This window comes from Lotus japonicus, chromosome 1, assembly GCF_012489685.1.
Source record: "Lotus japonicus ecotype B-129 chromosome 1, LjGifu_v1.2".
Classification (NCBI taxonomy): Eukaryota; Viridiplantae; Streptophyta; class Magnoliopsida; order Fabales; family Fabaceae; genus Lotus; species Lotus japonicus.
In genome coordinates, this window is record NC_080041.1 from 42,536,718 (window position 1) to 42,680,896 (window position 144,179).

The following is a 144,179-nucleotide window of genomic DNA, read 5'->3' on the forward strand; positions in this document are numbered from 1 at the left end:
TGTTGTGAGTACAGCTTCTTTTGATCTGCAGTCATCTCTGACCTTGGGATCTTCTTGCCATCTGCATCAACTGGACGCTCATAGCCATCCACAATAATATCCCAGAGATCTGCATCGAAACCCAGAAAGAAACTTTCCAGTCTATCTTTCCAATATTCGAACCTTTGACCGTCGAACATAGGAGGCTTTGCATTGTAACCATCTCTTTGAGTTTCACTGGTGGTGGCAGCCATTGTTTTTCACACCGGCCCGGATCACTGAACACTGTTAGGTGTGGTAATCAGAACTTGCGCTCTGATACCAATTGAAGGTATGAAAAACGGTAGAAAGGGGGGGTTTGAATAACGTTTTCAGTATAAAACTTCCACCTTAAAGATTTTGACAAATCTTTCGAGAACTTAAGTGCTAAAGATAAGAGATAGAAAAGCACACAAGGATTTTATCCTGGTTCACTTGATAAATCACTCAAGCTACTCCAGTCCACCCGTTAAGGTGATTTCTTCCTTCTTAGAATGAAGGCAATCCACTAATCAGGTAAGAGTTACAACTGCACTTGAAACCTACAAGTGACTAACAATTACACTGACTTAGCTCACACTAAGATTCACTCTCTTAGTCTTCTCTAGGATCCGATCAGCCTTGATCTCCTAAAGGAACTAAACAAATTGTTTATCAAAGAATTGTTTACAAGAGATTTGCTTCTAAAAAGCTAATAGTAAACTCAATGAATTTCAAATGAAAGAAAGCTTAGAAGAATTTAAGTTTGTCTTGCGCGTATGTGAATGCTTCTAGCCGTTTCTTTCAGTCTTCAGCCTCTTTATATACTCCAAGGATTAGGGTTGAGCGTTGCATGGGAAATGCTACCGTTGGAGGGCAGTTCTGGAAAATCCAGCTTCTGCTGTGTCTGAGACTGTTAGGTAGGTCGTCAGGAAGGTACAGTTGCTTTTGTACTTGGATAGCGACTTGACCTTTAAACCTAGGAGACTTCTGATAAGGGGAATGCTTCATATTAGAACTTGTGAAGCCGGTTGATCAGAGTCAGAGGGAAAGCCCAGATCCTCTGACCATTGTTTCTTCTGATTCTGAACTCAGAGGGAAGAACATGGCCTTCAGAGTATCTAGCTTCTGGACAACAGAATTTCACTAATCAGCTTCTAGATCTTCAGAGTCTTCTACACCATCAAAATATCTGAGCCTTCAGTGTTTCTTGGTTATCAGACTTTCTGGATCTTCAGAACTTCTAGTGACTGAGTCCACATCAGAGTTTGTATAACTTCAGAACTTCTGAAGCTTTTCCACTGTTCATACTGAACATGGTGAATGCGAAAGCGTTGCTTGGGTTGCTCTTTATACACAGTGCTTCTGATTTGTGTGAGATTGAGTTGAGGTCAGAGCCTGCAAATAGCACACTCAGAAAAACACGTTAGAGTACCACAATTGTTCATATCAAAAGGTTAACTTGTAATCATCAAAACATAGAGTTGTACTACTAGATCAAAACTTGATCTTACATAATACACCCAGTAGATAAAGTTTAAGGGATAGCTACTTAGGCTTAGAAGTTTGTGATAGCATTATAAATTGTATATCTTCCAATGTATATGAATAACAAATAATGACAATTAACATGTATCAAATAAAATTAACAAGTAACAATCACACTCGGCAGCTAAGTCAGTATGCATGGTGCATGAATGAGATGACGAGGAACAAGATGCAATCCGGAAGGATGGGCACCATCGAGTCAATCCTAGCACCGGCCAAAGTGGGACCATTTCCGCTCGGGTGTCTCTTATACCAAACAAAATGTAGTCAGATCAGCAGTATACCCGCAGGCCTGCCATTTCCGTCTGCTACTAAGAATCACCGCAGTGTTCTTATGTGGAAATCCTGGTCTTATGACCATTTTGGAATCCACCGAGGTCCGGCATCCCACCGTGTATGAACCCCAGAAATGTGTGCATGAAATGCAAAGTGGTTAGCCAAACAACGTCTCCGACCTCACTCGTCACGTCGTCACCTTCTCTAGCGAACTTATTGTCTCTAAAAAGAATACCCTAAGGTAAATGTCGATTCTGCGACAAAAGACAATTAATTATAAAAAGTGTATTATCTCATGATGACTTCTCGAATCATCCGACTCATCTACATCCGATGGTCAAAAACTGCTCAGCGAGCAAAGAGTATCGACATACTCAGAAACTATCCGTTTCCCGGCTTATCTTTTAGATAGCCAACAACAAAACTGCTCCTCGAGCAAAAGAGCATCAACGTACTCAGAAACTTATTAATTTCCCGGCTTATCTTTTAGATAGCCAAACAATAAAACTGCACCTCGAGCCAAAAGAGTATTAACATACTCAGAAACTTGTCCGTTTCCCCAAAACTTCGATTCGGCGACACTTCTCATTTTCCAAAACTAATATCCAAACCCTAAGCTTTCATCTGAGATTGTTATCATTATTTAAAGGGTTCAGAGGTTATTTAGTGTATTATGAATTTTTCCTTGTAAAATAGTTTCCATTTAGGTTTGTCTCTAATCTTATGAGTTTAAAATATCTCATAATCCCAAGTAACTCCCAGAGAAGGTCTCGATCCACTAAAACATGAATAAGGGCCCGAACCTCCGTTCGTCCCGTCAAACTTTCCCAAAATCTCATGATGAGTGTGGCATAACTGCCCGTTATCCTCACTCTGACGTACAACAGATATATGTGTAATTTCATAATCAAAATAACAGAATCCAACAGTCATGGCACATATATCAACACATCCTAGATTAACCATTTAGCACATAGCATGTAAATCAATATCAACACATCCTACATTAACCATTTAGCACATAGCATGTGAATCAATATCAAAAACAACTCCAACGATAAATGATTATCATTTGTCAGCCGTAGCCTCAGAAAACATTTTTCCCAGTCAAACACAATCAAGTGCATAAACAATAAATCAAGTCGAATTCGTCGACACCTAAAGCATTAGCTAGTATTCAAAGAGTAGCCCTCACCTGTATCTCCTCCAGTGTGATCCTGAAGCGTTCCTTCACAATCTCCTCCTTCCGCTCCTTGGAAATCCTCAAACGAACCTTAGAGCGAAAACCACAGAATTCAATCACAATCAGTCAGAAACTCAGCAGACAACAATTACTAAAGTTACACGAAGCATCATAAACTCCGAAGTACGCGCGATAAGACGAGTTTTCGAAAAAGAATTTTTCCTCCCCCCCTTGGAGGTGCTCTCGGCCACACACACTAATTGTGTGCGCCGATTTTTCTTTGATCAAACTTGGTTCCTAGGTTATCATTAGTCGTAACTAAGGCGAATTAAAGCTCGGAAAAATTATTGGATCGAAAACTATCGCAGGGGTATTTTGGTCAGTGTTTTTAGCTAGGAATTTCAAAGTTGGAATTTCGAAAAACAAATTTGATGGGGACGTCTCCAACGACGTTTATGACAACTAATCCTACTAGCCCTAAGCTCAGTCGAGAGTTTTAAGCCTAAAGGACGAAGCTTTGGCCAAAAATGGGTTTTTCGAGCAGAATTGAAACTCGGCGGCAATTCGGCGAGATTCGGCAAAATGTAATCCGCTAAACATGCTCTTGGGCATGCAGGGAATAAGTTTAGAGAGAGAAATCGAGTTATTTGGACAGTTTTACAAAAAGCTCAAAACTTTGAGCACAGAAAGACATAGAGAAAAACGACAGAATTGACGATCAGAAGTAAGAGATAACATCTATACCTCGATGTCTTCGAGTAGCAACGAACGGTGCAGCGATTAGGCAAGAAACGGCGAAAATCTTTTTCCTCCTCCTTTTCCTCCAAGCTCGCGGGTTCAATGGCTATGGGTTTGGAAAATTGTGATTTTTTTTCAAGCTATTTATAGTTTATGGAAAATGCGGAAAAATGAAAATTTCGCGGTTCCGATTTTTCCTGTGTCTTCCCCTGTGAATTCTAAGATAGATTCTGGCGACAGAATTCCAAAATTCAGAATAGGTTTCTTGGAATTAAGACAAACGATCCAAAGTCGGTGTAAATCGATTTTACCCGAAAAACTACTTTTTGCAATTGATGTCGGATGAGAAAACTTCTTTCTAAAGAAAGATTAGAAACCTCGAGAGAAATAGGTGTACGCGTTCGGAATCTTCGTTTGAAGCTCCGAATAGAAAAAGTCTTCATCGACCGTTTATTTTAAGTTTCTTGAGTTATCAGGGATTTAGTTTCGCCAAACCTCTGAGAATTGGAATCGGACGTTCGTACATTTCAGGGTTTCGTATCGAAATGCTTGTCATGGAAAGATTAAGAGAAGTTCTAACATTTCTTTGAAGATTTTCGGAATTAGTTTCCATCGTGTCTTTAAGTGCAAATTAGTCGTTTACTAACGCTCTCGTCCTAGGTATAAGCGAATACCACTTGCGCTATAGCTTATATCGACTTTAATACTATCCTTAGCCTTTTCCTGAACTTTCTTCTTCATACATTTATTCCATTCGATAAACACTTGTTCAGGTTTTCCTTCACGTTACATCGAAACTAATCGTGAATAGGAATTTTATTCGGTTTATTCTAAGCTTAAAAACTGGGGTCTCACATTACTACCCTCCAAAAACAAAGTTTCGACCTCGAAACTTAAGGTTCAGCAAAAAGTTCCGGATACTGTTCCTTGATCTTTTCCTTCAGCTCCCATGTCGCATCGCCAGTGTCCATGTTCCAAATGACTTTCACCAACACAATCTCTTTTCCCCTCAACTGTTTTATCCTTGTATCACCAATGCTAATTGGCGGCGTCCTGAATGACAGGTCATCCTTCAACTCCATGTCATCAAGTTCGATAACATGCGTCGGATCTGCAATATACTTCCTCAGTTATGACACATGAAATACATCGTGAATGTTGGATAAAAATGGTGGTAGTGCAATCTGATAAGCAACGGGTCCTACTCGACGGATAATTTGATAAGGTCCAATGAACTTTGGCGTAAGCTTCCTTGACTTTATTGCTCGTCCAACTCCCGTAGTCTGTGTAACTCGCAGAAATACATGGTCTCCTTCTTCAAATTCTAGAGTTCTGCGCCTTTGATCAGCATAACTTTTCTGTCTACTATGAGAAGTCTTCATTTTCTCTCTGATCTGTTTGATCTGCTCGGTTGTCTGTTGCAGAAGTTCTGGTCCAACTAACAAATTCTCTCCATCTTGATACCAACACATAGGTGTTCTACACTTGCGACCATACAAAGCTTCATACAGTGCCATACCTATGCTCGTATGAAAACTGTTGTTGTAAGTGAACTCAATCAATGGCAGTAGATCATCCCAACTGCCCTTGTTGTCTAATACGCAAGCTCATAGTAAGTCTTCCAATGATTGGATAGTTTTCTCAGTCTGTTTACAGTCTGTGGGTGATAAGCAGAACTTAATCTCAGCCTTGTTCCCAATGCCTCCTGAAGAGCTCCCCAAAAATGTGAAGTAAACTTTGGGTCTCGATCGGAAACAATAATAGTCGGTACCCCATGCAGGCGTACAATCTCAGCTATGTAAATCTCCGACAGTTTCTCCACATTGTAGGTAGTTCTCACAGGTATAAAGTGAGCCGACTTGGTCAATCGATCCACTATTACCCAAATTGAATCATATCCCTTCAGAGTTCTTGGCAAAGCCACGACAAAATCCATCGATATGCTATCCCATTTCCATTCTGGTACATCCAAACTTTGTAGTATACCTGAAGATTTCTGATGTTCCACCTTTGCTTTCTGACATGTTAAACACGCAGCCACATACTCAGCCACTTGTCTTTTCATTCCTGGCACCAAAAATTCACCTTCAAGTCCTGATACATCTTTTTCATTCCAAGATGAATGCTCAACTTGCTCTTGTGACCTTCGTACATAATCAACCTCCTCAAGTCAGGGTTGTTAGGTACGCAAACTCTATCCTTACATCGTAGGATATTGTCACTTCCTACCTTGAATTCCGGGTCCTTACCCTGAATTACCAAGTTCCTTTTCTCGAGTAGAAATTCATCTTGTAACTGTTGATCTCGGATTTCTTCCATCAATCCATTGGCGATTCTGATCATACCGAACTTCAGTTCTCCCTCGGACGATCTCACATCTAAGCACAAATCTCGAAATTGTTCCAGCAGTTGCAGCTCTTTAACCATCATCCATGAGATATGCATCTTCCTTCTCAACGCATCAGCAACAACATTAGCCTTTCCAGGATGATACTGCAGAGTAAATTCATAATCCATGATAAATTCCATCCATCGTCGTTGTCTCATGTTCAGCTCCTTCTGCTCAAACAAGTACTTCAGACTCTTATGATCACTGAATATGGTAAAGGTGCTTCCATATAAGTAATGTCTCCAGATTTTCAGTGAAAATACTATAGCAGCTAGCTCTAAGTCATGAGTCGGGTAATTCTTCTCGTGAACCTTCAGTTGTCGTGAAGCATAAGCCACTACTTTCCGATGTTGCATCAGCACACATCCCAAACCTTGATGCGAAGCATCACAGTAAACCTCATACGGTTCCTCTGGTTGTGGCAGAACGAGTACAGGTGACGTCATCAAACGTTCCTTCATCGTCTGGAAGCTAGTTTCGCACGCTTCGGTCCATGCAAAAGGTTGATCCTTCCTCGTAAGTTGAGTCAAAGGTCCAACAATCTTGGCGAAGTTCTCGATGAAACGACGATCGTATCCCGCCAAACCGACAAAACATCTGATTTCAGTCACAATCCTTGGCTGTTCCCATTTCAACACGGTCTCTACCTTTGCTGGGTCCACAGCTATACCCTCTTTAGAGATCACGTGGCCTAAGAATTTGACTTCTTCAAGCCAAAATTCGCACTTGGAAGGGTTGGCGTACAACTTCTTCTCCCTCAGCACTTGTAAAACCTGACGCAGGTGCTCCTCATGATCCTTAGCATCCTTTGAGTAAATTAGAATGTCGTCAATAAACACCACGACGAATCGATCTAAGAATGTATGAAAAGTCCTGTTCATGTAGTCCATGAATATAGCAGGTGTGTTTGTCACCCCAAATGGCATCACTAAATATTCATAGTGTCCGTAGCGAGTTCGGAATGCCGTCTTCTGGATATCCTCAGTCTTTACTCTGATCTGATGGTAACCCGACTTCAGGTCTATTTTTTAGAATACCGCAGCTCCTCGAAGTTGATCCATCAAATCATCAATTCTAGGTAACGGATACCTATTCTTGACGGTTGCTTTGTTAAGTTGTCGGTAGTCGACACACAATCTAGATCTTCCATCCTTCTTCTTTACCAATAGAACTGGCGCTCCCCAAGGCGAAACGCTTGGCCGGATAAATCCTTTCGACAGAAGATCCTCTATTTGAGACTTCAATTCCACTAACTCTGTAGGTGCCATACGATATGGTGCAATCGAAATCGGCCCTGTTCCCGGTACGATGTCAATAGCAAACTCGACGTTGCGTACAGGCGGCAATCCAGGTACATCGTCAGGAAAAACATCAGTGAAGTCTCTCACGACTGAAATGTTGTTCACTTCCGGGTTTCCTTTACTCTCTAAACTTAGCAGTACAGAGTACTCCTGAGATCCTTTTTTCAAAGAGACACTAATGTGGTTGGCAGATAGATACTCGAAAAGATCCGAGTCAGGAAACACCACTTTCTTTCGGTTGCAGTCCAAAAGACAATGATAATGAGATAACCAATCCATTCCTAGGATAACATCTAAGTTCTTGAGAGTTATGCATACTAGGTTAGCATGAAAGACTCTATCTCTATATGTCACCGGACAGTACATGCATGCAGCATTAGCTAGTAGGGTTTTAGCAGGTGTGGTAACAATAAGATCAAAGCTCAAAGCAGTAACAGGAAGTTTCAATCTGGTCACACATTCCCTAGAGATAAAAGAATGAGTTGCACCGGAATCGAAAAGTACAGTTAGGAGATTACCGTCAATCTCGCAATTTCCTCTGATCAGACCGTCAACTCCTTCAGCCTCTTCACCATCCATGGTGTAAACTCTTGCTTTAGCAGCAGGGCGCTTTCCTCGGGCAGTGTTAACAGTCGGTTCAGTCTTGGGTGCCTTGCATTGACTGGTAGTGTGTCCCAATCTGTTGCAATTAAAGCACTAGGGTCTCGTATCTGGACAAGTATTAGCATAGTGCCCCAACTTTCTACATTTGAAGCAAGTCACCTCCCTGTTCGAAGTCTGATTTCCAGAACCACTAGCAGTACCGGTCATGGGTCTATAAGATCCTGAGGTAAATCCCCTCCCAGTAGGACGTTGATACGGCTTCCTGTTCTGAAATTTCCCTCTACCTTGATAGTTTTGAGAACCTGACCTCACTGGTCCTCCAGTCCCAACACGGTTCAACCTCTTATTCTTCATCAGTTCCACCTCTGTGGCTTTCTCAACTAGTGACTGAAAGCGCATGATTCCTAAGGGACTCACAGAGTCCTCGATATCAGGCCTCAGTCCATTGACAAAACGCTTACACATGTAGCGCTCATCAACATGATCGTTGAAGAATTGAAAGTGTTTCGCCAGAGACTCCAACTTAGAAGCAAATTCAGGTACAGACATACCCCCTTGACGGAGTGTCAGAAACTGTACCTCCCGCTCGTCCCGAGCACTAGTTGGAGAATACTTTTCCAGGAATGCAGTTCGAAAAGAGTTCCAGTTGATCTCCTCATTATTGGCTTCCATAACTCCCCTGGTGCCCCTCCACCAGTACTCAGCATCACCATGTAGCAGATAAGTTGCCATGCCTACCTTGGCACCTTCAATAGTCTGCAGCACACCAAAAATCTTCTCAATCTCTTGGATCCAAAGATCCGCTTTGTCCGGGTCAGTACCACCCGAGAACTTTGGTGGATCCTGTCTCCTGAAATCATTCAGTCCCTTGTTCTGATCCAGAGTCACTTCTCTCTGACGCTGATGTTGGTCACGTGCTTCCTCAGCCGCACGTCTCACAACATTATCATAAGCCTGTGCAGTCACAGCTTGGGCCATAGTGGCCATCATCTCAGCTAGTTTGTTAGAGTTCACCATATTCTGTTAAGTCAAACAAAAAGTTAGTACTCATCACAAGTTAATATCTGGCATAACTATACAATATGATTAAGCAATAACTTCAATCAATTCTAAGCGAAAAATTGCTTGCAGGCAATCAATTTTCACTCTTTGCAGAGTCACACAACCTAGCACAGAAGACCTATTCCCCAAAGACTCCCGAAAGACTCGACTAGCTCTGATACCACAATGTAACACCCCGATTTCGGTGGCGTCACTTTAGTAACCAAAAAGAAAATAAAGCGGAAAAAAACGTGAATATTTTTTTTCGATTTGTTTAAATAATAAATTTAAAGACTTGTCAAAATAAAGACTCTACAACGAAAGATAAACATAACTAATGTACAATATAATTACAGCCCCCGCTGTAAGTAGTGAACCACGTCACGAGTAACCTCCAGTGACGGGAAGTAACCGAAAATAGTGCTCATGGGCAATATCTACAAACCAAGTGAAAGGTCAAGTGTTCGCAATACAGTCCTCCAAAATGAAAGTAGGTCAGTCCAAAACGGCCTGAATAAGACCTCCTAGTCCAACCAACTCTCTGTGATTTCCATAAAGGAAACCACACAAAAAGCTAACGGTCGGGAACCTACCCTGCCCCAAAATACGAACATGACGACCAGAGCTATAACTCTACTCCTACCCTAATCCTGTCCAGAGGAGTACACCCCAGCACTCACGACTACATACTGGCGTGGTCATCGTCCGAATCAGAATCCAGGACGACTAGGTCAATGTCTGCAACCATCCCTCCTCTCGCTACTGCAACATGCTACTGTTCTGGTCTCACGGGTCCAGGACTCGAACCAAGGTCAGCAGCAACGGCAACAGTAGGTGAGCTAGAGTCCGATGAAGTCCCTCCCACAGGCTCCTCCTCCGAGGGGTCCTCGTCGTCAGGAGACGACGGTGGTGGTGGTACTCCAACACCGGGTCCACTGTGCACGCCGGGTGGCAGGTTGAAGCTGACAGTGTAATGCCTCAGAACTCCCTCCGTCAAGTGTCCCAGACTGTAGACACGATCTTCCATTATTCTCCCCGAGTAGATCGCTTTGTGGCCAGCGGGGTCGACCACCCATGTGCCGGGGATCTCCTGATCTAGCATCTCCAACCTAGTCCCTTCGTCCCCCCGAAGGGTGGACCATCGTGAACCAATCCACCATGGACATCTGACAAAGGCGTAGTCCACCCAAACACACACAGAAGGCGCGAAGGTCAACTCCAAAGAATTACATAAGTAATACACTCAGTAGATAAAGTTTAAGGGATAGCTACTGAGGCATAGAAGTTTGTGATAGCATTATAAATTGTATATCTTCCAATGTATATGAATAACAAATAATGACAATTAACATGTATCAAATAAAATTAACAAGTAACAATCACACTCGGCAACTAAGTCAGTATGCATGGTGCATGAATGAGATGACGAGGAACAAGATGCAATCCGGAAGGATGGGCACCATCGAGTCAATCCTAGCACCGGCCAAAGTGGGACTATTTCCGCTCGGGTGTCTCTTATACCAAAGAAAATATAGTCAGATCAGCAGTATACCCGCAGGCCTGCCATTTCCGTCTGCTACTAAGAATCACCGCAATGTTCTTATGTGGAAATCCGGGTCTTATGACCATTTTGGAATCCACCGAGGTCCGGCATCCCACCGTGTATGAACCCTAGAAATGTGTGCATGAAATGCAAAGTGATTAGCCAAACAACGTCTCCGACCTCACTCGTCACGTCATGACGTGTTCTAGCTAACTTATTGTCTCTAAAAAGAATACCCTAAGGTAAATGTCGATTCTGCGACAAAAGACAATTAATTGTAAAAAGTGTATTATCTCATGATGACTTCTCGAATCATCCGACTCATCTACATCCGATGGTCAAAAACTGCTCAGCGAGCAAAGAGTATCGACATACTCGGAAACTATCCGTTTCCCGGCTTATCTTTTAGATAGCCAACAACAAAACTGCTCCTCGAGCAAAAGAGCATCAACGTACTCAGAAACTTATTAATTTCTCGGCTTATTAAGTTCAACTTGGAACAAATTTTATGGAAGTTTGAATAAAATTGAAGTTTTTGGCTATGTTTGATAACTGGCAGATTAGAACTGTCAACTTGTGTGAATTTTTAGAGGGTCTTAACGACTTCATTTGGGAAAACTTCCTTCATGAGAGTTGTAGCCCTTCAAGTCTAGAAAATGCTCCAAGTGGTTTCGCGTCGATCCGATATCTGTAGCTCCAGATATCCCCGTTTTAGTGAACGCAGTTCCGGCTGTACAGTGCCAGCAGAATTATTGCATTGTTTTTCTTCTAAGTCCGTATTTAATTATGAATTTACCTTTGAGGGCTTAGGTTTTAGTAAGTTTCAGGTCTGATTAGGTAATTAGACTGGTGGGTTAAGGTTGGACTTGGGTCGGGCTTGTGGAAAAACAAAACCCTAGCCCAAGTGATGGAGGGTGGGGAGAGAGAGCTGTTTGGGAGAGAGGGAGACTTGGACAGCAAGGAAAGCTATTTCAACCTTCATTATTCTCCTCTTTTTCCAGACCAAAACCCAAGGTAAGGGCTGGTCTTAGGATCTTTTGGGTAGGATAAGGTCATAACATGAGCTTTCTTGAAAAATTGTGATTCTTGCTATGCGATTTCATGAGGTTAGGGCTGAGTGTTTTTGTTTCTGCGTTTTATGCAGTGAAATTCATGCTTCCAAAGCCTTGTTTGACATGTTTCTACTGTCCAATGTTTCTATGACACGATCACATGCTTACTTGCTAATTTTGGTTCATGGAATGTGTGTTCCTAACATGATCAATGTGAAAACTTGAGTTCTGGAATTTCTGGGAGAATATGATGGTGTTTGGGGACTATATTATGCTTGTGAATATGAAAAGGAAGAAAGAAAAAAATTTGCAAAACCCTAAGGTCTAAAACTTGGCTTGGCCGAACCCAATTTAGGGGTATTGGACCACTTTTTCTTCCGTTTTCATGTTCATATCGTATGAGTTCTCGTTGGGACAATTTATGGTAAATTATGATGCATGAAATTGTGGATTTAAATCCTTGTTGAGGTCTTGATGCCATGAAAATTTGTATGCATGCTTGCAAAATTTGCTAAGTGAAGTACTTGCCATAACTTGATGTTTGTGTGATGATGAAAGCTGAAATCTTGTATGACTAATGTGTTGTTTGGGCTGTACTTGGACACATGTGATCAAAGGGAAGGAAAAGAAATGTTTTTGAAAACCCTAAGGGCTTCCTTTAGGTTCGGCCGAACCCTACTTTTGGGGGTTCGGTAAATTCTTTTCTACCGTTTGATGCACAAGTCTTAAGATACATCACTTGATGATCTTTCTACGATTCAAGGTGCATGAGTTGTGATTATTGGTAACAAGGGTCGCTCACCTAGCTGTAATTCCCTTGTTATCGTGAATGGTGCTATTTAATGTGTGCGGTTAAGCTAAAGACTTAGGGTGACCGACTTAGAGCCTTAAGAACAAAGAGAAAAAGAACTAATATTGTTGTGACTCGCTTGCAAGTGAAATTAATTAATTTACGGACATAGGTCGGGTAGACTATGGTCCATGAGAACGATGGGCTTGCACGCGAGGGAGATTTTGGGTCGACTCAGTCACCCGTGATTTTTGTGGATCATTGCGGCTCCACGTGTTTGGTTGACTACGGTCACCGTGATTTTTGTGGATCATTGCGGCTCCACGGGTTTGGTTGACTGCGGTCACCGTGATTACCGTGCCTCTGCGGAAGCACGAAGATGGCCATGGAAGTGTTTGGCGGGTTGTGCGAAGTGAGGAATCGTTAGGTGACTAACTAACATCTAAAACTTTAAAGAGAAAGAGAATTATTTCGATAGCGGATGATGTTCATTTATATCCACTGTACTGTATGTTCTTGTTGTTTTCCTTTTAGACCTGACCCTTGCTTGTTTGCTATGTGTTTACTTGGGGGCGGGTAGATGGTGCTGACTTCACAGTCGTCAGTCCACATTCTGGAGCTGAAACTCCTCAATGAGGAGGAAGACCGAGCCTGGATGGCCGACACGTTCGGGATTCGGAGGATTTATGTCGGCGGCGCGGAGTTGACGAGTTATGACGTGTATGGAGGGGTGATGGAGGTCCAGCGCGTACATGGAGGAACCATTCGTATGCCCTACGCACCTCCACGATTTCAGATTCCCCAGGATGATGGTTCGAGGGTCTCTTCTGTGGAGCTCGACCCATCTGAAGAAGTAGCGTCCAAGCCTCAAGCGCCGGCCAAGGAGCAGCGGAATGGGTGGCTTGAGGGTTCTGATGGAGACCCTGCCAATCCAGAAGGGAGGGACGCCAAGAAGAGAGTTGAGGGTATCCTTGGGGCGGAGTGAGCTTCGTGCCGAGATATTTTATTTACTTTTTATCAACTCAGTTTTGTAACGGTTGGGGATATTTGAGTACCCTTAATTTTGAATAATTGGCCTCGCATGGGCGAGTGTCTCATTTTGCTATTTTATTTCATTTCCGGTTCAAACAGTTTATCTTCTGCTAATAGAACCCACGTTTCATTTCATTCTTCGCCCATGATTTATTTATTACGATCAATTGGAGTACAAAGGAGGTTTAACATTCGAGGTTTTCGTAATAATGGATGGTTTGTCATTAATTAAGAATAATTAATTGAACGACGAAAATTCTTTGTGAAAATGGATATCCGGTTTTCCGTGACGCACGAGAAATCGGGGCGTTACATTGTGGTATCAGAGCTCCGGTTGAGAAACCAGCGCACTAACGGTTTTGGGATTACGAGTTTCCGAACTCGTTGATTTTTTTGTTTTGATAAAGATGCTTTCAAAGTTCCGCGGTGAGGTTGGGTAGACTTGTATGCTAAGATGGTTGTTTGATTGAGATTGTCTGAAGTTAGTACCATTGCCGTGGTACTTGGGGTAAGGTAGCTTAATTTTACTGTTGAAAGTTAATTGATATTGTGGGCACTGACGTTAGCTTGTGGTTCTATTTCAAGCAGGATGCCTCCAAGACAGGACCCCACTAACGCTCAGTTGGCCCAGGCTATGGCCCAGCTGGCGCAGGTCGTCGCCCAGCAAGTCGCCGTTACTACTGCCCAGACTGCAGCCCAGGCTCAGCGAGAGGCAGAAGAGAATAATAGGAGAGCAGAGGAGGAAGCTCGAAGAGCTCAGCGAGCCGAGAGGGAATTGGCTCAAGATCAGATTCGCATGAGAACAGACTTCAACCGGCACGCACCGCCCAAGTTCCAAGGAGAAGCTGAACCCGAAAAGGCTGATCTATGGGTTCAGGAGATGGAGAAGATCTTTGAGGCACTCCATACCCCGGATGCCGAGAAGGTCAACTTGGCCACTTTTATGCTGAAGGGTGATGCTGAGTATTGGTGGCGTAGTGCCAGACAGCTGATGATGGCCAACCATGAGGTCATCACTTGGGAGTCTTTCAGAAAGGCGTTCATGGATAAGTACTTCCCGGAAACAGCAAGGGAAGAAATGGAGAACAGGTTCCTCAGCTTGAGGCAAGGACCTACCTCTGTGGGAGAGTATGTTGCACGTTTGGAAGCCCTATCCAAACACTTTCGATTCTTCCAGAACCAGGTAGATGAGGCTTACCTATGCAACAGGTTCATGCGAGGGTTGAGGAATGAGATTGAGAAGGTTGTGAGGCCTTTGGGAATCAGGGTCTACCAACAGCTAGTGGAGAAGGCCCGTGAAGTCGAGGCTATGGAAAACAGGCAGAGAGGCTGCCCAGAGTACGGAGGATCAGTACGCCCGGGACAGAATCAACCGGGAAGATTCAATGGACAGAGACCAGTGGGGAAGTTCGATAAGGGCAAGGCGCCAATGAGAAAGCCTTACCAGCGCCCAGCTGCCCAAGTGCCAAATGTTGTGAGGGGAGCAGCCCCTGTTTCAAAGGAAGATGTGACCTGCTACAAGTGCAATGAGAAAGGACACCATGCTAATGAATGTGGCAAGGAGATTGTATGCTGGAGATGCCGAAAACCAGGACATGTGGAGAGAAATTGCCCGAGTGCTGCTAAAGCTGAGCCAGTGCTGAATACCGCCAGAGGGAGACGACCATCTGCTCCAGGTCGTGTCTTTGCTATTTCTGGCGAACAGGCCGCTGTTACTGATGACCTTATCCAGGGTACGTGCCTTATTGCTGGGACATCACTAATGGTTTTATTTGATTCGGGTGCCACGCACTCATTCATTGCTGAGGACTGTGTGAAGAGGTTAGGGTTACTGACTGCTGACCTACCCTTCGATCTAGTGGTGACAACCCCTGCCGCCGATCGACTAGTTACACGCACGGCATGCTTGCAATGTCCGTTGGTTTACGAGGATCGGAAGTTCTTTGCGAACCTCGTCTGTTTAGGGCTCAAAGAACTGGATGTGATCTTGGGAATGGATTGGTTAGCGCAATATCACGTGCTCTTAGATTGTGCTAACAAGGCGGTAGTATTCCCAGATCCCGGTGTTACGGATTACTTAAACTCGTACAACTTGGGGAAGGGTTCACCGGCGTATGTGAACTCTATCGTTGCCGAAGCGAAACATGATGGTGATGTGCGCAATATCTTGGTGGTACAGGAGTATGTCGATGTGTTTCCCGAAGATGTACCCGGTTTGCCACCAGTCAGAGAGACGAAGTTCTCTATTGACATTGTGCCCGGTACTGGACCAATATCGATGGCACCTTATCGTATGGCCCCAGCGGAGTTGGTAGAGTTGGCAAAGCAGTTGGATGATCTCTCCTCAAAGGGATTCATTCGACCTAGCGTATCGCCATGGGGTGCACCTGTGCTATTGGTAAAGAAGAAGGATGGGAAGTCCAGATTGTGTGTGGATTACCGGCAGCTGAATAAGGTGACAGTGAAGAACCGTTATCCGATGCCTCGGATAGACGACTTGATGGATCAACTTAGAGGAGCGGTGATCTTCTCGAAGGTAGACCTTAAGTCGGGATACCATCAGATCCGAGTCAAGGAATCGGACATCCAGAAGACCGCATTCAGGACCCGATACGGGCATTATGAATATCTTGTGATGCCGTTTGGGGTTACTAATGCACCCGCAGTGTTTATGGACTACATGAACAGAGTGTTCAGGCCATTCCTGGTCAAGTTCGTGGTCGTGTTCATTGATGATATTTTGATTTACTCGAAGAGTAAGGAAGAACACGAAGAACATTTGCGTCAAGTGCTAGGAGTATTGCGGGAGAAGGAGCTATATGCTAACGGCTCGAAGTGTGAATTCTGGATGGAAGAGGTGAAGTTCCTAGGTCATGTCATATCAAGTCAGGGTGTGGCCGTTGACCCTAGCAAGATCGAGACGATTCTGTCATGGGAGCAACCAAAGACAGCAAGCGACATCAGAAGCTTTGTTGGGCTTGCTGGCTACTATAGACGATTCGTCAAAGATTACGCAAAGTTGACTTCGCCGTTGACTCAGTTGACAAAGAAGAATCAACCGTTTGCGTGGACGGAGAAGTGTGAGGCTAGTTTCCAGGAGTTGAAGAAGCGGCTGACCACCGCACCCATACTAGCTTTACCTAAGGAAGGAGAACCTTATGACGTGTACTGTGATGCGTCACACAATGGGTTGGGTTGTGTAATGATGCAAGATAAGAAAGCAATTGCCTATGCTTTAAGGCAGTTGAAGACTCATGAGAAGAACTACCCCACACATGACTTGGAGTTGGCTGCCATAGTTTATGCTCTCAAGATTTGGAGACACTATCTCTATGGCAGTACGTTCACGATCTATAGCGATCATAAGAGTTTAAAATACTTATTTGATCAGAAGGATCTGAACATGAGGCAGCGGAGGTGGATGGAATTCCTTCAGGACTATGAGTTCACTCTACAGTACCATCCGGGGAAAAGCAATGTCGTAGCCGACGCTCTCAGCCGGAAGGCTATACATGTGTCCTCAATGATGGTCAAGGAGTTAGAACTGTTGGAGGCTTTCCGAGATCTGAGCTTGGACGTTAAGCTCGCACCAGGAAGACTGAGTTTCGGAATGGTGACGGTGTCAAGTGGACTTTTGGAAGAGATCAAGTCTAGACAAGAGACTGATGAAGGGATAGCTGAGTGGCGAGACCGTGTGACTCAGGGAAAGGCACCAGAGTTCTCTATTGGGAACGACAATATTCTGCGATGCAAGGGACGGATATGTGTGCCTAACGATGTAGAGATGAGAAGATTGATCCTAGATGAAGGACACAAGAGTAGACTGAGTATCCATCCCGGAATGAACAAGATGTATCAGGACTTGAAACTTCACTTCTGGTGGCCTGGGATGAAGAAGCAGGTTGCTGAGTATGTTTCTACTTGCCTGACATGTCAGAAGGCGAAGGTAGAGCATCAGAAGCCCGCAGGGAAGCTGCAACCACTAGATGTCCCAGAGTGGAAGTGGGACAGTATTTCTATGGACTTCGTGACGGCTTTACCTTTAACTCGGAGGAAGTTCGATGCAATTTGGGTTGTTGTTGATCGTTTGACAAAGACCGCTCATTTTATCCCGATCAACCTGAAGTACAAGGTGGAGAAATTGGCGGAGATTTATGTGGCTGAGGTTGTGCGTCTACATGGTGTACCGACCAGCATCGTGTCAGACAGAGATCCGAGGTTTACCTCTCACTTTTGGGGAGCCTTGCAGCAGGCCCTCGGAACTAAGTTGAGGTTGAGCTCTGCCTATCATCCCCAAACCGATGGGCAGACAGAGAGGACAATCCAGTCGCTGGAAGATTTGCTACGGGCCTGTGTGTTGGATCACAAGGGCAGTTGGGATGAGATGCTGCCATTGATCGAATTCACTTACAACAATAGTTTCCATGCGAGCATCGGCATGGCACCTTACGAAGCTTTGTACGGTCGGAGGTGTCGTACGCCCTTATGCTGGCATCAAGATGGAGAAAGTTTGGTGATTGGCCCGGAATTGGTGCAACAGACCACCGAGGAAGTCAGGAGAATTCAGGAAAAGATGAGGACCGCGCAGAGTCGCCGAAAGAGTTACGCCGACAACCGACGAAAGGAGTTGGAATTTCAGGCCGGAGACCATGTCTTCTTGCGGGTTACCCTGATGACAGGTGTCGGAAGGGCAATCAAGTCCAAGAAGCTTACTCCGAAGTTTATTGGGCCGTACCAGATCACGGAGCGAGTTGGACCGGTGGCGTACAGGATCGCCCTACCACCGTTTCTATCCAACATCCATGACGTTCTTCATGTGTCGCAGTTGCGAAAGTACATGGCAGATGATTCGCATGTGATTACGCCAGACGACATACAGCTGAGAGATGATCTGACAATGGAGGTGCCGCCCATCAAGATCGTCGACCGAAGTGTAAGACGCCTAAGAAACAAGGAGGTGCCTTTAGTGAAGGTCGTGTGGAACCAAGAGACTGGTGACGCGACCTGGGAGTTAGAGGATAAGATGCGGGAATCACACCCCGATTTATTTGTAAACCCTTAAGTTTCGAGGGCGAAACTATTTTAAGGGGGGTGGTATTGTAAGGCCCTAAGTTCAACTTGGAACAAATTTTATGGAAGTTTGAATAAAATTGAAGTTTTTGGCTATGTTTGATAACTGGCAGATTAGAACTGTCAACTTGTGTGAATTTTTAGAGGGTATTAACGACTTCATTTGGGAATACTTCCTTCATGAGAGTTGTAGCCCTTTAAGTCTAGAAAATTCTCCAAGTGGTTTCGCGTCGATCCGATATCTGTAGCTCCAGATATCCCCGTTTTAGTGAACGCAGTTCCGGCTGTACAGTGCCAGCAGAATTATTGCATTGTTTTTCTTCTAAGTCCGTATTTAATTATGAATTTACCTTTGAGGGCTTAGGTTTTAGTAAGTTTCAGGTCTGATTAGGTAATTAGACTGGTGGGTTAAGGTTGGACTTGGGTCGGGCTTGTGGAAAAACAAAACCCTAGCCCAAGTGATGGAGGGTGGGGAGAGAGAGCTGTTTGGGAGAGAGGGAGACTTGGACAGCAAGGAAAGCTATTTCAACCTTCATTATTCTCCTCTTTTTCCAGACCAAAACCCAAGGTAAGGGCTGGTCTTAGGATCTTTTGGGTAGGATAAGGTCATAACATGAGCTTTCTTGAAAAATTGTGATTCTTGCTATGCGATTTCATGAGGTTAGGGCTGAGTGTTTTTGTTTCTGCGTTTTATGCAGTGAAATTCATGCTTCCAAAGCCTTGTTTGACATGTTTCTACTGTCCAATGTTTCTATGACACGATCACATGCTTACTTGCTAATTTTGGTTCATGGAATGTGTGTTCCTAACATGATCAATGTGAAAACTTGAGTTCTGGAATTTCTGGGAGAATATGATGGTGTTTGGGGACTATATTATGCTTGTGAATATGAAAAGGAAGAAAGAAAAAAATTTGCAAAACCCTAAGGTCTAAAACTTGGCTTGGCCGAACCCAATTTAGGGGTATTGGACCACTTTTTCTTCCGCTTTCATGTTCATATCGTATGAGTTCTCGTTGGGACAATTTATGGTAAATTATGATGCATGAAATTGTGGATTTAAATCCTTGTTGAGGTCTTGATGCCATGAAAATTTGTATGCATGCTTGCAAAATTTGCTAAGTGAAGTACTTGCCATAACTTGATGTTTGTGTGATGATGAAAGCTGAAATCTTGTATGACTAATGTGTTGTTTGGGCTGTACTTGGACACATGTGATCAAAGGGAAGGAAAAGAAATGTTTTTGAAAACCCTAAGGGCTTCCTTTAGGTTCGGCCGAACCCTACTTTTGGGGGTTCGGTAAATTCTTTTCTACCGTTTGATGCACAAGTCTTAAGATACATCACTTGATGATCTTTCTACGATTCAAGGTGCATGAGTTGTGATTATTGGTAACAAGGGTCGCTCACCTAGCTGTAATTCCCTTGTTATCGTGAATGGTGCTATTTAATGTGTGCGGTTAAGCTAAAGACTTAGGGTGACTGACTTAGAGCCTTAAGAACAAAGAGAAAAAGAACTAATATTGTTGTGACTCGCTTGCAAGTGAAATTAATTAATTTACGGACATAGGTCGGGTAGACTATGGTCCATGAGAACGATGGGCTTGCACGCGAGGGAGATTTTGGGTCGACTCAGTCACCCGTGATTTTTGTGGATCATTGCGGCTCCACGTGTTTGGTTGACTACGGTCACCGTGATTTTTGTGGATCATTGCGGCTCCACGTGTTTGGTTGACTGCGGTCACCGTGATTACCGTGCCTCTGCGGAAGCACGAAGATGGCCATGGAAGTGTTTGGCGGGTTGTGCGAAGTGAGGAATCGTTAGGTGACTAACTAACATCTAAAACTTTAAAGAGAAAGAGAATTATTTCGATAGCGGATGATGTTCATTTATATCCACTGTACTGTATGTTCTTGTTGTTTTCCTTTTAGACCTGACCCTTGCTTGTTTGCTATGTGTTTACTTGGGGGCGGGTAGATGGTGCTGACTTCACAGTCGTCAGTCCACATTCTGGAGCTGAAACTCCTCAATGAGAAGGAAGACCGAGCCTGGATGGCCGACACGTCCGGGATTCGGAGGATTTATGTCGGCGGCGCGGAGTTGACGAGTTATGACGTGTATGGAGGGGTGATGGAGGTCCAGCGCGTACATGGAGGAACCATTCGTATGCCCTAGGCACCTCCACGATTTCAGATTCCCCAGGATGATGGTTCGAGGGTCTCTTCTGTGGAGCTCGACCCATCTGAAGAAGTAGCGTCCAAGCCTCAAGCGCCGGCCAAGGAGCAGCGGAATGGGTGGCTTGAGGGTTCTGATGGAGACCCTGCCAATCCAGAAGGGAGGGACGCCAAGAAGAGAGTTGAGGGTATCCTTGGGGCGGAGTGAGCTTCGTGCCGAGATATTTTATTTACTTTTTATCAACTCAGTTTTGTAACGGTTGGGGATATTTGAGTACCCTTAATTTTGAATAATTGGCCTCGCATGGGCGAGTGTCTCATTTTGCTATTTTATTTCATTTCCGGTTCAAACAGTTTATCTTCTGCTAATAGAACCCACGTTTCATTTCATTCTTCGCCCATGATTTATTTATTACGATCAATTGGAGTACAAAGGAGGTTTAACATTCGAGGTTTTCGTAATAATGGATGGTTTGTCATTAATTAAGAATAATTAATTGAACGACGAAAATTCTTTGTGAAAATGGATATCCGGTTTTCCGTGACGCACGAGAAATCGGGGCGTTACATTGTGGTATCAGAGCTCCGGTTGAGAAACCAGCGCACTAAGGGTTTTAGGATTACGAGTTTCCGAACTCGTTGATTTTTTTGTTTTGATAAAGATGCTTTCAAAGTTCCGCGGTGAGGTTGGGTAGACTTGTATGCTAAGATGGTTGTTTGATTGAGATTGTCTGAAGTTAGTACCATTGCCGTGGTACTTGGGGTAAGGTAGCTTAATTTTACTGTTGAAAGTTAATTGATATTGTGGGCACTGACGTTAGCTTGTGGTTCTATTTCAAGCAGGATGCCTCCAAGACAGGACCCCACTAACGCTCAGTTGGCCCAGGCTATGGCCCAGCTGGCGCAGGTCGTCGCCCAGCAAGTCGCCGTTACTACTGCCCAGACTGCAGCCCAGGCTCAGCGAGAGGCAGAAGAGAATAATAGGAGAGCAGAGGAGGAAGCTCGAAGAGCTCAGCGAGCCGAGAGGGAATTGGCTCAAGATCAGATTCGCATGAGAACAGACTTCAACCGGCACGCACCGCCCAAGTTCCAAGGAGAAGCTGAACCCGAAAAGGCTGATCTATGGGTTCAGGAGATGGAGAAGATCTTTGAGGCACTCCATACCCCGGATGCCGAGAAGGTCAACTTGGCCACTTTTATGCTGAAGGGTGATGCTGAGTATTGGTGGCGTAGTGCCAGACAGCTGATGATGGCCAACCATGAGGTCATCACTTGGGAGTCTTTCAGAAAGGCGTTCATGGATAAGTACTTCCCGGAAACAGCAAGGGAAGAAATGGAGAACAGGTTCCTCAGCTTGAGGCAAGGACCTACCTCTGTGGGAGAGTATGTTGCACGTTTGGAAGCCCTATCCAAACACTTTCGATTCTTCCAGAACCAGGTAGATGAGGCTTACCTATGCAACAGGTTCATGCGAGGGTTGAGGAATGAGATTGAGAAGGTTGTGAGGCCTTTGGGAATCAGGGTCTACCAACAGCTAGTGGAGAAGGCCCGTGAAGTCGAGGCTATGGAAAACAGGCAGAGAGGCTGCCCAGAGTACGGAGGATCAGTACGCCCGGGACAGAATCAACCGGGAAGATTCAATGGACAGAGACCAGTGGGGAAGTTCGATAAGGGCAAGGCGCCAATGAGAAAGCCTTACCAGCGCCCAGCTGCCCAAGTGCCAAATGTTGTGAGGGGAGCAGCCCCTGTTTCAAAGGAAGATGTGACCTGCTACAAGTGCAATGAGAAAGGACACCATGCTAATGAATGTGGCAAGGAGATTGTATGCTGGAGATGCCGAAAACCAGGACATGTGGAGAGAAATTGCCCGAGTGCTGCTAAAGCTGAGCCAGTGCTGAATACCGCCAGAGGGAGACGACCATCTGCTCCAGGTCGTGTCTTTGCTATTTCTGGCGAACAGGCCGCTGTTACTGATGACCTTATCCAGGGTACGTGCCTTATTGCTGGGACATCACTAATGGTTTTATTTGATTCGGGTGCCATGCACTCATTCATTGCTGAGGACTGTGTGAAGAGGTTAGGGTTACTGACTGCTGACCTACCCTTCGATCTAGTGGTGACAACCCCTGCCGCCGATCGACTAGTTACACGCACGGCATGCTTGCAATGTCCGTTGGTTTACGAGGATCGGAAGTTCTTTGCGAACCTCGTCTGTTTAGGGCTCAAAGAACTGGATGTGATCTTGGGAATGGATTGGTTAGCGCAATATCACGTGCTCTTAGATTGTGCTAACAAGGCGGTAGTATTCCCAGATCCCGGTATTACGGATTACTTAAACTCGTACAACTTGGGGAAGGGTTCACCGGCGTATGTGAACTCTATCGTTGCCGAAGCGAAACATGATGGTGATGTGCGCAATATCTTGGTGGTACAGGAGTATGTCGATGTGTTTCCCGAAGATGTACCCGGTTTGCCACCAGTCAGAGAGACGAAGTTCTCTATTGACATTGTGCCCGGTACTGGACCAATATCGATGGCACCTTATCGTATGGCCCCAGCGGAGTTGGTAGAGTTGGCAAAGCAGTTGGATGATCTCTCCTCAAAGGGATTCATTCGACCTAGCGTATCGCCATGGGGTGCACCTGTGCTATTGGTAAAGAAGAAGGATGGGAAGTCCAGATTGTGTGTGGATTACCGGCAGCTGAATAAGGTGACAGTGAAGAACCGTTATCCGATGCCTCGGATAGACGACTTGATGGATCAACTTAGAGGAGCGGTGATCTTCTCGAAGGTAGACCTTAAGTCGGGATACCATCAGATCCGAGTCAAGGAATCGGACATCCAGAAGACCGCATTCAGGACCCGATACGGGCATTATGAATATCTTGTGATGCCGTTTGGGGTTACTAATGCACCCGCAGTGTTTATGGACTACATGAACAGAGTGTTCAGGCCATTCCTGGTCAAGTTCGTGGTCGTGTTCATTGATGATATTTTGATTTACTCGAAGAGTAAGGAAGAACACGAAGAACATTTGCGTCAAGTGCTAGGAGTATTGCGGGAGAAGGAGCTATATGCTAACGGCTCGAAGTGTGAATTCTGGATGGAAGAGGTGAAGTTCCTAGGTCATGTCATATCAAGTCAGGGTGTGGCCGTTGACCCTAGCAAGATCGAGACGATTCTGTCATGGGAGCAACCAAAGACAGCAAGCGACATCAGAAGCTTTGTTGGGCTTGCTGGCTACTATAGACGATTCGTCAAAGATTACGCAAAGTTGACTTCGCCGTTGACTCAGTTGACAAAGAAGAATCAACCGTTTGCGTGGACGGAGAAGTGTGAGGCTAGTTTCCAGGAGTTGAAGAAGCGGCTGACCACCGCACCCATACTAGCTTTACCTAAGGAAGGAGAACCTTATGACGTGTACTGTGATGCGTCACACAATGGGTTGGGTTGTGTAATGATGCAAGATAAGAAAGCAATTGCCTATGCTTTAAGGCAGTTGAAGACTCATGAGAAGAACTAGCCCACACATGACTTGGAGTTCGCTGCCATAGTTTATGCTCTCAAGATTTGGAGACACTATCTCTATGGCAGTACGTTCACGATCTATAGCGATCATAAGAGTTTAAAATACTTATTTGATCAGAAGGATCTGAACATGAGGCAGCGGAGGTGGATGGAATTCCTTCAGGACTATGAGTTCACTCTACAGTACCATCCGGGGAAAAGCAATGTCGTAGCCGACGCTCTCAGCCGGAAGGCTATACATGTGTCCTCAATGATGGTCAAGGAGTTAGAACTGTTGGAGGCTTTCCGAGATCTGAGCTTGGACGTTAAGCTCGCACCAGGAAGACTGAGTTTCGGAATGGTGACGGTGTCAAGTGGACTTTTGGAAGAGATCAAGTCTAGACAAGAGACTGATGAAGGGATAGCTGAGTGGCGAGACCGTGTGACTCAGGGAAAGGCACCAGAGTTCTCTATTGGGAACGACAATATTCTGCGATGCAAGGGACAGATATGTGTGCCTAACGATGTAGAGATGAGAAGATTGATCCTAGATGAAGGACACAAGAGTAGACTGAGTATCCATCCCGGAATGAACAAGATGTAATAGGACTTGAAACTTCACTTCTGGTGGCCTGGGATGAAGAAGCAGGTTGCTGAGTATGTTTCTACTTGCCTGACATGTCAGAAGGCGAAGGTAGAGCATCAGAAGCCCGCAGGGAAGCTGCAACCACTAGATGTCCCAGAGTGGAAGTGGGACAGTATTTCTATGGACTTCGTGACGGCTTTACCTTTAACTCGGAGGAAGTTCGATGCAATTTGGGTTGTTGTTGATCGTTTGACAAAGACCGCTCATTTTATCCCGATCAACCTGAAGTACAAGGTGGAGAAATTGGCGGAGATTTATGTGGCTGAGGTTGTGCGTCTACATGGTGTACCGACCAGCATCGTGTCAGACAGAGATCCGAGGTTTACCTCTCACTTTTGGGGAGCCTTGCAGCAGGCCCTCGGAACTAAGTTGAGGTTGAGCTCTGCCTATCATCCCCAAACCGATGGGCAGACAGAGAGGACAATCCAGTCGCTGGAAGATTTGCTACGGGCCTGTGTGTTGGATCACAAGGGCAGTTGGGATGAGATGCTGCCATTGATCGAATTCACTTACAACAATAGTTTCCATGCGAGCATCGGCATGGCACCTTACGAAGCTTTGTACGGTCGGAGGTGTCGTACGCCCTTATGCTGGCATCAAGATGGAGAAAGTTTGGTGATTGGCCTGGAATTGGTGCAACAGACCACCGAGGAAGTCAGGAGAATTCAGGAAAAGATGAGGACCGCGCAGAGTCGCCGAAAGAGTTACGCCGACAACCGACGAAAGGAGTTGGAATTTCAGGCCGGAGACCATGTCTTCTTGCGGGTTACCCCGATGACAGGTGTCGGAAGGGCAATCAAGTCCAAGAAGCTTACTCCGAAGTTTATTGGGCCGTACCAGATCACGGAGCGAGTTGGACCGGTGGCGTACAGGATCGCCCTACCACCGTTTCTATCCAACATCCATGACGTTCTTCATGTGTCGCAGTTGCGAAAGTACATGGCAGATGATTCGCATGTGATTACGCCAGACGACATGGACCCAGACTTCATGCATGTTCAAGATGGTTCGTCGTTCGGGGAGGATCCTGAGCGCAATGACTACTACTGAGCCTTCGACGTGGACCCAGACTTCATGCATGATCGGATGAGGGTCGATGTTAGGAGTGTATTATATGGGGGATTGTTTTCACAGCTCTGATTGTCATTTCTCATTTTGGAGCAGGGTAGGTCCCCGACTATTAGCTTTTGTGTGGTTCTCTTCCAGGAGGATCACAGGGAGTTTGTCGGGCATAGAAAGTCTTTCGAAGGCCGTTTGGGGCTGACTTATCTTCTTGAAAACTGTATTCATAAAACTCATGGCTCTGACCATGGGATGCACTTATTCGCCTGCGGGCACTATCCCCAATTACTTTATGTTTATTATCTTTGGGTTGAGTCTTCATTATGTTAAGTCTTCTATTTGAAAAGAAAACGAAAAAAATATTTACGCATTTTCCGCACTATTGATTTAAAGTCACTAAAGTGGCACCACCGATTTCGGGGTGTTACATTGTGGTATCAGAGCTTGTCGAGTCTTTCGGGAGTCTTTGGGGAATAGGTCTTCTGTGCTAGGTTGTGTGACTCTGCAAAGAATGAAAATTGATTGTCTGCCAAGCGATTTTTTTCGCTTAGAATTGATTGAAGTTAGTGCTTAATCATATTGTATAGCATGTTAGATGTTATCTCATGATGAGTACTAACTGTTTGATTGACTTAACAGAACCTAGATGTTATCCTAGGAATGGATTGGTTGTCCCACTATCATTGTCTTTTGGACTGCAACCGAATAAGAGATTTAGTGGTGTTAGCATTTACGATTGTAGTTAAATCTCAGAAAGTTGAAGATGATATGTCTGTTGAGACGCCGTCGGTCAACATTGGGACTAGAAGAGTGAAACAATCGAGGGGAAAGCAAAGTACTTTAGTGAAAGTTATTTGGAACAAAGACACGAACGGTGCTAGATGGGAATTAGAGGAGAAAATCAAGGGATAATATCCGGAGCTTTTTACTGAATCTTAAGTTTCGAGGACGAAACTTTCTTTTTGGAGGGTAGTAATGTAAGACCCAAGTTTTTAAGCTTAGAATAAATGGAAGAGATTTCCATTTACGATTTGGCTTGATGTATCGTGAAGAAAAACCTGAACAAGAGTTTATCGGAAGGAATAAATTTATGAAGGAGAAAGTTCAGGAACAGTCTAAGGATTGCATCAAAGGCGATAAAAGTTATAGCACGATCGATATACGCTTAAACCTAGGGCAGAAACCCTAGTAAATAGCTAGTTTACACTTAAAGAGACGATGGAAACTAATTCCAAAAATCTTCAGAGAAATGTTAGAACTTCTCTTATTCCTTATATGACAAGCGTTTCGAGGCGAAACCCTAGAATGTACGAACGTCCGATTCCAATCCTCGGAGGTTTGCCGAAACTAAAACCCTGATAGTTCAAGAAACCCTAGAATCAACCGACGATGAAGACTTTTTCTATTCGGAGCTTCAAATGAAGATTTCACACGCATATACCCATTTCTCCTGATGTTTCCCATCTTTCTTCAGAAGGAAGTTTTCTCTTCCGACATTCGATGCAAAAAGTAAGTTATCGGGTAAAATAGTTTTACACCGACTTTGCGTTAGTCACCTAAAATACAAGGAAACCTCTGTTGAGTTTTGGAATTCTGTCGCCAAAACCTATCTTAGAATTCACGGAGAACGAAGCCGGAAAAATCTGAATCGCGAAACTTTCATTTTCCCGCGTTTTTTCATCCTCTATATAGCAAGCCTCGAAAACCAAAAATCATGCTGATATTTCTTTGAAGAATTAGAAGATTCAGCGGGGTGGATATCGTGTCTAAAATACGTTGGAATCAGTAGGAAGAAATCGAGATCGCTCTTATATTTTTATCTTAACTCTATGAGTTAAATCCTCCGATATCTAAACAAAACTGTACCGGTTTACAAAATATCTATTCATTCTTATCCAATCTTTGATAAATATCTATTCAACCTTGTCCAATCTTTGATAAATATCTGTTCATACTTATCCAATCTTGATAAATATCTATTCATACTTATCCAAACTTTGATAAATATCTTCCATTTCATTCCCTATAAATATGTGAAGCTTGAAACAAAAACCTCACAAACACACACACACAACCCGCGGCTTGGAGAGAAGAAGGAGGAGGAGAGCTTTTCGTCGATTCTTGTCTGATCGTCCCACAGTTCGTTGCTACGCGTAGGCCTCAAGGTACTGACGCTTTTCCTTACTTCTGATCGTAAATTCTGCCGCTTTTCTCTATACTTTTCTGTACTCTTAGTTTTGAGGTTTTTGCAAAACTATCTAGATAACTTCATCTTTTTATCTAAATTTATTCCCTGCGTGCCCCTGAGCATGTTTAGCGGATTACATTTTGCTGATTCTCGCCGAATTGCTGCCGAGTTTCAATTCTGCTCATAATACCCATTTTTGGCTAAAGTTCCAACCTTTGGGCTTAAAACCCTCGACTGAGCTTAGCGTTAGTAAGATTAGTCGTTATAATCGTCGTTAGTATCAACCCCATCTAATTTGTTTTTCGAAACTCTGATTTTGAAATTCTGAGCTGAAAATAATTGACCAAAATACCCCTACGACAGTTTTCGATTCGATAAATTTTCTGAGAGTTTCCTTGGCCTAGATATCGCCTAAGAATACCTAGGAATCGATTTAGATCGAAGAAAAAGTTCGGAAACCCTACTTTACATAGTGGCCGAAACCTATTGCTTAGGGTACCGTGTCCAAAAATAATTTTTGGGTCTCTATGACCTGAGCCTTTGCGTAGCTCTTTCGATTGTCAAAATTTTGGCGCTGGTTTTGTGTCATTCCGAGTTCTGTAGCTCGAGTTATGCTCGTTTTAGCGAACGAGGTTCTGTCGTCTATCCATGCTTAAATATTGTACTCTGAAGCTTCTTAAGCTTTGTCCAACGCTAGTTAGTATTGTTTTGACCGAATTGACTTCTTTTGATTGACTTTCGCTTCGTTTGCTCAAAAGATTCGTTTGGAGGAACACTTGGAGCAGGAAAAGAGGATTGTGAAGGAGCCTTGCTTAAACACACTGGACGAGTTCGAGGTTAGGGCAACTTACTTACTAGCTATTTTTTGTGTGTAGGCGTCGATAAATTCGACTTGAATATATTGTGATAGTGAGTGGCAACTCACCGTTATTAGCTAATGACCTAGAGTCGACTTGTTCGACTTATTTGTTAAATCCTGCCCAAATATTGCATGAACTGTTCTGAAAAATGTTTTCTGGAGGCTTCGGCCGACATGGGAGATTAGGATTTATCGCATTGATATGTTGATAATTGACTCGCATGCTTAATTGTTAAATGGTTATCTATAGGCTATGTGATTATTTGTTCACATGATATTTGAATTACATATGGGATTACTTGTTCACATGATATTTGGATTATATTGATTATAATGTGTCTTTCTATTACGCACTTGAATTGCTGACTATATTGAATATACCGTGCAATTGTGCGAATGAGTGAGGAACGTCAAGATAGTGGATAACGGGTAGTTATGCCAGACTCCTGACGAGTTTTTGGATAAAGTTTGATGGGACGGACCGAGGTTCGTACCCTATTATTTTTTTATGGATCGAGACCTTCTCAAAGGAAAATTGAGTTTGAAAATGATATTGGAAAAACCCCATTTGAATTCACGTAAGAACTTGGGTTGTTCTGTCTAAGGCAAGAAGGGCTTTTAATGAGGCATTGTGCCCGGCCAGCTTACCTGGGAACTTCTCGGGCCATTACTTGGGTGATGATGGACCTTTTGTTTTGAGACCTTCTACAGGGAATCATTGAAATTATGGGATCTTTGAAACTAATAGGATTAGAGACGAAACTTAAACAATTTCATAATGAACCTCCATAATGTATTAAACAACCTCAAAACCCTTAATATAATGATAAAAGACTCAGACGAAAGTTTAGGGCTTGAACATAAGTGTTTTGAAAATGAGAAGTGTCGTCGGATCCAGGTTTCTGGGAAACCATTGTGCGTTGGCACTTTGCTCGATGAGCAAGTTTTATTGGTTGGCCAATCCAAGGGATAAGCCGGGGAACTAGTCAGTTCTGAGTATGTTGATACTCTTTTGCTCGTTGAGCTGTTTGTTTGGCCATCGAGATGGTGAGCCATGGTAAGTTGAAAGGTCACTGAGTGCGAGCTGCATTCTTTTGCTCGTTGAGCAGTTTGGTTGGCCATCGAGACGGTGAGCCAAAGTGACTAGGAAAGTTACCAAGTGTGACTAGCACTTTTTTGTTTACCTTAGGGTATTGTAGAGACGATGTACTCTAGCTAGATACGTGTGCCTTGGTGAGGACGATTCGTTGTTTGGCTAACCATATTGCATTCATGCATACATTTCTTGGAAAGTGTGCTGCTTTCCGAAGGACGATCTCAGATCGGACTTCATTGGAGCGAGATGCTTCACAGGAGTGTGCAGCTTCATAGGAGCGAGATGCTTCACAGGAGTGTGCTGCTTCACAGGAGCGTGCAGCTTCATAGGAGCGAGATGCTTCACAGGAGTGTGCTGCTTCACAGGAGCGAGATGCTTCATAAAAGCGAGATGCTTTAGCGGAGCGAGATGCTTCGGGTCATCGAGATGGTGACATTTTATCCGGATCATATTTTGAGCATGACATTGCATTGGCCTACCATGCACTTAACTATACTCGTTGATATATTGCTTATCGAGTTTTCGAGATATAACTTATTGAATAGTTGAGATATTGAATATTGAATTGTTATTAGAAATCTGATAACATGTTATGTATATACCTTAGGATAGACGATACAGAACTTATATGTATACATAAAACCTATATATATATATATATATATATATATATATATACCCCTTTATTCATCACATGTTGCTTGTATTATCTATTATATTCTGTGAGTTGACCCTAGCGCCTTGGCTTTGTGTGTATGGTTGTGTTTGGGCGGTCGGCCTGCTGCCAGACGTCCAACAGCTGATTCAAGATGGTTCGTCGTTCGGGGAGGATCCTGAGCGCAATGACTACTACTGAGCCTTCGACGTGGACCCGGACTTCATGCATGATCGGATGAGGGTCGATGTTAGGAGTGTATTATATGGGGGATTGTTTTCACAGCTCTGATTGTCATTTCTCATTTTGGAGCAGGGTAGGTCCCCGACTATTAGCTTTTGTGTGGTTCTCTTCCAGGAGGATCACAGGGAGTTTGTCGGGCATAGAAAGTCTTTCGAAGGCCGTTTGGGGCTGACTTATCTTCTTGAAAACTGTATTCATAAAACTCATGGCTCTGACCATGGGATGCACTTATTCGCCTGCAGGCACTATCCCCAATTACTTTATGTTTATTATCTTTGGGTTGAGTCTTCATTATGTTAAGTCTTCTATTTGAAAAGAAAACGAAAAAAATATTTACGCATTTTCCGCACTATTGATTTAAAATCACTAAAGTGGCACCACCGAATTCGAGGTGTTACATTGGCACTGACCCAGATCTCTGGATATGGTCATGGAAGGCTATACTGATCCAGTAGATGCTTCAGGAGTGAAGATCCCCCGTACTGAAATGACGGACGCTCAGAAGAAGCGTTTCAAGGATCATCACAAGGCGAAGTCCATGCTGTTCAGTTCAATATCATATATTGAATATGAGAAGATCTCTGGCAAAGAAACAGCAAAATCCATCTATGACTCCTTGGTCATGACGCACGAAGGAAATGAAGAAGTCAAGGAGACTAAGGCTCTTGCCCTCATAAAACAATATGAGCAGTTTAAGATGGAATCTGGTGAAACCATTGAGGAGATGTACTCAAGGTTTCAAACTCTGATTGCTGGAATCAGCGTGCTAAACAAGAGCTACTCTACTGGTGATCATGTCAAAAAGATCATCAGAAGCTTGCCTAAGGAGTGGATGGCTTTTGTCACTGCACTGAAACTTTCCAGGAATTTGAACTCTTGAAGCTAGAAGAGCTTGTGAGTCATCTCAGAAGCCATGAGATTGAACTCAAAGAGCACAAGCCTCAAAGGAAAGATAAATCTATTGCTCTTAAGTCAAAATCTGACAAGGCGAAAGCCTATCAGGCAGAAGAGGAAGATTCCTCTGAAGAATTATCAGATGCTTCTGGTGATGAAGAGCTATCTCTTTTCACAAAGAGATTGAGCAAGCTCTGGAAGAACAGACAAAGCAAGGGCAAAGGACCGAGGAAAAGTAAGGGAAGATTTGAATCTTCATCTGATTAGAAGAAGTCCTCTGGGAAGGAAGTCACCTGCTTCGAGTGCAAGGAACCTGGGCACTACAAGAGTGATTGTCCCAAGCTAAAGAAGGACAAGAGACCAAGAAAAGTCTTCAAGAAGAAAGCTCTTGTGACATCTGATGCGACTGACTCTGATGAAGCTGAGACAGAAGAAGATGAAGCTGTGGAAGCTCTGATGGCTACCACTAGCAGAGATACTGAAGCACAGGATGATATGAGAGCTTCAGAAGATGACTCAGACTCTGAGAATGACGATGAGGTATTCTCTAATTTTTCTCCATCTGAGCTAAGAACTGCATTATCTGAAATAATGGAGAAACATGATGTTCTTTTAAATAAACATAAAGAGCTTAAAAAAATATGCTATTAAAACTAATTCATCAGAAGTTCATGAGAAGTCAGTCTCTGGACTCATTGAAGAGAACTATTCTCTTAAAAATAACAACTCTGTTCTTCGTGCTAAAAATGCCATGCTAGAAGATCAACTTGCATCACCTGATGTTAAGCATGAAACTCTATATGAGAAAGCGTTTCAAAGGTTCCTAGCCAAAGGCATAGACAGAAGTCTTATGGCTTCAATGATCTATGGCATAAGCAGAAATGGGAACGGTGGTCTTGGCTACTCCCAACCTATGAGAGGTGAGCCATCTGAGCCCAAACGCGAACCTTTGCATAAGCATTTTGTTCCCGTCGGTACTGTCATTTCAGAAAAGGTTACACCCAAGGTGGTAAAACCAAAGGGAAAATTTAAACTTGACATGTCTAAATATTATAATCAAGTTCCCCTGTATTATCCTCCTGTTGCACCCAAAGTTCCGAGAACTTCTGGGAAAACTAACAAGAAAGGACCCAAGATATGGGTACCTAAGACAAAAATTATTCCTATTGCAGACATCTTATGCAGCTCAGTTAAGACACCTATCATGGTACCTGGACAGTGGATGCTCGCGACACATGACGGGCATAAGGTATATATTCCAAAAACTGATGCCGCTTAAGTCAGGAGGAGACGTTGGCTTTAGAGGAAACCAGAAGGGAAAGATCATTGGAAAAAGTTCCATAGGAGATGGAAAAATTCCAGTCATCAATGATGTACTTCTGGTGGAAGGATTATTGCATAACTTGCTCTCCATAAGCCAAATAGCTGACAAAGGTTATGATGTGATCTTCAATCAAACCGGCTGTAAAGCTGTCAGTCAAACAGATGGATCTGTTCTGTTTTCTGGGAAGAGAAGAAATGACATTTACAAAATCAAATCTTCTGAACTACTATCTCAGAAGGTCAAGTGCCTCATGTTCGTTAATAATGAGCAATGGGTTTGGCACAGACGTCTAGGGCATGTTAGCCTCAGGAAGATCTCTCAACTAAGCAAGCTAAACCTCGTCAGAGGATTGCCTCGTCTGAAGTTCTCATCAGAGGCTCTGTGTGAAGCTTGTCAGAAGGGAAAATTCACCAAGAAGCCTTTCAAAGCAAAGAATGTGGTATCTACAACAAGACCCCTTGAGCTACTTCACATTGATCTTTTTGGACCAGTGAAAACTGAATCCATTGGAGGAAAGAAGTATGGGTTAGTCATTGTGGATGACTACAGCAGGTGGACATGGGTAAAGTTCTTAAGGCACAAGGATGAAACACACACTATGTTCACCAACTTAATTACCCAAGTTCAGAAGGAGTTCCAAACTTCAGTGATTACTGTCAGAAGTGATCATGGTGGAGAATTTGAGAACAAAGCCTTTGAAGAATTGTTCAACTCTCAAGGGATCTCTCACAACTTCTCCTGTCCTCGCACTCCTCAACAAAATGGATTTGTTGAAAGAAAGAACAGAACTCTTCAGGAGATGGCTCGCACCATGATGCAAGAATCAAGTATGGCCAAGCACTTCTGGGCAGAAGCAATCAACATTGCATGCTATATCCAGAACAGAATCTCCATCGGACCAATTCTGGAGAAGACTCCTTATGAGATGTGCAAAGGGAGACAACCTGATATCTCTTACTTCCATCCCTTTGGGAGTACTTGCTACATGCTCAACACAAAGGAGCAATTGGGTAAATTCGATTCTAAAGCTTTAAAATGCTATTTTCTTGGTTATTCTGAAAGATCTAAAGGTTTTAGAATCTATAATATCGTCCCTCAAACTGTTGAGGAATCTATCCAAATTAGATTTGATGACAAGCTTGGCTCAGAAAAGTCAAAGCTGTTTGACAGATTTGCAGATCTCAGCATTGATCCTTCAGAGGCAAATCAACCAAAGGACAGCCCAGAGGATGTTGTTCCAGAGATAGAAGCATCAGAAGATGCTCCAACAACTTCTGATCAACTTCAGAAGAAGAAGAGAATAGTTGCCTCTCATCCAGAAGAACTGATTATTGGCAACAAAGATGCTCCCGTCAGAACCAGGTCCATGCTCAAACCTTCAGAAGAGACTCTTCTGAGTCTGAAGGGACTTGTATCTCTCATTGAGCCTAAATCAGTTGATGAAGCTCTTGAAGATAAAGGCTGGATTCTGGCAATGCAAGAAAAGCTAGATCAGTTCACCAAGAATGATGTATGGTCCTTAATGCCTAAACCCAAAGGTTTCCATGTCATAGGAACCAAGTGGGTATTCAGAAACAAGCTGAATGAAAAAAGGAGAAGTCACGAGAAACAAGGCAACACTGGTAGCTCAAGGCTACAGTCAACAAGAGGGAATTGATTACACTGAGACTTTTGCTCCTATGGCAAGGCTTGAAGCTATAAGGCTACTGATCTCGTTCTCAGTGAATCACAACATAGTTCTTCATCAGATGGATGTCAAGAGTGCCTTTCTCAATGGCTACATTTCAGAGGAAGTGTATGTTGTTGGTCATTCCGCAAGTGTACGGAATCCACCCGGTTTTAAATATCGAACCACAGGGATTGTGAGTGAATAAATTCAGCTTAAGCCTTGAGTTTGAAGGTTGGTTTTATTGAAACAAAGATATGTCGAAGTAGTAATAAGGAAAAGGAAAAATAAAAAGACAATTCAGAAAATAACATGCTTTGGGTTCTTGTTCAACTAGTCAATTTAAGCACATTATTCTATGCACATGTTCTCATGGATCTCTCCTTGATGATATAGCCTAGTTACTCACTTATTGATTCCTCACATAAGCAATTCTCTCATACTAAAAGCTAAGCCCAATTCCTTGTGTACTTAGTCATTTATATGAGGTTTTAGATCATGCAATTTCAGGCCATCAAACCCCAACCCTTCCTCTATTCCTAGTAGCAAGCATAGAAGGGGTAATCCCAAATCGGTTCCCTAATCTATAACAAACTTCCGTTCTGATTATAGAATAGTATAAAGCAAGCATGCATACAAGCTTGGATTGAAATTCAGAAAATGGGATTCAAGGGAAGAAGAAGAACATGTGGGAAAGAACTTAAGATTATAACTTAAAGATGAAAAGTCTTACATGAAAACCAAAGCATAAGAAGAGCCATGCTTGGCTAAGAACCTGAATTACAAGCTTGGGAGCCTTCTCTCACTCTCCTAGATGATCCTCTACCTCTGAATTTTACAAAGTATCAAAAGATTACAAAAGAAAATGACTAAAATCCTATTTATAGGCAAAAATAAACGAGGCTGGGCTGTTCTGGGCGCTCAGGCGCCAATTCAGAGCGCCTGAGCGCCAATTGCATGCCCAAAACATGCTTTCTGGAGCTAATTGGCGCCTAGGCGCCCATTCCCAGCGCCTAGGCGCTTAAGCTCGCCTGAAAAGGACTTTTTGGCTTCTGAAACTCCTCTTTTCAATCCTCTTTAAGTTCTTCATCAATTCCATGCTTCTTGGCCTTCTTTCTCCTTCAGTTTCTGCTCTCCAAACCTAACCAACAAGTCAAGGAAGATTCTAGAAGCTCCAAGAGCTCATTAGCACAAGAGGTCCTTCATAAAACACAACAAAACCATGCAAGTCCTAAACTTTACTTAAAATGCAAGAAAACTACCTATAAAACTACTAAATTACCAAAACAAAATAAAGACTAAAGAAAAGAATAAAAATGCATGAGAATGCATGAAACACTACATGAGACACAAGAAAAAGACTCAAAACCTACAAGGAAAAACCATAAAAACATCATATAAACCCGGGTCATCATATGTCAAGCAACCTCCTGGCTTCGAAGATGACAAGCATCCAGAGCATGTCTACAAGCTCAAGAAGTCGCTCTATGGACTGAAACAAGCTCCCAGAGCTTGGTATGAAAGGCTCAGCTCCTTTCTTCTGAAAAATGAGTTTGTAAGGGGTAAAGGTGACAACACTCTTTTCTGCAGAACCTATAAGGATGATATTCTTATAGTTCATATTTATGTTGATGACATTATATTTGGTTCTGCTAATCCCTCTCTTTGCAAGGAATTCTCTAAGATGATGCAGGCTGAATTTGAAATGAGCATGATAGGAGAACTCAAGTACTTCTTGGGAATTCAAATTGATCAACGACCAGGAGTCACTTATATCCATCAGAAGAAGTATACCTTGGAACTTCTGAAGAAGTTCAACATGAGTGACTGCAACATCTCTAAGACTCCAATGCATCCAACATGCATTCTCGAGAAAGAGGAAGTTTCCTCTAAGGTTTGTCAGAAGCTCTATCGTGGAATGATATGCTCTCTTCTTTATTTAACAGCTTCTAGACCTGATATATTGTTTAGTGTACATCTCTGTGCTAGATTTCAATCAGATCCTAGAGAGACTCACTTAACAGCTGTTAAGAGGATCCTCAAATATCTGAAAGGAACCACTAACCTTGGCTTGATGTATAGAAAAACATCAGAGTATACACTTTCAGTTTTTTGTGATGCTGACTTTGCTAGAGACAGAGTGGAAAGGAAAAGCACCTCAGGAAGCTGCCATTTCCTTGGAGCAAATCTTGTCACTTGGTCAAGCAAGAGACAGAACACAATTGCCTTATCAACTACAGAGGCAGAATATGTCTCAGCTGCCACTTGATGTACACAAACCATATGGATGAAGAATCATCTAGAGGACTATGGTTTGTTTCTGAAGAAGATTCCTATCTACTGTGACAACACAACTGCTATCTCCCTCAGCAAAAATCCCATTCTACACTCAAGAGCAGAGCACATAGAGGTAAAGTATCATTATATTCGAGATCATGTTCAGAAGGGCACTCTATCATTAGAGTATGTTGATACTGACCATCAATGGGCAGATATCTTCACTAAGCCCTTAGCAGAAGATCGGTTTTTATTTATTCTTGAAAATCTGAACATGGACTTTTGTCCAGAGTAAGGTTCTTTTAGAACTTCTGACCATGGTGCTTCTGAAGTCATCAGATGTTACCTATTTAGAAGGTACTCGATCAGAAGCACTTAACCCACCGGTTAAACTTCAATGGTAGACAACAATACACGTGTCACTTCTTTTGTAACATAGTTCCTTGTTTCGCGTGGTGTATCTGCTATAATGATGATACCTACTCTCCTCCACTGTGCTATTTTCTGACTAATTATTTTACAAACCGTTGATCTTGCTTTTTACTTTATGCTTCTTAAAATCTCAACGGTTACTATTAAACCCACTATACGCATGATCTCACACACGATCTAATCCACACACTTACTCAAACGGTTTTCAAAACACTTGTGTGCATTGCATTTCATTCATTCTTCTCCCTCCAATATTTCCTTTCTCTTTGAACCCTAAACCTCGCATTTCTGAGAATCATGGGCAAATCAAGGAAATCGAAAGCAAATGTTACTGCTTCTTCCAAACTGACTGTCGAAGAGCAAGAGAAGCAAAGATTTGAGGAAGCTCAGCAAATTCTGAACACGGCCAATGCGGTCACCTGCGTCAAGAAGGTTGAAGAACTGGTTGTGTGCAACGAAGCAAGAGTGGACTTTGACAACCTGGCTGAGCATGGGTTTGATATCAGGGATCAAGTCGATTTGCAAGGTTGGTCTGGCTATTTCAATAGACTATGTGGTCCTATCTATTACAAGTTAGTTGTGGAATTCTGGAAGAATGCTATCTGCAACTACTACTATGTCGTTTCTCATGTATTAGATAGGAAGATTGTTATCTCTGAGGAATCCATTGCAAAATTGCTGGGAATGGAGTTCCAACAGGGCAAGAGAATCAAGAATGTGGATGCTAATGTTCCTGACATGAGGAAATTAGTAAATAAGGCCATTTATGACAACTGGTCTTTGGAGAAGACAAAGTATACCATAAAGGAATTAAAGCCAACAATGAAGATCTGGCAGAAGATTTTCATCTACTGCATTCACCCCAGAACAGGAGGAACTGATTACCTCAATGCAACTCAAAAGGTAATCATGTACTCTATCTCTAAGGGTGAGCCTGTATGTCTTCCATTTCTGCTCTTCAACTATCTGAAGGAATGTGTTGAGAAGTCAAGAACCACTGCAATTGAGACCAAGAGGTCTATCTCCTACATTCCTTATGGCAGGCTGCTCTCAGATAGTTTCACCCAAAACAAACTGGTCAAGACTCTGTCTGACCTAGGACTTCATGAGGATCTGGCTATGTCCATTGGAGATGCTCTCAATGGGACTAAGTTGAAGAGAATGCAGATAATTCACAAAGTTCAAGTTGAACCTGTTGAAGAATCATCTAAAGAGGTTCGTCAGAAGAATCACCCTGTTGATAACTATCCTCTCTGGTCTAAGAAGGATAATCCAGCCAGCATTCTGGAATATGTGAGAATGCTCAGAAGTAAAGGAGATCCAATCACTCTCGAGGAATTTATCAAAAGTCTCCCTGATAGTCCTCCTGAGGTACCAACAAGGAAGTCCAAGAGAACAACTAGCAGCAAGCCTTCAGATCCCAAAGGCAAAGGGATTCTGTTAGAGGAAACCAAGAAGATGAAAGCTGCATCAAAATCTGTAGTCATCAGGGAACCAATTCCAGAACCCTCTCCCGAAAGAACTCCAGTGGAGTCACCTCAGAAATCTCAGTCTGATAGCTCTGAGAGCTCTATGGCTTCCTCCATTGGAACTCAAGAAGAAGAAGATGACAACAACAGAGGAGGAGCTGTTACTCTAACTATGAAGAAGTTTCACCTAGAAGGGATGTCAAGAGGAAAGTTGTTATGGAAGAATCTTCTGGTGAGGAAACTGAAGATGATGATGTTCCTCTGGCCAAGAGGCAAAGAATTCAAGCAATTCAAGTTGAGGAAGAAGTTGAGCAGGATGATTGTGAGATTATTGGGAATGTGCTTCAAGTTATAAGGGAATCTCCAGAAGCTGAAGAATCCACCGATTCTGATGAAGCGCCCATAGCCAAGAGGAAGAAACTGCCTCTGAAGGGTCCACTTCAGAAGAAGGGGCCAGAATCAAAGCAAGCATCTGAGAGTGCTTCAGAGGTACAAAGGAAAAGGAGATCAAAGATAGCCTCTGATCCTGCAAGGACTGCCAGACTCACCAGATCTACTATCATCAGAGATTCAAGTAAGGAACTTACTGAAAGCATTAATTTAGATTCTGCTTTAGTAGTTATTCCTGAACAACCTGTACCTATATCTACATCCCTGCCAACCTCAATCCAAACAGTTCCACCTCAAACAGACCCTCATACACAAACCATATCTCAAGCCGAAACACAAGCTCCTCACTTAAACATCCAAACTGCTACCACTTCCATTCCATCCATCCCAATTCAAACCTCTTCCACATCCACCACCACTGAGTCTGTACCTCTCTTCAATTCTTTCATTAAGGGTATCGCTCAGAGTGAGGCCACCTTGAGGGACTTGGTTCAACAATTCACACCCAAGCCCCCATCCATCTCAAGAACCCTTCTGATAACTGAATCTGGTGAGATTCCTACTGAGAAAGACGATGAAGATGAGGATGTTAAGATTCTAGAACCTCCTTTCAATGTTCAACCTATCCAGCAGGTAGCCTTCTACTTTGAAGATGTGTTCTCGGATGCTGCTGCTGAGTCCTCCTATGTGTCCCTGTCTCACTACTCCATAGTAAACTCAAGAGATCTGAGTTTCACCTCGCCTGAGAAGACAGCTACATCCAGGCAAAGACAAGAGACCATTCCTGAGATTGAACGCATGGATGAATCAGATCATTCTGGACAAGGAAAGGTTCACATGGATGAATCAATACCTTCAGGGCAAATGAGAACTGAAAGCTCTAATGCATCAAGTTCTAATGCAACCAACACTCCTCAGCCAATCATGGATCTGGCACCCTCCTTCAGGCCACAAAATCTCATTCAGGAGTTCTCTGATGAAGCAACTCGAAGACTGCAATGGTTGTATCAGGTAACTGACAATCAATTTGATGCATCTCTGGTTGATGGTATATGGTCTGCCTTCGGACGATGGTCAGAAAGTAGAGCTTCTGAGATTGAGAAGCAGCTTAGCAGAGAGAAGCGTCTGAGAGTTCATGATGCCTCAGAGAGAGCTCCACATCCGGAAGTTGCTCTCCTGGCTGCCAGAATTGATAGGATACAAGATGATCAGCAGAGGCTGTTTCAGATGGTTGAGCATCAAGGCCTCATTCAGAGTGAACAAAGTCGGCAGATTCAGGAATCTTCCAGCAGAATGGAGAACATGATGAAGTATCTGATCGAGAATCTCCCATCTTCATCAAAGCCTTGAACACCTCTCATCTATATTTCATGCATATTTATTCATCTTCTTTGTCCGTGAACTTATTTTGACCCTGTTTTATTATTTCATGTGTTTCTGCTACAATTTAATTAATGCACCGTCCACATCTCTTAGTAACTCACATGCATTTATGTTCGATGAGTTTTATGCATGTTTTTTTGTTACTTCTCTTCTTTATAATCTATTGCTTTCCTTCTTCTCCATCACAATTCAACTCATTCCTTTCTTTCCTCAAATCAAAATGTCTTCTGTTGATTTGATTTCTGAACTTAAGGCTTTGGTATTTGACCAGACCTTTCTCTGGAGTGTCAATCTTTCACTCACTCAAATCTCCCAAGCTCTTGGGAAAATTGAGTATCTTCTGGACCGTTGGTTGACATCGTATCAGAACCACTGTCTGCACACTCTTTAGGAAGTTCTGAAAGAACTCCTTCGCCTGGCCTCTCGCCGGAAGGACCTTGAAGTTCAATTCGAGAGCATTTGTCTGCTCATTGAACATGAAAAGATGGAACGAGAAGATCAAGAAGAAGCAGGTGAAGTGCTTCAAGCTGCTGCCTCCTCTTCTGCCATCCATGAGAGTGAGACTCTAAAGGAAGAACTGGCTGCCCAGTTAGCTTCCATTGATCAGGACATTCGTCCTTTACACCTTCAGCTTCTTTCAATGAAGGAATCCCGTGCCTTTTTATTGTAAGATCAAGATTTGGTCATGTGGTACAACTCTATGTTTTGATGATAACAAGTATTTATTTGTGGATGAACAACTATGATACTCTAATGTTTGTCTTGAGTGTTTTGACAAACAGGTTCTGATTCTGACACCAGAAGATATATTCATCAGAAGATCAGAGGATCAGAAGATCTGAAGATCAGAGGATCTGAAGATCAGAGGATCTGAAGATCAGAGGATCTGAGGATCAGAGGATCAGAGGATCAGAAGATCAGAGGATCAGAAGATCTGAGGATCAGAAGATCTGAAGACCAGAAGCTCTGAGGGACCAGAGGCTCTGAAGGTTCAGAAGCTCTGAAGGTCCAGAAGCAGAAGTTACGAAGGTCAGAGGATCCAAGCTTCCCTCTGACTCTGATCACCAAGCTTCACAAGTTCCAACACGAAGCATTCCTCTGATCAGAAGTCATTGGTTAAAGGCAAATGTCTCTATCGAGAAGTACAAGAGCAGTGTACTATTCTGAAAAGCCTACCTACCAAGGTTCAGCCACAGCAGGTTCTGGAAGTTCCAGAAATGCCCTCCAACGGTCATATTCTCTCAACAGAAATATCCTTTGCACCTTGGACTATAAAAGGCTGAAGAAAAGAAGAAAGCTAAAAAGAGAGAAATCAAGAGCTGCAATACAAGAAAAGATTCAAGCCTCTACTTTCTTCATCTATTCTTATTTGGTTTACACTCAGCTTATTTAGAAGCAAACCTTTGTAAACACCAACCTCAAACAGTTGTTTGATTTTCCTTAAGGGACCAGGTAGGTCAGTATCCTTAAGAAGACTAAGAGAGTGAATCTTAGTGGTGATTCCTTTAGGAGATCAAGGTTGATCGGATCCTAGAGAAGACTAAGAGAGTGAATCTTAGTGATAGCTAAGTCAGTGTATTGTTAGTCACTTGTAGGTTTCAAGTGCAGTTGTAACAATTATCTGATTAGTGGATTGCCTTCATTCTAAGAAGGAAGAAATCACCTTAACGGGTGGACTGGATTAGCTTGAGGGATTTATCAAGTGAACCAGGATAAAATACTTGTGTGCTTTTCTCTTCTCTCTATCTTTATCCGCTGCACCATCTATCTTAGAGAAACCGAAAAGATTTACTTTAAATCTTAAGGGGAAAGTTTTTATATTAAAAACGCTATTCAACCCCCCCCCCCTTCTAGTCGTTTTTCACACCTTCAATTGGTATCAGAGCGCAAGTTCTGATTACCACACTTAACAGTGTTCAGTAGATCCGGGCCAGTGTGAAAAAACTCATGGATTCCACAACTAGTACAAGCAAATATCAATACAGTGCAAGACCACCTGTCTTTGATGGTCAGAGATTTGATTTCTGGAAAGACAGAATCGAAAGCTTCTTTCTTGGCTTTGATCCTGATCTCTGGGATTTTGTTGTTTATGGCTACACCCCTCCTGTTGATGAACATGGTGTAAAAATCCCAAGGGAGAAGATGAGTGAAGATCAAAAGAAGGAGTTCAGAGATCATCACCGATCAAGAGCTATTCTGCAAAGTGCCATTTCATATGAAGAATATGAGAAAATTACTGATCGTGATTCCGCCAAGGGCATCTTTGAATCCTTGAAGATGTCTCATGAAGGAAACAAGAAAGTGAAAGAATCAAAGGCACTGTCTTTGATCCAGAAATATGAATCCTTCCAAATGGAACCTGACGAATCCATTGAAGATATGTTTTCCAGATTCCAGTTGATTATTGCTGGAATAAGACCCCTCAACAATAACTACACCACTGCGGATCATGTCATGAGGATCCTTAGAGGTCTTCCTGAAAGCTGGATGCCTTTGATAACTTCCTTGGAGCTAACTAGAGATGTTGAGTATATGAGTTTAGAAGAACTCATCAGCATACTGAAATGCCATGAACTGAAGCGCTCAGAAATGCAGGATCTGAAGAAGAAGTCTATAGCTTTGAAATCCAAATCTGAGAAGTCAAAAGCTCTCCAAGCTGAAGCAGAAGACTCTGAAGATTCTGATGAGGATGAGTTGACTCTGATATCCAGAAAGCTCAACTGCATCTGGAAGCACAGGCAGAGCAAATACAAAGGCTCATCAAACGACAAAAAGTCAAAGAAGCATTTCAAGACAAAGAAAAGTCTGATGGTGACTTTTGATGAATCAGAGTCAGAGGATGTTGACTCTGATGGTGAAGTCCAAGGACTCATGGCCATTGTCAAAGACAAAGGAGCAGAGTCAAAGGAAGCTGTTGACTCTGACTCAGAATCAGAAGGAGATCCAGACTCTGACGATGAAAATGAGGTATTTGCTTCCTTCTCTACCTCTGAACTGAAACATGCTTTGTCTGATATCATGGATAAGTATAACTCCTTGTTGTCTAAGCATAAGAAGCTGAAAAAGAACTTATCTGCTGTTTCTAAAACTCCTTCTGAACATGAGAAAATCATATCTGATTTGAAAAATGATAATCATGCTTTAGTTAACTCTAACTCTGTGCTTAAGAATCAAATTGCTAAGTTAGAAGAAGTTATTGCCTGCGATGCCTCTGATAGTAAGCATGAATCTAAGTATGAAAAATCTTTTCAAAGATTCCTGGCTAAAAGCGTAGATAGAAGCTTGATGGCTTCATTGATCTATGGCGTGAGCAGAAATGGAATGCGTGGCATTGGGTATTCTAAACCAATTAGAAATGAGCCCTCTGTGCCTAAAGCTAAATCTTTGTATGAATGCTTTGTTCCCTCTGGTACCATATTGCCTGACCCTGTACCTGCTGAAGTTGCTAAAAATCCTCGTAAAAAGGGATCTTTCTCCATGTCTAAATATCATGCAAAAATTCCTGTATATTATCCTGCTGAAAGACCCAAAGTTGTCAGAACTTCTGGGCTAACTAACAAGAAAGGACCCAGAAAGTGGGTACCTAGGGATAAGATTATATATGTTGCAGATATCTTCAATAGGTCCATCGAAACTCCAACCATGGAACCTGGACAGTGGATGCAAGCAACACATGACGGGAGAAAGGCATATGTCCCAAGATCCAAAACTTGAACCTGAAGGTGAAGTTGATCTTGGAGGCATCAGTAGAGTAAGATTTGGTCAAGTCAAAGCTAGCTGAAAAAGCTTGCAGGGATGAGCATGACCGTTTCAGAAAGAAACAAAGACTCAGAACTTGACAAACCAGAAGCAACAACATCAGAAGATGCTACTACAATTTCTGACTTGCGTCATCAGAAGAAGAGTAGGTTCATAGCTTCTCATTCTGAAGTAATCTGAAGATGAAATTTTGTCCAGAATGGAGATGTCACCGGAACCACACTTCTGCTTTCATCAGAAGAATCTATACTAATCAGAAGCCAAGTATCACTTGGTATTCCTTCTGAGGGGGAGTATTTCGCCTTATGCTCTTACTTTTTTTCCACCTTCATTCTTTTTGCTTATGACAAAAAGGGGGAGAACTAATAGTATTTTAACAACTCCTTTATGTGATCAATTTCTATGCTCTAACGATACATTCTGATTGATGTCATCTTTTTCAATGCTATGATATATCTTATGACTCAATTAACTCTGATCACATACTTCAATATAGCTCATAATCTAGATACTACTAACGTTTTTATTAAGTATTAGATTCAGGGGGAGCTTAGCTCAGAATCAAGCTCGAGTCTTGGATTCAGAAGGAGCTAGATAAACTATACACATCAGGATAAGTTTTAACTCTGACCTTATACTCTGAGTGTATTCAGTTTATTTGTTTAGAGTTGTTCATCAAAATACATGGTTTTGTCATCATCAAAAAGGGGGAGATTGTAAGATCAAGATTTGGTCATGTGGTACAACTCTATGTTTTGATGATAACAAGTATTTATTTGTGGATGAACAACTATGATACTCTAATGTTTGTCTTGAGTGTTTTGACAAACAGGTTCTGATTCTGACACCAGAAGATATATTCATCAGAAGATCAGAGGATCAGAAGATCTGAAGATCAGAGGATCTGAAGATCAGAGGATCTGAGGATCAGAGGATCAGAGGATCAGAAGATCAGAGGATCAGAAGATCTGAGGATCAGAAGATCTGAAGACCAGAAGCTCTGAGGGACCAGAGGCTCTGAAGGTTCAGAAGCTCTGAAGGTCCAGAAGCAGAAGTTACGAAGGTCAGAGGATCCAAGCTTCCCTCTGACTCTGATCACCAAGCTTCACAAGTTCCAACACGAAGCATTCCTCTGATCAGAAGTCATTGGTTAAAGGCAAATGTCTCTATCGAGAAGTACAAGAGCAGTGTACTATTCTGAAAAGCCTACCTACCAAGGTTCAGCCACAGCAGGTTCTGGAAGTTCCAGAAATGCCCTCCAACGGTCATATTCTCTCAACAGAAATATCCTTTGCACCTTGGACTATAAAAGGCTGAAGAAAAGAAGAAAGCTAAAAAGAGAGAAATCAAGAGCTGCAATACAAGAAAAGATTCAAGCCTCTACTTTCTTCATCTATTCTTATTTGGTTTACACTCAGCTTATTTAGAAGCAAACCTTTGTAAACACCAACCTCAAACAGTTGTTTGATTTTCCTTAAGGGACCAGGTAGGTCAGTATCCTTAAGAAGACTAAGAGAGTGAATCTTAGTGGTGATTCCTTTAGGAGATCAAGGTTGATCGGATCCTAGAGAAGACTAAGAGAGTGAATCTTAGTGATAGCTAAGTCAGTGTATTGTTAGTCACTTGTAGGTTTCAAGTGCAGTTGTAACAATTATCTGATTAGTGGATTGCCTTCATTCTAAGAAGGAAGAAATCACCTTAACGGGTGGACTGGATTAGCTTGAGGGATTTATCAAGTGAATCAGGATAAAATACTTGTGTGCTTTTCTCTTCTCTCTATCTTTATCCGCTGCACCATCTATCTTAGAGAAACCGAAAAGATTTACTTTAAATCTTAAGGGGAAAGTTTTTATATTAAAAACGCTATTCAACCCCCCCCTTCTAGTCGTTTTTCACACCTTCATTTATGTGTCTAGGAATTGTTCTTCTAGTTTTTTTTCTATCCTCTGTACTCATTTTCGTTTATTAATAATAACGTGTGTGTTATTTGTGTTAATTCTATGTTGTTATTGTTTTTGTTTTTCACTCTTTTTGCTTATGACAAAAAGGGGGAGTACATAAAATGGTTTTTGATAAACTTTTAATTTTGTTTATATAATATAAAACCACTTGTGGAGAATAAGTATCAAATACTTATAGCACATAGATATTGCCAAGCGTCCTAAACAAGGAATACATTTTGTTCAATCTTCTGAACAAACATGTCTCTGACGCCTTATCCCAATACAACTGGACAATACTCTATGTTTCCATGCGATCTACGCAAGTTCTGAACCATCAATTTCTGATAAGTATACATTCTTCTATGCGTATCTTCCGATCACATCACAAGACTCCGAATCTAGACTCTTCATCATTTCATCAAGTCATAGATTCAGAGGGAGTCAGGGGGAGACCCCAGCTCAGAATCAAGTGCAATCCTAGATTCAGAAGGAGCAACATAAACCGTTACACAAGGATAAGTTTAAACTCTGATCTCTTCTCTCTTGTATATTCAGTTTATTGACTAAGAAATGTTCATCAAAATACTTGTTTTGTCATCATCAAAAAGGGGGAGATTGTAAGATCAAGATTTGATCAGTGGTTGCATCTCTATATTTTGATGATTACAATTAAGGTTTTTGACGATGAACAATTATGGTACTCTAACATTTGTCTTTTATAGTTGTGACAAACAGGTTCTGATTCTGACCCAAGCCGATTCCATCAGAAGAAGAAGACCGAAGAGTAACCAAAAAGAGAGTTCTAAAGCTTATCATGTTCGTTCAGAACAGTGGCAAATCCTTCAGAAGCTCTGAAGATAGAAGCTCTCAAGAGGTACTGAAGAACCGGAGTCAGAAGTTCTGAAGACCAGATGTTCCAGAAGGAACGGTTCTGAAGTAGAAGACTCAAGTTCTGAAGACCTGCAAGAAGTTGGCTCTGAAGACCCAAGCTATTCTAGCTCTGGCTAACAGAAGTTCTGAGGAACATGTCCAGAAGCAGAAGTTGCAAGGTCGGAGGATCCAAGCTTTCGTCTGACTCTGATCAGAAGCTTCACTAACGTCCATCTGAAGCACTCCAGATCATAAGTCAGCTGGTGAAAGGACAGGTCGCTGTCATAGTACACATCGTACAGTCACAGCCTGTCCGCCACCTACCTCGTTCAGCCTAGCAGTCTGATATTACAAGATTGCCACTCCAACGGGCAAAACCCTAGCAACGGCTACATCATATGCCTTGAAGTATAAAAGGGCTGAAGATAGAAGAAAGAAGCCAAGAAACTTTGCTGATATTCTTGAATTCATTCTAACAGATCTCTTAACAATATTTCTTCACTACTCTTAAACATCTGAGTTTACCACTAGCTTTTCAGAAGCGATTCTTGTAAACCCAAAACCTTTTACATACACTTTGTAAAGTTCCGTAAGAGACCAAGTTTGGTCAGATCTTGAGAGGACTGAATCAAGTTTTGTTCAGTGTTTAGCTAGTCTTGAGAGGATCGGTAGATCAGCTTCTTGAGAGTATACTAGTGAGAAAATCAGTGTATTGTTAGTCACTTAGCAGGTTGCAAGTGCAGTTGTAACATTCATTGATTTTAGTGGATTGCCTTCATCAGAAGAAGGAAGAAATAACCTTCACGGGTGGACTAGATTAGCTTGAGCTTTTATCTCAAGTGAACCAGGATAAAATACTTGCGTGCTCTACTTCATATTCTTCAGCACCTAGTTCCTATCCTTAAGTTTGTCAAAACTACAAAAGGGGAAACTTTTGTTTAAAAACTCTATTCAAACCCCCCCCCCTTTCTAGTGTTTTTCGCACCTTCACCCCCATACATATCCAGCGTCAAAGTTTGCAAATGCTCTGGAATCTCAATTGTAGCCACCACGGCCGCAAAGGGCTGAAAATCCACCACATCCTCAGCATCCACGCGTTGCCCACGCCTTAAATCACGCATTTGATTAAGGTACTCCACCTGAGATTGTAAATGTTCATTCTGGCGTTGGACCACCTGAATGGTGTCCAACACCTGTTTTAGCTCCGCAGATGAAGCGCCCAATACATGGCCCTGCGCTTGTACTGGCGTTTCAACCTGTGGATCTTCCGTCTCCGGAGTGCGGAGTTTTGCCTTAAGGTCCAATCCTGACTTTACGGTCGCAGCTGGTTATACTGGATTGTCTGGTATTGTGGTGGCGTGAGATCGCACCGCCACTGAGGCTCCGCCAGAGGAAGGCTCGTCCTCCAGTTCATGCTGAATCGCATGTGCCTGGCTTTTGCCTACAATGTGACGGCCACCACCACGACGGCGTGGTGCCCGCCCACCACAAGAACGTGTCTCCATCAAAGAATGATCTGCCTCTCCCGTCAGTAGAAGAACAATCACTGAGTAAGAGCCACAGACGACGCCAATGTTCTGGTCTAAGGTCTAATAAGGTATATAGAATGTCCTTTATAAACCCTAGCAGAGCTAAAAGAATATATGTGATGTATGAATAAGGGAATTATCTCATTAATGATCAAAAAGGTGTCTAGTACAAGGTGAGGACACCCCTTTTATAGTGGGAGTGGTCCTTATCTAGAATGTTCATGGATTTGGGCCTTACATACAAGGCCCAAATCTCAATGTAGAATAAGACAAATACATATCCTTTAAATATAAACAAGACAAAGTAAACTAGGCCCACGTCTGTAAGCCGGGACCCACGCCTTTATCCATAAGGTTTTAGTCCTATTGGGCGGGTCAACGGGCTTGTGATGACCCGCCTACTCCACATCCAAACACTTCTATTTGATATAAGCTATTCTCAAATGCGCGCATCCAAACGCAAACAACTTACTAAATTTAAGCGCTTATGACATAAGCTCTTATATAATAAGCGTTTATCCCATAAGCGCTTAATTAAGCTGTTATTCCAAACGCGGCCTAGGATCATGAACATTACAATACAACTTTTAGATAACTTGAGGAAGTCATGATTATTATAGAGCAAAAAAAAATACAACCAATTAGCCAATAATATTCATAATAAACATAATAAATAGAGATACAGTGCATTACCTTGGAGTTACAGCTAAAACATTTTTGCGACAACCTCCACAGTAAAACATCTCATCTTCAGTGGTGACTGCCCTGTGGCAGCTGCATGCAAAGTACCACCACTTCTCCCCTTCGAGAAGACCAACTATTTTTGCTGTAACAATGAAAACACCATCCTGCATAACAAAAAGAGCATATTGAAGATAGAGATAAGACTCTACCAAAGATAAATCATCAGAAATATATAACAATGATATAACATACTAAAGCATAGCTACCAAGAGCATATTGGTTCCAGTAAGAGACCACTCACCTATCACAGAAAGAAGCAGCCTCAGCTATCGGAGGGTTCCATAGAAGAAGCAAAGTAGCATTCATGAAATTCTGTAAAACAACACTACCTATACAAAGACAACAAAAAACAAAGAGTACAGTGAGTTATGAAGCAAAACAGCGCATGCAATTGTAGAATAAATTCAACAACTTATCATACCCTTGAATGTCTTTATCTTAGCAAATGGCACTACCACAACCGACATAGGAATACCATCTGTTGCAACATATTGCTTGACAATATCGACATAATTACCAAAGAAAGCACAATTAATTTCCCCCCTGTAAGGAACTAATATAAACACATATACTCAGCACCAAACAACAATAAGCAAATAAGCAAATTGTTACTAAACTGTGCTTTCACATGAAAGATAAGGACCATACTTGTCATATGTTATCTCAACCTCAATCATCCTCGTTACATTCCCAGCTTTGGGATATTGCTTCTCCCTTGAGACTTTTGTAGCTAATCCAATTATGTCTAACCACCAATTATTCATGTAAATGAGAAGAACACATACAGTAAAAATTATGTTGTTAGGTGTTGATACCTAAAAGCAAACTAATTGATTCAACCCACAAAAAATGGAAATGCAACATAAAACATAAAACATATCAATAAGATAATCGGAATCACCCCCAGTTGCCAGAATATCAGCAGTGTTCTTGAACGTTAACACATTCATTGGTATCGCAGGTGCTTGTTCCAATGTTGCCTTTATTATTTTATTGAAAATTATCTTACACCCGTGCTCAGAAGCCTTGAAATTACCACTGTTGCTGACAACTGCAAAGGAATAGATTTTGTATACCTTGCCCTCTTTAAGCTTAGACTTAAATTTGACCATGCTTCCCTTGCGAGCAATTGCCTCAATTTTTTTTACCCTACCAACAAACATAAAACACATTAACCACACAGAAATCTAAATCTATTTCACATGACACATAGACATACTGGAAACAAATCAAATATATACATATCTGCACCTCAACATCAATAAGAATAAAGTGAGAGCATATGAACTCAATGAATCATTCACAGGGTAAAGTTCTCACATACGTAAAACTATAGTCCTAATTATGAGATATTTTCCCCTTCACAGACACCCTTAATGGGAGTAATTTTGCCACTCATATTAACCACTCAAAGCAATCAACCACTCAAAGCAAAAGAAACAGAACAGAACTTGGAAGCAGCAGTGAATGAGCATCATGTTACCTTTTAGCTGCATTTATACTACCGAATGGGAGTTTGGCAATGCTGGAGAATCAAATCAAGAGACTAATCCAACCAGCTATATATGAGCAAGCTTCAATTAACTAACATAATAGGTAATAGGTAAACAACATGTACAAACTGGTACATACCATTTAGCAGAGGTAGCTAATTAACATAACTCAGAAAACAAATCGAAGCCATAGATCATAGATTGCCCTTCTAGAGTTCAGTAATCAGAAAACAACCACAACACAGCTGGAAAATTCAACCATCTACTAGTTTCGTCAAATGGAATGGGTATAGGTTTTCCAATGATTCAACTGGAATTGGCTGTAAAGTGTCGGGCACGTGGTTTAACATCCAGCTTTCAAGGAAAGTTCCCGAGCACCATGTGGGTAATAGCTTGGACGTCTACTAACGTAGATGACGTTCGGAGGGATGTGGCTTGCCACCGATAAGGTTGTCGGACACGGGGTCGCTTTGGAGTCACAAACCCCTAGGACAATAGGACCGGGTTCCCGACACAACCCAACATTGCAAAGGCCCAGAAACATTTGACGTTGGGACAAAAAAAAGTTTTCATGAACAGTGAAATGAGATTTTAAATTTTAAGTTAGTAGATGTTCCAAGTTTAATTCCCCCTCCAACACAATGTTTCGCACTAGCGCTTTATAAGTTATGTGCATTTTTACAATCTTTACTTTCTTCTTCATACACATGCTAATAATAAAACAGTCGTTCAACCACACACTTAGTTTCAAAATCGTATTTGTCTTGAGGAATAAACTGAACGTTAAGAACACCAAAGTTGATCGCCCTTGTTGTAGCAACATCCCTTTTATTAAGCTTGTAATTATAATAGTCAACTTGTTAACTATTCAAGTGCTTATCTTTACCGAGACTTGGCTCGCCATGGCGAGGCTTATAGGCGGGTTGAACTTATGTGCAAGGCTGAGGCGCTTATTAAGTGGCCTTAGTCTTATGAAGATTGGGGGTTTGGTTCTTAGTGGCCACTAGGATTGCCAAGGCTTAGTATGCTCAATGTGTCGCTTTCTTATTGCGAAAGACTTATGCAGTAGCTTGTACCTCTGAATTTTTGTCATAACACACTATAGTTTAGCAAGTAACAGAATCGACTCCCGCCCATGATGACGTTTCCGAAAAATAATTAGATAGAAACGCCCCTAGGCGGCCCGAGATAACTGCAATTTTCATTGCAAATTCTTTTTATTGTTTTAATTCCATATATAGGATAAGTACATGAGAACTTGTTCCTTTGATTTAGTCGGGCCGCCTCATTAAAAACCTTTTGTTGAAGAGGGGAAAAAGAGTACGCCCTTATTTACATTTTTTCTTGTAATTCAACTTTAATATTGCCTTAGGGTCGTCGCATTCCATGTGTGACGAACATACCCACCATCAAGCTGTTCTAGCTTGTAAGTACCTGCACCCATATTGCCTGTCACTTGAAATTGGCCTTTATAGTTGGGCGAGAGCTTATTTTGTCCCGCTGTCAATGTCCGACGCCTTAGAACAAGATCTCCCTCTTTCATCTGCCTGGGTACAACTTTTACAGAGTATTTTATGGTGATCTGCTCCTTACTGGCTTCATTTCTCAAATGGGCCTCTCATTGAACTTCTGGTAACATGATTAAGTTTGCCACCAAGTTACCCTGATTTTCTTCTTCATCCATTGTTCGCACTAGCTAGCTTTTGTTTTGAATTTCCACTTGTAATATTGCACATGTTCCAAACGTATTGTACGCCCACAAGCCCTTCACTTCATCTAACTTCTTTTTTAGCCCGTTCAATATGACCTTGTTCGCCGATTCAACTTTGCCATTCGTTTGTGGATGCTCTACTAAAGCAAAGCGCATCTGAACACCCAACTCTTCACATAAATCTCTAGTTAAATATCTTGTAAATTGAATTCCATTAAAAGTCACAATGGCCAATGGAACGCCAAACTTGTACACTATCCTTCTCCATATGAAATTCCTAATTTTTGCAGCTGTGATGGTCAACAATGCCTCCGCCTTTATCCATTTTGTAAAATAACCCACTACTACTACTATATATTTCATTTGTGCCTTTGCAGTTGAAAAAGGACCCAGAATATCCGCCCCCACATATCAAATGGCCAAGGCGAGATCATGGTGGTCAACTGCTCTGGCGCCGCCCTTTGTAAGTCTGCATATATTTGACACTTTGAACATTTCTTCACATGATCTATGCAATCATTCTTGAGAGTTGGCCAATAAAACCCCGCTTTCAATATCTTCACTGCAAGCGAGCACCCAACAATGTGACATGAACACATGCCTTCATGCACTTCTGCCATAATCTCCTTCACCCTATCCATTTCTACACATTTCAGCACGGATGACACTATTCCTCGACGGTATAGCTGATCGCCTAACATTGTGTAGAAACTGAATTCTCACCGATGTGTTCAATAACAACAATTTCAAAAAAAACCCATGTGGTTGGAAATGTGCTTTATAAAGATACTTTTACCAACATTTAATAATTTTACTAACTTACATTTGTGTTTGATTTATTATTTTATTTATTTATCCAAGTTCTTTTGTTGCAAGTTAAATATACTATTCACTATTTCCATCAAACAAACAAAAAATACTATTCACTATTTTAATCATCGGAAAAAAAATCTAAAGACCTATAAAATTTTGAAGAAAGATATATAACGGTAGAGAAGAGAAGCAAAAGCTAACCCTGCCGCCAAACCAAGCCTGCCCTAGAAAAGCAAAATACAGGAAAGGGTGGAGCGCGGGGAAGGTGACAGTAACATGGGGACCTCTGCAAACGCCGTCACCGGCAGCCGAAGCGCCACCGCCACCGTCGACAAAGACGTTGACTATGCACAGTACTTCTGCACCTACTCTTTCCTCTACCACCAGAAGGAGATGCTCTCCGATCGGGTTCGCATGGACGCTTACTTCAATGCTATTTTTGAGAACAGATCTCACTTCCAGGGCAAGGTCAGCACCTCCTCTTCATTTCTACTTCACAATCACACATGCTTATTTTGCCATAAACTTCGATTTTTGCAATTCTGGTAAACCAAAAATCACCTTGAATATGAATATAATTAATTAACCGAACCATGCTGCTTTGATTGAGCAAAACCCTAACCTTTTGAATTGAATGGTGGAGAAGACTGTTCTGGATGTGGGAACTGGAAGTGGCATTCTTGCTATATGGTCAGCACAAGCAGGTGCCAGGAAGGTTTATGCGGTGGAAGCTACAAAGATGTCGGAACACGCACGTGCACTAGTGAAAGCGAATAATCTCGAGGACGTAGTTGAAGTCATTGAGGGTTCAATGGAGGATATTTCCTTGCCAGAGAAAGGTACAATAGTTGAAGTCATTGAGTTTTCACCTAAATTTGGCTTTGTTGATTATATCCGGGGTTTGCCTTAAAAGTTTTTGTGTAACTTGCAGTTGACGTGATCATCTCTGAGTGGATGGGTTACTTTCTTCTGCGCGAGTCTATGTTTGATTCTGTTATATGTGCTCGTGACCGCTGGCTCAAACCAACAGGAGTGATGTAAGTATTGTGGTCACTTTTTTAATTTTTTTTTGCTGCTCGAAAGCATAACAAAAATGGGGAGTGTTTTGGTACATTTGCAATCTTGCACAAATTGATGTTTAGTGATGTTTCTTAATATGCATCTACTCGTTACCTAAACTGAAAAATAGACATTAGATAATGTTTTTTGTTTCCATGTAAGTATATAACAATTGCCCTGTTGCTCTGGGATTTTGCTGAGAAATACTGAATTATTTTCAGGTCAGTCTCAACTTTTTTGACTTATGTTGTTTATTATATATGCAAGTTGTTGTTGGTAGTCAATTTTTAAACTTAAATCTACATCTATTTTTGCATTTAAAGCTAAGAGCCAAAACAAGACAGGATGTTTAGCCAAACTTTTGATTGTATTGAAAGCTAAGAGCTAACATCTGATGTTTTATTCTTGTAGTATATTCTTTAGTTTTCAACACAATGGGGCAAGTCCCAAAATTTTTTGTGGTTTAGTCAACAGGATACAGTGCTAGGTCCCGATACAATGAGCTATATTTAAAACTATTCTATATTATGAGACCAAAGAATAAGGAATGCAGTTGCTCAGTTTCAATACTTCTTATCTTAAAATTGATTCATTCTCTTAGCATGACATGTGCTTACGGTGATCTTGTCAGTACATTATAAACATTGAAATCTTACATATATTAGTCATTTGGTTATTGACTCTGATGGTATCTGTTTGCGATGAAAATGAGATGGTTAGGATTGTGAATTATTATTTCTATGAAAATCCACTTTGTTTATTGCTATGATCTATTCTTTGGTGGCTTTAGGTGTTAGATTTGCAATCGGTGATTTGAGAGACCTTATTTTTGCAGGTATCCTAGTCATGCTCGCATGTGGATGGCACCTATCAGGAGTGGGATTGGAGATAAAAAAATGGGTGATTACTATTCAGCTATGGATGATTGGCACAACTTTGTCGATGAAACAAAAACCTGCTATGGTGTTGATATGAACACTTTAACAAAGCCTTTTGCAGAGGAGCAGAAGAAATACTATCTACAGGCAAGTTGTATGCTTAGAGCACCTTAAGTGTAATGGTATAGTTTAAGTGAAACAAAGCTTTGGTCATCGTTGGAAATCTATCAGATCTAATAATGAAGATGGTCTCTACATATGTTTAAAATTTGTCAAGTATGTGTAAAAGTTAAATTTGGTAATATGATCACGGTTGTCACTCAACATCATTTGCTAGTTAGTTGAAACACAGGTTTCTAGCCTTCTACATGTTGTTTTACTGAGATTGTGGTAGGATGCATACTGGAGTGTATAAGCAGTGGAGTTGTGCATTCCAGGATCCTGTAAGAATAAATTCTTGTCTTTGTTTGGGGTTGGTTCTGATACAGTAAGGCTGCTATTTTTGTGGCCTGTCATTCATTCCTGCTTTTGTCTATATTTCTTTCGTTGAACATGTCAGTACTGGCGGTCAGCTGTGTGTAATATTGAGTTGTAAGTTAATAAATTTGTTTATTTGGAGCCTGCTTGTTTCGAAGTTTTTCCAACTGAAAAGTAATATATCTCACATTATGTTGTATTTGAACCGTAAAGGATATCTCACCTCCTTGAAAATGGATGTTTACAAGGACATAATCTGTAAACATAATAGCTGTTAGAAGGCTTGTATGCTCTTACGAACTTACATCCGTTACACATTTTGAACAAGAATTTATCTAATGGCTGAAGGGCTTGTGATTTGAAGTTGTTTTTGCTTATCTATGTTATTTTATATGTACATTATTATCTCTTATATTACTTTATATATTAGGTAGGAAGGGTCTTACATTCATTTAGAATGTCATCTTTGATGATAAATTTTTTTGAAAACTTTGATTGTTACTGCATTTTTTCACCTGAAGCAGATGCACCATATATAAATATATATATATATTAAATGATGTGTTTGTACTGTTACTTTTTTATTTATGGTGTATTGAATAAATGAATGTTTCTTATTTAAACTGGCTTCTGTAGAGCCAAATCAATCCCCAAAGATCATAAAGGATATATTATTTAATTACATTGATTCTTCTTTTGCACAGGAAACTAATTTCTGCTTGCTTTGATTTCTGTAGACATCATTGTGGAACAACCTCCATCCACATCAAGTCATAGGAACTGCTGCTGTTGTAAAGGAAATGGACTGTTTAACTGCCACAGTGGCTGACATAGAGAAAGTCAGATCAAAGTTTTCTATGTCAATAACCGTGGAAAACACAAAGTTGTGTGGATTTGGAGGATGGTTTGATGTATACTTTCGGGTAAGCTATTCTCCACTTTTAGTGGCATTGTAGCGCTACCAAATGTCTTAAATCTTACTGTTTCCTGTTTTTGCTTTCCAGGGAAGAAGTGAGGATCCTGCTGAACATGAGATCGAGTTAAGTACTGCTCCTAGTGTAGACTACGGTACACACTGGGGCCAACAGGTATGTGCTGCATCAAGTTTTCGTTGATACATCCATGAAATAATTTGTTATCAATTTTTTTCAATATGTTTGTCATTTTAAGAACAATTGGAACTTCATTGAACGAGCTGATGGTTCCTTCTTTTAAGTTCATTAAAGTTGTTCTATCATTAAAATACAACCTGAAAATTCTACAGAGATTAAGAGAGACAGGTAGAAGCTTGACTTTCATACTTCCTGAGATAACTGGGCATTTATTCTTTCTATATGGCAATTTAACTGTTTGATTCAATGCCTTGAAGCCTGTGATTTTCATTTAACTGTATGATAACGTGGTTGTAATCATATATTTTAATCATTGGACAGGTTTTTCTCTTACATCCTCCTACTAATGTGAGTGAAGGTGATGAGTTAAGTGCTTCTTTCCTAATGACTCGTTCAAAGGAAAACCATCGTCTAATGGAGGTTGAGCTTGAGTGTGAGCTTAAACAGCAATCTGGCAAGCTTCTTGCACCTTTCAAAAATCAGTACTACATTGAATGAGTATGGATTCTTTGTTCTGGGGACTTCAAGCATTGTACAAGGTAAGACTCTAGCCCATGATGCTTCTTGAATGATATTAAGAGCCTGTTTGAATTCGGGCTTATTGGAGCTTATTATAGGGCTTATCTACTAGAAAGTGCACTAAATAAACTCCAAAATCTGCTCTTTGATATGCATCCAAATGAGTACTAAATAGATACACTTGATGCCTAACTTGATCCTATCCCTCCGGTTGAATGTGCTTTAACAGGTTCCTTTCCTACCAGAGTTTCATTTATTATTTTGATGGAAATAATTAAGATTAGAGAGGATAAATAGGAACCTCAACTATATTAGTACTTCAACTTTACCTTTATGTTTTAATAACCAATGAAAGACATGCACTAACATATTTTAATGTTTATCAATTGATTAAAAAATTGGTCATATCTTGTGATGATGTCCTATCCATAGAAATTTATAACTTAGACTACATTTTACAACATTCAAAATATCAAAGTAGAGATTTCAACTGTCGTTGTCTTTTTTTGAAAGCATAATATATATAGTAAAAATGACGAAAATGACAAGAGATACAACCTCCTCAACAGGGTATGAAAACTCACACGGTCAAGGCTGACCACTCCAAAAAGAGCAAAAACCAACTGAAAACAGCGACAAATCAAATATAACAGCCTCTAAAACCAAAACCCGCAAAAACAACAGTCTCAAAAACCAAATACCCCCGCTCAAAGAACTACCCAAAAGCTCTCAAAGAACCTGGAAAACCAGCCTACAACCCAAAGCTAATCCTTAGCGGCGCTGGAAGATTTGCGCGCCTTGATCTCATTTGCAATTTGAAAGAGTGCAACATCATCAGAGCTATTATACCTCAAGCCTTAGCGCTTCCCCATCAAGACGACACTCCTCCCTCTAGTTAAAACACTATAAGGCTCCGCCATCTCTACCGACAACACCATTAGCTCTCTCCCTATCTGCTTTGCATCAGTAGAGCCTTCTTCCGTTGTCGCAGCAACACCGGAGCTCTCAGCAGCACCTTGCTTGCTTCTTTTTACCTCCAACCTCAGCTTTCATAGGTCTTCCCCCTGGTCCTCTGGATATTCACTGGATCCCGGGGTAACGAAAACCCAAGATTATGAGAAACCCCTACTTCATAAGAGATGGGGACAACACTAGAAGAGCTACCAGGAAAAAAACAACAAGGAACAATCACAGAGAATACCCAAAGGGCTCCAGCTCTACCGCATCAAAACCCCTGTAAACCGCAGAAGAGATTTATGGGAAAAGCACCGAGGTTGAGAAGCTTGGGGATAGCCAGCCGCCTCTTCCCTACTTCCTTGTTTCCAGCATGAACTGTAGCCTACTCCGACAATCTCTGATCTCTAGCCACAAACACCCCCAGACCAGCACATCCACGCCGCGGAAATCCTGCCCACGCCACTGCGAAACTCATAAAGGAGGTTAATTTCCTGAGAAGCTACCTCAAACAAAGAGAATCGAGTAATAAAGGAGTCTTGCTCTTGCACTCATTATTCAACATAATTAAAATTAACTTAAAAAACAGTGATTATATACTATGGTTCTGCTGAACAGAATTACATTAAGAGGCAAATGACAATGGCATGATTAGTACCAACATGAGTAGTCTCACTCAAGCTCAGAAAGCTCCTCACGATACCTATTATTTCCCATCAGATCAAACTTGAAAAGATCCTAACTTGAATAGCTCGCTACATCGTCCTTGTCATCATTATCATCTTCATCCTCACCCACATCCACAAAGTTTGTTCCTCATAGTAAAATCGCTCAAAATTAAATCGCTTCCTTTGGATATGATGGTAACCTTTTAGGGTTTAGGGTTTAGGGTTTAGGAACTCTAGCTGAAGCTCGTCCTCTCCCCCACTCTTCTTGTCTATGACCTCTTCCACCTTCTTCAAAGACGGATGTTCAATGCGGCTGGCTCGTACACCATCATTAGGCTCGCGCCTTTTCCTTCATACAAAAACTTGTGTCCCCCAAGGTTGACATTCTTCATCCATGATCATGCTCACAAGGTAGAAACGCGCCGTCCTTTTAACCCCATTGTGCAACTTCTCTCTGGAGGAAAGTGAGATCTTAGCTCAAACAAGTCCGTGAAAATGAGGATGCAAAGGAGCAAGTAGAGGCTTTCCTTGACTTTGCTTTTCTATTGGTGTTAACGGCTTCAAAACAGGACTTGGTAGTAGGCTTGATTTTCATTGTGTAATTATTCCTTGTTGTTAACAAAGAGTTGAGGAAATTGGTGAGCTTGCCCACTGGAGATATGCATTGCTTCATCTTCTTAGGTTGATGTAAATTTTGAACTCCCTTGATTTAGACTTGATCAAACCCTTATCATTACTTACAATGTGTCTCTCTTCGTGTTTCTTCTTTGATCTCTCCCACAGGCTGGTCCTCACCGGCTTGGGCGGTGAAACACAAACCTCATGATCTCACTTCGTACATGGATTTTGTGTCAGCTTAGGCCTATCTTTGATAATTCCCTTAAACTCACCGTCTATCTAGTTGGCCCATTTTTCACTGTCCAGTGCTACTGGAACTCGGATAGTGTACATTTTTCACTGTCCGCTTGGTGTACATTTTTCACTGTCCATTAAAGCATATACATAAAAAAAGTGTACACAATATTGGAGGGGGAGAACACATTAACATTCCAAAAGAACAGAGTTTAATATTCTCAGCTGTAAACTGAAATCTTTTACTCCATTTATTCTCGATATCTCATTAATTTAACAATTCAAAAGACAAGGAGAAATTGGTTAGTATTTAGATTATCTAGTTTACTTAGAGTTCCTATATTAAATTTTCCTAACTAATGATCAATCAAATACATAACAAATGGGTTAAATGTTTTTAGTCCCCGACTTATACACCCTAATCTAAAATGGTCCTTGAAAAAAATAATTCATACTTCCTCCGTTCCACAAAGATTGTTGTTTTAAGGTTGTGGCACAAAGGGTAAGGTGACAATTATTGATAGTATAATGTTATTAAAGTACCCTTATTCAATATTACTAGTACCATGTGTAGCTACTAAATACTACTTGAATATAAAAGAATGTAGTTGATAGAGAAAAGTTGTGATTGGTTAATATGAAAGATGATAAGTGGGAGAAAATTTATTAAATAAGGGAATAGGTGGAAACAATTAGTAAAAAAAGCATTGGTTTTCTAAAACAACAAACGTTTTGGAATATTGAAAAAATGTCTTAAACAACAATCTTTCTAGAACCGAGGAAGTAGCATTTAGTCCCTGAAAAAAATTGTTTCAAAAAATGTCCTTATGACATCATTAAATGTGGTGAATTTTTTACCCTGTCACCCGTCCAAATAGGTTGTCTACATGGACTTTTCACATCTGTTTTTCAAAAATTTATTTCATCAAATTTAGTTTTTCTCACTTTTCTGCCTCATGGAAGTTCTGCCTACCAAACTCAATTTGGGGCTTAGGGGGACAAGCCCAAGTCTATGGGGAATACCACTACAATGCTAAAATAGGAAATGGGCAAACCCATAAACATGAACATATCCCTATAAACATCAACAATCCAAACCCCACAAATATCAACAAATCCAAACCCGAAAACCCTCATCACCACCTCAAACTCAGAAACCTCCATGAAACCACTATCTCTCCGCCATACCAGCCTCCCCTTAGCTCCTCCTCCCCACCTCATTCCACCATTAATGTTTAGGCTTAATAACACTTTTGCTCCTTAAGTATCATCGTTGTGCGATTTGTGTGCCTTAAGCATAGTAGTCAATCCCGGATAGCGGCGCGTAGCGGCCGACCCCAAAAGTGGGATAGCGGGATAGCGCATAGCGGGATGGCCGCTATTCTGATTTTTCATATATAATTTTATATAATTAATAGTATATACATATATACATATAAAAACTAAAAAATGATAAATATAACTTAAAATTCATAACCTGATGAAATGATAGAGAAGATAGGAGGATCTTCCAGCACCAAAGGTAACAAAATGAATTGATTGAGAATGGAAAAATAAAGAGGAAAAGAAAGGAAAGAAAAATAGAGGAATATAAAGATAACAAAAAACAGAGCATAACAGAGGCCCAAGGGAAACAGGGGCAGTGGTCGCCGGAGATTGGTTGAAAGTCACCGCACAGTGGTCGCCGGAAGTGGGCGGTGCTTGTCGGAGGTCGGGTGGTGGCCATGGGTGCTGATCGACGGTGGCTGAAGGAGGTCGCGTGCCACAATGACCAGATTCGCAGAAGAAAGAAGAAGATGAATAGTGAAGAAAGTGAAACGCGCGTTTCACTTATAAAGAGGGAAATCCCAAAAGTACCCTCAAAGTTTAACCTAATTGTAAAATTTCAAGGGCAATTTAGGGATTTTTCTTGGATCCGACCCATCTTAACCTGGAGCACTGCGATGGAACGCGATTTGACCCGCGATCCCACCCGCGACGGCCGCGATTTGGCCGCGAATAGCGCCGCGACGGCCGCGACTCCGTTCCGCGACGCGATCAGATCTGAATAGCGGGGAACCGCCGCGACGCGACGCGACGGCGCGATAGCGCCGCTATTCCGCGCGATCGATAACTATGGCCTTAAGTTTAAAACGAGCGATTTGCCTCCCTTATGTATCAATTTGTGCCAAATTGGTCCTTCCGTTAGTCTGTGGTCCAATTGCTAACGGAGGAAGCTTACATGACCTTCATTAAACGACGTGTCTCTAACATATACCCCACTTAAATGCCATGTCACATTTTTTTCTTTAAAAATATTCCTTTTTCTTTTAACTTTTCATACCACCACCGCCACCACAGCAACACCAGCACCATTCCTTTCTTCCCCACTCCAAACCCTCACCCTCCTCCTCCAACCTCAATCCCCCCCTCTCGTCCATCTTTACCTCCCATGACCTATCCCCAATTCAATTTTCTGAAAATAACAAGCAGAAAAGAAGATGATGAATGAAACGGGGAAGACACTGAACAGAACCCACTTCATCAGAATCTCAAAGCTTCCAAATCAGAAACTCAAAACCACCAAAATCGGAAACCCCATATACATGGGTACGCCCAAGTTTTGTGTTCAATCAAATCTCATTATCTTGTTCACTTAGTTTTCATGGCAGATTCAAAACAGTAAGGAAACACTATCGTGGATGATATGCCATCACACACAACTGCGATAACAAGGGACCCAACAAGATGAATTGAAACAGATAAGGAACGAAAGAGCAGGAGAATGTCGGCTTGGGCAACCACAGAGCTTTCGCCGGCCAAAAAAGGCCTTCGCCGCCGCGAGAGAGCTTAGGGTTAACGAACCCAAGCGAAGCTTCAGCGAGAGAGAATTCCATTTGTTTTATTTTATTAATTTACTTATGCTTCATTTAAGGTGGTGTGTAATTAGTAAAGTGGTGCAAATAAATGTTAGGGTGGTGTAAATAGCAGTGCCACGTCAGCAAATTTCGTTTAAATTGGATGTCTTCTTAACAGAATGACCAATTTGGCACAAATTGATACATAAGGGAGGCAAGTCGCTCATTTTGAACTTAAGGGAGGCAAATCGCACAATGGTGATACTTAAGGGAGCAAAAGTGCTATTAAGCCTAATGTTTACTACCTGTTCTTGTATAGAGAACAATGAGGACAGTTTATACCCGAAGCTGTAACGAAGGTAAGGCCTCGTAATAACCTATTTGTCGAGTGAGTGAAGTGTTCAGAAGTCCCTTATACAAGATTGGACCTTCTCTGTTATAGTGGGAGGTCAAAAATCCTAAACCTATCCCTAGTGGACTCTTGGGCCTTACAATCTTTTGGCCCAAGAGTCCATACGAAGTCTAAAACTCGCCCACAAACAAGCATTCCCTAAAATCACCGAGTGTCTACCTTCGCCACGGGTTGACGTCCTTCACCTGCCCCTTGAGGGAGCGCCTGTCGTTGATTCGGTCTTATTTCGCTTCCTGGGTGAGACCCTTTGTTAGCATAAGGGCTCACCTAGTCCACTACCTAACAAAAATTATTATTTCACACATTATTTCATTACTTTATTGTTTTGGTTGTATGGGTAATAGTCATATCTCTAGAAGATTTGGGTCTATCACTTTAGTCGCGAAAGATGAAATCACAATTTTTGTTCTTGAAAGATTAAAGTATCATTAATTTAGTCATTGAGAGATTATTTGTTAACATCAATTTAGTCTATGTTAAAGGACTAAATCCTAATAGGGAGGAAAATGATGTTTTTCATCTTTTAGGGCACTAAAGTGACTGATTTCAAATCTTTTATGAACCAAAATGACTATTGACTACACCATCACAATGCGCATGTATATTTTATATTTTGTTAGTCTATAGAATTTAGAGAAAAAGGATGATGCACCGACGGTGTAAAAAAATTTACACCGTCAACCAATCAGATTTCAAGAATGTGCCACGTCAATTAATGAAATTGAATAAAAATAGAGATTTTCTCACATCCTTGAAATCTGATTGGTTGACGGTGTAAAAAAACTTTACACCGTCGGTGCATAGAAATTAAACTCTAGAATTTAACCTCTTCTATCCAATTTATAAATATTACTTTACTGTCAGGGTTTTCAATTGTTCATTCATTAAGTAGCTAAACTTATTTGGTCTTTGATTTTTTTTTCTGCAGGAATGTGCAAAACATGTTTTGTCATCTTTGCTACTGTATGGATGTCATCACCTTGAGGTTGTATGAGTCACTTATGAAGTTAAAGAGAAGCAGTTGGCGTTGTTTGTAACACTTGTTCTATCAACCATTTGGTTGTGACTAGCGACTCGCAAACAGCATCATTCCGTGATGGTTTGATAATCAGCGTATATGTTACTTTCACCTAAAGAAAAGCTTGTGCTCTATTTGCTTTATAATGTGCTTTACTCAGGCTTGTATTTATCGGTTGGTAAATTGTAGGATACCTGATGGTTTTTATTTTGGCGTTCCATATTGCAACAGAATTTTCTTTTGCCAACTTCAATAGGAAGAGAGTAGAAATGTTGCAATCTATCGGATATTTTTCCTTAATTGGTCATATTTGGCTTTGGATCTCCTTAGCATGGATGTTATTTTCTGACAAATTAATCAAAAGAAAAGTTATCTCATCGTCTTCGATCAGGTCAATCTTGAAAAAAATGCAATTTGGTTCACATGTTCAGTGTTGAACCTTATCTTCCCTTGATTACTATATTATAATGCTGTAATGAATCTTCTGCTAGTGTGGCATATGAATGTCATGAACACAATCCTCTTCATATGCAGCTTCATTTTTTCTTCAACCTTCATCAGCTTGCGCTTTGGATCCTTACACAGTTTTTACGCTCTACTTGCTCGTTTCTTTCGGGGGGGGGGGGGGGGGGGGGGAATTACTCCATTAGCTCTTTCAACCAAAAATGTAGCTTGCCTGTTCAACATCTATCTATCTATAATATATATAAAAGCAAAGTTTTTGCAGCCTGGAGGATAAAACAGTCATTCAATTTGACATTCCACATGATTGGATTTTTCTGAATGGTTATTTCTGTAATTGTGTTATTGATTGAATAGAGAATTAATCATGGCCGTCCCTTAGTTTGATCATGGCCGTTGACATCCTGACTTCCACTCTTCCATTACATCTGAATTCTGAAACATCTCCTTTCACCTTCTCCCTTTTCGCCCTCTCTACAGTTATGGGCATTGATCACACCACACCTTTCTTCTGGGTATGCATTAGATCTTCATTTGTTGTTGCCTTTTTATCTTCTAAACGTATCTCGCTCACTCTTCGTTTCTCTTTTCGCTTTCTGAAACGTATCAATAGCTCTCGACTCCCCTTCTGAAACGTGTCTATCTCTATAAATTTTCACAAAACTTCTGGATTCGTCAATTGCTTTCAGTTATCGCTTATCTCCTCTGCAACTCTTGCGTTGTGGCGCAGCTTTCGTTTCCACTAGGGTTTGGCCGCACAAAATCTGCAACTCTATGCAACCCAATTTTCTTTAGCTTTAGGGCCCAAGGCTTCTCATTTCGGCGGAGGTTTGTTTGCTTTTCCCCCTTTTCTCCGTATTTCATTCGTTCCTCTCAATCACCGTCTTTCCGCTTTTCCCGATTTGAAATTCAGAAGGTTGATATGTAATGAAAATATTGTGGTTTTGGTCTTTATCAGCGGCTTGGATAAGATTTTGAAACCAGGGAAGGTTCGATCAGCATCTGCTTCCTTAAATTCCACAAAGAATTTAATGTCTCAGGTCCTTTAGAACTCTCCGGGATGTGAATGTATCGTTCCTCTTTCATGCCCCCAGGCCTCGAATCCCAGCGGAACTCCAGTTCATTGCCAAGATCATTGTGGCCGCACATCCCTCATCTATAGCTTGTGGAAAAAGCAAATAAGAAAAAAGCTTGCAATGCCCTTTTTGTTTGAGGTAAATTATCTTTTGCCTTTTTTTTATTTGCCTGAAGGTCAAGACTTCCTTCTTAAAGAACTCTCTTTTGAATCTGAAATATCTATACTAACTAGATGAATCAAATTGGCAGTGTAACTAAAAGTTACGAAGCTGTGAAAATGACTAAGCAAGCTAGCTGTGGAGTTATGGCTAGCCACCGAATGTATTGAAGGTTCCTCAGAATGAGTGTTTTAATACCTTTTCATTTTCAATAGCTTATGTAGGATTTGATACTTGCTTCATTGAAACTCAAGTTTAGTTTGCAATTCATCATTGATTATTTTTTAGATTAAACTTTCCAAGCGGTGAACTATTGTCTTTATATTATCACATGTCAAATTCACATTGGTTATATCATACAAATACTATCTCTAAAATTTAGTTGAACGACCATTTGATGAAATGATGATACAAATACTTAGTGAATGAGTATTTTAATACATATGTACTCTACCGGCGATTCTTTTAGCCATATTTGATAGCATGGAGGGAAAACTGTTGGTTTAGTAGTGTCACTCTTGAGCTTGAATGTACCTTTTATGCGAGTGGAATTCTGGGCTCTGCCCTTTCAACCCTCTAACCATTGATAAGAAAATTTCAACGGGTTTGAGATGACACTATGCACCCCGAACACGTGGTGTTAAACTAGCAAATCTAATTTGCTTTTCAACTTTCTGATTGAGTTGTTTGAAACTTTCTAAATCTGATTTGCTTTACAACTTTCTCATTTAGCTATTATTTGTAACTTACTACTTTTTGTGCGTTCAATGGTGTGGTTATTATTCTCATGATTTTTTTTGGTGAATGTTGCAGTGATTTAGCAGCCTCTATGGCTTGAAATGTTCAGTACCTCTTCCTTCAACTCTCTTTCCGTAACTCTCTTCTTAATATTAGCTATTTTCTGTTCTAGCTTTTTCTTTTCCATGTGTTGGCATGTTCATGAATGTTCCTCCAATCTGTTTTTTCTGTTCACTTCTTTCTTTTCCAATATTTTAGTATGATCACAACGACTGCACTTGGGTTAGTTCTGGCCGCAAGAACACCTCTTCTGAAGGCGTCGTCGTTCCATTCGCCTCTTCCATATATATATTTGTTTCATATTTAAAGTTTTCTACTTAATCAGTATTACAGCTAGAATAATTTGTTCTCTTTTTTCCCTAATTTGTTCTCATTTTCCTGAACTGTTGGTTCTCATGAACCTGTTTCTTTCTGGCATCTATTTTACGGTAGAGCTATGGATAATCCTAATAGTATTTCTCAAGAATTGGGGCTGCTAATAGATCCAGTAAGGATATCCCTTGAAGAGGATTTTCAAAACATACAGCCTTAGGAACTCAATTGATTTGCTATAGTTCTGCAAATAAGCATGTTTATCTACCTTCCTTCATTTCTAATTTTTATTTAGGTCAATAGTTACTGTTTGATATTTAATGTGTTCTCTTCCCCATCTTTTTAATTAGTCACTTATTCCGCTATGGAAATGCATTGTATTGCAGGTGCATGTCATGTTGGAAAAACTGCCAGAAGAAGATTTTGGCCTTGAAATAGATATCAGAGGGTACTCAATACTTTATAATCCCTCTATGCCATCAAAAGTTAATAAATGTCAACTTCATCCAACTTTAAACCATAATTGTCATATTTTGATTTTTGTCACTTTGTTTATAAGTGTCTTATTTCTTGAGTTCAGGTGAAAAAGTCATGTCTTGATGTTCAGCTCTGCAAAAAAGGAACTGAAGATTGTGATCCGTCAAATGATACCACTTCGGGGGGATTGCTTAAATTTCCAAACGTTTATTAAAAGAAAACTTCAGTTTCCAAAGCATAGCAATGAAGAAATGGTATTTGATTTTTTTTCTAAGCTTAAATCTGTCTTCTTTTTTATTGAGTTCAAGCTTTTATATATTTGTAACAATTTCAATTTTTATTTGACTCATTTCTGTTCAAACTTTCCTAAATCAGCCCTATAAACTACATTGATATGGTCATCTTTGTCGGTTTATTTGAATGAAAGGGATAGGGATAAGGAAAAGGAAAGGGAGCTAGAGAAGCATAAAGATTGAGAAAAGCAGAGAGAAATCTATAGAGGTGGGGAGGAAGACAAGGGGAAAGATAAAATTAGAGAGAAGGAGAGGCAGATAGATCGAGATGAAGAGGCAATTTCATATAATTTACCATGGGTAATTTACCCTATCTTCTTGAATATGTTGAGAGGGTGCAGGGGGTGAAGGTGGAACCATCTTTGGAATATGTTTATTTTCTGCAGTAGTAAATACTCCTGGAGCATCTTTTACATGATTACAGCTAACAACTGCTTAACCACCTTATTCCACTTGATTTTTCCTTGACTTTATGCCGACATGTGATTTTTCCTTCAACGTTTTCAAGGTTAAATTTAATTTAGCTTTATTTAACAAGAGGACCATTAGCTTGATTTATTCCACCAACTTTTTGTTCTGATCAGCAACCCTAGGAGGTTCCACTGTGCACATATGTTGATCTACGTAGATTAGGCATGGAAAGTGCTCAAGAGGTGTGTCACATTAACCATAGAGCTTAATAAGAGATATAGCTTTTTTTTCTTCAGGTTATTTTCTTTTTCCCATTTTATACTCATCTGATAGTGTTGTCAATAAAACTGAGATGAATAGAAAATATTAGAATGAAATGATTTATATGTTGCACTTGATAAATAAAAATTAGTGCTCTAAACGTTTTAATTCATGAAGAATAACAATTACGCCCTAGAAATGCAATGGATATATCTTATTTTCTTCTATGCCTTATTATAGCCAAGTAATTCATTTACTTGAATATGAATAGGGTGCAGGTGTTCCACAAGTGCCTTTTTTATTGCTTTTACTTGAACGTGAACATGGAACAAACAAGTATGAACCTGAAACAGTTTTAAAGGGATGCTTTGTTTGTGCTTTGAGTAGTAGGCAAGGGTTGTATCTTCAATTCATCATTAGATTCTTCCCTCCTTACTTTTCCTAGATTACTATTCTGTCTCATGCTATTATCCAGTTTATTTGCCAAATTGATTTTATTGATTATTCTTTTGGTGTGATTTTGACCATGAAGAAGATTGACATTATATCTTTGAACTCTTTGATGTGGGCCTGTCATAGAGCCGGGCACTAATAGCTGGCTCTAGCGCAGCTCGATCAGGTGAGGACTGCGGAGTTATTACCTGACCAGTTTATGTGTTCAATATTGATGAATGTCTATTCTAACTTACAAGATTAATGGGATACAACTCTGCATACGTCCAACATTTCAAGCTATGCTGCTACACATGGTTTAGGAGAAAATGCTTTGCGTCTTTTTCTTTAAACCTTGACGTAGAATATTCAGCCAAATGACTATGTTAGCTGTCTTCTGAGTTAAGTTTCCATTTTTTTATGAGTAGAAGTGAGTAGTCCAATCCATGCTTTGGTTTTTACCATTTTTTGGCCCCATTGGACATGATAGTTCTGAGACTATTCATATAACTCTTCATCTTGGTGTTAATTTCAAGACATTTACTGGGGCAAAGATGATTGAAGTGAAGACAAACCATGTAAAGTTCCACAAGAATGGGATCTTATTGAGTTCATGCTACGTGAACTTCAAGCAAGGGAAACTGGGGTTGATCTACATGATAGGAAAAGAAAATGTGAGTCTTTATGGCCTATATTTCAAATTGCTCACAAGAAGAACCCCTACGTATTTGAAGCTGATTGCAAAATGGGAGAAGTTTGTACATGTTATATGGAAGGTTTAACTAGCTGTGGTACTTCAAGAGTTTTCTGTGGTGGATTCATTTTAGGTGAAGTGAGTTATTGATTATTTTTTCTGGGCTATCATTGTTTTGGATGGTTTTCACTTTTGATTTTAGTAGATGTATTATGAACTTTCTTGACGGGTTGTCCTCAAGATATTTATCTATTAAAAAATATTACCTTTGCTTTAAAAAACATTAATATTTTCTGTTGTGGGGTGTAGGAAGTCTAAGGAACTAAGCATCTTTTTTCTCTTAGGTTAAAAATGTAGTTAGTCATCAGTTAGTATTCATTAAGGAGCATTAAGAAACCCCAATTTCCCGTGCTTAAAAAATTTATAACAAATTAGCTTTATGACAAATTTAAGAATCTTTAATTAGAAGTGAGTATTTATCTTTTCCTATCATGTAGATCAACCCCAATTTCCAATTTTACTTAAAAAACCTGAAGGTTTCACGGTTACAAAATTGAATGGTCATTAGTTAGTATTTAAGGAGCATTAAGTGTGTTTAAGCATCATCATTTGTTATGTAACCACTAATTAGCTTTATGTGTATTAATATTTTTAATTGAGGTGTTTGCATTGGTTATGAATTACACTTGAATAAATGGAGTACCATCTTTTGTGAATGAAGAAAAAAATTCTTTAGAAGATTTGCATTGGGATACTGCATACATATAAGACTTTTTGTTACTTTACTATTATCATATATGAGCTTTTAAGGGCATAATTTGTTTGGAAAGAAATCTGAGAGTATTTAAGTATAGTATTTTAAATATAAGAAAACTTATTATGCGACGAAGTGGGTTTTTTTTTATTGTGGCGACGAAGTGGTCAGTACATTTTTAATCAAAATTCATACAAAAAATAACTAAGTACAAAAACCAGTTAAAAAAAAAGTAAGTACAAAAACCACAAAAAAAATTATACCGCTTCTGCAAAATAAAAGCAAATACATTCATCACTTAAAAAAAAATTATGTTTGCTTATATCTAAAATTAATATTGTTCTTTTAATTCAACACAAATTTAGTAAGAAAATATACACGATAAAAAAAAAATGAATAACCCTCGTGCATCGCACGGGTAAAAATACTAGAAAATAATTAAGATTCTAAATTTTTTACGAGTGTCATTAACTATTCAAATTCTTCAATTAGTAGTTTCTTGGTTTCCTATTTTAATTTTAAAAACACATACCCCATAAGTTCAATCAAATTTATTTTTATGGAATTAATATGATTGACATACCTTAACTGATCACGATCCAAGAAAATGAAAATATAAGGTGCATTTTGAGTGGATTGATCTCTCTTAAGTTCCAATCTAGATTTCAATCTAGCCTCACCTTACTATTCTTGCATAAACAATAAATACATTTAATTAATTGTTTAAAATGAAAAAAGAGGTTGTTTCAATGTAAAATCACCTGTTACAATAATATTGATTGTTTAACATTAGCACAAAAGAGACTGTTTTATATATATTTTTAAATTTATGAAATATTTTAAAACCACCCGTTTTATATATATTTTTCCTGAAAATATAACTTCAAGGTGAAAAATAAATTTGTTTAAAACGGTGGTTAATAAGATATAGTGAAATCCAATGGAAATGAGTTGTTTAGAAACTCCAACTTCAAATTCATGCGTTTGCTGCCATAACAGTAAACAAAAGTCGACAACCATTAAAAAAAGGTAGGGTTCTATTTGTCAAAACCTGTGTTTTCACATGACCAACAATATGTAGCATTCTCTAAAGTCACGCATCGTAAAGAATTAAAAGTCTTCATTTGCGATAGTGATGACATAGATTCTCATAGTACTTCAAATGTACTTCACAAAGAAGTCTTTCCCAATGTCATGTGAAGGAGATCTTTTTACACGAAATATGGAACGGTAAATTCTCGGTCTTATTCTCAATGTATTATTCCAAATGCAAAAATAAAATAAAAATTAATTCACTTTTTTTTTAACACACACATGTTACTTCAACTTCATGTGATAAATTACTCAATAGATATAGAAAACAACCACAAACAAAATACATTCAGTAAATATAAACAAAATTGTTCTTTTAATCCGTAAAATTTCTTTTATAAATATCACAGATGGTTGTCCTTGACTTTCAGCAAACAACCTTCAAGTAATAATAAAACATTACGTACAAGAAAAACGTACAAATTTATGATTTCTTATATATTCTTAAAAAATAACACAAATTTTAAAAAAATCACACAAAAAAAATATATATTCCCCGTGCATCGCACGGGTAAAAAGTACTAGTAGTAAATACTAGGGATGTTTCCTCGGATTGAACACGTGAAGTAGGGTTAAGAACTATATCAACATCAAAATTTTCTTAATGTAGGATTGAAGCTGGGTTTTGGGGTGTTACTGATTCAAAGTCCCTATACACTATTTTCTTTGAACAGGGAAGGAACAATGGTCCGTACTAATGAACAACAGACGGCACAAATGGTTTTTATAAAACTGTCATACATAAGGTGTAATATGATAGTTGTTTTAGTCAGGTATAATCAGACTTTGTTAGTTTTTAAAATATATTTTCATAAGCTAATTTAAATTCCAAAGTGCTGGGGCGAAAGATTTAGTCTCATGGTTATTATCAACAAGTTTTGACAATGTTACATCAAATATTCTCCGGTCTACAACAAGTAGTGACTTCTCCCTTCATACAAAAACACCCAATTTTTCAGAAGAATTGACTTCTTCAAATTTAAACAAGTCTTTGATTTTTCAACTCAATAAATGAGGATTGTATTAAAAGTTCAGCTCAATATTTTACTACTTTATCAGTACAAGATCTACATAACAATAAAATGAAGGAAAACTTGAATATTAAATGAAAATTATGAATTTAATGAAAGCTTTGAAGGCAATATTCAGTATGTTCGATTGTTATACAATGTTCAAGCTTTCTTCTTTTCCGGATACCATATCTATAGTCCGTATAAAACAAATATCTGTTACACACAAATCTTCAATAATAGGGGGGATGTTGGCTCTTAACATTAAATGCATAACTCCCATGTAGTCCATTTGGTATTAGCAGTTATTCGCATCGTTTAGCAGACCTATAATTTTGCTGGCTCTGCTACATTCTGACATTCATACAACATCAACTTTCGTTATTCAAGAAAATTAGTTTTATTGTCTCGTAACGTGTATTAGAAAAGCCTAGCCGATAAAGCTTGGACAAATCTTCTAGTAAGCTTCAGAGGAATGCTTTAATGAGATTTATACGAATGCTTTAACTCTCTTATAAGCTCCTCAAACGACGTATATATGATTTTAGATAAGTGACCTGACATTCTTAAGAAGAAAGTTAAGTGCTATGAAATCACGTGATATCTTATAAAGCACGTTGACCAAGGAAACAAGTACAAAGATGTCAACATCAGAGTTTTTTTCATTCTCTCTCATGCAAGGAATGAAGAAATGAAGCAAAGCTTATTCTCTACGCCTACAAGCATCAATCTGATTAAGGCAACTCAAGACAATCCATTTCTGAAGAAGAAGAAGAAGAATTGGTCAAAGGCTATCACTCACAATTTGAACGACCAATTGAAGAAAGGGATGAAGCATTTACTAAAGTGATCAATCTTCTGAAAGAAGAATGACTAAAGCAAGGAACATCGTCTGATAAGTAGAAGAACGATGAAAACAGAACTTCTGAAGCAATCAACGTCTATCATGAATTAAAGACTGCAGTATCAGAAGGAAAGAATGAGCTTCACATTAAAATCATCAGAAAGAAAGCAGAATGAATGAAGCAAAGAATCGTCGTCTGAAAAATTGAAGAACAATGAAGAAAGATCATCCGAAGCTAAAGGAAGACGACAAAAGCAGAAGGTTAATCTGAAGAAGAAATCAAGCTTACATTCAAAGAATGCTTCAAAGTCAAGACCAATACACTTCTCATTGAAGAAGAAGCCAAGAAAACTTTGTGCAGAAGTTTCAAAGAGGAAATCACATGATCTGACACAATGCTATAATAAAGATAAATGAATTGTTGTGTCACTATCAAATTGTCATATTTGCACACCAACGAATAGAAGTTCAGACCTATGCTACCTGCTAGATGACAAAATATATCTTTTCGGCAAAAGGTCTCAATCAAACAGCACTACGCTCTAACGCAATGTACCGTTTGATCCAACGGCTAGAATCTTTGTGATGAAAGAGCTCCAACGGCTATAATCTACCATACAGAAGATTCAAAAGTATAAAGGGAAGAAGTAAAGACTTGAAGAAGAAGCGCTTATGCTCACCATGATTGAGATTTTATGCACAAGCAAATTAAGCAAAAAAGAAGCCTTAGAGCTCATCTCTTAGAAACGATCATACAAATCATCTGATTCAACATGAAGAGTAGATTATTTTAAGAGTCAAATTCCCTATAACTCTCTCATGTAATAGAACATAAAGTATACACTTAGAGTAAAACCTCATCCAAAATACTTTATAATTCATAAGCTTAAATGTTTCTACCATCGCTCTTTCTAGAAGAGATTATTGTGGATTAAATGATTTTGAGAAAGAACGTCTGAGGAGAAGTTCTTTAAACTTGTTGTAAAGGAGGAGTCCTACTAATACTTGTGTTTCCTGGAGAGTCAGGGTCCAACGAATACTCATTTTTCCTGGAGAGGCAAGGTCCAAAGAATACTCAACAATGGCTGGAGAGGCAGTGGCCAAAGAATACTTGTTCTGCTTGAAGAGGCAGGGACAAAGAATACTTGTTTTGCCTTAAGAGGGAGGGTCAAATAATACTTGTAAGGAGAATTCCTTGATACTTGATAGTGAAATCTTGGTGATGCCAAGGATTGGATGTAGCCCTATCGTTCGAGGGGTGAACCGGGATGAAAATGTTGGTGGGCATCGTCTCCTTCCCAACTTACACATTTCCGCTACACCAAACGATTTCAACAAAGATGATAAATCATTCAATCGTTTGGCAATCCATGTTTTTGGATATCACAATTTAAACCCCCTTTTTTTGTGTTACTGTGATCTACTTCCAAGACGAGTTGTGTTCAAGAGAGAACCCTTATCACCACCACCTTCACCGTACTATGCTCCTCTTCACCCCTCCGATATCACATCGAGCATCTGATGCGCATTGAGGAGCGAATCATGGAGGCAGCAGTCACGGATGTGGAGAGGTGTGATGTGAGGATGGAGGAGCGAGTTGACAGGAGGGAGATCTTCGACCTATATGCAGAGGTGATCATATTTGAGCGATGAGGAGATGTTGATGTACTGGTGGGGCAGCATGTATATAGTAGGGTAGTGCCTACTTGTTGATGTAAGGCTATGTTTTGACCAGCACGTGCCAGTATATTTTGGGGCCTGGTAGGTCGCCGACATGTTACTTTTTGTGTGGTTCTCCTCTGCGGGAATCAAAGGGAATAGTCGGATGTAGAGGTCGAGGAGGTGGCCATTTTGGGCTGAATATTTCCTTTTGAACATCGTAATATATGTCTAACGACTTGGTTGCTTCTGCCTTCAGGCTCATGTTTATACATCTATGGTGGGTTTAGTATTTATGTATGGTCTTATGCATTCCATGTTGAAAATATCTTTGGCTTTGAGAAAGAAAAAAAAATTGTTTTTATGAACATTATTGCATATTTATTTCGATAAAGGTTACTACTGTGACTCCCAAAAGTTGGGGCGTTACATACAATTACAAGAAGACCATAAAAAGAGAATCAGTAGATTTGGTTGAAAAATGATTGGCATCATAACCTTGTTAACCAGAAAGTAGTTGTAGTGAAATCCTAGATCAGCTAAGCCTCCTTTCACATCACTTTATTGGAAAAAATCCTTGTCATAAGTTGTTAATTGTCCACATCTAACTGCTACACAGTCAAAAGTACCATCAAACGGTCATGATCATTTTACTGTACAAAAATGAAATGGAGAATTAGGTTCCTACTGAAGAAGCTTTCTCTCTATCTTATCAAGCTCAATCGTCCATCAAATTGATCATTAGAGAAAAAGAGTCTTTGAGAATCCATGCTAATAAACGGATACACTCAAGCAGCAAGACAAAGAATGTAAGATCCAGGTTTTTATATTAGAATAATTAATTAATTCTGACTCACACTCAGGATTCTATGTTGGCGTGAGAGGAACTTTGACAAGTGAATGGTAAAACTAACAAACGAAATGATGTAGAGTATTTTATATATGTATAATTATGGGGTCATAGTCATTTTGAATACTAGTCCGAGTCGTATTCACACCCGACTAAGGTTCAGAGTATTCAAAAAGTGTTTTCCCACTACTAGGACACCGTTTAAGCCAGATTCTGAATCGGCATGGAGATAAGACCCGTGGGGTGTTTTTGTATGATTATGAGTTCCATTCCGAAACTTTAGACTGTAATATCAATAGGGTTCGCAATTTGGAAGGGACTTAAGTGAATCCCCGAGCCAAAGGATTTTGTGTTCGAGGCTCCTTCCGGAGTTTCCGTCCGCGTTGTCTTAATCCTTTCATCTCTAGAAATACTTTCCCTAAATGAAGTTTTCTCATCCGGAGAATTTTTCCCTAATTAGTTCTATGCCAGATTTTGAGACATACTGCTTCCAAAATACTTTCTCACTTAAATGAATTCCGAAGCAAGTGTCGACTTTCTATCGTCGAATACTCAGCTTAAGTCAGCAGATAAAAATACCAAAACACTCGGACCAGCTAAATTTTCCTTTCTTTCTTTCCTTCTCCTAAGAAAAAATAAGGCTTAATTGCACCTTTGCTCCCTCATCTTTTACCATTGTGCGAAGTCCCTCCCCCATGTTTAAAATGAGCAGATTCCCTCCCTCATGTTTCAATTTGTGAAAATTGGGTCCTGTCGTTAACTTTCCATCCAATTACTAACGGCGATTGCTATTTTCACCCCCTTTTTACTATATGCACCCCTTGATCAGAAATAAAAATAAAGAAAAAATAAATGAAATAAGTTAAATACAATTAATAGAAGAAAAACAATATTCTTATAAAATCAAAGAAAAAAAAACTAAATTGGTAAAAAAAGAATTCATCACCTCAATCATGCCCCACTCTCCTTTTTCCACCATCAATCTCTCCCAGAACCACCACTGCCGCCACCCTTCTTCCTCTGGTTCCCAGTCCTACAATCAATGCTCAGCTTATTCAAACACCCATCAGACAAAACCCACATCTCAATCCCTGTCTTAAAACACGAAACCCACTCATCGTTGAAGCACCAGCCATGGCGAACGAAAACGATGTTGGCGGCGAAGCTTTACGGCATGTAACTGCGACGGAACCGCCAACATGGCTGGCACCGAACCAGGCGCCATCTGAAACCGCTCGTGCTGCATCGCAGTACCTGTTCTCCTCCCTCAGACCCTTCACTCTTAAATCGCCATTGGACCAACTCCTTGTTGATGCCTTCGACGCAGAGCAAATATGGCAGCAAATCGACCTTCCATGACAGCCTCTTTTGTCCACCCTCCGTCGCCGATTGAACCATCTGGTCCAAAACCCCGAAGAGATTTCCTAGCTGATGGTCCCTTCGGGTGGTGGGAACGAGGTGGAGACAGGGTCTAGAAGAGTGGGATGGTATAGAATGAGGTGGGAGAAAATGGAGAAGAAGATGATGATGAAGAGGAATACGAAGTAGATGAAGTGAGGGAGGATAAAGATGAGGAGGGAGGAGAGAGCGTAGAGGAGAATGGTGAAGGTGGTGGGTGGTGGCATTGATGGGTGGCGGCGGTGGTTCATGGTTGGGTGGATGGGGGTGGGGGAGAGAAGAAGAAGATGAGTGGGTAGGAGAAATTTCAGGAAGAAGATGAGTTTTTTTTTTACATTGATGATAGAAATTTTTTTAAAAAATTTAGTGAGGTGGTGCATATAGTAAAAAGGGGGGTGAAAATAGCAACCACCGTTAGTAATTGGATGGAAAGTTAACGACAGGACCTAATTTTCACAAATTGAAACATGAGGGAGGGAATCTGCTCATTTTAAACATGGGGGAGAGATTTCACACAATAGTAAAAGATGAGGGAGCAAATGTGCAATTAAGCCAAAAAATAACTATTCACCCTTAGTTTACACACCAAACCCGCGAGAAGAAGAGGAGGAAGAAAGGAAGAGATTTTTCGCGATTCCTTGCTCGTTTCATGACGGATCAAAGTGATTTCTTGGGGCTTTCGATGGTGGAGGCTTAAGGATCATCTTTCTTGCATCATTTCCTTCATTTCCATCCAATTTGCTTTAACTCTTTCAACCCTAAAACTTGAGCTTTTGAGCCAAAGGTTAGTTATACTTAAATTGTGGTTTCTAATAGCTTCTATACACTCTCTATGGTTCATATTATTACCCAATACACATAGGTGCTAGGATTTTTGGGGGTTATGTTGAATAGGGATGGAAATACCCATTTTTGTGGAAAATTGGACTTTGATCAGGCTAGAGCCTTACACATGCTTAGGACCTATAGATTAGTTGTTGATGTGTGCCTTAATTAGAGCTATTCAAAACCAATTTCGAAAATTCTTAACTTTGAAATTTTAAGTCTCTAAAGTTGACCCAAAAAGTCTTAACTTACAATTTGAGTCCTGTAATTATTTCGAACATTTTTCTACCCTAGTTATCACTTGCCTAGGAATTAAATTAGATTGAAAGAAAGTTCTACTCACCCTATTTTCCCTAGGGGTGGCCGAGAGCTATTTTGGGGTTGTTGGGGGAGAAAAATCTTTCCTTAAAACTAGAGTTGATGCATGAACCTGGGATTTTTTCAGATAAATGTTGGGTTGAGTCTAAACTTGAATATGTGATTTATGCTAACTATCACCGAAATGTGTCTAAGTGTTTACTTACGTGCTAAGCAAGCTAAATGTCTAAGTGTGCTCTAGGAACATGAATAGGTTTCTTACTTGAACATGATGATATGGTTGTGTTTTTCAAAGTGAAGTTGGAACCTTACTTGATTATGTGCTAAGTAATTATGTTTGAAACTTGAGTTCAAGTCAAACTCACCCATTTGCAGCAAATCTTTCATTCGTGCCTAAGTGTTGAACTTCTAAAGCTTAGAAAGTTTTTTTCCGGTTTCGGTTAGTCTCATTAAGTCGAATTGTTTAGTAGTAATAAAGCAATGGTAATTTGCTTAAGGTTTGGGACAAGCGGAGTTCAGAATCGAGGATTTGGAGCGACCTTTGAAGAGTAACGATGGAAGAAGACACACTAGAGGTGAGGGCAACTTACTTTACTAGCTAATGCTTTAGGTGTTGAGATATCGAATTGTATTGATGATCTTGGATTGATTGAGGCTTATGCCATTGTTGACTACTAAGGCTTATGTCGTTTACTAGTTTCTGTCTTATTGCTTTCTAGTGGATAGGACAGGGTTATGTTTATCGCTTGTGTAAATTTATTTTTATTTTTGATAATTAATACATGCATACTTGTTGTTGTAATCGTTGATTACACTGAGAGTCGATTGTTATATTGACAGTTAACACTACGTTTGTCGAAGAACGATGTTATGAGGGTAGTAAGTAGGTTCTTACGGGAGGTCTGAGCTACTACTGTTGTTGAGGATCATGGCTTTCTCAGGAAAGATTACTTGGGGGTTTATGGGGATCTTTTGAATTGATAGGTTTTGAAACAAAAGAACAAATGAGACTTCGATTTTATAAATAAATGTCATAATGAATTGACTTAAGATAGAACACTTTAAATGATAAAGAGAACCCTTTTGAAAGAAATCTAGGGTGTGAAAATGAGTTTGAAAATGGGAAGAGCCGACGATCCGGATCTAAGTTATAAGAACTTGAGTTGCGGACATCAAGAGGATGAGTCGTTGTGACGAGAGATGTCACTAGGGTGCAAGTGGCACTTTTTTCTTGTTAAGCAATTTGTTCGGTCATCATGTGGATGAGTCGTTGTGACTAGAGAAGTCACTAAGTGCAGCTGACACTTCTTGCTTGTGAAGCATTTGGTTGGTGGACCGACGCTTAGCTTAGGGTATTGTAGAGACAATGAACTTTAGCTAGACACGTATCATTTTGAGGACGATTCGTTGTTTCGCTAACCATATTGCACTCATGCATACATATCTGTGAGGTTGAGACGGTCGAAAGATCAGACATCCCGAAGGTTGAGACGATATCAGACCGGGCCTTCATGGAAGCATACATGGGTACCGTCTTCCGGCATAGCAAGCATAAATGGTTTAACCGGGAGGGTTAGGACCGTCTTGACTAATTGCCTAGGTGGTAAGTGACACCCGAGCAAAAATGGTTAAACACAAGGATTGTGTTAGGATTGACTCGATGGTTCTCACCCTTTTGAGTGACAATACCCATGTGATTTCCCGTCTACCTTGCGAGGAGGCGTATATCTGGATAAACTTTTAGCATAACATTGCATATCATACCATGCATCTAACTATAAAGATGATGTGCTGGTGTGATTATGATCTATGAATTGATAACATGTTATGAATATATTTATAATATAACATGCTATACTTACTGTCATGTATGGATGTGGTGATTGTATTATACATTATTTCTGCGAGTTGACCCTCGCACTGCCTTGTTTACCTGTTTGTGTTTCGGCGGTCGGAAAACTGCTAGATGTTGTTGGATCATTGGTATACGACAGTATGCCACTCGGGGTAGATCCGTTACGAATTGATTGATCGGGACGACCCAGGAACTTGGGAGGTGGACCACGCCACTAGAAGGGTTGAAGACACTGGGAGAGTGGTCAAAGAGGAGCAGAACCGCCACGAACATTTGTTTCAAAGAGTACTACGCTAGAGGACTCTAATGCAGACCCGTTGACGAGTGAGGAGGAGGAGGGCTGGTAGACTTGTGTTGATAGGGGTGGGTAGAGCATAGAGTTTAGTTGTACTGCTTTGACCATCAGTGTTTGTATATTTTGGGCGTTTTGGGCGACTATTCCTTTTTTGTGAAACTTGTTATATATCTTGACTACTGATGTTTCACCATCTTGTAAATATTTCCTTCGGGCCTATGTTCCAGTATTTTGAGGTTGTAATTATTAGGTTAAGGTTATGCATCGCATGTTGTGAAATGTTTCATCTTTCGAAAAGAAAAAGAAAAAAAAAATTACTCGCATATTTCATATTTATTTTAGAAAACAAGTTATAAAGAGAGCTCTGAAAGTCGAGGCGTTACAAAGAGAGCCCTTGCAACTTCTGTTCTAAGGATCATAATTTCAAATCGTTCAAATATAAAATTCAAATCTTAAGATGAAGAGTGTCCAATGAGAGTGCATCATCGTGCATGAGCATATGGTCAAAATCAAGAAGAGAAACTTGTATCGCAAAAGAATGGAGAAATATGCAGCTAAGGTTTTACTCCCATATAGAAGATTCATGAGTCACCGTTAAAAAAAGAATGGAGAGAAAAAAGGCTCAGAACAATGAATAGGCATTGAGAAAGATAATGAAGAAAGAAAGGTGACCGAGATCAGTTAACTGCACCACAATGTACATCCAGATCGGTTAAAAATAAGAGATCTTAGGATTGAGAGCATATCAATGTCAAACGAGCTCTATATTGTAAATACTCTAAGAGGGTTGCAAACGAGTACAATCGTATGGGTCCGTTTCTTGAGTATGAATCGAGCTTCATTCAAAAATCTAGAGGAAGAGTCCTGCCAATACTTGTTAAGCATGAAGAGGCTTGTACAATAATACTTGAAGGAGAAATCTTGAGAATACTTGGGAAAAGAATACTTGTTGAGGCTGGAAAGGTTGCGAAAAGAATACTTGTTGAGCCTGGAGATGCTTAGTAAAAGAATACTCATTGAGATTTGTGAAAATCTTGGTGGAAGGCCAATGACTAGACGTAGACTGCGTTGGATAAACCAAGATAAATTAGTGTATGCATATCGTCTAACCCTTTTAATTGTCTCGCTTACATCGTCTATCCGCTGCACTATTGCTTGAAATAAACCTAGAAGGAAAACCTAAAATCTCAATGATTAAAAGTTGTTAACCATCAAATAGTTTTTATAGACACAATTCAACCCCCTTTTTGTGTCCCTATGATTACTCTAAATGAACAATGGTGATCATAGCGAGCTCGGGTAGAGAGAAAGAGAGTTTCTCTCTCTGCTCTCTAGTTTCTATCGCTTTGAATGAGAGAACCGGTGATGGTCTAGCCTTATATAGGCATCGCCAATGAAAGAAAGTAGCGGTTGAGTTATTGTCTCACACTTAAACTTACACCACTCTAAACTCATGCAATGTGGTCATGAAGCAAGGTCCCATTCCATAAATAATAAAGATAGTCTCAAACGTCATTCCATGAATAGGAATAGTAAAGAGTGATTATGAGAGATGTATGTTGTAAGTTGTAACACCCCAATCTCTTGAAGGTCACTAGTAACCAAAAACCCGCAAAAAATTTTCGCAAACACATTAATTTGCCATAAGTGAATCACGATTAAATAAAAACCATTTTAAAACCAAAGCCAATAAAAGCCCAACATTCGAAAAGACACCAAATAATTTAAAGTAACTGCTCCTTATGTCACCACGTAGGGCAATACACTAGCTGATTGACCTTCTAATCAAGAACTCTACTTATAGGCAAACCCCTATTAGCTAAAGCATGATCAATATAACTCAAAACATCGACCTTCATAATCATTTGCACGATACTCACATGGAAGCATTTTCTATGGTGAGTATTTCTCTTTGTGGTTAAAGCTTATTCTTTTTTTTTTTGTCAAAGTTTTTTTTTTGGTCAATAGAGCTTAGATTCATATTCAAAGATTGTCCAACGGCACTTACAGCAGTGAAACTTACATCAGTGGGACTAAAATCCCAAGCAGTGATTCTGCAATGCATAAACAGATAAGCAATTGAAGACTAATAAGCATGCTCACTCATGCTGATACAAGTAATCAACTAACAAAGAAAAACCTTACAAGCACCCTAAATCTCAGAAACCAGTGAAAAGTTTGGCTTTCCAAGCAGTAGTAAATCATTCCTTTTTAAAACAACTGCTTCAACTTGCAATCCATCCGACTCTGCCGGAGATGCAAACACTTTAGCCTTCAAGGAAGCACACAAACGGCTTCAACTGCACCAAGATGAGTCAAGCCGGTGGCACTGGCACCAAGGGTAGAGGGGAACCTGCAGATCAACCCAGAAACAACCAGAACAGAGGGAAAAGGGATGGTGGTGGCCGGAGCAGACCAGATCGCGGCTGAGGTACGGCGACGGCGGTGGCTCAGTGGCGCGGTGAGGCTACTAACAAATCAGCACAACTAGAGCCCTCCCCGTTTCAACCCAGGACTTGCCTGAGACCAGAGAGAAGGCCTCCGGCCCGGGTACAGGGGCGTACACAGCAGCAGCAGTGGCAGCGAGACACAGGACGCACCGTCTCAACACTAGATCTGCAACCCAACTCACTGAGATCGATGGATGCGGTGAGAACGGCCAAGGTGGAGGCGATGGCGGTGAGGGCGGAGGATGTGGTGGCCGTAAAAGAGGGAAACCAGACCATAAACAAAAGGAAACCCACTTATTTGGGTAGTAGATCCACCTAATGTGGAAGATATCCACCTATTGTGGAAGAAACCCACCTATTGTGGAGGGAAAACACGTAGGAAGCAGGAACGAAACCTCCCTAATGGAGGAGGAGCCCCCCAAGGGGGAGGAGCCCCCAAGGGGAGAAACGGCGCTGGAGATTCTGTAACCCTAGCAGAGCTTCAGTGTCAAAGTTAAAGCTTGTTTTAATTCGTTTGAGAAACTTGACACAAAGGTGATCATTGATCAATCAACAATCTTATTGTTGGGCTTCAGCCCATCAATAAATCCCTTTGTGTTTATCCATAACCATAAGTTGATAAAATAGTGGGACCGAATTGAACAAAAAACCAGCCTTGAATAAAAAAAAAAAGACTCGTACGATACGACAGCGTATGAAGAGTTTAGTCCTGTACGACATTTTCAATTGACGGAAGGGTCCCACTACTGAACAACTGCCGGTATAAAAGAGCAGATCCAGAAGCCATTCATCCCTGCGCCTGGCCCTTCCTCTCCCAGCTCTGTTCTTCTCTTTATTTCTTTTTCATTTTTTTTTATCAATTACCATTTTATCTTAATTTTTTTTGTTAGGTTTCGAGTTTTTCTTCGAAATTTGCTTGTTTTGTTGTTTGTTAATTTTCAGAGCTTGAGGGTTAGGAGGTGTGGATTCAGTTCAAGATAGATAGATATTCAGCGTTTCCCACCTGTGTTTATAATAATACCGCCACTTAGCGTTTTTTGATAATTAATTCCCTATAAAATTGAGTCAACACCATACCATAAAATTGAGAAATGGAAAAGAAAAAGGTAGCGGTTCCTCTTGTTTGCCATGGTCACTCTCGCCCAGTGGTCGATCTCTTTTATAGTCCTGTTACTCCCGATGGATTCTTCCTTATCAGCGCAAGCAAGGGTACGGTTACGGTACGCGTGGGTTTTGATTTTTTTTATTGGATCTAGATGAAATGTGATTTTGAATTGTGATGATTTGGGTTGCACAGATTCCAATCCTATGCTCAGGAATGGAGAGACTGGAGACTGGATTGGAACTTTTGAAGGGCACAAAGGCGCAGTCTGGAGTTGCTGCTTGGATGCTAATGCTTTGCGGGCTGCAACTGCTTCTGCTGATTTCTCCTCGTATGTCATTCATGTTTTATTTCTTCAGTCAATAATATTCGGTCACATTTAGCTTAATTCTATTTTGAACCCTAATCATTGTTTCACTGGTCCATTTGGTTATACATTTTATCAAATTGGATATGCAATGTTTGGTTTTAGATAGTTAAGTCGCCAGAAAATGGATTAGAGCCTTCCTGCCCTGAAATGTTTGTTGTAAAGCCTTCTACTGTTGCGATTCGATTGTGGCCATTATTTTAGTTTCCTAGTCACAAACCCTGCCATACATCTAGCCTATGGAGCTTCTTTGATCTCGTAATCCCGAGATCAGAGAACCCATTGTTCATCTAGACAGATGTCGAAGTCCCGTAGTTGACCTTCACTCCATTCGCTGCTGTTTTTGTTCAGACCTGAAATGCACGGCCTATTTGCGGTTTCTTCCTCTGTTTTGATTGGCATCACCCCTAGTCCCTTTCACCAGTTATTGCCTCTTTATATCTTTCAAGTAGGAAACTCATCCAAAATGGAAGACACATGACTGCCCATTTCTTTTAGTAATTTACATCACTGCCTTCTTGTTTTCAGTTATTTTCACTACAGACCTTTTTCATTTTGGTATCGAGTTTCATGCTTTCTATTTAGTTTTACCAATGGATTAGAATTTTGTTGTCCCCGTACTTTTAAGTATTTTTGCACTACCTTTAAACAAAATAATTGAGAAATGTCTTAAATTTTGAATTAGAATATTAAAACTTTGTTTTGTTTATCGCATAAACAATACATTTGGAATCATATTTGATAATTGATTTGATTCATAAATGTTAATTTTCTGTTTGGGAAGTTATAAACTACGAATTGATTTCATTTTGAAATCAGTTTGGATTAGTGTTATGTGCACTTAGAAATTCGCCACTGGATTTGATTTTATTTGTAATCTAAATAAATTATGGTTTTTCTTTTTTAATCTACCCCTTAACTTTTCAAGCAAGTTTGCTAAACTTATTATCCTGCTAGGATTGGAAAGGAGGAGTAAATGTGAGATGGTAAAATGAATCCTAAGATCTTACATATACTCTCACATGCACACAATTTTGTGTGGCCGAGGGTTTCCGGGTCGCTTTTCTATAATTCTGTTAAAGGTCCAAATCTCTCACCCTAAATTGAGCCTCTCACCATGTTCCGAAAACAGACTGTTACGCCCTTTTATCTGTTGACCGCGATGATCATCTATCTCAAGTCGATGACTATCTCTGCTGGTGCATAGTTGCATCCTCTGTTCTCTCACACCGTCTGTTCTCCTAGCCCTTTGTTTCTCTTCGTCTTCCCACCCTTGGTAGGCTCAATTTTGCAATCTCATCTCTGTCTGTTGCTGGACATCCTAACACACCTTTTCAGTCACATATCTCTATTATTTTTAGTGATGGTCCTAACTTATCTTTTTTGTTTTATTTTCGTAATGAAACACTAATGGATTTAGATCTTCACTTTATTTTTTATGTTAAGATGTGTTTTATATGATATTTTACGAATCTATGCTATTTTTTATGCCTATGTATAAGTAAACTCTTACATTTTTAATAGAATTTTATTATCTGATATACAATTCTATGATTTACGATCCCCCTTCCCATTCTAGATCAAATCTCCAATTTTGCAACATTGCACATATATCTAATAACATAAATATGAAAAATAAACTTCAAAGCCAAGGTTGAAATTGTATCAACAAAGGTCATATTCAAGGTTGTCAAACTTGATAGTCAATATTAACTTGTGGTGTGTATAAACTCGGCTATTTAAAAAGCTACCATAATAATAATAATATCATAAATAAATATTTTACGTTCCAACATTCAACTTCATAATAAAGCAATTTAAAATTAATAGGAATGATTTTTCCTTATTTCAATTGTAGTAATGAGTAATGAATGACCCCCAATATTGGAGGTTAATTACTTCAACTAGTCCCCATGTTCTTGGAATGGATCTTAGTTGTTTCAAGCCAGCAGGGTTGCCCAAAAGCAGTATATAATACTCATAAAACTTACTAGTAAGCCAGATATATAATTTTAGGTAGAGTTTCTGTGTTGAAACGATACATAAATGAAACTTGACAATAGGTCAAGTACATAAATGGATCTTGAGAACAAACAGAACAAATAGATTGGTTGTATTTGAAATTGCAAAGAACAGAATAGATTTGCCTAAAATAATTTTGCTGTGCAGCTTCAAGGGTCATGACTTGGATTTGCAGAAAAATATTTTTGCCTTCACTAGCCACAACCTTGATTAATTTGGTCATGATTTATAGAAAATGTTTGATCTTGAAACTGGGCTCATGAAAGAATTGCCGAAAGCTTTGATCGGCTAGGTTTTACGGTGACAGTTTGATTGTGAATTTAATGTTTTCCTTGTTGACTCAACATGAGAGTCTAATTTGTGAGATTGATGAGTCCTCTCAATTCTACCAAGGAAATATTTTTTGTGCAACTAAACTTAAATATTCTTCCTAGAATTGTAAGCTCGTAAGATTCGACAATTTGACCCCAGATGCACCAAAGTTGCTAAGTCGTACCTGTGTCCGGAACCAATACTTATGTGTATAATACTCCTAGTTATCTATGCCAGAAATATCCTTCCAAGTTTTTTTGAAAGAAATTGTGTCATTCTTTTGCGATACTCCTTTGGTACATTTCAGATACAACAACTCGCCTTAAAGCTTAATGTAGACTTCTGGTTCATCATTTTGTGATAGGAAATAAAGTACATAATTTGTATTTGTTCTTTTAAGAGAAACAAATTGGATCCTAAAAGGGCAAATGATTTAACTTTGTGCATTCTAACCTTTGACTTTTGTCTATGAAAGATAAAGGATTCTAATTGAGAGACAAGGTTGCAGGATATATACGGTCGTGGATTTCTTGAATTGCAGCATTGTCTAAAGAGCTAGACTTAGAAGCTATGATATGCAATCAAAAGAGCCAATACTTGTTTAAGTAGGACTAATGATGCTATGTGACATTCTAGCATTGGTAGGGAAATGATATGTAATTTTTATGGCATGTTTATCAAGGAACAAATATATTTTGATGGGGACAAGATGTGTCTATCACTTTGAGAATGTTCACTCTAATAAAATCAAATTGAATAAAACCAATTCTGTATTTTAATGATATGAACAAGTTAGGATTATGGTGTTTTACATATTTTAAGCAATGCTGATAAACCTACCATTTTTGCTGCAATCATCGCTTGGCAGTCTGCAATACCTCTATCCACCTTTCTGAATGGGTGTTTCGCTTCAAATTTTTCCATTAACTGCTTTTGTGCTAGTCTTTTAGTAGTATAAGAGAGTCAGTATCTTCTTATTTGCAGTGAATGTTTTAGACTAAGCAATAAACGAAGTTCATTCTCTATTAATGTAATTGCAGTTCTTTGGTCAAAAGCTGACACATCATCATTTTGGTTGCAGCAAAGTTTGGGATGCATTAACGGGTGATGAGTTACATTCTTTTGAACATAAGCACATTGTTAGAGCATGTGCTTTTTCTGAGGTACAATTTACACTGATATGTTTCTGTTTGTTTTAAATTTCAAATACCATGACTATGCTACAGTTGTTATGTTTTGGATAAGGACCTATTTTGATGATGACCTCTTATAAGTTCTCTTTACACTCCTACTTTGTCATTTCAACTCTCTCCGTAGACTTTTAATTCCGAACAGATATTAAGATAATTGATATAATCTTATGTAGATTTTGTTGAAATTTGGATTCTTCATTGATGTTTATTTTTTATCTGGGGCTTGCATACTTTGTTCATATGCATTGATATTTATATACTTGGTAGCAGGATACGCACCTTTTGCTCACTGGGGGAGCTGAGAAAATTCTCCGAATTTATGATTTGAATCGTCCTGATGCAGCACCCAGAGAAGTGGATAAATCCCCTGGTTCTGTCAGGACTGTTGCATGGCTTCATAGTGACCAGACAATATTAAGTTCTTGTACTGATATGGGAGGTGTCAGGTATGTCTCATTCAGCCATTAGATGCTGACTTGTCTGGGGTTGTAGTTTTGCATGTGTAAGGTTGATTATTTTTTATTCGTAATCTTTGGTTTTAACCCCAAACTGTGATGATATATTGTACTGAATCTAGTAGTTAATTCACAGGCTATGGGATGTCAGAACTGGTAAAATAGTGCAGACACTTGATACCCAAGCATCTATGACTAGTGCTGAAGTGAGTCAGGATGGTCGTTATATTACAACTGCTGATGGTTCTACTGTTAAGTTTTGGGATGCAAACCAGTATGTAACTATAGACCTAGCCAGCCAATTTCATTTTTTAAGATCATTCCTTTTAGGTTCATAGGGTTACCTGTATTTTTCAGCTATGGATTGGTGAAGAGCTATGATATGCCCTGCACTGTGGAATCTGCTTCATTGGAGCCCAAGTATGGGAACAAGTTCATTGCTGGAGGAGAAGACATGTGGATCCATGTTTTTGATTTCCATACTGGCAATGAGATTGGTAAGCTATTGATCAGTTAGTCACATCTAATTGAAAATACTTGATTAGCTTAAACATATGTTCAGTTCCTAAAACTAAGATATATTATTCTAGTCCGTATTTTCTCTGTTTTTATCCCTACATTAACAAAATAGTGTGCTTTCACGCCCTCACTGGGTACTTTTTAAAAGGACTAAAAACGCATGATTTTCATATCTTTAAGGACTAAAACAAAATCAAAGAGTGTGTAATCTGAAAAAAGTATCATAATTTTCGGGATCAAAAGCATTTATGAGCCTGCTGGTTGCTTGAAGATATTTATGCATTGATTAATTTTACAGTTTTGATTTTTCATATCTTTTAATAACTAAATTGATTTTTATAGCTTGTTTGTTTGTGTTCCAAAACCCATAACCTATTATCGAGTTTGCAAAAGCTACATATTGTTGCTTTGACTAGGTGTGGATCTGAGAGATAACGTTTCTCACCCAAACTTTTTTTCAAACATATACTTAGTTTTTGTTTTGATTTGTTGTGCAGCATGCAACAAGGGCCATCATGGTCCTGTACACTGTGTCCGTTTCTCCCCTGGAGGAGAATCATATGCATCAGGATCTGAGGATGGAACCATCAGAATATGGCAGACAGGTCCATTGACTCATGATGATGAATCAGAGGTTTTATCCCCCGAAAAAGTGAAGGTAACCGCGGATGAGGTTTCAAGCAAGATTGAGGATTTTCATATTGCAGAGGAGGCTAAGTCCAAAGAAAAGGAAGAGGTTGGGGAGGAATTATAGTACTGATAATTATGCCCATTTTGCTTGGCAGAGTCATAGACTTTTAGCATATTACCTGAACCAAGGGCCTTATATATGATTATTATAAACTGAATTTTGTAAATTTTAGTTTGTATTCGACGTATACTGAATTGTTGAGCTGGTTAAAGATAGTTTTATTGAGTTTTATGGTGAGTAACGATATATACACATCTCATTTTTGAAACATTTTATTTCCACATCTTTTTATTTCTATCTCTCTCCTCTTATTATTTATCACATCTAATATTTTCTCTCTCTTACTTTTTCTTTTCTTTCTATTTCTCTCTTCATTTCACCTCTCTCCACCTCAAAGAGAGGTGTGAAGATAACATTATTGGTTCTATGGTTACTTCAACTTTTAACTTCACTCGGGAGTTTATGGGTAGTGGAATCTATAGATTAGGGGTGTTAAAGCAGACAACTCGCCTTGTCCTGCCTAGAAGTTGGCCGGAGCAAGCTTGCCCGTGTGAGACGCAAGTTGAAAAAGCCCAACTTGTCTGTGTAGTGGCGGGTTTGCAGGCCTGCTAAAAAATAACTTTTTTGCTTATGAAATGGTGATTTTTGCTTAAAAAAACAGATTTTGACCCAATATTAAAAAAAAGGTAAATTTTATGGTAGCCTGAATTGTTTTTGGTGCAGTACCCGCAATAAGTAATTTAATAAATTATTATCATGTTATTCAAGGTAAATAGTACATCTTTAAATTTTACTTCACTTGTCAATTAACTTTATCTTATCAAATTCATTTTTTAATGAAAAATGGACGAGTGGTGGAAGCGAATGATGATGATGGAAATGCGCGTAAAATGAGCATGGTTGATGGATGAATAAAGCTTAAAAAACACAACTCACATATCTCACATCCCTAAGAATGGAACACTGCATTACTATGATAGAACAAAATCAAAATTTAATCGATATATGAGTCTTTATTATTGAACTAATTCATTTTGGGTACTACACCTTAATCTGGCTTAAGGTACCACATCAAGCACCTTGTTAGTCTATAAAATGTAGATATTGGCCTTAGACAACACTTTGGCCTTAGAGTCAAGACTCCAAACTATAGATGTGTACTAGTACTGTTCCTGCGTCATGCACGGATGGAATAAGAATACTTTGTCGGCATACATCAGATTTTTTTATATTTCCTCTCTTGTTTCTCTTTATAAAATATGTATATTACTTGTTTAAATTTTTTTCTAACCTAGTTACATTTTTTTTACAGCAAAAGGTATATATATATATATATATATATTTTGACAAGTAGGACAAATCAATCAAACCCCACCAATTAAAACCACCTCAAAGACCACACCCAGGGAACGTGCATCATTAAAACCTTTCTAGAAAAAACCCAGTGAGATAAAACCCTAGTGAAGGAAAAAGAATACAACATTCCCAAGATGTGCCTTTGAGGTATACAAGGCAAAATAAGACACCAATACAATAAAATATGACAACCCATATCTAACCACAATAAGACAACTATAAAAAGAAACCCTCAATGCAACATCGAAACAACCCAAACGAAAAGTAAAAACCCAAACCACAAAGAGCTAAAACCTCAAGACATACTTATGTAGGTGAGTACGCTTGAGATTCTGCACACATCCCTCAATGGCCTCCTCATCAGAACCTTCCCAAACAAGTCACAGCTCCTCACCAACCGGCCACATCTCCCGTGCTCGTTTATAAACACAATCCTAGGACTGAGAAGACACCACCATATCCACAAGATCCACCCTACCAAACGCAGTTCTAGAAACATCTGATGCCACTACGACATCAGAACCAACAACCTGAAGCCCTTATTTTTTCCTACACCGCTTAGTGACTTTCTTGGGCCGACCTCTTTTATATTCTAATTCCCTTTTTTTCTTCTAATTTGTTATGCTTCGAATCAATATGTCAAAACCATTTTAATTTTCCAGATGTATATAAAAAAACACAAAACACAGTTTTTTTGTGTTAATTTTCAAAATCGATTCTTTAAAACTATTTGATATCAATTTATTATGGCATATTTGGTATCATTTTGAGCTTAAGATGTTACATTCAATTTTTTTATTTTGTTATATAAAAAATAACCCTAATTAATTAAAATTAAAATTAAAAAAACTTTGTCAACATACATCTTAATGGTAGAAAAGTCACAATTGTATTTTATTAATTATTTTAATATCAATAAAAACCATTAAATGTCAACTTAATACAATAATTAAGCCAAAAAAAGCTTAATACAACGATTATTTTCAAAAAGGTCACAATTGAATCTTATTAATTATTCTAATGTCATTAATAACTATTAAATGCAATATTAATCTATTAATTATTTTAAAATTTATGAAAATTATCTAATATTTAAATTACTAAAAAATTAAAAAATATAAATAGGACATCATCTACCTTCTAATTATAGTATGAGAGAGAAAACTTATGAAAAAAGACATAAAATGGGGGGGGGGTGACACTTGTCGGAGTTGTCACTTTTTGGTTTCGAAAATAGTATATATGATATTGGATATAGGATAGGATATATAAAAAATGAGCAACCAACATGTCAGTACATACCCACTATCTAGCATGTCACAAGGCCAGATGTCTCACCTAAGTCCAACTCCTATCCTCATGGAAGCACCGCCACTCCACTCTTCAGCCATGCAAAGGACGATCTTAAGTCCAACTCCACTCCACGCCCCTTTTTGAAAAAGGAATTTAGTATCAAACTCTCAATCTTGGAAAAATATATTGGTGTCATCCGGGATGACTCATCCCCTTCATTATACCATCACCTCCTTTCCTAAAATGCCCTCGTGTGATTATTGCATAATGCATCTTTCAGAGTTACTAAATACTTGAGTGTCGTATTATTTAGCCGCATTTAGTAAATGCAAAATTACTACATGAAAATATAATCTCGCATTTTAGTATTTACGATATGTAAAATGCAGTGTTCTGAAAACCGAACCGGACCGTTCGGTCGAACCGGTTCAACCAGGAACCGCAATATATGTCGGTTCGGTCAGGGTAGTAAACAGGATGTCTATCAAACCGGATGTTTGACCGGTGAACCGGTCAAGAACCAGCCCAAACCAGCCGGTCAACGGGTTTAAGAAAAATAAAGGGAATAAAATTTGCAGCCAACATGATTTGAACCCAAGACCTTGAAGCAAAAAAAAGGGAGTCTTACCACTACACCTGCTTCAACATCTAGTTTATATGTGTATACTTTTGTATTTATTATTAATATGTTTCTCACATGTTCTTACAAAGTAAGCTTTTCCATCACGTTTGTACATATTTTTAATAATATATAATTTATGCTACTTAACATATATTTATTTATATTTTATTTAAATATAGTGAAAAATAATACTTTTATACATAAAACTTAACAATATATTTTATACTTTTTTTTATTATATTCGAAGAAAAATATAGGTATTAAAGTCTCTAATATCACAAAAGTGTATGTGAATAATTTTTATATAAAACTAAAAATTATTTTAAATTTTATAAAATATATTTTATTATTTCGGTTCAACCCCGGTTGAACCTTTAAACCAGTACCTTCACCGGTTCGATGACCGATCCGGTTTTCAAAACATTGGTAAAATGAATACAACTTATGTGAACCCCAATCTAAAATGGGCACTTAAAATTTCATTTCGCAACTTAATATGCGATTGATGCACAGTTAACTGCGGTGCACAAAATTGTACAAACTGCAGTACGCGTTATAAATAATAAAAAATCCTCATTTTAAGCATTGCCTATAACCACATATACACCTACAAATAAAACATAAATAACACAATAACAAAATTTGCACATAACACAATTCGTACAAAATCTGCACAAGGGTGTGGACTCGTTGACAATGGTATTTGTAGTTTGTGCTCAATAGGTTTTATAGAATCAGTTGATCGTCTCTTCCTTCATTGCAACTCGTCGTGGGCCTTATGGTGTGGCTTATTATCTAGAGGGGTTTATCTTGGGTTGCACCCAACTCACTATCTTGTTTGGTGGCTAAATGGAACTTCCTTGCTAAAAAATCTAACAACTCTTTGGAGTCTTATCCCCTTCTCTCTTGTTTGGTCTATTTGGGTTGGACGAAATGATGTGATTTTCAGAGATCAACCTTACAATAGCCAAGAGATTTGGGATCTTCACATTCTAAGGATTATTTGGTGGGTCAAAAGTGCTTGAAAGGAATGTATGTATGATACGGATCAATTTTCCATGAACTTTTGTAGCATTAATTTGGAAAAGCGAAAGACTCGCATACGCTCAGGGCCATGGTCCCCTCCTTTTGCTGGCTTCCTAAAGTTCAATGTGGATGGGGCTTCTCAAGGGAACCCGAGACCAAGTGGAGTTGGAGGCTTAGTGCGCGACCATAGGAATATTATGAAGGGAATCATGCGGTTGATTACCGCAGCGTAATAAAAATTCTCTATATGAGATGGGCTTGGAAAACCATGTTTCAAAGTTCAATAACAAGCAAACACGCAAGAGGGAATTAGGATTACCTTTTGAAGACGTGAGCAATGAAGCAGTAGCTGCTTCATCTCTATAGCAGTCCACCCGAACGCTCCCACTAGAAAATCCTTGCGGCTCGATGTGCTAGCAGAGGCAAGATTCTGAGCAAAATGTCTAACCAGGGTTTGAGCATCTCATGCTATACTTATAAGCCTCCCAATGTGGCTAACCCTAATTCTCCTTAATGCCCATTGGGCTCATCTAATGAACTTGGCCCAATAAGTGTTCATCTAATGAACCTGGTCCAATAAGGCATTATATTACATTAGAGTGAGTTAATTCTATGCGTGTGATCCTATAGGAATCTCTTGCATATTTAGGCTGCAATAATTAAATATAAATAATATTAAGCTATTAGTGCATATTTCAACAATCTCCCACTTGTACTTGAGCTTAATCATGTATATCTAATATAACATATAGTGAGCGGTATCTAGCAATACATCTCTATGACCGAAATATCAAGAATGCCCCTGTTGCGACATAATATACCTTGTGATAAATACATTTTATATGATTGGTCCCTTTGTCCATATATCTAATTGAACCAAGGCACGAACATGTCATCCTTGTATGTTCAATTTATGTTCCTTGATACCCGAGAAGACTTTCCAGAAATAAATATATTATATTTACTCTTTCTGAGCATAGCCATGCATTTCAAGGTCTTTCTCTATCAAGTGGCCCGTAGATAGTTTTACTCATGTTACATAGGAGGGACAAATCTCATCTACATCACTAACATTCCTCCACACGATTCACGCTATAGCTAATTATCGCCTTTATAATCACCCTGTTACAGGTGACGTTGAACGACATTAAAATATAGAACTACTCATGTAGGAATCGTAGTGACTTCAGGTCAAAGGACTACATATACTATTATCACATTGAGAATAATTTATGACACTCACGTAACAATCCATGCAATGTTCTCATGGTGGGTCAGTCTAGCATATCATTACTCTTAATGTGTACCCGTGTGAAGACTTGACATCTCATGTCCATGATCCGTGAGATATAGATCATCAATCACTCACACACTAGTCTTAATATTGCCCATTTAAGAATAATATTTTATAGAATCTCACTGGACTGGGCGAGACCCAGGGGCCCTCGCCCAGAGGCGCTTGCCTCAGGGCGGTGAGTGAGCCAGAGAGTTTGGGCCTCCCTCGAGAGGCCCAACTGGCCCACTAAGGACGGTTAGGGGTGCTAGGCCCAACCCAAAGCCTACAAATAGGGGCAGTTACCAATTGTAAGAGACTCTTAGCTCATTTGAGAAATAACAAGTTTGAAATTCAGTTATATTCTCTCTCTAAGCGGTTACATCTTTTCTCTCTAAGATTCTCACATCGCAATCCTCTCACCCTAGGTACTATACCTCATCTCTATGTTCTTAGGATAGAACATTTGGTGCCGTCTGTGGGGATCGGTAGATTTCGATTCCCGAACTACGTGGATTGTGATTTCATTGAGAGAAGTTTGAAGACATTTTCAGATATTAAAATGATTGGCGCATGACCAAAACAATTTTTTGGTAACATGGAGGGGCATGGCTTCGAAGCGAAGCAATGCTAGATTACAGGAGCGTGAAGCGAGGCCATAGCCTCATCAACGTTGCAAAAGATAACAACATTCTGCTATCGAAAACTGCAACACTTGAGTCCCAAACCAAAAAACATGGGCTGATTTCGCTAGAGTATCTACCACAGAGTTGGCTTCACGGAGAACCGGGTTGAACTGAACCTCCATATGTTGCGGGATATCACGACGAATAGCACCCAGCATGTCCAAGAAAGGATTAACCAACGGCGTCAAGGTCACATGGATTTTTCACGTTAAATAAAATGAAAATTATAAGTGGTTGTCTAAATGATTCGCAAGAATTTTTTTACGGTTAAATGATTCGTAAGGATGATGATTTTTTTACTTTGTTTATTTCTTAGGCTTTTCAGGTTAGCGGGTGTTTAAATTTCTTTCAAGATTGTTACTTATGTCCAATCTCATTTGTAAATTGTTAACGTTTATTTTCATAAATAAATTCTTCCAAAAAACGAAATTATAAAATTTACTACCCCTATTTTAAACTCTATTACACTATGTGTTTGGTTGGGTTGAAAAGGACAGGAAAGAAAAGGGAGGGGTGTGATTATGTGTGGAAAACACTGTTCACAAGTGTTTGGTTACCCAAGAAAGTGTTACAAAATGGAAAACTGACAGACGGGGCCCACAAAAAACTTTTCCACCCATATGTGCGAAGAAAACTGAAAAAAGGGAGCAAAGTTCGCTATTACCCTATGAGTCACAGTTACAAAATTAATAGTATTGTATTGAGTATTGACAATTATTCTACATGCATTCATTAATGTAGTGCGACGTCCTGATTCGTTAAAAAAAAGTCCTGATTTGTTTAAAAAAATAACGAGCTGATTTTATTTTTATTATATAAATTCTCATATTTATATAAAAAAATAATAAACAGTCAACTTTATTAAAAAATAAATAAGTTTTTAAAAATAAATCAAGAGATCTATATTTATATTTATTATAATAATAGTTTGAGAGATAAATTAAAATTATTATATTATTAGTTTTTTAAATTAATTTATAATAGATTTAAAATTTATAATTATAAGAAAATAATAATAATAACTATTTTTAGTAAAGGGTGAAATAGTCATTATGAAAACATCACTTCCACTTTTCCTTTCATTCTCTTTTTTTTTTTTTTCCTTAATCCAAACAACTTTAAAATCACCTCATTTTTCACTCATATTTTTTTTTATGTATATTCCTTCCTCTCATTTTCACCCTCTGCATCTAAACAGAGCATTAATGTACTTTAGAATGAGGTTAAATCACCCAAATTAAAAATAGAGACCCGATAATTGATACATAATTCTTCTCTCTCCTTCCCTTTTCTGTGTCACATATCAATATATCATCATATATATGTCATATCTCGTTTCCCTCCGATAATTTGTTATGTGGCTAGGATTCAGTTTGTTCACATTCCAAGCCCCCAATGGCCACTTCCATCCTTTCCCCCAAAATTCCCCGGCCATTTCCCACGGCCTACGTCAGTTACCGGCGGCCACCAAGCGCCGCCGTTAGCAACCAGCGCCACCCTCCATCTCTCAAACCACCGGCACTCAACACTCGCTTCAATTGGGCCATTAAACTGAGCTTAGCGGAGCAGAGCCCACCAAAATCAACTGAGTTTGATATGCAGCGACTCGTGCAGTTTCTCTATGACGATCTTCCCCACCTCTTCGATGACCAGGGCATTGACAAAACCGCCTACGACGAACGCGTCTTCTTTCGAGACCCAATCACCAAGCATGATAGCTTGAGTGGCTACCTTTTCAACATCGCTTTTCTCAAAACAATCTTTCGTCCTCAGTTTCAGTTACATTGGGTCAAACCGGTCTGTTCTTCTTTTTTTCCTTCTTTCTATTTCTAGTTCATGTAACATGTTATTTTATTCTATATGATTATAGAACGCCAAATAGAATGAGATAGAATACGGACATTTCAAATCATGAGCGGAATAATTAGGACTGAAGTCTGAGTGATCTCGGTTAGTTAATTAGTAAAGTAACTGCAAGTGATTAAGGCTTCCTCTCTATCTCACACCCTCTTTCACAACTGTTGAGGGGTCAAGTGACCGGTTTACCTCTCATTTTCCGCAAGTTAGGGCATGTGTGGTTCTTCAAGTTAGTAACTCAAGAACCACTTTTAAAAAGAATTTCGTGATTTAGGAAAAAATTTACTGACCTCTAGTTTTTTTGTTTTTAGATAGACAAATGTTAGTTATTAGTAAATTAGTACCCCCTCCGTTGTTTCACAATAACTAACTGTCCACTTAGAATTCCAATGAAGCGTTAATAAATGTTTTTACATATAATGCACCAATGAAAACAATAAATGAGAAGAGATAAAAGTACATTGTAAAGGGTAAAATAGGGAAACAAATGATATGTTTTAAAAAGTTAACAAAATTAATTGTATTTCTTAATATGTGAGTATCTTCTCTAAGTGGACAATTATATTGAAAATGGAGGGACTCCTCAGGATTCGAACCCTGACCCTTCACCTACAATTACCCTTAGCTCAATCATGTGAGCTCCTCCCATCCCCTACAGGCCTCTAGTAGTAGGTGTTCCTCAAATTGAAATGATGACGCTGATCATGATTAGTTAATTGTTCATTTTCTAAATTAAATTAGAAAATAAAAAACTGTTACTAAGACAAAGTTTTTGTTGAGTACTGATGTAGTAGTACTGAATAATTGATTCGTGCTCTAGATCAGGGCTTTAAATTGCGGTTGTGGCTGACAAATGCGGATTGAAACAACTGCACTTGTGGTCGTGTCATGTTGCTGCCCCAATTGCGGACGGAAATATGAACCCTGCTGTAGATTATGTGTTTAGCTGCAATCCAAACATGCTATTAGTGTTGTCTCTCCCTCTCATTTTTGTTATATTGGACTGATTTAGTTGCTATAGACAGGACCTCATGAGATAACAACAAGATGGACCATGGTTATGAAATTCGGGCTACTTCCCTGGAAACCGGAATTGGTCTTCACCGGGACATCCGTTATGGGAATTAACCCAGAAAATGGCAAGTTCTGTAGCCATGTGGTAGGTTCCAGCTTTTTTGCTAGTTTTCAAAATGGAGAGATATTACTACTTTTGAATTGGGATATAACATCTTATCCTTAATTTCCCTTCCAGGACTTCTGGGATTCAATACAGAAAAATGAGTATTTTTCTTTTGAAGGTTTGTTGGATATGATCAAACAGGTACCCTTCTATTTCACTTCTTTTGATGTATGTCTCTAAAATTCTTTCTCTCAAAAGTCTTCCGAAATCCATAGTGACTGAGATGATTTGAATCTTTGCAGTTGAGGATTTATAAGACACCGGAATTGGAATCACCCAAGTATCAAATATTGAAAAGGACAGCAAATTATGAGGTCAATCTCAGCATTCATCAACATACTACTTTTGAATTGATCCATTATACTATCCATAAATCTGACATACTAATCTGTTCTATAATGAAACAACAAGAGGATTGCATCAATGCACTTATCTAAAGGTGAAGCTCATGTTTTGTTATTGAAATTATGTGACTAGAACAGGTTAGACAATATAATCCGTTCATAGTGGTAGAAACAATCGGAGACAAGCTATCTGGAAATACTGGCTTTAATGATGTTGCAGGGTATGATTTTTATTTTTATCAAAAAAAGTTGTTATTTGTTCTTAGGCTCTCAGTCTCATATAATACATACATGTATATAATCCACCCACGCAGGTATATATTTGGAAAGAATTCCACTGCAGAGAAGATACCAATGACTACTCCTGTCTTCACTCAAGCCATTGATCCAGATTTGTCAAAAGTGTCAATCCAAATAGTTCTTCCATTAGACAAAAAAACAGAAAGGTATGTCTATCTTGTTTCACTGGTTTCAGTATTTGAAGAACTTTTGTTCTAAGAGAAGCATCTCTTAGCTTGTAAAGAAATGTAATTATATAGAAAAAATACAAAGAGAAAAATGTGTACTATGACTATTTTTAGTTTGCATTGTAGATTTGTTCTAACTATTTAGTCTTTTGACCAGTTTACCAAATCCTAATCAAGAAACAATTCGCTTGAGAAAAGTAGAAGGAGGCATTGCTGCAGTAATAAAGTTTAGTGGAAAACCCACAGAAGATGTCGTTCGTGAAAAGGAGAAAACTTTGCGCTCCAATATTATGAAAGATGGTCTTAAACCTGAGCTTGGTTGTTTGCTTGCACGGTACAATGATCCAGGTCGAACATGGACCTTCACAATGGTATGCTACAAAACCAGCTTAAGTATTGTCGACTGATTTCTATTATGCATGACATGATGCTTCTACTATAACTAGAGTCCCAATATATGCCTGATGTACGCTTTGGATAAATTATAGGTATCCTGAGATTAGGTTCAAGAATAATTAAAACGGGATCGATCAATGAGAGCTCTTTTTTCAAAGGGGGAATTGTTAGAACATCGATTAAGTAAACAGAAATTGTTCTTATTAACAAAAGGGAATTACACCTAGCTATCTGCTGAATGTATCTCACCCGAGCCTCAGCTCGTATCTCCCAATCTCATCACTAACGTGCCTCCTCTAACCTCCATCTCGTCTCCCTGTAAATGATAAATATACTTGCACATCCAAGGGTGGATACCCAAAATCAAAATTAGAGAAAGGAAGAAAATCATGAAAAGTGAGAAATGTAATAAATGATGTGATCTGAAAGGAAAAGTGTTACAGAGTCAGAGAAGCGAGGTGTGTGGAAAAAAATGAGAGTATAAATATAAAAACAACTTGTAATCCCTGTTCCCTCCGAACATAATTCTCTGTTCCAAACTAACAGCCACACTGGCAGATTTGAGTAGGCTTTCTATACTGCGGGCCTTGATTCTGGCCCTAGATCTTGCAGTTGATCCCTATTAGTTCCTATGGCCCTATCAGGAATGATCTTGAGTTCTTGATGTGTTCCCAATAGTGTCCAAGAAACAAGCTAAGAACTCAAAGTATGTTGCTGATCAAGTTTAATTCTTACCAACAATTTTGGTGTAATATATTTCAGCTTTCTAAGGATTTCAATTTCTTAAGTTTAATGCAACCTGAAGTTTTCAATCATTCCCAAATATTATTTCCCTTCCTGTGATATGGATTTCAATTTCCTTCCCTCATTACATGTATACTACACCTGCATTTAAGCTTTCATTTATAATGTATCTGATTGAGCACATTCTACCAGAAATTAGCTAATTGCTTCTTATATAAGTTCTTAACTTGTTACATCCATTTGATATTTGTTTGCTTAACTACTTACAATTGCTTCATATTTTTTGTGGTTTATGTCATGGAAGAGGAATGAAGTGCTCATTTGGCTAAATGACTTCTCGTTGGATCAGCATTAATGCGGTAATCATGGCTGCTTTTTATCATCAACCAATGCCGTAAATTTTGCCATCTTAACATCATTTTCTAATGTGGCTGGTTGAGTATATGATAGGTATTTCTAGAATTTTTCTTCAGATCCAAGAAGGAATGTCTGGTACCAAAAATAGCCGTATACTACATTTTGAGTAAAAAAAAAAGGGATGAATAAGATGCATATTCATTAGTTGCTACTTATCAAGTTGTAATAGAATAGTAAGTGTACAGTAAGCACTAACATGTATTCTTTATGTATTTGCAGTTCATATATGACATAATTAAACGAAAGAAAAGCTGCCGTATTTATAGTGACGACTTTTAGGCACTCATTAAGATACTGTTCACCTTAAGTAGTTTGTGATCCTCCCCCTAACTACTAAACACGTTGGGAGAATGGACCCTTCACATAATTTTAGAACTTTAATCAAGTGATTAATGAACCTAAGAATTGCCCGGACTTTGTATCAAAATGAGTTTTATGTGCGAGGAAGGGGAGGGAAAGTGTGTTTGATAATTCATGCTTGATCTTTCTCCCATGAGCATAATCTTTTAGGATAATGGATTATCAGCATTTTACATCTAAAGTCAATCAGAAGGGTAGAGAACAACATTTTATATATTTGTGTCGAGATGGTTAGCGTCGACCAAGACTTAAATGTGTATTTTATTATAAGAAAAACACTCATTAATGTTGGCCAAAAGCCGATGCTAATGTGGTTAAAGCCGACTTGAAACTCGACTTAGCGTTGGAATTGGAGTACACTCTAACTTGCTCTAATCTATTTTCTAGCGCAAGCCATGTGAACTAAGCTTAGTTTAGCGTCAGTAGAACTGCTGACGGTAATTCGATGTTATTCACTTGTCAAGAACGCTGACACTGATGTTTCTTATAAAAACTTAGTGGCAATTAAAAACTTTGTTGGTTATAGGAATTGCTTTCTATAAACAATAATATCAACATCTACCAGAACTTCAGGCAAACCTAAAGCAAGACTCTACATCCATCTATTCTATCAAACTCAATGAGTATAGCAAAGGATTCACTTGAAGACTGCTCAATAAAGACACGAACCATAGCCTGTAGCAATTGATGAAACAAGCCATCATGAAAAGCCTGGAATGTTCCATAAATAACTCAAAAATTTAGACAATTAACTGTGAAAATCTATTTTCAAAATCTATGGAAATAAGGTAAGATTAGGTGTGCTCGAAGTTAATTTTTCAGGCTGAAGCAGAATTTTAGGGTTTGATTTGGATGGAAGGAAGAAGAATAAGTACTCTTAATAGGCAGAATCTTTGCATTTAAACTGACGCTACCTTTAAGTAACATATAACCTTATTTAATGTTTTGCGTTGGCTATGCATCGACTGAGCCGATAATAATTGACACTAATTCGCTACGGCGTTGGAGTCAATGCCAATGTTTTATGCCAAAATGATCATTTTTTGCGGTGTTTGTCTCAGCTTTTTCAACCGTTAGTGGCAGGTTATGGTTTACACTAATAGACGATTATATCCCAGTTTGTTATATGGTCTTACTAGATTGAAATTCATTTATCATGTGTATACGGAATAAATGCACATAGCTCAATAAGTTAAAAACATTTCAATTTTGATGAATAGAAATTATATGAACAAATAAATGATCCAAAACATGTGCTCTAGTTGCAGCAGTCCTTTGGCTTCTAAAGAAACATGAAATAGTAGGGGGAAAAACCAGAAAAAAAGGACCATGGTGAACCACACTACAGCAAGTGGACATTGCGACACTACGCATTGTGGTGGTCTAAAACGGCCACAGAAGGAATGTCTGGACACTGAAACATGAATGTGATCTGTGAATTGCAAATAAAGACCATTTAATTTCCAACTCGACAATAAAGATTCCAAGCTAAAGGACTAAGTAGCTTGGTCAGTCCACTAGTCATCCACTTCTAGCCCCACACTCTTTATGTGTCCCAACCATCCACTCAAAGATTCGCTTTGCTATTTTAGTTACTCACTTACTCTCCAACAGCTAGCACGATTATATGCTATGCTATCTCCAACGTGTTTGCTGAATTGTCAAAAGGAATTCCAATGTGGCTGCAAAAGAATTGCATCACACATCCAGGCATTGAGTCATGCTCACACCCTGAGCAACAATCCACGCTCCCTGCGTGCCTTGCTTGTGGCAAAACGAGTCCAACACCTTCTCTTCTTTGTATATAAACAGCAAGCCTGAACCCAAACTCAAACTCAACTCACACCACTAAACCAGCACCTTCTTCTTCTTTGACACTTCATTTTTCCTGTTTGTTGTCGTGGTTCTAATAACAAATTAAAATGGCATCCATTTCAAAGGCCATTGACTCAAGGTGCAAGAAGCATGCATATGGTGATGGTTACAGTGATTGGTTTGGTTGTGCATCTACTGCTTGCATTGAAGGATGTTATCAAAGTGGAGGGAGAGATTCTTCTGGCTTTGATCAAGTTGCATACAGGGAAGGTGATGATGATGATGGCGATGCTTATGACTATGCACCTGCAGCATGAACTCTAATATTTTGCATACTGGCAAACTAGTATTAACAAAATGTCCACCCCAAATCTTAACTTTGGGGTTCTACAAGTTTTGTAAGCAATGGCTAACGCTAGTTATCAAGGAAAAGTGTATTAGTCCTTTATTTTGGTATGGATTATGAATTTAACATGATCAATTATCTTTTTATATACTTTAAATTACTCACTTTAAAAGTAAACTACATGACCAATTTCATTTGAAAACACATTTCACTAGGATCTTGTCCGGTAATCTGAATGTATTTTCTCTCTCTTCTACTATTTTTATTAAAAAAACATATTTATTTTTTTATTAATTGACACATTTACCGATTTGTTGACGGTTGACCGTATTTCTAAAAAAAGACAACCAAAAATTAATGGATGATCATCCGTCAGTACCCGTAGTGTAAGCCGTCGAAAAACTACCCACAATGAAAGATATCAGAACATTGTATATAGCTTCCACAGTGATGTGATTTTCACACATTTTTCAACTTTCGTAAAGATTCCAAATTAGTCTCTTAATCATTACTCATTTATTTTTGTTTTTAATTGAGAATTTAGTTTTATTATTTTTATTTGATTGTTATGTAGGTTGAGTACGTTGTTCACTTTTCGTCCCTGATCTATCACGATTTTGCGATTTTAGTCCACTATTTTAAAACGAGCAATTTGCATCTCTCATATTTGTGTCATCAACAGTTTTAGTCCACTCGTTAAAATTTGGACGAAAGTGAGTGACATGACATTCAATAATTGACATGGCATCCATAATATATTTCCACATAGATAAATATTAACCGGCTCATTTATAATTTTCAGAAAAACAATTTAAAAAGTAGCATGTGGATGGCACATGATGACATGAAGCACATAGAGAAAGAAATTTGGGGATAAAATTGATTGAACCAGATTCCACCACCATCTTCAACCTCCAACCCGCCACTCCCATGCCACCACACCCTTCACCCCTAATACCATATTCAATGATTTGGTGAGGAGGAGAAGAAGAAGACGAGGAGGTTGAGAGCTTTTTTTTTTGGTTTTAAAGTGTTAATTGAAATACATAAATGATTTGGATAATAATTATCTATGTGGATTTATTTTTCGGTTTTCATGTCAATTAATAAAGGCCACATCATCAAATTTAGACGGAACATTAACGGGTGAACTAAAACTGTTGGCCTCACAAATATGAGGGATGCAAATTGCTCGTTTAAAAATAGTGAGACCAAACCTGCACAATCATAATAGATTAGGGATGAAAAGTGGAATTAAGTCTTTCATTTTCATACGAGTTAACATACTATTAATCTTTTACTCGTAGGGTTGATAATTGATTAGTTATTTGTTTAATTTATGTTTTTTTTATAATAATTATGAAAGTTTATATCAGTATGAAAGTAGGAAAATATTAAGCATGTTATTGAATGTTTATACGATTGATTCATAGAAATTTTAGGGAGTAAGTTGTGTGATTATGATATTTACATGATAAATTTTGTTAGATATAAATTATGCTATAAATTAATCAAATTCCATCACTCAATTATTTTGATGGGAAGAGTAACACACATGTTTTCTTCTTCACGGAGGAAGAACATGAGAAATTCACTGGAACACAAGAAAGGGGTTGAATTGCGTCTGTATAAACGATTTTGTCGCCAACTTTGAACCTCCGTTTCAAAGTTTCTTCAAGTATTTCCCTATTAACTTGGATTTGTAGTAGATGAAATTGATGAGATGCATATAGAGAAAGAGATATTAGCACACAAAGATTTAATCTGGTTCACCCAAAACTAGGCTGCGTCTAGTCCTTTGTCATGCCAAGGTTTTTCCTATGAACGAGAATTAGCAGGATACCTCCTTCACCGAGAATTAGCAGGACTCCTCCTTCACCAAGTATTCTTGAACGAGTCTCTCCAAGCTCAACGAGTAGTCTTTCACTAGCCTCTCCTGGCTCAACAAGTATTATTGAACTTTCCTCTCTAGGCTCCTTCAATTTAGAACATGTTGGAATCTACTTGATTTCCCCCCTAAGATGATCAAACTAGGCTACACCTAGTCCTTGGTCATCTGCCAAGATTTTCACTATGAACGAGTATTAGCATGACTTCTCCTTCCCCGAGTATATTTGAATGAGCTTCTCCAGACTCAACAAGTATTATTTAACTAGCCTATCTAGGCTCCTTTAGAACATGTTGGAATCTACTTTGATTTTTTCCCCTAAGATGATAGTAAATCTATTTTACATCAGATACTCCCTTTCTAAGTGGCTTATAATTTCATATGTTTTTCACACTTAGGAATATCTACTGACAAATAGATAGAGTTGTATATTACATTGATTTTCTCTTTATATCTATAGAAGATGTGATCGAGGTAAACGTTTAATCAGAGTTCTTCTTGATCTTCTTCTTTGTTTTCTACTTTGTCTTCAACATTCAGAGTCACCTATCCATTAGGTCTTCAAGCGTACACACCCGGTTTCATTTCCACGCCCTTTAGTGTATTTATGCACTAAAAGTGTAATAATCGTTTTGTACTTGTTAAGAGCGTGGAGGGCCTCTTAATGGATTGGTTGTTGGATCCTCTTGTATGTTACTCAGAGGTCTTGCAGATGTGGCTGGAGTATTTCTCTATTACAATAAGCGTTTTATATAGCTGTCTTTCACCCTTGTTGTTGCCTCCGATTCCGTTTGTTTGTTGTTGCTGTTGCTGTCTTCTTTCCTTACCATCTAAATTTGGGCTTCTGTTTTGTTGTATACATAGTGAGCTCTGGGGTTTTTTTTTGCTCCATCTAGTTGTTTTTCATAATGGTGCTTTGCAAGAGCCTCTTGGCGGGTTCTGTGGCCTTTAGTCAAATTTTAGGGGGTTTTTCTTTTCTCGTTACTGCTTGTATGGTTGTGGGAACTGGGGAGTGCAAAACTTTGTCTACTGGCTTTTGCTATCTGATACTGGTTAGTGTTAACTGGTTGCTTAGCAGATTTAATTGGTTGGACTACCTTGTAAATGGGTCTATGTTACCTCTTTATCTACTATCAATAAACTTTGAAATTTCAAAAAAAAAAAAAGAGATTAATTTCTATGCACCGACGGTGTAAATAAGTTTTGCACCATCAATCAATCACATCCCTTTATTTTGTTAGCTCACAATTAATTTTGAATTTAATAATATCTAAAGTAGAAAATGAAAGGTTGTGATTGAATGATGGTGTAAAACTTTTTACACTGTCGGTGCATAGAAATTAATCTAAAAAAAAAAAGACTCTTTCCCTTTCTCTATCTTCTCTTTCTCCAATGGCTTCCCTGTTCAATCCCACAAATAATTAAAGTGATAAGTACTTGCGATTTACTAGATGGATTGACGAAAATCTTTTTCTATCCAAAGTTATTCGTGGTGTAAGATAACTAGTGTTATAAACAAGTATAATTTCAACTCTTCCCAAGATAAATGGTCTCAAATTTTGAATAACAAAACCATAACAAAAACTGAAATAACAACTAGGTAGTGAATTATATTGTCTTCGGCATTGGGTTCACATAAAGAAGTGGAAGATGATGCTATCAAAAAAACAAAGTGGAAGATGAAATAACTTCAGGAAGCTGAGACGGGGCGAATAAATTGAAAAACTAAAATTTGCTAAAAAAGCAATGAATATTATCTGCAATACTATGCGTGAACCAATTATAAAAAAGTCAGTCAGGAAAGCAGACGACAGATTTTTCTACCAAAGTAAATGTTTTAAGTGTAAAGATCAAATTGTTATCATTATCCACATATACTAAGGGCTCCAAATTTCAGGTTCACGGAGCCTGAGATCTCTGACGCTTCACATTTTGATGGATGGGCTCCTTGACCTGCAAAACAAAGGAAAGAAGGAAAGGAAAAGGGTACAATAAAAGTTCAGACAGCAAATAAAACATGTCCAGATTACACAAAGTGTTGTTTCAATATTGAAGAAGATATATTAATTAATGTCACACTATAAGGATTAAGGAAGCCATGGTATACCGCGCTAGTTTTCCTGGGTCGCTTGTCTTGGGAGGACCTACTGCAGATTATTGTTTCAGCTACTTCATCATCACCATGATTTGCAATTCTATTTCCATTTGCTGTGCTGTTCTCTTTACCCTGCGCAAAACTCTCTCTTGAAGTAACTGGCTGCAATTCCAGAATCAATTATTACACCATTAGTTACTTGCCTCAGTATGGAACCAGTTAGCCCTATGGATAACAAAACTAAAAACTTAATGTAACTTGCCTCAGTCCTGCTTGTGGGGTTGCTCCCTGGCTCTTTCGCCTTTGGAGTTTTGTGTCCACTCTTGAAGTCACTATAATTTGTATCAGATGTCACTATCATTCGAGTTAAATCTGATCCAATAGAGTGGAGAACACCACATGTGGACTTGTTGGGTTCGCAGTTATCAACATCCTGTACATTTTACAACGTGAAATAGGTGAACTTAGATGTAAATAAATCGTGATATAAACCCCAAATGCTCCACAGTTATTAGTATTACCATAGCTTCAGCAGCAGTTAGAGTTTTTTGGACCTCAATGAATTTTCTCTCAGTCAATTCTGAATGGATCACACGTTTCCCTGATGTACCAAAGATATAAAATTAACCAGGAAAAAACAGAAAAAGGAATGAAAAGAGAAGGACTATTCTCTATAGTTGATTGCATACCTAATCTTTTGTTGCCTTTAGGTTCCACAAACCCATCCCTTATCATTTTATCAATCATCTTTCGTGCTGCTGTCTGGTTTACTTTTCCCTCAAGCAAGCCTTGGAGCTTTGCGACCGACACATAAGTCATTGGGAGAGCATGATAGAGAGCCTGGGATACTTAAACCTAAGTTAGAATATACTACAACAGATAGTAGTTCTACTAAGAGAGATATATGTCATAACCTAATAGTTCCTATCCATGATCATATATCAGGTAGTGTACACATGCAGTCTGCATCATCTGCTCACTCTTCAGTTGATGCAGGGTATTTTGAAAGATAAGAGACAATCCATAATGCGTATTAATAAAATTTTTGAAGAATTTTCAATTTACATAAAACATCCCTTAAGCTGTTACGCATTAATTGTGACTAAACATGACATAGATTACAAGTAAAAAAGGATAAAGTGAAGGAATGGAAATCTGAAGCACAGCTTGAATTTCAAGATTAAATTTTCACCTTCAGTTAGAACCTGCGCAAGTAAAACAATTCAACTGAAATTGCATTTCACATAAAAGTGAGGTGAATTGGGGCTAAAGTTGCAGTTAAATCATAATACAAAAAGGCCAAGCCAAAGCAACATTTGAACAGCAAGGTTATAACTATCAAGAAAAAGTAGTACCACTGAGATGTCTGGAAAATTTGAGAGAACGTCAGTAAGCTTAATAGTATCAAGTTGACAACAGTTGATCCACTCCTTGACGCGGAGCAATTGCTGCTCATCTTCCACAGGGTCCTGGGTATCTGCAGAAGGGATTATCATATATTTTCAGTTAAAGACTTACAGCCTAGCTAGATATTGAGTTAACAACTGTAGAAAACTAGAAAAAATTATGTACAGCTGGAAAAAAAAAAAGAATACTGGAGACATCATTCCTCTGGGTTAAGTTTTCTATATATACACATCCGTGAATATAAACACAATTTTCAGCAAGAAAGCAAACAGAACTCTAGTTTACCTTCATCAATCACGCCATTATCTTCCTGTGCTTGCTGTTTCTCTGTCAATGTGTACTTATAGAAAGAAAATTAGTGGAGAAACACAAGTAAGTTGTGCTGCAATAAAAATAGTTATCCTAATTACCTATTGGAGCGACTATATAGTGATCCCCTTGAGAATGATCAACCTGAAACTCGCAAAATTTCAAATTTAAGTAACACAGTTTGGTTTCATTGTCAAAAACATTAATAGCAATGGCTTCCTCACACAGCATCCTCATTACCTCACTGTCAGTCTCATAATATTCATCCCTTTGCATGGAATCATCACCGGTGCTTATATCATCTTGCATTCCCTCATTATCATCCTCACAAGGGTCAAGCACACTCTTCACCTATAAAATGAAAGAAGACTTCAGTGGCAGGAAACACTAGAAATAAATTTAGAACTGTCAGTGAACATGATATCCTTCAAATTCCATTACCTTCAGAGCTAATACAAAATGCTTGCTGTTTACATCTCCGACCTCCATTTTCAGTGGATTTTTTTCCCACTGATGATAAGCTTCTTCTTCTGTGCAGCCCCTGAAGAAAGGAGGCTCATAATCGGGTGGCTGCATGAAAAGAGAAGTATATTGTGAAAACGCCCTGTATGTAAGTCAGCAATATGGCGGCATAACAAAGCATATAGTCATTTTGATCAATGTTATCAACCATTTCAAATTAAACACTGGAATCTGGACGATTCAGGAAACCATAGCTAAAAAAGTAAGCAAACAATTTATAAGGAACTGAGAGTATCAATTCCATGTCAAAGAACATACCGTCACATCGTCATAGTACAGGAGCTTCATCAGAATTGTACGCTGATCAAAGAATAGAAATCAGTTTTGCAATGAATGTAGGAATTGTGAAGAGTATATTACAGTGTTATCAAGTGAAAAATCTGAATTCACTCACCTCTTCTGGCATTTTCTCCAGAGTTCTCATCAACTGAACTAGAGTTCGGATCATTTTACAAGCAGAACTCCTGAAGAATATATCATATATCACAGGTACAAATAATATTAGCTTAATAAACAAGAAACCTTGATAAGACACTTCAGATATAAAATTATGAATTATATTCTTTTTTGTGACAACAACCTCATCTGCTGGGGAGTAATATCTGCGGTCGAGTTGTGCTTGAAGGTCCCCCCTTGTTTTTTGTTTCCAATGCGGTTGATATTCATGGAAACCTCTTCATTCTCAGAAGCTGAATAGCTAAAGGAAACTGTAGAACAGGACAAAACTAGTTAACTGAAGAATCCTCCCTAAGTGTCTGAAATCCAAATTTGTGACAAACTCTTCTTGTTAAAATAATAGCCTAAGTGCGGTGCGGTATTCATTCTACAAGAGTTTCTATTCTACTGAGCAAAACTGCAATCAGATATGTCAAGACCCTTACATGCATACTCCTCAATCATGGGTCCATCCACTGCTTCGCACACACAAAATAGAAGTGTCTTCAGGTATTTCTTTTGTAAGGCATCGTATACACCTGCAAAAGAAGTCGAATAGAACAGATAAAACCCCCATTAAAAGTAACTCAAAATCGTATGCTAGAAGTTCAATGTTACCCTTCTCCATCCAATCTATTAGTCTGCGAGACTCCGCATCCACCGGCATAAGTTTTTTAATCTTCATCTCTGTCAGTTCAAGCATAGTTTTAGATGAAATTCAATTCAACCATAAATATTAATCAATTAGTACTTCTCAGAAACAGGTTTTAGTTTTACCTAATGCAGGAACAGACTTATCATTGAAGTACTTCTCAGGAAATAGTCCTCTGATATAACTGATATTGAATATGGCAATTCGGAGCAGGTTCCTCGTCTGCCAAATGAAATCCCCAATTTCAAATTAGACAAGGAGATTTCCAATTTCAAACTCAGGATTCTCTCAGATCGAAGAAACTAAGTAATGAACATTTCTCCTGGTGACTCTAATCACAAATTCTCAGGACTCAGTACTAGTATTCAAAACAGCTAGCTAATGAAATTAAAGATAAAGCAATTTCGCTTTTAGATCTCAATATCGAGTTTCTGTCAAGATGAATTAAACCATTTTTTATGAACAAAAATTTATTCGGTGATTTCTCCTATCGGCAAATATTAATGAACAAAAAATCATTCGGTGACTACTCCTATCGGCAAATGAAATCCTCAGATGCAGAATCGATAAACGAAAGAAAAGTAATATCTCAATAATTTTTGAAACTGAATGCAAAGGAAAATTAAAATCCAGAGAAAGCAATACATGATCAATTGGAAACACAGCAGTGGATGAACAGAAAATCTCAGATCTGTATGAAACTGTGCAATATATAAAATGTAAATGAAGCTAAATGGTGGTAAAGTACCAGAAGAAGAGAATGCTGCTCAGTGATTTCAGATTCCTTCAGTTTCTGTGCAACGACCTGAAAGAACAAAATTGAAAAGCTAAGAAAGAAGCCATGGCAGGGAGAGGAAGGAATGGAAGAGAGTGTTGTGGTCTCAGACTCACCATGGTAGCTGAATTCGAAAGAGTGCAGAGAACTCTTGGATTTGAAATTCTGAATCAGATGAATATGGAGGGAAATGGAGAAGAAAGCTAAGGAGTGAGATATTTATAGGCTGAATCTCATGTGGGTCATGCCGTTCGTTCAGGTGATGATATTTTGAAAAATAGATGGTCACGCAACTTTCGTGAGTGAGTGAATTGGCGCCAAAAGGAGAGTAGAGGAGGTTTTTTTTTTTGGAAAATGCTGAAGGGCACGACAAGTTTTTCGTGAAATGTGCACGAGACAGTTTTTGGCGGTTGAAACCGCCAGAAACTTGTAACGCTTGCCGTTTTTTCTGGCACCCAGTATTAGTGGCGGTTTTAAATCGCCAGAATTGTTACAATTTGTGTTTTTTTCCTGACACCGAAAATTAGTGGCGGTTAAATTTTGGGTGGAAAGTATTCAAACCGGTCAAAATTTATACACACACATCCAAGACCGTCATTGTCCGATTAGGACTTCGAATTGTGCACGTACAAGTTGAGTGGGTTTACAAATCTTTCAGGTGTGTTATTACAGATTAGCATAAACAAAAAATAATACAAATCAAATGAAAATATGAAATTAATACAGAAAAATTCAGAAGAAACATAGTTGCTAAAAATGCAAAAACTTATAAAACAAGAAAGACACTAATAAAACCACGAGAAAAGAGCCTACAGGTCATTGCATACTTACATGCCTTCCCTTCGGCAGTCGTCTTCAGTGTCGAGGTCTCCCGCCAGTTTGGCGTGTCGCACTCTCTGCCTCTGCAAGCTTCTCCATGTAGATGAGGGAGATCAAGCCAAAGAAAGGGAAAAGAGACGCCTTATAGAGGTAAAAGAGCCACCTTTACCACGAAGAAGAAATAATGTTTGTGGGTTAAGGTAGAAAGAGAGTGAGAGTGACAAATCTCCATGTTGACAAACTGCTTCTCGAACTAATCCATGGTCTCATACATCTTCTGGAGGTTGCCGATGCCAAGGTAGGACACTAGCGAGATGACAACGCTGCTCGTGGACTTATTGCGAGTGAGAGTGGGAGACAACTAGAAGGGCTAGTGGGAGAGGGGAGGGGTTCTCTAGGGTTAGTAAGTAGTAACTAACTCTGAGGAAGAAGCTAAAAGTTGCAAGGATTTGGGCATGGGCCTTTAAAAAAATGTGTGTCTTGGACGGGTCGCGAACCGAAAAAATAAAAACTATTCACCTAGACTAGACCATTTTAAGCCTTGGGTTCTGATGTTTCAAACAACTTATCTTCAGTATGGTAATTTTTTGTTTGTGAGAGATGTTAAGGGATCTCTGTCTTGGATCTCTACTGTGAAGGCAAAATATTGTCTTTGGCATGGCTTCTCGTTTAAGTTGGTGGATGGAAGGTCCTCTATTTGGCAGTTCATTGTGCCGCTAGATGTCATCGATGAAGTTCATTATCCTCACCCAGTCCTCTGGACCAATGGTGGTGGTGATGGAGGTGGCGGGGGAAGTGGTGGTGTTGGCCGTCCTTGAGCTTGTTGTGGTCCTAGATTTGGATCTTCGCAACCTGGACCTTCCTGAGCAAGCTCACACTGCATCTTCTGCAACCTCACTGGTTGCTCCCCAGACCGCCCGACGCGCGGAGTCACACGCCGCTGACCGGAGAAGCCCTACGTCATCTTTGACGCGTCTCCATCACTCAAAACCTCACAAAATCTCAGAAAAAGCAAGTGTATACATGTGATCAGGGAATCAATATACTGATCCTCACAGATGACGCCAATTGTTATGGTATAGAAAAAATAGCGACGGTGATAGTCCAAAACCCTAGCGGAAATAGGGTGATGTAATAACCTAGTTGCTTACGTATAAAAAGCCAAAAATTCATTTTTCAAGGTACAACTATTGCCTTTAATAGGGGTAACCCAAAACCCTAATCTATACCTAATCAGGCTCTTGGGCCATATATTTTCTGGCCCAAGAGCCCTTACAAGCGCTATGCTCACCCTTAGGCAGTCCCTATCTAATATCTATACATTATGCCTCACACCGCCCATCAAGAGTTACATCACTCTAGCAGTCTCCTTCAACATGTAAGAAAGTGGTCCCCTTATAATGACGAAGGGACTCGCCCAGTAAACAAGACATCATGCTCGCAGTATAAGAGCTAACTGTGTCTTTATGCCTTCTTGGTTCAACATATAAGTATCATGGGCAGGCCCTTATGATGACGAGGGGTTTGCCCAGTCCATAATTGTTTCGATATGGAAACAATAGTTACGGTGATAGGTCCAAAACCTTAGCGAAAGTATGGTGATGTAATAACTTAGTCGCCTATGTATAAAAAGTCAAAAATTCATTTTTCAAGGTACAAGCGTTCCTTTTAATAGGGGGTGACCAAAAACCCTAAGTTATACCTAAACAGACTCTTGGGCCTTATAACTTCCGACCCAAGAGCTCATACAAACGCTATGCTCACCCTTAGGTGGTCCCTATCTGATATCTATACACTAAGCCTCACACCCGCCCATCATGAGTTACATTCACTCCAGTAGTCTGCTTCAACATGTAAGCATCAAGTGCATGTCCCTTATCATGACGAGGGTGCTCGCCTAGTCCATAAGACATCATGTTCGCAGCATAAGAGCTTAGTATGTCCTTATATAGCAACCTTCTTGGTTCAACATGCAAGTATCATGGGTGGGCCCCCCCTTTGATGATAAGGGGGCTCTTCCGGTCCATAATTGTTCCAGTATAGAAACAATGACAGTGAAAGGTCCAAAACCCTAGCGGAAGTAGGGTGATGTACTAACCTAGCTGCCTATGTATAAAATGTCAAAAAATCATTTTTGAAGTACAAGTGTTCCCTTTTATAATTTCCAACCCAAGGGTCCATACAAACTTTATGCTCGCCCTTAAGCGGCCCCTATCTAGTATCTGTACACTAAGCCTCACACCTGACTATCAAGAGTTACACCACTCTAAAAGTCTAGTTCACCATGTAAGTATCATGGGCGAGCCCCTATGATGACGAGGGGGCTCACCCAGTCCACTTTGATTGATTTGGAAGGAAAGGAATCGGGTTCTTTTCCAAGGGAAAAACCCAAATATGAGAATAGTAATAGCAACCATTCAACAACACATGCAGGACATTAAAGTACCAGATGTAAAAACAATGTAACAATAGACACTAATGAAATCAGTGCAAAGTTACCTACGATCTAGATAACCCTTCTTAAGGAATGTATTAAGGTTAATGTGGATGCAGCCTAAAAGAAGGGAAATCACTTGAGTAGGGTAGGATTCATTCCTAGGGATAAAAACACCTTACTCCTTAATGGAAATGCATGACCCATTTATGCATTGTCTCCTGATGACCCGGATTTAGTAGTGTTTTTAGGGTCATTTCTTTGTAGGTTTTGAGTCTTTTTGTTGAGTCTCATGTAGTGTTTCATGCATTCTCATGCATTTTTATCTTTTCTTTAGTCTTTATTTTGTTTTGGTAATTTAGTAGTTTTATAGGGAGTTTTCTTGCATTTTAGGTAAAGTCTAGGACTTGCATGGTTTTGTTGTGTTAAGTGAAGGACTTCTTGTGCTAATGAGCTCTTGGAGCTTCTAGAATATTCCTTGTCTTGTTGGTTAGGTTTGGAGTGCAGAAACTGAAGGAGAAAGAAGGCCAAGAAGCATGGAATTGATGAAGAACATAAAGAGGATTGAAAAGAGGAGTTTCAGAAGCCAAAAAGTCATTTTCAAGCGAGCTTGAGCGCCTAGGCGCTGGGGGATGGGCGCCTAGGCGCCAATTAGTCCAGAGAGCATGTTTTCTAAGTGCAATTGGCGCTCAGGCGCTCTGAATTGGCGCCTGAGCGCCCAGTCTCGACCTGTTAGCCTTTAAATAGGCTTTTTGCCATTTCTTTTGTACCTTTTGTCATTTTTATCAGTTTTTACATAAGTTAGAAGAGAGAGCTGGAGTTCTGAAGCTTTGGGAGCCCTCCCTAGGTCTCATGTTCCAGGTTTTATCTTTATCTTCTAGCATGGATTTCATAGCCATGCTTGGCTAAAACACCTTTTTGCTTTGGGTTCCTTGTAAGACTCTTGATGTTTTAATCTTATCTCCTTTTTCTTCACATGAATCCTCTGAGTAAACCCTTGAATTCCATATCTATGCTTTATGTTTCAAGTTAGATCATGAGCTAGCTTTATGCTTTTCTGTAATATAATGGAAATTTGTTATAGATTAGGGACATGATATGGGATTACCTCTTCTATGCTTGCTACTAGGAATAGAGTAGGGGTTGGGGTTTGTTGGCCTGAATTGCATGCTTAGTGCCTTTAGCAAATGTTTAGGTTGTCAAGGAATTGAACCTATCTTTTGACTTTAGAGGATTGTCTATACAAGGCATTGATAGATGATTACATAGGCTATAACATCAAGGAGAGACTCAGAATTTTTGTGGGAAGAATAGGTTAATTTAAAACTGATTTAGTTAAGCAAGAACCCAAGGCAAGATCACCATTGTTATCACACACTTACATTTCTTAAGTTTGTCACTCAATCACTTGAACAATCAACCCTTAAAACTGAATTTTATTTGCTTTCCAACCGTGAACTCGAATCTTAAACTGAATTGCCACACCAATTCCCTGTGGTTCGATAATTTAAAACCGGGTGAATTCCGTACACTTGCGGATTAACCAACAAGTTTTTGGCGCCGTTGCCGGGGAATTGTTTGTGGTTTTTGGTTTAAGTTTTTAGTTTGTGGATTTAAGTTTTAACTTGTCTAGAATTGGTGCTACTAATCTTTCTCTGTGAGTGTCATACGCAGGTTGCTTTCAAGAGAGGCGCCACCATGGGTGGCCGCATGACAGAGGAGGAGATGCAAGCCCACATTGAGGCAAGGATCCAAGAGGGTATCACCCTCCGCTTACGTGAACAAGAAGTTGAGAATGCCAACCGAACTCTTCGGGAACTAACTTCGGGGTCCATGAGCTTTGACTATCCCGGAAGTATTGTCATTCCCGAAGGAGTGGGGAACTTTGAATTAAGACCAGCATTCATCAACATGGTGAGCCAAAGCCAATATGGTGGAGGTTCCACGGAAGATCCTCATGCTCATATGGAGAAGTTCATCCGGAATTGCAACACTTATCGGGTGGTGAATGTTTCTGCAGAAGCAATCCGGTTGAGCCTATTTCCCTTCTCTTTGAAGGATGCAGCAGAGGATTGGCTGAACTCACAACCTCAAGGGAGTCTCACTACTTGGGAAGACCTTGCAGAAAAATTCACAACAAGGTTCTTCCCAAGGTCCCTCTTGAGGAAATTGAAAAATGACATCATGACGTTCACACAATCCTCAGATGAAAATCTTTATGAGGCTTGGGAGCATTTCAAGAAGCTCTTGAGGAAATGTCCTCAACACAATCTCACCCAAGCTGAATGTGTGGCGAAGTTCTATGATGGGTTACTATATTCATCACGGTTTGGCTTGGACGCGGCTTCAAGTGGGGAGTTCGATGCTCTTCCCCCACAAGCGGGGTATGATTTGATAGAGAAAATGGCGATGAGAGCCATGAACTCCGAGAATGAACGCCAAATCCAAAGAAGTTCTTTTGAAGCAGAAACTTATGACAAGCTCATAGCCTCCAACAAGCAACTCTCCGAGGAAGTTGCGGAAATGCGGAAACATATTCAGGATGCCAAGTCCATTGGAGCAAAAGTAACTAGTTTGGAGTGCAAATTTTGTGGTGAATCTCATGATAGTAACCGGTGTACTGTTAATGATGATGATGGCAAGGTCAGAGCATTGACTCAAGGAGGAAGAGCTCCAACCTCTGAACAAGGGCCTCCTGTCCAACCGCAAATTGTTGTAAAGACGGTTGGTAAGAAGAGTCTTGAGGAGCTGATTGAGAGATTCATCGATCATACATCGAACAATTACAAGAGCCATGATATGGCTATCAAGAGCTTGGAGAGTCAATTGGGACAGCTAGCAAAGCAAATGTCCGAGAATCACCAAGGTAAGTTCTCTTCCGAACCTTTAACTTTGACTGAGCAAGAAAATACTGCTGTTGTTTCCACTAGGAGTGGAAGAGTGTTACATGGGCCAGAGGAGAAAGTTGAGGGAGAGAAAAGTGAGGAAGCTGAGGTAGAAAGAGATGAGGGTCTTATGGAGGAAAAAGCTAGAGGGCCCACTAGGACTAGAGTTGTAAGTACCCATACTCCTGAACTCCGCAAGATTCCATTTCCCAAGGCTTTGGTGAAGAAAAATTTGGATAAACAATTTTCTAAGTTCTTAGAGGTTTTTAAGAAGCTTCACATTAACATTCCTTTCTCCGAAGCCTTGGAGCAAATGCCAATCTATGCTAAGTTCATGAAAGATATCCTCAGTAAGAGAAGGAAGTTGAGTGAGGTCGATGAAACTATCTTGATGACCGAAGAGTGTAGTGCCATTTTGCAAAGGAAGATGCCTAAAAAGAGGAGAGATCCCGGGAGCTTTACTATTCCGGTGGAGATAGAGGGGTTAACTGTGGTAGAAGCTTTGTGTGACCTAGGAGCGAGTATCAACTTGATGCCGCTTAGTATGTTTAAAAGGTTGAACTTAGGTGAGGTTACCCCGACTATGATTTCTTTGCAAATGGCGGATAGGTCCTTAAAAACCCCTACGAGATCATTGAAGATGTTGTGGTTAAGGTGGATAAGTTTGTCTTCCCAGTGGATTTTGTCATTTTAGACATGGAAGAGGACTCTAAAGTTCCTCTCATACTGGGGAGACCATTCTTAGCCATTGGTGAGGCTGAGATTAAGGTGGCTAAGGGAACTCTAACTTTGAAAGTAGGTGAAGACGAGGTCCTCTTCAATATTTTTGACTCTTTGAAACACCGAGCGGATGAGGAAGTTTTCCGATGTGAAGTAGTGGATGAGCTCGTGTGTGAAGAGTTTGTTAGGATATCTATTAAGGACCCCTTGGAAACAACAATCATGGAGGGGTTAGAGATAGAGGACCAAAATCTTGAGAGAGAACTTGATTCTTTGTACCATGAGGTTAAAACTACTCTATCTCAATTAGAATCTGTCTCATCTCTTGCCACCAAAAGCATTTGGAAAGAAGAGTTAACTAGGGATGAGGAGATTCCAATTGAGGAGAAGAGTGAGCTCAAGCCACTCCCTTCCTCTCTCAAGTATGCTTATCTTGAGGAAGGTGAGAATAAACCTGTTATTTTGAATAGTGCTCTCACTCCCTTGGAAGAGGAGAAACTCCTCAGAGTGTTGAGGGATCACAAGTCAGCTTTGGGTTGGACTATTGATGATATCAAAGGCATTAGCCCTGCGATATGCATGCATAAAATTTTGTTGGAAGAAAATTACAAACCTATAGTCCAACCTCAAAGAAGACTTAACCCTTCCATGAAGGATGTGGTGAGGAAAGAGATAATCAAATTGCTTGATGCAGGTGTGATTTATCCAATTTCGGATAGTGAATGGGTAAGTCCCGTTCAAGTGGTTCCCAAGAAAGGAGGCATCACTGTGGTTGCCAATGAGAACAATGAGTTGATTCCTACTCGTCAGGTGACGAAGTGGAGGGTTTGCATTGACTATCGAAGGCTGAATTCGGTAACTAGAAAGGATCACTTTCCTTTGCCCTTCATAGATCAAATGCTGGATAAGTTGGCTGGGCATCAATACTACTGTTTTCTTGATGGTTATTCCGGGTACAACCAAATTTGTGTTGCACCGGAGGACCAAGAGAAGACGGCATTCACTTGCCCTTACGGCGTGTTTGCTTATAAGAGAATGCCATTTGGGCTTTGCAATGCCCCAGCTACTTTCCAAAGGTGTATGTTTGCTATTTTCTCTGATTTGATAGAGACTTGCATCGAAATTTTTATGGACGACTTCTCTGTTTTTGGTCCAAATTTTGATGCTTGTCTAGGGAATTTAGCCTTGGTTCTGAAAAGATGTCAAGAGACCAACTTGGTCTTGAATTGGGAGAAATGCCATTTCATGGTTAGGGATGACATAGTTCTTGGACACAAGGTGTCCGAAAAGGGGATTGAGGTTGATAGAGCTAAGATTGAAGTCATTGAAAAGCTCCCTCCCCCGACTAACATCAAGGGTATTAGGAGTTTCCTCGGGCATGCTGGATTTTATAGGCGGTTTATTAAAGACTTTTCCAAATTAGCTAAGCCTATGACCAACTTGCTTGAGAAGGAAGCACCTTTTACTTTTGATGAGAATTGTTTGAAAGCTTTTGAGTTGACTAAAGAGAGTTTGGTGACAGCCCCGGTAATTGTTGCTCCGGATTGGTCTCTACCATTCGAGATCATGTGTGATGCTAGTGATCTAGCTTTAGGGGCTGTCTTGTGTCAAAAGAAAGAGAGAGTGTTGTATGCGATATATTATGCAAGTAGAGTGTTAAATGAGGCCCAAAGGAACTACACTACAACTGAAAAAGAATTGTTGGGTGTAGTCTTTGCGTGCGAAAAGTTTAGGCCTTACATCTTGGGTTTTAAAGTGATTGTTCATACTGACCATGCTGCTTTGAGGCATTTGTTTGCTAAACAGGACTCTAAGCCAAGGTTGATTCGATGGGTCTTACTCCTTCAAGAGTTTGACCTTGAGATCATTGACCGGAGAGGCAAGGATAATGGCGTGGCAGACCATTTGTCAAGATTGGAAGGTGGAGCGTGCAGCCCAATACCTATTCAAGAGGAGTTTCCGGATGAGAAACTCCTAGCTGTTTCCACCGAGGAACCCTTACCCTGGTATGTACACTTTGCTAATTTCCGTGTTGCTGGACTTATTCCCCATGACTTGACATGGCAGCAAAAGAAAAAATTTATGCATGATGCAAAATCTTACCTCTGGGATGACCCTTTCCTTTTCAAAGTTTGTTCTGATGGAGTCATTAGAAGGTGTATCCCAGAAGTTGATTTTGAGAAAATTCTTTGGCATTGCCATGGGTCAAGTTATGGTGGACATTTTAGTGGGGAGAGAACCGCTGCTAAGGTTCTCCAAAGTGGTTTCTTTTGGCCTACACTGCATAGGGATAGTAGAGCTTTTGTTGAGAGTTGTGACAGATGTCAACGAACTGGTAACATCTCAAGGAGAAATGAGATGCCCCTCAAGAATATTTTGGAAATTGAGTTGTTTGATGTTTGGGGCATCGATTTCATGGGACCTTTCCCACCTTCTTTTGGTTGCCAGTATATTTTAGTGGCTGTGGATTATGTTTCCAAGTGGGTTGAAGCCGCTGCACTCTCAACAAACGACTCTAAGGTGGTGGTTGCTTTTCTAAAAAAGAATATTTTTACTAGGTTTGGTGTACCTAGGGCAATTATAAGTGATGGGGGTACCCACTTTTGCAACAGAGCTTTCGAGTCTCTCTTGGAAAAATATGGTGCTAAGCACAAAGTGTCTACCCCCTATCACCCCCAAACTAGTGGGCAAGTTGAAATTTCTAATCGGGAGTTGAAACGTATTCTTGAAAAGGTGGTAGATTCTTCCAGAAAGGATTGGTCAAGGAAACTTGACGATGCTTTATGGACCTACCGAACCGCTTTTAAAACTCCGATTGGTACCTCTCCTTTCCATTTAGTTTTTGGGAAAGCGTGTCACTTACCTGTGGAATTAGAACACAAGGCCTATTGGGCCATAAGGAAATTGAACTTTGATTGGAAAGTTGCTAGCGAGAAGAGACTCTTGCAATTGAATGAGCTTGATGAGTTTCGACTCCGAGCTTACGAGAGTGCTAGCATCTATAAGGAAAAGACGAAGAAGTGGCATGATAGGAAAATTTTGAATAGGGAATTTGTCTCAGGGCAATTGGTGCTGCTCTTCAATTCTAGATTGAGACTCTTCCCTGGGAAACTTAAGTCTAGATGGTCTGGACCCTTTGTGGTCAGGAGGGTGTTCCCTCATGGTGCTGTTGAGGTTGAAAACCCAGAGACTAAGAACACTTTCACCGTGAATGGACAGAGGTTGAAAGTGTACCAAGGTGGTGAGGTGCTGAAGTTGGAAACCATGTTTTTCAAACCTCCTTGATAAGGGGGATAGTCTACCTAAGACTATAACAATGGGCTGCTTGGGAGACAACCCAAGTTTTGTTATTTTTGCTTGTTTGTTTGTTGCATTGTGCAGGGATTGAGAGCCTAAATGCTAGAGTAGGAGGTGACTCTAAGACCTCCATGGTAATTGGTAAAGAAGGTCAACTTTTTCCCTTAGTTTAGCTCATGCATTTTTACATATTTTCTCTTTTATAGTTTTTATTTTTCTTTTTATCATGCATTGTTATTTAAGTTTTCGTTTTTGGGTTCTTCACTTCCCTATACTCACATGTTTTCGCTATAGTTTTGCTTCCCTACTAGTGCTGTTTTCGTAAATGCTTTTGTGAATACTTGTTGTTGTTTTTGGGGATGAGTGATTGCATGTTGGGGAAGAGAGGAGGAGACTTCGGCCTTCCGAATGTTTCTTGAGAAAGGAGTCGAGGTGAGTCCATTAAGGGTCTATCTTTGACCCTTCACCATAAAAAATTCTCTGGAGGATCCTGACTCACTTGCAATTCTTGGTTCTGCGTTAATTTCACTCATAGCATGCTTAGTGATTTCTGTTTTATTCTTGAGACTTATAGGATTTCTTGAGATTCTGAGTTTGTGGTTGAACATTGCCCTTAGTTGTCTCATTTGAGCTTAATTGGAGAATCTTTTTGTAGCCAAAAGTTTGGGATGGATGTTTGGTTGGAATAGTGGGGGAGTGATGGTCCTTGTTGTGTTGTATGGAGCTGAAAAAGATGAGAAATAGTCTCTTGCCCCAAAAGAAAAAAAAACAGTGAAAAAAAAGAGAAAGAAAAAGAACTCCTAACTAAAAGTTGGAGTTGAAAAAAAAGAAAAAAAAAGGTTTGAAAAGGTGGGTGCAAGAGACTTGTGCAAAGAAAAGTGTGTAAGCTCCGGGGTTTTTAGAAGAGGACCACACTCAATGTGCTTGAAAGCCTAGTTTTCCTTTAGGGACCAACCACCATCGTGTTTTACCTAGCCAATGTTTCAACCCTTATGGAAGTCTCTTTGAATATTTGCATGTTTGATCTTTGTTGCTATTGAGTGAATGACATTCAGGACCTATGAACTTGCTTGTATGCTCAGTGCACTAAATGAACATCTCATCCTAGGATTTGTAGATCTATATGCTTCTCATGAATGGACTCTACACTCTTCTCTTTTCAAAAGATGCATGAAGTAGGTTGTTGAGTCTTTCTCTTGGAACTAGCTGTGATTACTTTGTCCCCCTGTTTTTGTGAAGTATTCCTTGTTGAGAGCACTTGTTTGGGAGCATTTCTTGCGCTTGAGGGCAAGCGAGTGTTATTTACGCTCGAGGACGAGCTGTCGTTGAGTATAGTGGTGTGATGACCCGGATTTAGTAGTGTTTTTAGGGTCATTTCTTTGTAGGTTTTGAGTCTTTTTGTTGAGTCTCATGTAGTGTTTCATGCATTCTCATGCATTTTTATCTTTTCTTTAGTCTTTATTTTGTTTTGGTAATTTAGTAGTTTTATAGGGAGTTTTCTTGCATTTTAGGTAAAGTCTAGGACTTGCATGGTTTTGTTGTGTTAAGTGAAGGACTTCTTGTGCTAATGAGCTCTTGGAGCTTCTAGAATCTTCCTTGTCTTGTTGGTTAGGTTTGGAGTGCAGAAACTGAAGGAGAAAGAAGGCCAAGAAGCATGGAATTGATGAAGAACATAAAGAGGATTGAAAAGAGGAGTTTCAGAAGCCAAAAAGTCATTTTCAAGCGAGCTTGAGCGCCTAGGCGCTGGGGGATGGGCGCCTAGGCGCCAATTAGTCCAGAGAGCATGTTTTCTAAGTGCAATTGGCGCTCAGGCGCTCTGAATTGGCGCCTGAGCGCCCAGTCTCGACCTGTTAGCCTTTAAATAGGCTTTTTGCCATTTCTTTTGTACCTTTTGTCATTTTTATCAATTTTTACATAAGTTAGAAGAGAGAGCTGGAGTTCTGAAGCTTTGGGAGCCCTCCCTAGGTCTCATGTTCCAGGTTTTATCTTTATCTTCTAGCATGGATTTCATAGCCATGCTTGGCTAAAACACCTTTTTGCTTTGGGTTCCTTGTAAGACTCTTGATGTTTTAATCTTATCTCCTTTTTCTTCACATGAATCCTCTGAGTAAACCCTTGAATTCCATATCTATGCTTTATGTTTCAAGTTAGATCATGAGCTAGCTTTATGCTTTTCTGTAATATAATGGAAATTTGTTATAGATTAGGGACATGATATGGGATTACCTCTTCTATGCTTGCTACTAGGAATAGAGTAGGGGTTGGGGTTTGTTGGCCTGAATTGCATGCTTAGTGCCTTTAGCAAATGTTTAGGTTGTCAAGGAATTGAACCTATCTTTTGACTTTAGAGGATTGTCTATACAAGGCATTGATAGATGATTACATAGGCTATAACATCAAGGAGAGACTCAGAATTTTTGTGGGAAGAATAGGTTAATTTAAAACTGATTTAGTTAAGCAAGAACCCAAGGCAAGATCACCATTGTTATCACACACTTACATTTCTTAAGTTTGTCACTCAATCACTTGAACAATCAACCCTTAAAACTGAATTTTATTTGCTTTCCAACCGTGAACTCGAATCTTAAACTGAATTGCCACACCAATTCCCTGTGGTTCGATAATTTAAAACCGGGTGAATTCCGTACACTTGCGGATTAACCAACATCTCCCAGAGCTGTTAAGGCCTATTTTCGACTATAATTTTTCTTGTAGGTCTACCTTGGAGTCATTTCTATAATTCCTTATTTTAAGCCAAAGCTTTTTGAAATTCCTTATGATGAAGCAAATTTCTTCATCTTCCTCAGAATCTGACTCATTTACTTCTTCAGATGATTTTCCTGCTTTGAAGGATTTGCTTCTTTTGGATTTTTCCTTAAAAGTTGTTGATCTGTTTTTCTTTTCTCCTTCATCTTGCTCTAGCTCAACTTCATGAACTTTCAGAGATCCAAGAAGATCTTCAATTCTTAGAGGGTTGATGTCATTTGCTTCTTAAATGGTTGTGACTTTGGGTCTCTATTTCTTTGACGTTACACCCTAGAATTTTGTTGACTTGGTCTCCGTTTTCATAAATTCTCCCCAGATTTCTCAAACCATTAATAATAGTTTGAAATCTAGCTAGCATCTCATCAATTCTTTTATCCTCCTTCATTATGAATGCTTCATATTGAGTGACAAGCATGTTGATCTTTGTTTGCTTGATGTTCGACGTTCCTTTATGCGCCATAGTTAGAGATCCCAGATTTCTTTTGGTGATGTTAAACTATTAACTTTGTCATACTCATTTTTGCTTAGAGCGCAAGTGGGAGATAACTTAGTTTTACCGTTGAGTTGATTTTATGTACGTTGATTTACAGTGTTGGGCGTAAATTAACTTGGGCATATACCTTAGAGAGATTTAGAATTAAGTTTACACTCTTATCTTTATAAAAAGGAAAGACGATAATTGGCATGTTCATCATTATAGTCAAATGGCTAGAGTCTCCTTCATTGGGAGCTTAAAATCTAATCCTGGTTCACCATCTAAATACAAGAAGAAGAAGAAGGAGAATAAGAAGAAGGAGGAGGAGGATCTCCTTCATTGGGAGCTTTAAATCTAATCCTGATTCACCATCTAAATACAAGAATAAGAAGAAGGAGAATAAGAAGAAGGAGGAGGAGGATCTCCTTCATTGGGAGCTTTAAATCTAATCCTGATTCACCATCTAAATACAAGAAGAAGAAGAAGAAGAAGAAGAAGAAGAAGAAGAAGAAGAAGAAGAAGAAGAAGAAGAAGAAGAAGAAGAAGAAGAAGAAGAAGAAGAAGGTCGGCCTAGATGTTTAGAGTGGACAACCTACCTATTATATAAAGGTTGGAATCTATGCTCTTTGTATGTTCAATATTTTCACGTGAATAAGACTCTAAGGTTATACCTTCCATCCTGTTTTTTTGGTCTTAGGCTTTATTCGAGAACAAATGGGGAGATGAATCCTCTACAAAGCCATTGTTCGTCTATCATTTTATAAAAGACTCGCCTCCTTGTGCAGCTCCCTCACACACTTTACCTCTTCACCCAGCTTTTGTGCTAAAACGCCCATGATGGGTGTAACACCCCGATTTCGGTGGCGTCACTTTAGTAACCAAAATAAACTTAATGCGGAAAAACGTGAATATTTTTTTTCTTTCGATAATAACTAAGACAAGACTGAATTAGATAAAACCCAAATGCGAAAAGCAATAAAGCTAATATGCAATATATATGACGGCTCCCGCTGTAAATAGCTAGCCACGTCACGAGTAAACCTCCAGTGACGGGTAAGAGAGTGTAACGCCCGTAGGCAATATATACAAACCAAATGAAAAGGGTGAAGTGTCCGCAACACCATCCCTCAAAACTGAGAATGAGCTGGCCCATCGGCCTGAAACAAGATCTCCTATGTCCAACCAACTCTCTGTGATTCCCGTAAAGAAACCACACAAAGAGCTATAGGTGGGAAACTACCCTGTTCCCAAAGAAAACAAATGATGTTCAGAGCTAAGACTCTACTCCTACACTAATCCCATCTTGAGGAGCTCACACCAGCACTAAAACCTACATGCTAGCATGATCGACGTCCGAATTTGAAATCCAGAACGACCTAGTCTATGTACACCAACCGTCCTCCTCTCGCTACCGCGATGCACTCCAGTTCCCGCATCTCAACCCTAGTTCCTCCCGAAGGATGAACCATCATGAATCAGCCCGCCGAAGACATCTGACAAAGGGCGTTTGTTCGCCAAAGCACACACAGAAGACGCGAGGGTCAACTCCAAAGAATTATATAAATAATACCACCAATAGATACCGATAAAAGATTAGCCACTTAGGCTTATAACTAGGGATAACATCCTAGGGTTGCATTATCCCACAAAGAATATAACGACTGTAAATCACAGTTAACATGCATCAAGTAGAACTAACAAGTATCAAACACACTCATCAACTAAGTCAGAATGCATGTTGCATGAGATGATATGGCGGTTAACCCAGTTAACCAAATGCATTCCGGAAACGGATGGACATCAAACGGATCAATCCTAGCACCAGCAACGGTGGGACCATTCTGCCCGCGTGCCTCTTACACCAAACATAGGTATGGACATCAACCGAGTCAATCCTAGCACCAGCAACGGTGGGACCATTCTGCTCGCGTGCCTCTAGGATGGACATCAACCGGATCAATCCTAGCACCAGCAACGGTGGGACCATTCTGCCCGCGTGTCTCTTACACCAAACCAAGGTAGCCAGATCAGCCATAACCCGTAGGTCTGCCATTTCGGTCTGCTACTAAGAGTCACCTAACAGCGCTCTTACGCGGAAATCCTGGTCTTATAACCAATTTTGGAATCCGCCGTGGTCCGGTATCTCGCCGTGTTTAAACCACTTAATGAGTGCATGCAATGCAGTGATTAGCCATACAACGTCTCCGACCTCACTCGACACGTCGCCACGTGTTCTAGCTAAATTAATGTCTCTAAAAGCTTACCCTAAGGTAAAGTCGATTCTGCGACAAAAGACACTTCTTCCCAACACACGTAATCCACGATGATCTCCAAATCATCCGACTCATCTCAATCCAATGGTCACAACTGCTCAACGAGCACAGAGTATCACACTCTCGGAAACTAACGGTTTCCCGGACTTATCCCCAGGATAGCCCAACAACACATAGCTGCTCCAACAGCACAAGAGTATCCCGCATTCACAAGGTCTCACGCCTCAGTGAAGCTTCATGCTGTTCACGAGGTCTCACGCCTCAGTGAAGATCCAAGCTTTCCACAAGGTCTCACGCCTCAGTGGAGTATCACGCATTCACAAGGTCTCACGCCTCAGTGAAGCTTCTCGGCTCATCCCTTGGATGGCTAAACAAACTGCTCAACGAGCGAAGGAGTATCAACATACTCAGAACTTACCAATCTCCTCAACACTTGGATCCGACGACACTTCTCGTTTTCCAAAACTAAGATTTGCATCCAAAGCTTCCTTTCGAGTTTATTATCCTTATTTGAAGATTTAGAGGTTGTTTAATGTCTTATGAGTTTTCTTTACAAAATAGTATCCTTTTAGTCTTATCGCAAATCCTAACAGTTCTCGGGATCTCCAAATCCCCAAATGACTCCAGAGAATGTCTCGATCCATAAACATCATAACAAGGCCCGAATCTCATTCGTCCTATCAAACTTTCTCAAAACTCTCAAATAAAAATCGGCATGACCTGCCCGCTATTCTCACGATTCAGAATCTCAGATTATAGTGCAAACACAGAATTAACTCATCACAATCAATCAACATGTCATATGTCAATATCTTAAGCAATAACCACATAGCACTTAGCATATAAGGCATGCACCACACATCCTAAATTACCCAATTAGCACTTAGCATGAAGATTCAATCTCAAAAACATTCAGTAGATTCATCATCTACATTGTCAGCCGAAGCCTCAGAAAACATTTTCCAATCACACACAATCCAGTGCATAAACAGTAAACAATGTCGAAAACATCGACCCTAAGCATTAACTAGAGATTCAGTGAGAAGCCCTCACCTGTAGATTCTCCAGGACGATCTCCTAACACTTGTTCACAATCAAAGGCTTGCTCCTCTGGGAATTCCTCAAAATCACCTTTAGAGCAAAACCACAGAAATACTATCAGAATCTATCAAAAACTAAGCTATCGATACTTACTAAGGTTACACGAAGTAATATATACTCTAAGGTACGATAATCTAGCGCGAAAGACAAGTTTTCGGAAAAGGAAATTTTCCTCCTCCTCCCTAATAGGTTCGGCCACTTTTGGTAATTAGGGGACTCGATTTTTCTTCGATCAAACTTGGTTCCTATGCTATCATTAGCCGTAACTAAGGGTATTCTGAACTCGGAAAAATTATCGGATCAAAAACTGTCGCAGGGGTATTTTGGTCATGATTTTTAACTTAGAATTTTCAAAACTGAAATCCCGAAAACCAAATTTGACAGGGACGTTACTAATGACGTTTATGACAACTAATCCTACTAGCACTAAGCTAAGGCGATATTTTTCAGCCAAAAGGTTGAAGCTTTACTCCAAAAACTCCAAAAATGGGTATTTTAGGCTAAAATTGATTCCGGCGGAATTCCGGCGACATAACGGAAAATCTAATCCGGCAGAAGTGATCTTGGGCATATAAGGGAGAGGTTTAGAATCAGAAATGAAAGATTCAGGATAGTTTTGCAAAAACCCATAAACTATCAGCTCAGAAAAGCCTACAGAAAAGCTATGGAAAAAGCGATCAGAGGTAAGGATTAGCGACTATACCTCGAAACCTTGAAGTAGCAACTAACGGATCAACGATCAAGCAAGAGATGAACAAAATTCTTCTTCCTTCTTCCTTGTTCTTGGCCGCGGGTTTGAGGAGAGAAAATGGAGGAAAATTTGTGTTTTTCTTCCTTTCTTGGCTATATATAGAAGATGGAAATTCGCGGGAAAATGAAAGTTTCGCGAATCTGATTTTTCCGGCGTCATTCTCCGTGAATTAATAGATATGTTTTGGCAAAAGAATTCCAAAGCTATAAAGAGGTCTCCTTGTATTTTTGGCAACTAATGCATAGTCGGTGTAAAACTATTTTACCCGATAAGTTGCTTTTTGCATCGAATGTCGGAATAGAAAACTTCCTTCTGAAGAAAGATTGAAATCATCAAGAGAAATGGGTGTACGCGTGTAGAATATTCATTTGAAGTTCTAAATAGAAAAAGTCTTCATTGTCGAGAAATTCTAGGGTTTTGAAATACCAGGGTTTCAGTTTCGGCAAACTTCCGATGATTGGAATCGGACGTTCGTAGATCCTAGAGTTTCGCCTCGAAACGATTGTAATATATGGAAAAAGAGAAGTTCTAACATTTCTCTGAAGATTTTTGGAATTAACTTCCGTCGTGCCTAAAAGTGAAAATTAGCTATATACTAGGGTTTCTGACCTAGGTTAAGCGTATAACGATCGTGCTATAACTTTCATCGACTTTGGTAAAATCCTTAGACTTTTCCTGAACTTTCTCCTTCACAAATTTATTTCATTTGGTAAACTCTTGTTCAGGTTTTCCTTCACGATACGTCAAGCCTAATCGTAAATGGAAATCTCTTCCAGTTATTCTAAGCTTAAAAACTTGGGTCTCACAATGGGGCTCATCATAGATTCAACTCTAGCGTTCATCGTCCCTACTTCCACACAATCCACACTTGGCGATGACATGGTTTCTTGACTTATAGTTTGATGATTTCTCTACTTTCTAGTACTTTATAACTTTTCTAGCATGTCTGTTCGTCCATTCTGATCTCACAGGACATACTCGATTGTCACATCCTTAATCACCCTTATAAGCTTCTTCTTTATCTCCAAGTACTCGGAGAGATGCGCATCTTTAACCTTGTACATGCCTTTCACTTGGTTGACAAATAATCGTGAACCCCCCTTTATGAGCAACCTTTGTACGCTTGCCAGCCTCAGCCCTACTATCAAAACCTTGTATTGTGGTTGGTTTTTACTAGTTTTGAACCCAAACCTCAACGACTGCTCCAACAAAATACCATTCGAGCCTTCCATCGTTCCAACCCTTCTCCATTTTGTGTTGGTTGAACAATCTACATATAGTACTCAATCTACATGTTCTTGTTCGCCCAACGTAAGTGTCATGTCCGCGACAAAGTCTGCCAAAAACTTGGCGCCTGCTTTTCCTGTGGCTCATACTGAAGATCATATTTTCATAACTCCACCGACTAACTCACCCATCACCCGGACAAATATGAATTTTGTGAAACTTACCTTAATGGTATATTTGTTTTGATTTTGATATGAAATCTATGGAAGTATGGCCTCAATTGCCTCGCCATTACCAATACCGTTAGCTCTGGAAGTATGGTCTCAATTGGTATCGCACCTCTGCACCCTGAAAGGTATGGCTGACAAAGTAAATTATGTTGCATTTCTTTTCCACCTCCTGCCCCAAGTCCGCCACTTAGACTCCAAGTTGTGGACTAGGCTCGTCTTCCTGTGGCTTGTATGCTCCATCACCATCAACCACTGGTTTTAGGATCCATTGCTCATCCACTAGCTCGCCACCGCTTGTATGCTCCTTCTTCCACCTGGGGCTACACCACGGATTCCTGATAGTTGTCGTTTACTGGTCCTCTATGTCTACCTCGGGTACGCCCGCCAAGAAGAATGTTATGTCAGTTTTCAAGTATTGTCGGCATCTACCTCACCCCTCTAAGCTACTAGATCTAGAGTCAAGTAGATCAAACCCATAAGATGACACCAATGCTCTTGTCTAGAAGAACAAGAGAACCCTAAAATTATAAAATCCTAGTAGAAATAGGAATGTGTAGTAAATATCCACAATGTAATAAATGAATTATCCCCCTCTTACTAGAAATGATCCTCCTTTTATAGTGAGGAGGCTCTGGCCCCTAATTTTAAGCCTAATTTAAATCGATGGCCCAAGAGTACTCACGAGAGAATACACTTACCTTAGTCTTTATGGGTGTGGCGAATCCTCTAGTTTTGGGTTTGATCGCCTTATCATAATAAAACTTGCTTGCAAGGGGGCGCACAGGCTCTTTTAAAGATATGTCGAGATGCCTCTCTTTTGGGCCTTGGGGAGGCCTCTCCTAGTCATCCAAATGCCACTCCATGCTCAATGTTGGGCGGGTCCTATCATGCAACCTCCTGCCTAGTCCATTCACAATCACCACAAATAAAATTGTGAATGGTTGCTGCAATGTTGAGAGAAAGAGTGCTGGTGCATGTTGTGCTCATTCTCTTCCACTCTCTTCTTCTATTCCTGTTACCTTCCTCATTGCTCGTTATCCGATCCACTGATTCGAATCGGGTCAAACCCATCAATGCAACTGAGCCCATTGTCTCGCTATAGAGGCACAACTTCTTAGACATGATTGGTCGAGCTCTCGAGCATGAGTCGACCGATAGCGACCAGAATTAATGTCATCTACTCTATCTAGGGTTTTTGATTGCGAATCTGGGGCTTCGAAATGGGCTACATTATGGGTTTTTCTGATGGGTTTGGGATAGAGATAATGCTCTTGCACGCCCTTAAAAAGTGTCCTTAACACTTACATTGTTCTCATTTTCAGCATTGTTGCTAGCTATGAATTTTTTCGTTGCCATATTTGTAGAGGAAAAAAAAGTGTGCAAAATAAAGGAGATCCATATCGGTTTTGCTTCCCCCACCCTTTTCTCCTCGCATTAAGTGGGGAACAAAGTTCAATTATGCCAAGACTTTTTTTTTTCTCTAAGACTTTTGGGGTTAGAATCACCTTTATTGCGACAAATGTTCTTCATTATTTGATCAACTTGGGGAGTTGATTTCACCTTATGGTTTGGTGTATGTGTGAATTAGTGCAAATTGGGTTCTTGCATTAGGATCTTAGGTGTTTTTTTATAGAGTTTAATGAGTGAATTTGGTGTGAGTCTTGTAACGAATTGTTTATCTTAGTTGATAGAAAATCTCATTGCACGTTGGGACCTGGACGTAGCTCTCATATGGAGAGAGTGAACCAGTATAAAAATCATTGGTGTGATCTTCTCCAATTCTGTCTACTATATTTCATGTTGTTCTTGATTATAGGATTCTATAATTTGGGGCTTTTATGTGTTCTTGATAAATGGGAACTTAAGATTCATCATTTATTATTTGTATTATTTTGTGGATTTAGTACATGGTTTAACTGATTAGTACATTTGTTTTTGTTGTTGTTCCTGCTATAAACATTGAGAGAGAGGGTAGTACCTAGAGTGTGGTGATATTGCACTAGAAAGAGAGAGTTAAAGAGAAAATGTAACTGAATTTCATGATGTATTGATCAAATGAGCAAAAGTCTCTTACAATTGTTTTTTTTTTTGATAGGCAGTCTCTTACAATTGGTAACCACTACCTATTTATAAGGGTGGGGGATTGGGCTCCCGCACGCTAAAAACCTCTGATGAGCCGGTTGGGCCTCGCTGGTTGAGGCCCAACCTACTGGCCAAGTTACCCGCCACCGGGCTGGCATCCCCTGGGTGTTGCCCCTCTAGGGGCTCGCCCAGTCCGGTTGTTAAATTTCTAAGTTTTCTGAAAGTTTTTCTGCATCGGTAATATATTAACGATAATGGTCCTTAAACTATTCTCATTAATAGACTAGCGAGAAACGGTAGTAAATTTTTCTTGTTTGAAATTTACAATTTTAAATTTAATTGTTGATTTTTTTACGTAATTAACACCGTTTCTTAAGTTGTTAGTTTTAGTGTTTACAACTCATGTGTGACGTTGATATGAGGTATTGTTGGGTGCAACAACTAATATTTACAAATTATATATATATATATATATATATATAAACACGGTTTGTTTTATAATTAAAGTGAAATGGTGTTTAGTTTTTTTCTTTTAGATGGTTGAAAGGAAAATTCATATATAATTTAGAAAATTTTTAATGATAATAAAAGTAAGAGAGATCTTTTATTTTTTTCGTCATTAGAAAATTCGAATTTTGGAAAAAATGTAATAAAAATGTTAAATATTTTAATTTAATATTTGTATATATAAAAAATTTCATGATTGTGATTAATCATAAACACGTCATAAAAAACAAATCGCATTTTTACGTATATATAAATCACTCACTTCATTCCATGATACACACCCAAGCGGACCCATTACCCTACCATGGCTGCTGCGAATTGGAGGCAAAACTTCAGGCGCTTCCAAATTCTATGGAGGCGACCACAGGTTGCTTAACCCTTCAATTATTCATTTATTCATCCATTTAGTCAATTTTTTAATATTTAATATTTTCTTGATGTGATTTTTTCTTTAATGATAGGATAATGATCACTTGAGGATACCCCAAAATTTCTTCAATGCCTGGAGTCATGCTATAGGAGACATAGTGGAGGTGCTAGATCCAGTTTGGAATACGTTTGATGTGAGAGTTTTACGTGACAATCATAGGGGATACTTTGCACCAGAACTTGCTTCCAATCTTTGCCACAATTACCTCATCAATTGTCAAGTGATGTTACTCTTCCGTCTGTTGAGGCCGAACTTCATAGAGATGCAGATAGAGATCGCTCCAGGTGCGGAACTCGACTACCCTAGGCTCAACAATGGGTTTCCGTTGCTCTTACATGACAACGACAGTGATGATTGGGCGGATGATGACGTGAACGGGGTTGTGATTGATGCTTGAAGTCAACACATTTAGTTTCCTTTCTTAAGCTTTTTTTAATATCTTTTATTAAATTATCAAAATAAGACTTTGAATTTTTCCTTCGCTAGGTTTTTTTCCATTGGGTTTTTCCTACGAAGGTTTTAGCGAGACTCATTCCTAAGTTTTGTTTGGTCACCAAAGTAGGGAAGATTTGCTTGTTTTACCCATTGCATGAGAGGGTTTGTTCTCATGTTTATGTTATCTTTAATAATATTTTTTGTTTTTGAAAAAAAAAACTTTGACTTTTGCTTTTATATTAATATTTGTGTCCTTATATTTACATATTTGATTATTATTTTCTTTGCTCTAAACTTCATTTACTTTCGAGACCAATTTCCACAGAAATTATATTAAATTAATAAAATATATTTAAATTGAAAGATAATATTGAGAATTAATATTTTTCTCCTGATAGAGGTTTAAAATAAGGAGAGGCGTCCACATATTGGATGGGATGGGTTTGAAGGTAGAAATCATCATATCCAATCCTATAAGTTTTGTTGTTTTATCATCCAATGGATTTTTCTGTAAATTATCTGAATCAACCCCATCCAATCTTTAGTGTTCTGGATTGGATTTTCCAGTTTTATTTGACTTTTTTTCCTTTGAGATTTTAGTGAATAAATATTAAAAAATATATAATAAACTATTGATCATTTATTTGATGATTTATATCGTCAATATAACATTCACAAATCAATATGTAGCCAATATTTTAAAAATAATGATCATGTGTGTTGACTCTGATGCATATTGATTCAAATAATTACTTGAAACGATGTTTATTCAAACATATTTTTTATGGTGAGTTCTACCATACCCTCATTGTATGGTACATGATGAAGGTATGAAAAACGGTAGAAAGGGGGGGTTTGAATAGCGTTTTCAAGATAAAACTTCCACCTTAAAGATTTAGGCAAATCTTTCGAGAACTTAAGTGCTAAAGATAAGAGATAGAAAAGCACACAAGGATTTTATCCTGGTTCACTTGATAAATCACTCAAGCTAATCCAGTCCACCCGTTAAGGTGATTTCTTCCTTCTTAGAATGAAGGCAATCCACTAATCAGGTAAGAGTTACAACTACACTTGAAACCTACAAGTGACTAACTATTACACTGACTTAGCTCACACTAAGATTCACTCTCTTAGTCTTCTCTAGGATCCGATCAACCTTGATCTCCTAAAGGAACTAAACAAACTGTTTAACAAATAATGTTTACAAGAGATTTGCTTCTAAAAAGCTAATAGTAAACACATTGAATTTCAGATGAAAGAATGCTTGGAGGTTTTTGAATATAGCTTGTGCTTGTGTAAATTCTTCCAACCGCATCTTTCAAACTTCAGCCTCTATTTATACTCCAAGGATTAGGGTTTGAACGCTGCATGAAAATGCTACCGTTGGAGGGCAGTTCTGGAAATTCCAGCTTCTGCTGTGTCTGAGACTGTTAGGTAGGTCGTCAGGAAGGTACAGTTGCTTTTGTACTTGGATAGCGACTTGACCTTTAAACCTAGGAGACTTCTGATCAGGGGAATGCTTCATGTTGGAACTTGTGAAGCCGGTTGATCAGAGTCAGAGGGAAAGCCCAGATCCTCTGACCATTGTATCTTCTGATTCTGAACTCAGAGGGAAGTACATGGTCTTCAGAGTTTCTTGCTTCTGGACATCAGAGTTTCCACTATTCAGCTTCTGGATCTTCAGAGTCTTCCACACCATCAGAACATCTGAACCTTCAGTGTTGCTTGGTTGTCAGAACTTCTGGATCTTCAGAACTTCTAGTGACTGAGTCCTTATCAGAGCTTGTATAACTTCAGATCTTCTGAAGCATTTCTACTGTTCATGCTGAACATAGATGTTGCGAAAGCGTTGCTTGGGTCACTCTTTATGCACAGTGCTTCTGATTTGTGTGAGATGGGATTGAGGTCAGAGCCTGTAAACAACACACTCAGAAAAACACGTTAGAGTACCATAATTGTTCATACTCAAAAGTTAACTTGTAATCATCAAAACATAAGTGTTGTACTACTAGATCAAAACTTGATCTTACAATCTCCCCCTTTTTGATGATGACAAAACCAAGATTTTTGATGAACAATTCTTAAACAATAAACTGAATTCACTCAGAGTTTAGGGATATAGAATGTTATGTACTAGGGAAAGCTTACGTAAGATAATGGCAGAAAGTAAACCCTAGCAGAGCACAAAAAATAGCAATGTTATCATAAAAGGAATATTCTCATTAATGCTAAAAAGTTAAGTTGTACAAGCTGATGACCTTCCCTTTTATAGAGGGTGGAGTCATGACATGGACTTTTCCTAAATTTGGGCCTGACAATCAGGGCCCAAATCCCCGTACATATAAGACAAATCCAAAGGAATCTTCCAGCTGGCTTGTGGGTCCATCATCTAAGGAAGGGTAGAGAAGCTCGTTGTATCATACTTCCTGCCATGGCTGTCTTCAATCATTTATTGTTCATTTTGGGCGGGCATAATCTTCTTTATGTCCCGCCCAGTCCACATGCCCCCAAGACATGAGACTCGAGTAACGAGTCGAAATGTCTTCATCATGTTGTTTAGTAGTCCGCCTCTATTGTTTATTCGTTCGTCGCCATTTCAGTGTTCATTGATACGACGCCACTTTCATGCTTCGCCACCTTTGTTACCGTTTTGTAGATAAGTCGCCATTTGCCATAACCGTCAATCACTTCTTTTCAACTGACGCACGTAATCCTTGTTTTCCGGGATTTCGTCATCATTTGCCATGAATGCGGTTGTGCGTCTCGAGGAGTTACACCTTTTCGGTTCATGCCTTTTCAAATTTCAAATCCCACGTCCTTTCACAATCTTTCCCCACTCATTCTCTCTCCTCCTTTTCCCTCTATAAAAACCCCTTTTCACTTTTCATTTTTCACTTTCTTGAAACTTTTGTTCTGAAAACTTTTCACCGCAGCTTTCACTTTCTCTTCTTTGAACTCCGGTGAACCTTCCTTACTCCGGCCGTCGTCATTGCGCGGTGCTCCCCCATTGCCGACGTTCTCCTTTCTCAAATCCACAGTTCTTCCCCTGGTTAGTTCTTCCTCTTTCTTGAGACTCTTCGTTTACTTCTTTTTTTCTTTGACTCTGTTCATCTTCTTTCTTCTTTTGACTGTTCATCTTCTTTCTTCTTTTGACTCTGTTCATCTTCTTTCTTCTTTGAGTTTGTTCATCTTCTTTCTTCTTTTTATGAAACTGCCTCGCATGTCGTTGCCAAACGCCAGCTTTTCTTCCCTAGAACTTTCTTCGCCCTCTACGGAGGAGGAAGTTGTTGCCCACACCATAATTGAAATTCACTCCTCGCCTTCTACCCACGACGATTGCGGTCCCGCCGGCTCTGTAGATTCAATTCTCTCCTCCAATGGAGAGTTGTCTTCACCTGAATGGCGCTCAAACGCGCATTTAGTTGAAGATAAGTGTCTCTTGCGTTCTATCTGGAGCAGTGTTGGGAGCATTAATTCGCTTCGAATATCTGCCCAAGGGTTCACGAAGATAAACCCCGCCACCTCCAATAATGAAGACCTTCAGTTGAATGTTCTTCCTTGTGGCGAGGATGACTGTGTTCTTTTGCGCAAAGAGCCAACCGATGAATCGCCTGATTTCTTTTTTGTTTATGGTTATTTCTTTTTAGACTTGAATATCAAACTTCCCTTCTCGCCTTTTATATGTCACGTTCTTTCTTTCCTGAATGTGGCGCCTTGTCAACTCCAACCCAACGCCTGGGGTTTTATCCGCTGCTTTGAAATTCTTTGTGAACACTTGAGTTTTACTCCGACCTATCCTTTGTTTTTCCTTTTCTATAAGTCAGTCACCACTAAACCTACTTCTGTGAAATGGGTTCCCCTTTTAGCCCGTAAGAACATGAGTCGGTTCACCGCCCTTAAAAGCCATTACAAAGTATGGCAGAAAAAATATTTCAAAGTTATGGAGTCGCCCGAAATAAAGAACTTGTTCCGAGATTCCGACAATAACCCTCTTTTCCCTTTCTACTGGACAAAAAACCCTCGCCGAAAAATATCCGTTTCATACGACGCCTTGGATGAATCTGAACAAGGCATCGCCGATTACCACCGCACACTACCAGTAATTTCTGGTCACGACTTGATTGAGGCGTCGAAATCCGGCACTTTAAATCAATTTTTTAGTAAGTTTATAATCTTTGCACGTAACTTGTTTTTCTTTTTGTTCATGTATCTCGTCTAATTGGTGTTTTCCATGCAGCTACGATGGGAAAAAGCAAGGTTGACGCGAACCCAATCAAGATGAAGGAATACCTCGCCCAGTCTGCTGCGACGACGAAGAAGAGGGCCGCCGAAACTGAGCAAAAGAAGAAGAATGATGGTGCTTCGGGTTCTGACAACGTCAGGGACCCAAAGCGCCAAAAGACTTCAGGCGCTACTGGTGGCAAACCTCTTCATCAGTCCACTCTCGATCCAGCCGGTTTAGCTTCTAAAAGTCATCCGGCGGAGAAAAAGAAGGGAAATGACAATATCCCGCCTCCCCACCAAGACTCAAGCATTATCAACCGCCCGCAAACGCCGTACAACCAAGCTGGCCCTAGCTCAGCCATTGGTGGCGAGGCTTCTCCCCCTTTGATGAACTTATCTGATCCTCACTTCAACGGGTTGGACTTTATGAGCCGTACTTTTGACAATCGGATCCATAAGGATGTTTCCGGTCAGGGCCCCCCCAACATTGCTTCTGTGGCGATCCATCACGCCCTTTCTGCCGCCAGCACCGTGGCGGGAATGGCTCAGTGTGTGAAGGAGTTGATTTCAACCAAGAACCGCTTTGAAAAGAAGGCAGCCGATTACAAGGCTGCATACGAGCGAGCTAAGGCTGACGCTGAGGCTGCCAACAAAAAGCTGAAATCTGCTGAGGAGAAGTGCGCTAAGTTAACTGATGACTTGGCGGCTTCGGACCTGCTTCTTCAAAAGGCCAAGTCTCTGAAAGAGGCCATCAATGACAAACACACTGCTGTTCAAGCCAAGTGTCAAAAGCTGGAAAAGAAGTATGATCGTCTGAATGCTTCTGTTTTAGGGCGCGCCTCCCTCCAATTTGCTCAAGGCTTTCTGGCAGCCAAAGAGCAAATAAGTGTGGTTGAGTCAGGCTTTGATCTTTCCCGCATTGGGTATTTGAAGGATATTAAGGATGGCCAAGTGGTTGGCGAGGATGACGTTAGCCTCGATCTCCTTCCTCAATTCGATGATGAAAGTGAGCCTGAAGAAGAAGAAGAAGATGGCGAAAATGGAGATGGCCAAAATAAGGGCGAGGATCGAGGAAAGGAAGACCCTCAAGCTGTTACAGACCAGGGAAACAGCGCCAACAACGAGAGCTTAGCTTGAATTTATTCTGTTGTTTTTATTTTGTTAAGTCTAAATTTTAGCTTTGGGCCTTGCCCTTTTTGTTCCTTGTTGTTTTAAATCATGTATGGGCTTCGCCCCTTTATCTTTTTTTTTAATATGACTTGTTTAATTTCGATCGTTGTTACTTTTAAGTTGTTGTTTACTAAATTGTTCTTTTCATTTGGCTTCATATACTTTAGCCAATTTTTCAACGTGGCTTGGTTTCTAGTGGCCACTAGAATTGCCAAGGCTTTTAACATTTGATGGCGATACTTTCTTATTCCGAAAGGTTTCCTCGCGGTATTGTATACCTTGATACGATTTGCACTGCATAAAACTCGTAATATAAATCAAAAGATAAGCAATACTGTTGAAATGAGCTTTTCATTACTTTTCATATATGGAAACAATTGTTCCTTCGTTCTTACATATACCGCCTCATTAAAAACCTTTCCGAAGAAAGGGAAAAAGAGTGCGGCTTCATTCACCTTTGTTGTTTCTTTTAACTAAAATACTGTTTCAGGTGGGAGGCGTTCCATGTGCGTGGAACCTTTTGACCGTTAAGTTGTTCCAATTTATACGCTCCTCCTCCTACATCGCCTATAATCCTGTAAGGCCCGCCCCAGTTGGGCGACAGTTTGTTGTGTTTGTCAGGTATGGTATTTTTTCGGAGCACTAAGTCTCCCACCCTCATCTTTCTTGGCACCACTTTTGTTGAAAATTTTCTAGCGACCTTCACCTTTCCCGCCTCATTTCTTATATGCGCCTCCCGTTGTTCTTCAGGCAGCATAACTAGGCTTGCTATCAGATTTTCTCCGTTGTCATTCTCATCAAACCGAGCCACTCGCCAACTTTGGTTTTCTATTTCCACTGGGAGCATGGCGTCAGTCCCATAAGTTAAACGATACGGGGTTTCCTTTGTTCTTGACTGTTCAGTGGTGTTATATGCCCAAAGAACGCCTGGTAGTTCCTCCGCCCAAAGCCCTTTTGCTTCATCCAGCTTCTTTTTAAACCTTTCAAAATAACTTTGTTAGCTGACTCGGCCTGTCCATTGGTTTGTGGGTGTTCTACCGAGGCAAATCTCATTTCAATTCCCATTTCTGCGCAAAATTCCCGGGTGACATTACTTGTAAATTGAGTCCCATTGTCCATTACCAAAGCCATGGGAACCCCAAATCTGCACACAATTCTTCGCCACAGGAAATTCTTGACCTTGGCTGCCGTGATAGTCGCCACTGCTTCAGCTTCTATCCATTTGGTGAAGTAATCAACCGCCACGATGATATACTTCATTTGTGCCTTTGCTACTGGGAATGGTCCCAAAATGTCAGTCCCCCATAAAGCAAATGGCCAAGGCGCCATCATGGTGGTTAATTCCTCCGGCGGAGCCTTATGTAAGTCAGAAAAGACTTGACATTTTTCACATTTCTTAACATATTCTAGACAGTCCTTCTTCATTGTGGGCCAGTAGAATCCTGCTCTCAAAACCTTTACTGCCAAGGATCGCCCACCAATATGACTGGAGCATACTCCCTCGTGGACTTCCGCCATTATTCCCGGGGCATCCTTGGTGTCCACACACTTCAGCATGGGAGACATAATGCCTCGCCGATATAACTCACCATCTACCAGTGTATAGAAACTGACCTCTCTACGTTTTGCTCTTGAGTTCAAGTCGTCACCCTGTGGAGGATTCTGTAGAAAAATCTTGATTGATTCCATCCATGAAGGCTCGCCTTCACTTATTGACTTTACTGCTTTGAACTTCACTTCCACTAAATCAATACTTGGGCGAGGCAGGGTTTCTTGAATGACTGTTTGGTAATTGCCCAATCGCCCTGTACTTGCCAATTTTGCCAGCACATCAGCCCTCTCATTTTGACCCCTCGGGACATGCTCTATTCTAATGTCTTTGATTTCCATCATTAATCTGCGCACCACTTCCAAGTATTTGGAAAGTTGCGGGTCTTTCACCTGATACTCGCCCTTCACCTGTTTAACCACTAACTGTGAATCTCCTTTGATGAATAACTTTTGGACTCCTAATTCAATCGCTAGCCTTAAACCGGCGATCAGAGCCTCATATTCAGATTGGTTGTTGCTCGCCTTGAACTCGAATTTTAGAGACTGTTCGATTATCATTTTATCTGGACTTTCAATGGTTATCCCAGCCCCACTTCCAGTGTTGTTGGAGGACCCATCCACAGATAAGACCCATTCTCCTTGAGTTTTCTCGCCTTCCGTGGGTGTTAACTCCGCCACGAAGTCGATCAAACTCTGGATTGTGACTTGGCCCCTCGGCTCATATTGTATGTCATACTCTGATAACTGTACTGACCAGCTGACCAATCGTCCTGATAAATCAGGCTTCTGTAATACCTGCCGTAAGGGAACATCAGTTTTAACTTTTACTTGGAAACTTTGGAAATAAGGCCTGAGGCGCCTTGCTGTTTTCAAAATTGCCAAAGCCGCCTTTTCAATTTTCTGGTACCGCAACTCCGCCCCCTGCAAAGTATGGCTGACGAAATATATAACCTTCTGCTTACTTCCTTCTTCCTGAAGCAACACCGTACTCACCGCCTTGTCAGTGACTGCTAAATAAAGTATTAAGGGGACGCCTGGCGTCGGCTTGGAGAGTACCGGTAATGTTGCTAATGTTTCTTTTAACTTGGTGAAAGCTTGTTCACATTCCTCTGTCCACTGAAACTTTGAATTCTTTTTTAAACATGTGAAAAATGGGGCTGCTTTGTCACCCGCCATTGGCAAAAAACGTGATAAAGCGGCCATTCGTCCTGTTAGACGTTGCACCTCTTTTACACTTGTTGGGCTTTTCATTTCCAAGATCGCCTTCCCCTTGTCCGGATTCACTTCTATCCCTCTTGAGGTTAACATAAATCCCAAGAACTTTCCTCCCTGGATCCCAAAGAGCACTTCTCAGGATTTAACTTCATTTGATAAGTTCTTAATTGAGCAAATGCTTCCTTAAGATCGCCGCCATGATCACCAGCCCTGGCGGACTTTACAATCATGTCATCCACATATACCTCCATATTCCTGCCTACTTGTCTTGAAAAATTTTTGTCCATGAGCCGTTGATACGTGGCTCCTACGTTCTTCAAACCAAAAGGCATTGTCTTGTAACAATAATTCGCCTGATTGGTCATAAATGCTGTACTTTCTTCATCCGATGGATGCATCATGATTTGATTGTAGCCCGAGTAAGCATCCATGAGACTTAAAAGTTCATTCCCCGACGCTCCATCCACAAGCTTATCAACATTGGGAAGTGGATACGAATCTTTGGGACACACTTTGTTCAAGCTTGTGTAGTCTGTGCACATTCGCCATTTCCCATTGGATTTTTTGACCATCACAACATTGGCGAGCCATGTTGGGTACTGCACCTCACGGATGAAGCGGGCCTTGATTAGTTTCTCAGTCTCTAATTGTACCGCCTTATTCTTTTCTTCACTCATTCTTCGCCTTGGCTGGATGACTGGGGTCGCCCCTGGTCGTATGGCCAATTTGTGAGTGATCACATTGGGGTCAATCCCTGGTACATCATTGATGGTCCATGCAAAGAGATCCAAATTATCACCCAGTAGGGTGATCAATCTTTCCTCTTGCTCCTTTGTTAAACTGCTGCCAATCTTTAAAAATTTATCCTTAATTTGCACTTGCTTGGTTTCTTCCAGAGGTTGTGGGCGGAAATCATCAGCATCGTCTCTTGGATCCAAACTAAATCCCTCTTGTGGAAAGATTTCTGTGATTCTATGACTTTCTTTGGCGGCCTTACGCCCATAAAGCGCCACACTTCGTAAATAACATTCTCTTGCTGCATTTTGGTCCACATGCAATACCCCAACCTTTCCATTGCAGGCTGGATATTTAACAGTCAAATGAGCAGTTGAAATGACCGCACATAGCTTGTTGAGGGTGTCTCGCCCCAAGAGTACATTGTAATTGGCTCTGCACGCCAAGACTAAGTACTTCACTTGAAATTTCTTTACGAACTCTCCTTCGCCAAAGGCAGTTGGTATTTCCACATATCCCCTCACAGTGACACGGTCCCCTGTAAATCCTACTAAGGTTCCCTTATACGGCCTCAAGTCTGATTCTTTTAACCCCAGGCGATCAAAGGCATCTCCATAAATGATATCCGCCGAAGATCCCTGGTCTAAAAATACTTTCTTCGTCACATAATTGTTAACCCTGATTGTTACCACAATTGGATCGTTGTCATGGGGGATCACATGCGCG

At 39.8% G+C, this 144,179-nt stretch overlaps 6 protein-coding genes, 1 long non-coding RNA gene and 1 other non-coding gene across 14 annotated transcripts; 6 read left to right on the forward strand and 2 right to left on the reverse strand.

The window, feature by feature from the left end:
- Positions 1-14,082: 14,082 nt before the first annotated feature.
- On the forward strand, positions 14,083-16,338 carry LOC130736121 (uncharacterized; the record flags this gene model as incomplete). Its single annotated transcript, XM_057587970.1, has 1 exon — positions 14,083-16,338. A coding segment is annotated over exon 1 (2,256 nt), but the record flags the coding sequence as incomplete, so codon positions are not given.
- Positions 16,339-20,539: 4,201 nt separating this feature from the next.
- On the forward strand, positions 20,540-23,724 carry LOC130736129 (uncharacterized). The gene is made up of 3 exons (XM_057587978.1): positions 20,540-20,726; positions 21,558-23,389; positions 23,680-23,724. Exons 1-3 carry the CDS (start codon positions 20,540-20,542, stop codon positions 23,722-23,724), a joined length of 2,064 nt encoding a protein of 687 aa, XP_057443961.1.
- Positions 23,725-53,867: 30,143 nt separating this feature from the next.
- LOC130715300 (protein arginine N-methyltransferase PRMT10) lies at positions 53,868-64,852 on the forward strand. The gene is made up of 8 exons (XM_057565710.1): positions 53,868-54,157; positions 54,336-54,528; positions 54,621-54,726; positions 55,584-55,773; positions 56,841-57,026; positions 57,108-57,191; positions 57,537-57,754; positions 64,386-64,852. The coding sequence occupies exons 1-7, from the start codon at positions 53,966-53,968 to the stop codon at positions 57,711-57,713; spliced, it is 1,128 nt and encodes a 375-aa protein (XP_057421693.1). The 5' UTR covers positions 53,868-53,965; the 3' UTR covers positions 57,714-57,754; positions 64,386-64,852.
- Positions 64,853-65,152: 300 nt separating this feature from the next.
- LOC130716156 (uncharacterized) lies at positions 65,153-70,450 on the forward strand. 7 transcript variants are annotated; one of them, XR_009012431.1, is made up of 6 exons: positions 65,155-65,765; positions 65,896-66,151; positions 66,264-66,344; positions 66,986-67,044; positions 67,669-67,730; positions 67,863-70,441. It is a non-coding gene; the product is annotated as an uncharacterized LOC130716156 (long non-coding RNA). The 7 variants fall into 7 exon arrangements; XR_009012353.1 differs by having other exon boundaries at positions 65,153-65,765; positions 66,264-67,730; positions 67,863-68,705; positions 68,996-70,450; XR_009012205.1 differs by having other exon boundaries at positions 65,153-65,452; positions 65,668-65,765; positions 66,264-67,730; positions 67,863-70,450.
- A 13,531-nt stretch (positions 70,451-83,981) lies between these two features.
- Positions 83,982-90,131, forward strand: LOC130719164 (uncharacterized). The gene is made up of 7 exons (XM_057570032.1): positions 83,982-84,409; positions 84,498-84,633; positions 88,085-88,166; positions 88,467-88,642; positions 88,788-88,925; positions 89,009-89,148; positions 89,668-90,131. Exons 1-7 carry the CDS (start codon positions 84,292-84,294, stop codon positions 89,922-89,924), a joined length of 1,047 nt encoding a protein of 348 aa, XP_057426015.1. The 5' UTR covers positions 83,982-84,291; the 3' UTR covers positions 89,925-90,131.
- Positions 90,132-97,418: 7,287 nt separating this feature from the next.
- On the forward strand, positions 97,419-101,787 carry LOC130718363 (uncharacterized). The gene is made up of 8 exons (XM_057569257.1): positions 97,419-97,914; positions 98,996-99,133; positions 99,227-99,295; positions 99,397-99,468; positions 99,637-99,719; positions 99,813-99,944; positions 100,123-100,336; positions 101,410-101,787. Exons 1-8 carry the CDS (start codon positions 97,513-97,515, stop codon positions 101,458-101,460), a joined length of 1,161 nt encoding a protein of 386 aa, XP_057425240.1. The 5' UTR covers positions 97,419-97,512; the 3' UTR covers positions 101,461-101,787.
- A 5,672-nt stretch (positions 101,788-107,459) lies between these two features.
- LOC130719850 (meiosis-specific protein ASY1-like) lies at positions 107,460-112,428 on the reverse strand. The gene is made up of 18 exons (XM_057570710.1): positions 112,243-112,428; positions 112,100-112,156; positions 111,477-111,573; positions 111,318-111,386; positions 111,146-111,238; positions 110,845-110,971; positions 110,659-110,728; positions 110,523-110,564; positions 110,184-110,312; positions 109,983-110,093; positions 109,844-109,886; positions 109,719-109,760; positions 109,382-109,503; positions 108,716-108,866; positions 108,548-108,627; positions 108,289-108,459; positions 108,039-108,188; positions 107,460-107,884 (listed from the first exon to the last, which is right to left on the reverse strand). The coding sequence occupies exons 1-18, from the start codon at positions 112,243-112,245 to the stop codon at positions 107,831-107,833; spliced, it is 1,611 nt and encodes a 536-aa protein (XP_057426693.1). The 5' UTR covers positions 112,246-112,428; the 3' UTR covers positions 107,460-107,830.
- Positions 112,429-117,545: 5,117 nt separating this feature from the next.
- LOC130734844 (small nucleolar RNA R71) lies at positions 117,546-117,652 on the reverse strand. The gene has a single exon (XR_009018183.1). It is a non-coding gene; the product is annotated as a small nucleolar RNA R71 (small nucleolar RNA).
- Positions 117,653-144,179: the final 26,527 nt, after the last annotated feature.

Coding starts and splice junctions, on each gene's coding strand:
- LOC130736129 (XM_057587978.1), top strand. CDS start 20,540: ATGGTGCTGACTTCACAGTCGTCAGTCCACATTCTGGAGCTGAAACTC. Junction 20,727..21,557: donor CGTACATGGAGGAACCATTC/GTATGCCCTAGG, acceptor CACTGACGTTAG/CTTGTGGTTCTATTTCAAGC. Junction 23,390..23,679: donor GGGGTGCACCTGTGCTATTG/GTAAAGAAGAAG, acceptor CTACATGAACAG/AGTGTTCAGGCCATTCCTGG.
- LOC130715300 (XM_057565710.1), top strand. CDS start 53,966: ATGGGGACCTCTGCAAACGCCGTCACCGGCAGCCGAAGCGCCACCGCC. Junction 54,727..55,583: donor CTCAAACCAACAGGAGTGAT/GTAAGTATTGTG, acceptor TTATTTTTGCAG/GTATCCTAGTCATGCTCGCA. Junction 57,027..57,107: donor GGTTTGATGTATACTTTCGG/GTAAGCTATTCT, acceptor TTTGCTTTCCAG/GGAAGAAGTGAGGATCCTGC.
- LOC130719164 (XM_057570032.1), top strand. CDS start 84,292: ATGGAAAAGAAAAAGGTAGCGGTTCCTCTTGTTTGCCATGGTCACTCT. Junction 84,634..88,084: donor GCTTCTGCTGATTTCTCCTC/GTATGTCATTCA, acceptor TTTTGGTTGCAG/CAAAGTTTGGGATGCATTAA. Junction 88,643..88,787: donor ACTGATATGGGAGGTGTCAG/GTATGTCTCATT, acceptor GTTAATTCACAG/GCTATGGGATGTCAGAACTG.
- LOC130718363 (XM_057569257.1), top strand. CDS start 97,513: ATGGCCACTTCCATCCTTTCCCCCAAAATTCCCCGGCCATTTCCCACG. Junction 97,915..98,995: donor AGTTACATTGGGTCAAACCG/GTCTGTTCTTCT, acceptor TAGTTGCTATAG/ACAGGACCTCATGAGATAAC. Junction 99,469..99,636: donor AAAGGACAGCAAATTATGAG/GTCAATCTCAGC, acceptor TGACTAGAACAG/GTTAGACAATATAATCCGTT.
- LOC130719850 (XM_057570710.1), bottom strand. Junction 111,239..111,317: donor AATAGATTGGATGGAGAAGG/GTAACATTGAAC, acceptor CTTCTTTTGCAG/GTGTATACGATGCCTTACAA. Junction 110,729..110,844: donor ATTACTCCCCAGCAGATGAG/GTTGTTGTCACA, acceptor TATATTCTTCAG/GAGTTCTGCTTGTAAAATGA.